The following is a 144,179-nucleotide window of genomic DNA, read 5'->3' as shown; positions in this document are numbered from 1 at the left end:
TTTATGGAAACTAAAATGAAGAACAGAATTGCTCGGGTACTTATTATACATTGGGTAGGCATCAAAATAGATTCTGTAGAAGGGATTTGTCACAAATCTGTATGCTTTGAAGCCAAGAAGCTGATAGATAGAGGTGATGCAGTTGATGTGCTATGGCTGGACTTCTGAGGTCCTTTGCCAATGGCCAATGGCCATCAAAAATCTAAATTCTTAAGGAAGAAGAGGGGAAGCTTTCCTGTAGTTTTGAATAAAGTTCTAAAGTTCTAACTGGTTAAAGATCAAAAAAAACAACAAAAACAAAAACAGAGGGTAGGAATTGAATCATCAGTTTCCCTAATGAAGGGAAGTTACCAGACTATAAGAGTCTCTGTTGGCACCTCTGCTGTTAAATTATCTACCAATGCTTTAGAAATATGGGGAGGAGACAAACTTTAATTATATATATAAAAAAAATAAAACTTTCAGGGTAGTCAAAATTAAAGTGGCTATATGGCTATTCAGTCATCAAAAACAACTGAATATTCTTTCCATTTTCTCACCTGATCTAGATAACTGTAAAGGGATGCTTAAGGGGAAAAGAACCTTACCTCTGCATCTACAGGCATGGGCTCTGAATCATCTGTAACCTTCAAATGTCAGGGTGACAGAGCACTGGAACAGGTTGCCCAGAGAGGTAGTGGAGTCTCCTTCGCTGGAGATATTCAAAACCCGTCTGGATGCGATCCTGGGAAATCTGCTCTAGGGGACCCTGCTTGAGCAGGGAGGTTGGACTAGATGATCTCCAGAGGTCCCTTCCAACCTCAACCATTCTGTGATTCAGGAGAAATAACTTGGTATCATTGTGAATATTTCTTGGATGATATCAATTCAATCCTTAGTAATCATCAAGAAGACAAATAGGATGTTAGAAACTTTACAGAAAACTTAAAAAAAAAAAAAAAAAAAAAAATTATGTGCAAATCCATAGCGTGCCCAAGTGTTGCATGGTGTATCTTGAATATAGTAGAAGACGACACGGTACGGAGAAAAGCTGTAAAAAAAGATCACAGATACAGAAGGGTTTCTGTGTCAAGAGACCTTATGCATAGGATTGGAAAGAACCTCTTGCAAAGACGTTTGGCCAACATAGTTCTGCAGATGACAAAAGTCAGGTTAAACTTTGCAAGGCTCCCGCAGCATTGCAAATACTGGAAAAAATGGCCATAGCACCAGTCAGTGAAGGCAGAGAGCTGGGTGGTATCGTTTCTTCTCTGGCCAGCAGGTGCTTGATTGGAAGGATCACAAGCCAAGCTCGAGTCCTTATGCTCGGTCTTCTAGGACCTCCTCTTCCTTTTTTTTTTTTTTTTTTTTAGCTTTTTTTCTCTTAGCATAATAATAAAAAACTACTCCAAGCAATTTAATCTTTCTACTAGCCTCTACTTTTTCCTAAAAGAAGTCCCCAACGGTACTTTCTTACGCTCTAGGTATGTGCTATCAAATCCTACCAGCAGGTGTCTTTAGAGTTTTGAGAGTCTGGTTATGAGGTTGTCTATACCTTGGCAGAGATTTTTAAATTATTTCCTTGTTAAGGTGAGCCAGAAATTCTGTCTAAAAATCACTGGCACAGAATGCTGCAGAATTTTAGCTATCATTTCCTTATTTTATAGGAGGAGGTTTAGGGGCACTTGCTGCTCACTTTTAATGCTATTGGATAAACTGATGAGTAGATGTGACTGAGATTAGTCTGAAATCTAAATTGAAATCTTGCATCAGGCTTTCTGAATGGGCCTGCAGCTTTTACACACCTCTAACTACAAAATTATCTTGAAAAATGTCTAAAATGGATTGCAAATATTTCCATTTACTCAGCCTGCTCATCCATCCCTATTTAGAGCAAAATACCTCCTATTTTGTCAAAAATTTGTCACTTCTCTGCTGCTTACCTTCTTTTTTATAGTTAATATCTTTGATCGAGATTAAAATGTGCTTCTTTTCTCAAATGACTCTATTTGTAGCTTCCAAATAGTGCTACTTTACTTCCCTTCTTTCATATATAAATTTAAAGAATTAGAACAAATGACAAAATTGAAGAAAGTCAGGCTTGCAGTATTTAAAAACACATGCATACACATGCTCTTTAACTACAAGCATATTCTTATATACCAATTAAATGTGGAGCTAGCTATTGCTTACTTTATTGCCTTGCTTTGTGATAAAAACAAACAGGCAAACAGCTAGTTTAAAAATTTCTGTAAGAACCCCCCTTAGTTAAATTTTTACAGCTAAACTCTTAGTTTTGAGGATGAAGTGAATGTAGGAAGCTAGGTTAGAGACACAATAGTTTGTGAAACTACAGAAACTTTCTACAGCCTGCTGGACTACAGAGCATGTTATGATCCACCTAACAGTCAAGGAGCCCAGACTATTTTAACCTCAGCTTAAACAAACGCTTAAAAACTCAAGGTAAAAGCACTTTAGTGATAGAGATTTTAGTCTGACATATTAACTCAAAAATAACAGATCAAAACTGCGAATGAGGCAAACTGATGTATCTCCATTGGTTTTAAGAGGGCAGCATTGACTTAATGCCAGCTGCAAATCTGCCCCGCAAGCTTTACGTGAGAGGAAAGCTGGAGGCAAATTCAGCACGCAGTGAAGAGGTGGCCAGCCCAACTGTCCAGCTGGATTGCGTGGTCTTAAGAGCACTTGCCGTGCCCCATAAAGCCCCAGCCTTGCTCCTCTCGCACTGCGTTGTACCTCTCCCACCCTTCGACCAAAACCCCAGCCTGGTCTCCTCAAGCACCTGCATCTGCCTTGCTCCTGCACCGTGTGTGCGCAAGACTTTGCCTCCCCTGGGCTCCTGCAGGAGCAGCAGAGCCACTGGTAGAGCTGAGAGCTGCTACCAAGTCAGAGACTACCATGTAGCAGGCTACTGACCCCTGAACCAGCACTTTTATTTTTTTGTCTATAATATCACCATCTGTAATTAACCACTTCCTCTCTCTGGATGGGTACAGTCTGGAGCTCCTGGGGGATCCATGCAACCTCTGCTTGTTTGCAGGATCTTGATCGCCCTCCCACGCTCGTCCCTTGAACCCTCTGCGCTGATATCGTGCTCCTGGATACCCTTTTCCCACCCACGTCCTTGGCCAGCTCTCCGACTGCCGCATCTGCATCCTGCAAGTGCTCCCACGCTCTTCCAGCTTCAGACCTGGCCGGGGAAGCCAAACCTGCCCCTGTTGCTAAGGCCTCAGCTCACAGCCTTGCAGTCACTGCTTAAGATACAAATGATTGGTGTGGTGGTTTTCATGTAATGACTTAATGGTCTTAAAGCTTTTCTCAGAAGTGGTCAAACTCAGGTTAACGTCCTCCTTCTCCTAAGGCATATTCAAATCCGCCTGTCCCTTCCCAGGCTGTAGGCAACCTCTCAGCCCTGTCTCTTGAAGTTATGCCACCGTGCAGAGAGGAGAAGCAAGTGGGAGCCTGACTGTGGCCTACCGGTAGGGAACTACCCGGAGGCGGGAGCAGGTATCTGGCTTTATTCCCAAGGCTGCTGACTATGCTTTCTGGATTTAAAAAAAAAAAAAAATCGTTGGATAAAAATCAAATGCAGCCTTGGAGGCAGAGTCCAAGCCCAGCAGCCCTCTCTGCATAGGGAAAGGTCCCAACCACCTTGCCCTGGCAGCAGGTGTTATTTTCATGCCAACCCAACCGCACCTCTTCTTCCAGCCATGTCTTTAAATGAAAGCCAGTGCAGCTGCCATTTCACACCGAAGCCAGAGCTGTTTTGAGGAGTGTTAGCTTGGGTTCACGTTTTCCTAATCCCAAGTGGGCTTTCACTTGAATGTGTGCTAAGAGGTTCAGCTCGGCCAAAATGGTGGGATCTCGGCACAGAGTAAGCAAAACTTGAGGTACCTAAAAACCTTTGTTTGGTGAAAAAATGAATGGACTCCTAGGCACATAATCAGTTCGTTGGAGGAGGGGAGAAGTCACTGCTCGTTTAGCTCGGAGTCTTAGACTGAGAAATCGTTTTCAATTACGATACTCCTTAGGTACCTCCATGGTTTTGAGGACCTTGCCCTAAGTGAATTAAGAGCATGTTGCATTTTGAGACGTGACTGAAGGATGTGCAAGGGTGACTTAAGCCCTAAGTGTCCAGTTCTCTCTTGAAAATTGACTTCAGTTTCCCAGTCACTTAGAAGCTTTTGAAAATTTTACTCCTACTGTCTCTGGGTTCTCCCTGTGTAAAATAGAGATACCAATACCTTCAGGACCCGCCACAATTTAAAAAGATTTGTGATCCTCTGAAGAACAGCACACCGAGTATTGAACATTAACTCGCTAATGGAAGAGTTTGGCAGATGAGGGAATAGTCAGGACAAATTTATGTCGCTTAGTGGATAGTCAGTAATTAAAGGAGTGGGCAAGGCTGGGATTCTTTTTAAAGAGATACCTTTTGCTGGCAGTTGTAAGATGTTTAGATGAGGGTGTTTGTCATATTCTTTTGGCTTAAGGTGAGCAGCTGTCTGGATGCAGGAATGAGATTATTGAAGGCTTATGGGCCAACTCAAGTCATTTATGATGGGACTACATTGCACAGGGAATATGTTTGTCCACACCATTTGAAAGGCTAAACTACTTTGCAAACTAAACTAAAGCCCTCTCATCTAGACCTTTAAAAGATAAACTCAGCTAAGCGCTGCTGACCTTCCTCCTCGATTGTTCCGAAATATTTCCTCTCTCCCCTCCCCACGTGCTGCATTGTTCTGCCAAATTCTCTCTCTCCCAGATACGAAATTCTGCTCCGGGCCGGTGATCTGCTGTGAGGATTCCTGCATTGACTTCAAGGCTCATGGAGGATCATCCGTTCCTAGGACAGCAGGTAACAAAGTTTTTTGTTTTTGTTTTTTTCCCCCCCACAACTTAGAGACCTTACAGTTATAAATATACAGCTGTGTGTGTTTCTGTGCCCTGAGTGTCAGTTCTGCTCCACCTTCGAAAAGCAGTGGAAGAGCACAGGGGAAGGATTACTTCAATGCAGTAATATCAGCACGTGGAGAAGTTGCTGTGTTGTCTTTTGCTCAGCTGAAGGAGGTAGAGTCGGTCACCATTTCAGTTCCTTGTAAGGAGCCACTAGACAGGTTTGTTTTTTGTGGAAGGAGAAGTCCACATTAAAACGTTTGCTCTCTTTGGTAGTCTCTGATTTGGGTTTTAATGGGTTTAACTGGTTGGTATTTTGTCTTTGAACTTGTTTGCTTTCTTTTGGTGTGCCAGCTCCGAGGTTGCTGGTGCCTGGCTGATATCAGAGACGTTAGCTAGTAGACAGGGAGGAGCGTTATTTTAAAAATTGTTGGCTTTTAATGTTTCTTCACTGTCTTGAGTTTCCACTGTCATTTTGTGTCTCTTGATGGACTTGTTTTTTATAACCCGGTATTAGACTGCAACTCACAGTCTCGGTCTCCCTAAGCATTTACATACAGCATTTTCTGACAATATTATTCTTTAGAAGAGGATATAATGATTTTTCTGTGTGTTGTAGGTTTAAATAAGAATTGGTAACAAGAGAAATTAACTTGTGTACGGTGGCATCCAGGCCCGTTTTTGACGTTAGCAGTTTCAGATTTATCCTAGGTCTGTGCAGAGTATCTAAGGGTATGCAACGTATTTCTGAACTTTTGGAGGGAAGATATAGTGCCGTTTCCGTTCCAGATGGGTGTTTTGTGTGCTTTTCCGGGGCTCTTCTGTAAGGCTGTGGGCTCATTCTTCCTTCAGCTATTCCCTTCCTCTCCTCCTCCAGCACTTATGTTGGAATAGTTCCTATTAGAAATCAGCCATGTAAAATTGTATGCACACATGCATACACACATATATATTTTTATATAAAATAGGCAGCAGCACGGATGTTGGCTCTCTGAAAATAATTAACAAGTAGTGGGAAACATCAGAATTACCTTAAAATTTAAAGCGATTCCAGAAATCTTAAGACTGATAACTCGTAACACCCATAATATTTTAAAAGCTTAGACAGGAATTTACACGTGATACCTGCCTGAAGGAGTGCTCATTTGTAAGATAAAACAACAGAAGGAGGCAGAGTAGAACAGAATACAATAATATTTCTAAAATATTTACAGCAATGAGATATATACACACTCCCCAAATATTCGTAATAGCGGTCATGATCAGGGTTCTCGTTTTTCTTATGCCTCACAGCAGAGGACTCCTCAGAAGAAAGTTGAAAATGTGTATTATTTCTCTCAAACCAGACATGAGTAAGGGTATACCTGCTTCTCTCTGCTTTCAGGACGATAAATCCCTGTCCATTTTATTAACGGATAAACCATCTGGTTCTGACATATCAAGGGATATTTTCTGTTATTTCAAAACCTCTTTGGACTTTTCTTTCAGTTTTTATCTCTGGTTAAACAACTTCTTAGCCCTGCAAGACATTGCAAAAAAAAAAAAAAAAAAAAAAAAGTAGTTAGCTTTCTAGTCGCAGGGTCTGCCATGACTCAACATTACAGCTTTTACTCAGAGCCTGGTGGGAGTCTGAATGTCAGTTAACTAATAACTTATGTACAATACCCAGAGAGGTCCTGTATGGATCAGAGGTCAGGAAGGGAATTGCATGTTGGTCACTAAAGAATTTGGTTATTGTGGGTTGTTCCACGGATCAGCACGAGCGCTGGTAGGAAACTCATGTTTGGACGGGCAATGTGGTTCGCTGTAGATCTCAGGAGGCAGAGAAGATTAGGGAGTTTGTCAGGAATATTTCATGTAATGTGGAACAGCCGTTGTCTGACCTGCTATTTGTTTTTCAGAAAGGCAAGGCGATATTTTGGAAAATGCTTGCTACTGTGGTTTTTCCTAGGCCAGCTCTTACAGCTGGAAGACAGGGACAAGCGTCTGTCTTGTCCCATTCATTGGGGATGCCCCAAGTCCCTGTTTCCCAGATGTGTGTCCAGCCACTCTAACACGTGTCTTCAGCGGTCCTGCCAGATCTGCACTTCACTGAAGTTCTTTGTAATGTATTCACAAAGAAGTGATAAAATATTCTGTAAGAGGCCTCAAGGAATGATTAGTTTAATCTTCAATTAGTTCCTGCTGAGATTTGATGAGAAATCATTTGAAAAGGTGTGCATGAGGTTTAATATAATCTGCCTGTCCAGTTGTCATGAAGCATAGTGTGTGCAGGGAAAGATGTTGCAAATGGAGAAAATTGTGACGTTAGGGCTGAATATTTCAGACCACACTTTCTGCTGCCTCAGTTGCGCCTTTTTTTGGGTCTGCTTGAGTGGCTTCAGCCACTGAGATATTGCTACAGGGGATTAAAGATAGCGTGGGGAAAGCCAGCACGAACAATAAGTTCAAGCCTGTAAACCACCGCTGTTAGGTTAAAGTTGGAGTACATTCAGAAAGGAAGAATATTTTCTTTTGTGTTGCTAGTGAGATCCTGCCAAGAAGCAGTTATACTTCTTGGTCTGCCCTTGACTGGGAAGTTTTGTGGATCGGGCTGTTGAGCTCTTTCTAAATCCCTAGCAAAATAAAAGCTAAAGCCAGTCCGTGAAGCTTTTACAATACTCTTTTACAGTAAGGTGAGCGAAGTGGTGGGGGGAGAAGGGACTAACTTCCTTAAGTCCTTTGACTTGGGTGATTGCTTCCAGTAAACAGTTACACAAGAGTGCCTCCCTTGGGAAATACACTGCTGCTTTCTGTTTGCACAGCAGATGAAAAACACTAGCCACTTCTATAACTTGAGAGAATGAGATACTGTGTTGTAAACTGGCTTGGTTTTTTATAATTTGTTTATTCTTGTGTCTCTGCAATCAGATGGTGGCTCCTTATTGGCTTGTTTAAAAATATCTCTGGCCCTACAGTCATTAAAGCTATTTTACATCACCAAAAAATCCTGAACTTCTGAGCAGTTGAAGATTTGCTTGCAACCATGGGGATCCAAAAATGCTTTTTGTGGCTATACAGAAATCTGTCAATTGAATTTTTAGGCATAAAACAAAAAAAGAATTCATATCTGCCGCAGACTCCGTTTGGACAACTCGTTTGTACTTGCATCTTCTGTCTAGATGTCTCTTACCTCTGTGTGGTCTTAGATTCCCCCCTTAAAACATCTGGATTAGGTTTCTCATGTATGCCAAGCATGCCCTACTCCCATGGAGGTCTGCTTGAAATGGGGAGGCTCTGCACTACTGACGGTGCGGTCTACGGATCCTCAGTTTTGACTGTCTAGCTCTGCTGGTTCCTCAGTTCACCCCCACGTACATATCATAATTTAAATCCATAGCAGCGAAGTCCATCCTTCTGATTGTTCTGGTCCGGCTTGTCCTCAGCCTCTACAGCTGTGGACAGACGTCCTCTTCCAGGTCTTCCTGTGTTGCCTGAACACCCCAGTCTATTGCAGTTACTCAGCCTTGCTCACCTGCTGGAGGCAGCTGCACCCATAGCTTTGCTGCCCTAATGAATTGTGAGTGGTCCCTAACCTGCTCCAGGCAAACCAAATCCAGGTAATTTATAATTTAAAGTAATCTTCTTGCTTCACCTGCGTAATCTTTTCAGCAGAGGAAGGATAGCAGGTACTTTGTCACTACTTTTGGTGGTATCAGTTTTGCTCCTCTCCAAATCTGAACACCCAACTTGCAGTGTTCACGGTGTATTCTGTGCTTCGTGTTTCCCTCCCGTTTGACGAGCAAATTACGTGTGTGCATCCGCTCAGATCTATACTTCTGCAGGACCTGTCCCCTGGTTTACAATGCTAAATGCTGTCTTGAATGAAGAACATCAGGGAGAACTCTAAAATCCCTGGTGGTATTTGACAGCTGGTGTTGGATGTAGGATATTTTGCCTCCAGAAGTGGTTTGTGGGTGTGCGTTAGTTCAGGAGGGTTTATGAAAGGAGACAGACGGACTTCCTCAAACTTTAAGCAGTAAGACTGGCCAGAATACTCCTGTGTGCAACTGCTTGCCAGTATTTCTTTGATCTACCGGCTGATGGGTTTGCTGGCAGCATTTCACCAAGGCCAGAGGCGGAAGCAAGCATACGCTCCTTTGTTTAGCGATAGCCGAAACAATAGAAGCTAATGCCCAGATCAGAGCATGTTAAGGCTGGAACATAAACTGAGCCCTGGTGGCTGCAGATTGATTGGGCTGTAGCTGCATATGATAAACAGCAGAGAGCCACAGAGAGAAAACAGCTGGAAAAAGCCCAGTGTCAAAGGGGAGCATGAAAGCACTTGCAGGACAGGCTGGCGGCAAGAAGAGACGTGGCTTCCTGAGGCAGGACACAGGCTGCGGAGGTGAGCGTGGGCTCGCGAGGGAACAAGGACGTCTGCTCCTGGCCACCCCACGGACCTTCAGGGAGCAGGGCTTCGTGCGTGCTGTGAACGAAGAGGAATGTCCCAGAGAAAGTAACTGATTTTAATGCTTTCTGCTTTAATGCTCACAAGACCTGGCAAACCAGCTGGGTTGAAAGGCACAACGTTATATGTTCATCGCAAGAAACTTTTCTGCCTTGAGATGGCTTGTTGTCCTGCCTTCACAAGGTGTCAGAGGTAACGTTTAGGCTTCTGGTATCACGTTTGTCTTGGAGTTGCAACTCGGTGTCTCAGGAGCTGAAGAATTTGCATGGGTCATCTGCAGGAAGGCAACAGTTGCCCTCTGAGAGGGAAGTGGTTGTGAATAGAGGCCATGCAGGATTTCACAGGCTGCATCACAGCACGGCCTTCAGGGGATGGCATGGAAACATCTACTTCTACCAGAAAACTTGGATGTTTTGATTGGGGATAACAGCTTTTACGTGTAGCTCTGACAGGGGCACTAAACGCTCCTGAAACACTTTGAGCATAGTGTTGGAAATAGAGTCCCAAGGATAAAGGTCCACTGCTACCTCCAGTTCAGGCCCCTGAAAGCCGTGCCCTTTCCCCTTGCAAGCACGTGGAGATCTTTTGAGATGATTGAAATTGCTGGGCAGCCTATTCCAGAAATGGCAATTACCTCTTGTATGGTCTCAATTTCCACTAGCAACTGCTTGAGCTGATAAGCTAGTTGGCTATCGCAGCGGTGAATTTGGTTTTACTTATCTTTTTGGCAGCTCTCAGCTCAGGCAGTCTTTTATTAGCATTGTCTGAACTTTATAGGTTGAAACGCTCTGCTAGAATTTCCATTCCTGAAGCTGTCTTGCAAAAATACCCAAAACACCATTTATATTTCAGTTCTTAAATCTTTTATGAACTCATACAGAAGTCTCCTGTGCCCTAAATATTTTATCTGAAATAGTTTTTAATCTTGGAAATGTCCCTCTGTAGGGCTGAAGAAAGTTTAGAGGGGGGGGGGGGGGAAGCCTGCCGTTAGGTGCAGCCTGGGGTCTCTCAGCAGAAACGCAGCCCTGGAGCTGGAGAACCTCCCGCGCTTCTCGCCTTGGCAGACGACTTCGCTGTTACTTTTTTTTTTTAATTCTCCAAAACCTGCAGCTGATTAAGCTGCAGACCAGCAGGGCCTAATCCCACCGCTGTCCCCCGCTGAGACTGAGCCTGTGCGAGACTTCCCTGAGCATGTCCAGGTGATTGCCGGCTTCCCCCGGAGCGTGGCCGCCAGCCGGAGGGCACGGCACGGAGCGGGCCTGCGAGCCTTGCCGGGCTCGGTTTCCCTCGCGGCTCTTGGCGGGGAGTCAGGAAGACAGCATGTGGATGCAAACAGCTGCTAGGTGGATTTAGCAGGCTGCCAAGCTAGTAGCACACTTTGAGCAGAAAGGCCGGGGTTCTGGCAGGCAACCGCCAGCGACTCGCTCTGCAGTTTCTCCGAGGCCAGTGGTTGCTGGAATAGGGCCCAAACCACTCTCCTTGCTGGAAGAAGAGCGAGCTAGAACCCATTGACTCAACAAGCCTAATTCTTGCTACCAAAACCATGCAGAAACTGGCTTAGCTGCAGTCTTGCGCAAGCGGCCGGCTCTCTGCGCTTGGCCTCGCGTCGCTCGTCTGAATCTGGGGGCTGACTTCTCCCTAACGGGTTGGTAACCTCCTTCAAGTATTTATTTAAACGTTGCTGCTTTCTGCGCTTCTGTTAGCCGGGGATTACAACGGCACCGTTAATCCTTGCTGGGGCAGAAACGAGACGGAGCGGATCAGAGCCACGGGCGCAGCTACCGCCGGGACGGGCGTTTTCGTGACGCGGCTGTTTTTTCTGCCCTGCTGAGTCAGAGCAACGTTGCTCAGCGCAAGGCAGAGTACAGACTTCTGTACAACGGGGATTTCTTTTTTTTTTTTTAACATCTCAAATTCAGACTGGTTTAAATCATGGTCTATATCTGAACCGAACTGTTTAGAACAGATTCGCAGATGAATTTACTTCTGAAAGAGAAGTATTTGGATAGTGTTTTAGGAGCAGTTTTTAATGGACTAGACGCTTTCCAGCATGTAGTGTGTGAAAACGTACTAAAAACCAAACAGGGGCAGGAAGGCTTATTGACTAACCCCACAAATAAGCAGGACCAAAATTGACCCCTTCAGGTGGGATTCAGGAAACCGCTAGCTGGGAGCTGACTGATTTTCATTGCAATCTCACCTGTCGCTTGCTTCTCGGGAGAACGACGTAGCTGACGCTACGTGCCGTGCGCTTGTTCCCTATGCTGAGGACCGGCAGATGATTCCTTAGGGGTAGGCAAATCTCAGAAATGCTCTGTTCGCTATAAATTGAACTGGGAGCAAGACACACACATAACTCTGTCTTTGCTCTCTCTCCAGTTTATCTAAATTTTTAGAATAATGCCCGTCTTTCCCTGTAGCTATGAAAGCTTAGGAACGTGTGTGACTAAAAGTCCATCTGGTCCAATGTCTGTCACTGTATATGGCAAGTGCCAGATGTTTTGGAAGCGGTTATCTGTGGTATACAGCCTGGCTATAATAGAATTGTTTCCCCTAATATAATAAGTTATGGTCTGAAGCGTAAATATTTGTGTCCCTTCTAAACTTAAAAAAAAAAAAATCTTAATACTGTAATTATTAATCTAATTATTATCAGCCTTACAAATCTATACCGCAGTGGTTTCTCCACACAGTGAATTCCCTGGGTTCCCCGTTCAGTCCTTGAATTTCCCCTTCTAAAGGCCCATAAAATTCCAGTTCTTCACTGTGATTGCACTAACGCCTCCCCTGTTCTGCGTGGTCTTGACAAAATGACAATTTTGTCGTTTCCAAATTGTCCTGTTTCCCAGCTTCTCTACGTTCACCTCGCTGCCGCTCTCCATCCTTCTCTCTCAGACTGACTGTCTGTGAGAAGCGGGCTTCCATGGTTACTACTAAAAAAGGCAATGGAGATATTTTTGGTCAGGATCTGTCAGTTCAGCAAGATCAAAATGTTTTGGGAAAACGTTACGATTGCAATGAAATTCCAGCAGGCTGTGGCCCACCACACCAAAAACAGAAACTTGTACAGCTTCCCCCAGCTCACCTGCACCTTCACAGACCACCTTCCTCCTTGGCTGCCCTGGCCCAGCAGCCAGCCAGCCAGCCCTGTAGCAGCAAATCTGCATGGAAATGTTCGTTTTCTTGTTCTTTTATTCTAAATTTACAAATATCAAAATATTCTCTTCAAAGCAGAGTTATCTTCCTCTGCCCAGCACTAGTGTTTCCCCTCAGCCAGCTTTCTGCAGAGTGCCCATATCTGTTGTCAGACCCCTTTGCAGGTGTTAAACGTTTATTTTAGGCATATATAAAAGCTGTCCAGCTATGCGATGGCCTTTGCTCAGCAATTATATTGCTGTCACTTGTCCTTCCTGGAGTATCCTTGTCCTGGTCTTTTGTTTGCCTTGTGTCGTATCCAAATTGGATTGTAGACCCTCTGACAAAGGGGGCTCTGTGTTTCTTGCTTACCGTGTGACATCTACTATACTTCCTTGGCTTGAATAACGTTTATTATCCTGCTTCCATAAAGCGGCTCCCTCACCTTTTGGTTTGGGTAGTTTCTTTGCTTCCTGGGTGAATGGCATTGTATCATTCCTCTGTTAAACTGCCCTCCAGGGTGCCAGGACTGCACAAGTGTGTGTGTACAGCTTTGCAAGGCTGACCTGATGGCTTTGCCTTCACCGCCCTTATGTTTTTCTTAAGCTTCTGAGCATCTATAAACTCCCAAAACGCCATACCCCAGGGAGAGGGAACAGGGAACAGGGACCCCACGGGAGTTCCTGGAGCTGACTCTGCCGTCGGCAGGGCTATTCCCTGCCCTAGAGCAGCCTCCTGGTTTCCCGTGCTCTCTTGAACTGCTGCTTTCAGGCCGTGAACCTGCTATTTGAATGGAGGTGAGAAGAAGGTTTCTTCTCCTTGGTCACCTGTCCCTGTCTGCTTCCTCTGGCCAAGTTTTTCAGCAGCAGTGGAAATGTATTTCTTCTCTCGTTACTTTTATCCCTCGTTGCAAACTGCATTGCGCAACAATTAGAGACACTAAAAACGTCTTTAATAATTTGTTAGAAAGTGGGCATATTAGCCTAGTGGACAGTAAAATGTGGGGAAGGAGCCAGCTGCCCAACATAAGCAGGCAGCTTTTACAAACTTAGAGTAGTGTTCCAGTGCCATGCAAAAACCAAATGCCTTTCTTCTTCACACGTGCTTGCATCCTTTTAAACTTAATTATCAAGGTGTGCACGCCAAAGATGAAAAATCAGAGGATGAGCATATGCTTGGCAGTGACTACCGTCTTTTAAATGTGTTATTGTCCACATGTGCATTACATTCCCGATGGGCCAGACCGGAGGATTTCAGGGAGCAGTGACCAGCTTGTGCCTTGGATACCCTTGCTTTCAACAACTTGCCCAAGACGTAGAAGGGCCCAAGCGGCTTTCTTTTTTGACTTGTACGTAATTGAGACACTATAGGACTGAAGTACCCATGGACAGCATATTTTGGAGAGTTGCACCTCCCTCCCTGAGTGGTGCGTGTACTCCATTTCTGGTAGCCCTCCAGCTGGGACCTCTTCTTCCCAAGGTCAGTGCTCAGAGCCTCTCTGCCTCAAATGGTGTTTGCTACTAGTGCTGCTAAAATTGGCATCAGACCTTAAAGTTTTGTCTGAGGACTTACATGAAAATTAATGTACTTCTGCACCTGCAGTCCAGATGGACAGCTAGCTGTCTGCCATTACCTCTCTGTAGGTGGCTGTCCATTTGGACTTCAGAAATGGGAGTATGTTTAGGAGAAGATGCAGAACTTGCTTGATCCTTAATGGGGTAAATTCTCATTAGCAGAAGAGGCACTACCTGACTTATTCTGCCCGAATCCCTAACAAGGGGATCAGACATGCTCGCATGTAATCACACTGTAATGACTTAACAGTTTGTAGGCTGAGCTCTGCTAGCTAACTGATTATAGCTGTCATCTCCGAGCAAAAGCAAGGGAAAACCCCTTACCTTAAACTTGGTGAAAGGAAGTTTTATGTAGCGTGCTTTAGCCCACACTTGCAAAGCTGGAGCATATGCAGTCAGTTGTCACAGATCACGTGAAGCACAGTCAACACACATGTTATGACCATGTGAGTTTTCCAAACTCTATGATAGAAACTTCTACAGGCCAACGTCGTTAGATCTGCCTCTGCAAGCGAGACACCCTTCCACCCAGCTCAGGGCTGTGCCTGTGGCATGTTATCTTTAGAGATCACCGTGAAAGGTGGAACAGCTGTGAGAGCTGTTATTCAAGCTGGTGTATAATGACTGCAAAAAAGGTAAGCTGTTTAGACAGATGATACAAACAACAGATTTCTAGAGGATCGTTACACTCGCACCGCTCTGCGCTCGCAGGCACAGGTGTGGCATTGAAAGGAAACGCAGGAATGAAATCCTCTGAGGTCCGTGTTCGTAGGAATATCATCTAGACTCGCCATTGCAGCACAGGACAGAGGAGGGGACCAAGGTGAACCGGAGAGCGGAGAAGGAGAAATGCTTGCTGCTATGGAGGGAAGGTGCCTCTGTACAGATGTCTCAGGAGCTCCACTGTGTCTTTCAGTGAACCAAGGCCATGGTTTCCAAGAGAAGTAACCTCCTTTCTGAGGAAAATGGTAACTTTTGCAGTTTTGCTCTTGCCGGGTGCTCAGTACGAGACTGGTCCTCAGCATGGAGAAGACTGCTGCGAGAGGAGGTGGCAAATGAAGCACTGCGGGTTTCGGTGCAAAGTGCATTGGTGCTGTGGGTCTGACGGGGCACCAAGTCATGCCAGCAGTTATTCTGGTGGTTTTGTGGCCAGCCAGTCTTCAGACAAACGCTGAATCTTATCGGCTGGTGAACTGAGCTTGCCTCTGGCTCGAGAAGCAAGATGAGGAGAGAATCGCTAAGGGAACATCTCTTCTGAAGGGTGGTTCAGGGGAGGAGACATCGCTGCCGGCCCCAGGGGTGCCTTTCCTGCAGAGATCGGCGTCCTGTCCCGGACAATCTGGAGAGGCAGGTTTTCTTTTTTTTCTTTCTCTGTTTTCCCTCCTGCTCTGGCTCTTGGGGAAGACCACAAGGAAGACTGGGGGGGTAAGAAACTGGAGAAAGCTCAATTTTAGCTCTGCATAAGGAAGCAGTTGCTTTATCAACCAACGTGCACTTCATTCAGCAAGGCAGAGGGAGGCATGTGGAGTCTCCATAATTAATATCAATGACTTTCTCAGAGGAGGGGTTAAAACTTGAGTCCTGGCTACTTAGATTCCCTTCTCGTGCTGAGGGGAGGGAAGAAGGGAGGTTTTATTGGAAAGCTTTTTTTTTTTTTTTTTTTTTTAGCAGATGTTAAATAGCACTATACCACTATATCAATCCGTCAATTATACTAATAGAAAACAGTGTATAGAAAAGTAGTAGAGGTGCATATTATACAGAGAAACAGCCGCCTCCCTTCCGCAGTGTAGAGGGTTTGCATCCGCGGGCCTGGCACGGCCCCGGCAGATGATGCTGTGAAAAGAAGCAGTTGCACGCACGCGTGCAAGGCACATGTAGGTGAAGAGTGCAACATTTGTGGACCATCAGGAACAAAAACTTGTTGCGGCTGGCCAGGGTCTCTTCCACCCTGTACTTATCTGTGCTAGGTCTTATGTTTGGAGCGGGAATAAAAATTCTTTAAAGCAAAGATCATACTTATCTTTGTTGGGTTTTTTTTTTGGCAACATATATATATATAGGTTATATATGTTTCAGTAGTGTTAATCAACATTTTTGGAACCCAGGTGGATTAAAGTCAGGAGAGGAAAAGCAATCCTTTAATAGATTAATAAAGTTTGAAAAGTGGGCTGGGCTTTGTACTAGGATGCATTGGGTTTGGTCCCAAATCAGATCCCGAACTGTAGCAAGAGGCTGGTGGTCTTTTTTTCTAAGCCCCTGTGTTACTTGCCTTGGCCCTAGTGATCCCCTGTTGCTGGCTACAAAGGCGGTCAGCAGAATTTGGTATGTTTTTATTAATATAGCTGCCTGGAGCCCAAGGTTAAGTGATGGGTATTTCAAAACAAAACAAAACAATAAATTAATAAAATGAACCTGTCACCAGCTGATCCTCTTCTGACCACCATCTGTCCCCTGATCATGTGATGTCTCCCAGCTGGCCACCCAAGAGACAAACCATGCGAGATCATCATGGCAACATATGCTGCTATTTACACATTTTTAAAGGTAATAGTTGCTAGGCTGTCATATTAGTAGTTAAGAGTAGTTATTTGGAAGCCAGTTGTTATTGTTTTTTTTTTAAGGAAGCCAGTGACTCAGCAGGTAATTTCTAGCAGAGACAGGTTCAGGGTTAGATCTCTGGAAGCACCTATGTACAGTATAGCTGATTCCCCCCTGTCCCCCCCCCCTCCCCCCCGACACACTTATGCTCGGGTGCATTTTTGTGCCATTTGTAATAAACAATAGAATAAATAAGATGGACAGAAGGCAACGAAGCTACAAATTTTATTAGTGTACCTTTTAGGAACATTATGTGCTCTCTTTGCCATCCCCAGGATGCAAACCAAGCTGTGCATTTTTAAACTATTGTTAAGATCAAGGATGTGGTTATGAGAAGACTTACAATTTATAGGATACTTAAGCATTAAGGATTGAGGCACAGAACATTTCCTGGGGATTAACGACTGGCTGGGTGAGCCTCAGGCCATTAACCCCTGCCTGTCATTAATCTGCAGGAAATGCCCAGCAGTGAGGTCGTTATTGCTGTTATATGCTGAAACAGAAAATAATAATTAAAAAAAGGTCCGTGATTTATTTATTTATTTATTTTTACATAACACAGTTGTATCTGGAACGTGGAGAATTAACATCTTTCTCTTGAGCGGGTCGCGCTGCCTGAATTAATGCATAGCATGCATCGCCCGCTTTTGGGGACGGTTATTGTGAGCTTGTGTGAATGGCCGTGGGGGCAGGATTTGGCCCACTGTTTGCGTTGCACAATTTAACGTGATGAATAAGCGCTGCCTCTCCGGTATGACTGCTGGCAGAATGTAGCCCTATAGAGAAAGCAGCTCAAAATGCTTGTTTTACAGCAAAGCAATTTATTCACAGTTCTAAGCATCTTGCAGCCTTTTTTTAACTCGTTGAATAATCCTTTTAGGTCCCCCCATAAAGCAGGTGAAATGCTCCTGCTGCAGTCCTAAGGCAGAACGCAGGCTGCATAAATAGCATCTAAATTACTAGGAATACAAAATACACGTACGGTAATACATACCTACAAAGGCAAATTCGTGCTGACAGGACTGCAGTATGTGCTTATCAGCAGCAAAACATCTCAGGCAGGGACAAAAAGAGAAGTGGCTTTATATTAAAATTGTATACGCATTTCTATGTATATTTAAACACTTAAATCCTGTTTTTGTGCATGTTCTTGGGAACAGATGCAGGCACCTTTTTAATGAGACTGCCTGCTTTAAACATTTATTAGGGTATAGATATATAGTTTTCATAAAGCTGCCTGAAGCTTTTTGCAGAATATCTTTGCAAAAGGCTTTTTTTTTCCTCCTTGTGTACACGGCCTCAGTCCTTGCAGCCTCCTAGAGAGCCTGTCAAGGCGCAACTTAAAAGCTCGTTCAGGCGACCATGACCCCCTGCTAGCAGATTGTCTGCCTAAAAGGTAAGGGAAAGCTAAAAAGAAGTAGAAACTTAAAAGTAGCTTCTCAAAGGCTGCATAGATCTTTTTTTTGTTAAACCTAAAGTGTTTAAAAGCTTTAATATTGATGGCCTGTCAACTTTGTCCTGATTCTTTGGCTTTCAGTTAAAAGGTTTTTGTTGTTGTAGCTTATGCAGTTGCTCTGTTGCTATGGAAACGTGACATCAAAATGACGTTTCTCTGTTTAAAAGCTTTTAACTAAATTCCTGCCTGTCAGATGTAGGCCCCATTTTGTGCACTCAAGCTTCAAGCTGTTGCAAAAAGGTTTCATATGTTCTCTTGTCATTCAAATTCTTTATCCACATATGCATGTCTTGCACTACCAAAACCTAAACTAAAAACTCAATCTGTATTAAGTGTCCTCTTTTAAAACCCTTTTAGGTCAGTCAGCAATGGCTGCAGCAGAAATTCCCAGTTACATTGTTTCTTCTCAGACTGAGAAACACAGAAGGGCCAGAAACTGGACTGATGCAGAAATGAGAGGTTTAATGCTGGTTTGGGAAGAATTTTTTGATGAACTGAAACAAACTAAAAGGAATGCCAAAGTTTATGAGAAAATGGCTAACAAACTCTTTGAAATGACTGGAGAGATTCGCCACGGAGAGGAAATAAAGATAAAAATTACAAATATGACATTCCAGTACAGGTAAGCTTCAGTTAATTCTTTTTCTTTTAAGAGATTTCAGCAGGGACACCGCAGTGATATTTGCCTTTCAGCAAGAAGTCTCATGCAGGAAATCTATAGATAAAAGCTTAAAGATTGTTCCTATCGCTTTTAAAATTCTCTCTTGCCAGTGCTGTTACGTCATTGTTAATTTTTTCCCCGTTTAATTTCAAACTCCGGGACAACTTTGTTTCTTTATTATTCCCTAGCATTGTTATGAAATAGAGGGTTGGAAATGTTATTCAGTGGTAAAACCGATTTTTTTTCTTTTTTTCTTTTTTTTTTTTCTCTCCTCTTTTCTGCTGAGGGGACGGGTTGTGTGTTAGCTTGGCAGCGGTTCCTTGCAGTGAAACTGCTGCAGTTTGAAGTGGCCAGTGAGAACCAGGTTTGCAAGGAAAAGTTTAAAAAAAAAAAAAAGGCAAAATAATTTATCTGGGAATGAAGTTCCTCGGTTTGGGCTTTGTGAGTCTGAAGGGTTACGCTTCGCAGGGCCAAGAATAATTAAATGTCTTATTGCTGAGTGACACGCGTTGCTATAATTATAGGCAGCAGCAGCAGCAGCAGCGAAGGAGACTAGTGTATCTGCAGGGAGAGACTCGAGGTGCCCTGCCAATCCCGCTGCGCGCGAGCGGGGGGCGGAGGTGCCTGCGGGGCCGTGGTAAAGAGCAGGCAGTGTCAGCCGGGAGGGGAAGCTGGCTGTGGAAAATGTGAGACGTTTGTGCATGTGTTGTTTGGGGGGGGGGAATTAGAACTTAACAGAAATATTTGCATATCTCCTTTTTTTTCCTCTTCCCCCCCCCCCCCCCCCCCCTTATCTCGGTGAGACACAAGCTGCCTCACACTGGAAATCCGGAGTGGTGATTTTAGCTATGTGTTTGTAATGCAAGAAAATCAAATATGTGACTCTCTTATTTAATCTCTCCTCAAAGCTCGTATTAATAATAAAAAAGGTTGTTACAGCCGGCAACCATGTTAAAACTGCTTGCTTTTCTGCAAGGCACCCTTGCTGTGCTTAATGCAGACTCCACTCATCAAATGGGAAACTAGGGGAAATCCTGTAAACCCCTTAACTTTCAATGTCCTCCTATGTTTGCAAGATCCACAAGCATAATCTTAATATCATTTTCCATAATATTAAACTTGATATTTTGTATCAAAGGCTAAGGTCTTCCAAGCGTTATGCTAACCCTGTTGTAATCCTTACAATTTTCCTTACTGAGACCGTAGAGGAGAAAGCTGGAAGTAAGAGAATTTTTTCTGCCCAGCGTCACCCCGCGATTCACGCCGGGATCCCGAATTACGGCGCGGGAGCCGGGAGGCTGCCAGGCCTCCGCTCAGCCTGCACACGCTGCAGCCCTCCCTATTGAGAAACGCGTCTCGTGGCACCGAGATTTTACAGGTGTTGAGCAACGCTGCACAATATTTGAAGTGCCATAATTGCTAAGTGTAATAGGTTATTTCTGTCAGCCTTTGTTCTGTGTTTTCAATTTTGTCATCAATCAGACCATCTCAGTTTTTCTAATTAATGTTTTTACTTTAAAGTTGCAGTGGGAGAAGGGAAGAAATACAATCACTCACACGTTACGCTCTGTGCGTGTGTGTGTAAACATTGCCCTTTGTTTATTCCTATTTTTATTCCTGTGCTGCTTCTGTGAACTTCTCAGATCGCTTCTGATGCATGTTGTCATCTTGCTTTTCTGTTTTGCAGTGCATTGCAGCTCGCTGCCCATTGATTAAGATGCTAATTTAGGAGAGTGAGAAAACTGCCCTGCACAGTCACGGTGCTGTTTCACTTTGTATTCTTGAACCTGAAACGCATCTTTCTTATTGTTTGCTCCTCTCCGAAGCGTGCTAGTGTCTCTGAGCGCTTTTGAGGAGAGGTGCTACAAAGAATAGGCACAAACAAAAGCGATGACTTACAATTTGTAGTTTTCTAGATAAGTTTTTCTAGATACTTTTTGTTGGTGTGCGAGGATGGCAAACACTGATGAAACTGTAAATGATGCTGGTTGCTCACTTTGCTTTGCTTTAAGGCACCTGAGTTTTAATCCACGTCGTGGTGCCCAGAGGGCGCTCGGAGAAGGTGCCTCACCTGGGTGTGTGTCAGGGCATCGTCACAGCGCTGTGGCGTGGACTGGCAAAGGAGATGCTGGAGTGGGGGAAAAAGTATTTTTGAGGCAATGTTTTGTAAGGCTTACGTAGAGTCACTAAACGTGACATGTAAGAACACAGCACCAGTCGCAGGATTAGTGGGGGCGCCTGCACCCAAATATTTCTTTCCCATTATTTCAGGATTTTTTTTTTTTTTTTTAGACAAGGGTTATGGTATTGTTAAGGTGCTATTAAGGTCTCTAATAAGACTAGAGACTAGGTCTCTAGTCTTATTTTGAAAACGATGGTCACAGTCTTAAAAGAACCTGATTAGACTATGTGATCAGATAACAGTACTATTTAGCAATGTGCCAGGATTTCATAAAGGAAAATAAAAATGTCCTCTACGCATACGTATGTATGTGCATGTGTACATGCACACAGATAATTTTTTTCTTTTCTTTTCTTTTTATAAAAGGAAAAGCAGTACTTGAACACTTCTAAACTACTCCTGTTAACCAAGTTTGCTGTTGCAAGTGTTATCACTGGCAAATTGTACCTTGGGACATCTCCTGAAACAGATATTAATGACCTGACACTGTAAAGGATGTAAATTACAAAACTAGTAGTTTTTTTTAACAGTCAACACATTTATAATGGTGCTTTCCAATCTGAGGATCCTGTAGCATTTTAAGATCCAGTCTTGTAAATAGTGCGTTGCTTATGAAAGCCATTAGTCACTGTGCAGAAGACATCAAAATGAGAAGATGACCGTATGCACGGGCAGGGGAGGAGCACTTCTCAGCCAATAATTATTGCGGTTGCTGCAGTTAATGTAAATACACTCATGCTCATTGCAGCACAGAGCTCCGAAAGGGCTAACAGACCCAAACACACACCTAGGTTCGTTCTTGGGTACGTTTGGATTTTATGTGGAATTTTGTGCTGCCAGATAAAAGTTCAGTGCATGTGAGCTCCTGTCAAAAAAGCAATTTTAGGGTGATTGTAGCTTATTCCTCTACATCTGAGGTAAAAACATTATTCAAATGTTAAAATGTCATTATATAAACCTATTTTATGTCATTATTTCCTCCATGAATTCTTGTGTTTATTTCTGACTGCCCTATATTTCAAAATGGTGACAAGAGAAAGAGAAGATGTTTAGAAAACATGCTTAGGGTGAAGGGTGGAAAGCTTTCCTTATTAAGAGAAATGGAAAAGTTTGTGACTTGTTTGGAAAGAAGGCAAATAAACAGAAAGGAGTTCTGGGGGTGCATAAAACATACAGTACGAATTTTGAGAACATAAAGCAGGTGTTCCTCTTGCCAAAATACAAAAAGTTATTTACCGAAATTGCAAGGCAAGAAAGGTAAAACTAAAGTCGTATAAATTTGTATTACGCTGCATAATCGGCATGTGAAACTCATTACTACTGAAAATCACTGAGACCAAGAGAGTAGTAGGTGGGTTCTTTGTTTTTTGCTTTGTTTTTACTAAGATTCAGAGGTTTATTAAATAAAAATGCAGACATTGTTTGTCTTCAAATTAGATACAGTTATGAAAGACAATGGGTTTCAGGGTTATTACTAGCTGGCAATGGAATAGGAAGCAACTGTCATTACGGGAGAATTATTCTAAAGCAGTCCAACAAAACATTTCTTGAAGTATTTAATATCAGTCTTTGTCAGAAGAGAGACTGCGCAGGATAGTGGGAACACTGGGCTGATCTGGTAGCAGTTGCCGTATTCCCCTGCGCTACTATAGATAGTCCAAGTGGGTAGATGAGGGCAGAGCAGTGGATGTTGTCTACCTGGACTTCAGCAAGGCTTTTGACACTGTCTCCCATCACATCCTCCTAGGTAAGCTCAGGAAGTGTGGGCTAGATGAGTGGACGGTGAGGTGGCTTGAGAACTGGCTGGATGGCCGAGCGCAGAGGGTTGTGGTGAATGGCGCAGAGTCAAGTTGGAGGCCTGTGGCTAGTGGTGTCCCCCAGGGGTCAGTCCTGGGTCCAGTCTTGTTCAATGTATTCATCAATGACCTGGAGGAAGGGACAGAGTGCACCCTCAGCAAGTTTGCTGATGATACTAAACTGGGGGGAGAGGCTAACACACCAGAAGGCTGTGCTGCCATTCAGAGGGACCTGGACAGGCTGGAGAGGTGGGCGGAGAGGAACCTCATGAAGTTCAACAAAGGCAAGTGCAAGGTCCTGCACCTAGGCAGGAATAATCCCATGCACCAGTACAGGCTGGGGGTTGACCTGTTGGAAAGTAGCTCTGCCGAGAAGGACCTGGGAGTGCTGTTGGACAACAAGTTAAACATGAGCCAGCAGTGTGCCCTTGTGGCCAAGAAGGCCAATGGTATCCTGGGCTGCATGAGGCAGAGTGTGGCCAGCAGGTTGAGGGAGGTGATCCTGCCCCTCTCCTCAGCCCTGGTGAGGCCTCACCTGGAGTACTGTGTCCAGTTCTGGGCTCCCCAGTACAAGAGAGACATGGCACTCCTGGAGAGAGTCCAGCAGAGGGCTACCAAGATGATTAGAGGGCTGGAGCATCTCTCCTATGAAGAAAGACTGGAAGAGCTGGGCCTGTTCAGCCTGGAGAAGAGAAGATTGAGAGGGGATCTCATCAACGTGTACAAGTATCTGAAGGGGGAGTGTCAAGAGGATGAGGCCAGCCTCTTCTCTGTGGTGCCCAGCGACAGGACAAGAGGCAATGGGCATAAACTGAACCACAGGAAGTTCCATCTGAACCTGAGAAAAAACTTCTTGACTGTGAGGGTGACAGAGCATTGGACCAGGTTGCCCAGAGAGGTGGTGGAGTCTCCTTCGCTGGGGATATTCAAAAGCCGTCTGGATGTGATCCTGGGCAATATGCTCTAGGTGACCCTGCTTGAACAGGGAGGTTGGACTAGGTGATCTCCAGAGGTCCCTTCCAACCTAAACGATTCTGTGATTCTGTGATTCTGTTTGGAGGAGACTATTTCAGGGCAAAATATACCATGCACTAAAATAACTCTTAGTGGAGTTTCAGTGTGTTGAGGGACCATTTCATCCAGTGTGGAAAATAGTTATCTTGGCTGAGTGGAAAACTCTACACAGGGCCATAGAGGGCAGGAAAATTTTTGCAGGTGCATTGGGGTAAAGTTGTACTTTCAGGAACTGCTGTAGAATCTCAAATATCTGTTGTGGATAGAACAGCCACCAAGATTTTAATGTTCAGTTTTAAAGACACTTGCGTAGTGAGTTGCACGAACTCCCTATTTAATCTGCTTTGGAAGGAGGAAGGGCTGAGTCAAGCCTGCTGGAATTCAAAGTTAAGCTCTCCCATGCGCTGGACATCAAAAGTAGTGCATAGATTAGTGTGCCACCTCTTGCAGTTTAGCGTCGCTTAGCCTACCTGCTGAATTCTTTCTATTATGTAGGCTACTTAGGGCATTTAGCACATATAGCCCTATAATTAGTCCTTCTAAAAGAAAGCACTTTGCTGTCACTGCTAATATACTGATCTTAATGTGTAACAGTGCAGCATTATCTATTGTTATTATATTACTACTGACATAGTATGCGCTGGCTTGTGAAAATAATACAGGGTTTGTAGAAGTTGCATAGTCGTCTATAGTTTTGACTGATTCCTTCTGATGTTTAAAAAGAAGAACTGTGTAAAAGCAAATTTATTATTTTCAAAAACATCGCCCTCCCCAAAGCCTAGAAAGCAGGATGCAGCTGTTGCTTTTTGATTTGAATCGCAGTCAATTAATGTTAATGATTGTTACATTTGAATCAGTCTTATGATTTGAATAAAAGATTAGTCTAATTTTTTTATTTTCATGTGTACATGATAGCAATTAAACACTGTTGCTTGTGTAATTCGTTGCTATATTCTATGACATTAAGCACTGGAATATTTGACCTTTGCTACAGCAAATGATCAAAGATAAGTGCAGCCAAATTACAGTAGAAAGTTAAATTTGAATATTTTACCATCTTTCTCTTCAATTTCAATAATTTATAGCAGATGCACAACTTAAGTACTGTACTTTCATACATCTTTCTTTCCCTCAGCATTGATTGGTTCATGAACAGTTGTTATTTATTATTTATTTTGAAAGCTTTTCTCAGAAACCCCAGGAGATGAATCTTGTATCCATTTCTTAAGGCAAGTGGTACTATCAAATACTGTAATAATAATAATAATAATAAAGCAATAATGTTTTGAGCGAAGAGTGGAAAAAAAGCAAGTTATAGATTGCATGTTTTTACTGACTAAATCATGATTTTTAAAATCTCTCTAGAACATAATGTTCTAATGATTTTATTTTAGAAGGTGGGTTAATAGGTGCAGAGAATAAAGTCTGAAGAAAGGTCAGTGACAGCACAAATTACTCAACTGGTGTCTCAGTCCATTCAGTAGTATGTTTTGGCAGTAGTAGGATCTCAAAGCCCATTAATTTATTCACTTCTCCACAGTAAGATGGACAGCCACATTTCAGAAGATTAAACAGGTGATAGAGTTCTTCATACATTAGATGTTTGTCCACTGGAAACTCACCTTTGATCCCTAGGTGTTTGGAGACAGTTCTCAGTTGCCTCTGCTCTGGGCAGATTTTTGACAAGAGCCTGATGAAACAATGACAAGACTACTAGGTTGAGATAAAATCACCATGAATTTATTTTGCAAGCTCTGACTTTCTTGCTTACCCGTTTCCTACCTACTTCCTCTGCCTGGCTCACTCACTCGCTCAGGTAGCGCTCTGCCAACGTATGTTTTCAGTGTTGAATGTTAGGCTCATCTTCCTCTCTCACAACTATTGTGTCCCAGCCTTACTATTGTCCTGTTCCTTTATGAACATCTTCATTTTTCATTAAGAAAAAAAAAGGCAAAACAAGCCTTTACATTTTGGGTACAACTAAGACCTGCTATGACGTATGATGATGACTGAGTTAAATGAATTCGTCTTTGTTTCTGACTTCAGTTCGGTTCTGTTAGGCTTATGCTTACAGGCAAAAAAAATCTCAGCTCTCTCACTAGGTTTTCTGAACTCCTCTGGCATTTTCAGAAAAAAACACTTTAAAGTTAGTGAATCCAGAGACTTGATACCAATATTACCAAGTTAGCTTATTTGATTATTATTATTTTTTTTTTAAACCAGGAAGTTAAAACATCGCCACTGTTCCAGTGAATGTTCTCTGCTTCCGTCACCTGCAGCATGCCTGCTCCTTTTTGCAAAGTACTGACAACTTCATTTCTCCTTATCGTCTGGCCTTTCCATCCATTACATCTTTTTTTTCTTTACATATGAGCCAAACTCTCTACAGCTAGATGGTTGCTGCTGATGCCGCTTTTAAGCTAGCAAAGTTCTCCTGCCCACTTGGTGGCAGTGACCTAAGCTTTTCTTAGCCTAGGGCTGCGGTAAGAAGTCAGAAGTGGAAGAACTGATATCCATACTATGCATTTAGAGCCAGGGAAATGTCTGGTTTTGTATAGCTGCAACTCTAGAGCTGTGTGGGCAGCTGTTCCTTAAAAATCATGATAGCTTTGTCAAAAGTAGTGGTCCAGGTGCACATGTGAGCTCAAATATAAAAAAAACCCAAAGTACTGATCTATTCAGAGAAGATACCTACTCTTGAAAAACGTGCTAAACTTTTAGCTCAGAATGATATAATAGACAATGCTAAAGGCAGAAAAATTTGAGCGCTATTCTAGTGAAAAATTAACACTTGAATGTTAATGTGTTCAGAATGGTCATTCGCACACCATCTATGAATCAAAGCAAGGTAATACTACTTGGAGCTGCCTTCATCTGGAGCTTATACCATATATTCTCTTAGTAGCAGTTGCTTACAGCTACACATCTAGTGTTACATTAGCAGTAAAAGAACAAACATGGAAAATGTGGGCCTCCTGCTGAATGAGGTGGGTAATTTAGTGACTGTAGCTGCAAATAATAAGGCTGAGGATACTCAGTGCCTTCTTTGTGTAGGTCTTCACGGACCAGGTCTGCCAGACTTTTGTGCCTAGAACAGGGTTCAAGGAATAGAGAAATTACCAGCAGTGGAAGAGGGTTGAGTCAGAGATCAACTTTGCAAGTCATGAAGATGGAGGGAGGTCCCTGATGACTGAAGAAAGGCCAGTGTTGCACCCATCTTCAAAAGGGCGAGAAGGATGGCCCAGGGAATTACAAATTGATTAGCTTCCCTTCAGTTTTTGGGAAGAGCATGGAGCAAGTCATCTTGGTGGCGACTGGGAATAGCTAGAATGGATTTACCAAGAATAAATCATATCTAACCAACCTGACTGCCTTCTGTGACTAAATGACTAGATATGTGGATGAAGGAAGAGCAGTGGGTGTCATCTAGCTTGACAGTAGAAAGTATTTTGACACTTTTCCCAGAATGTCCTTTTTTCCAAGTTTGAGTATTACATTCCAGATGGATGGACTACTAGATGGCTGAAAAACTAGCTGGATCACTGCGTTTAAAGGATAATAGCTAATAGCTTATACTCTACCTGGAGGCTTGTTCCAAGCAGAGGACCACAGGGGTCTGTACTGGGACCTGTCCTGTTTAATATTTTATCAATGATCTGAAGGAGGAGATAAAGTGCCTCTTCAGTATTTTATAGATGACTACAAGCTGGGGGGTGCAGTCTGTACACATGAGGGCAGGACTGCCATCCAGAGGGACCGAGAGAGGCAGGAGGAACGGGCTGATTTGAGCCTCATGAAATTCAACAAGGAAAAATGCAAAGTCCTGCACCTGTCGTGGTTGAATGCACTGCATTGATGCAGACTGGGGGACTGGCCAGCTAGGTAGCAGCTCTGCTGGTGAAGCCCTGGGGGTCCCAGTCGACAGTAGGTTAGACGTGAGAAAGCAATCTGCCCCCGAGCAGAGTTGAGCTTTATCCATGCTCTTTGGCACAATGTCTTGCAGCTCTCAAGGCTCAAACCACGTCTGGTGAAGTTGGCAGCTGCTGGACTTTGCACTGGCATGGCTGAGAAGTGCTCACGCATGGCTTTTTGCTGTCTCACCCGAAGGGATGTCTGACTGCATTGTAATGAGCAGCTGAGGATGATAACATAGCAAAACTTGTTACTCAAATATATTGGGGGTTTGAAGATGGCAAAACAATGTGAAATGTGGACTTGGCTAGTAGTTTATCGTGGTATATGCAAATAGCTTAAACAAAGTAAAAATATTCAATATTAAATGATAGTTGCTGTCAACCCTGTGTTTAGCTATTTTGTATCTGCGCTTGATGGATATGTATTCATATGTAGGTTGCACTAGATATTTTCTGACTATGAAATCACAGCAGCAGTTTGTGAAACATGTATGAAATTAAAATTTTGAATGCATAGAGGGCTTAAAAATACCGATGGCTGTGGAGGCTTTGCTATGCAGGACTATGATGTGCATTTCCAAATAGCTAGAAAAGCTCATCAGACCTTGCAAGTACAAGAAAAAAAGAAGAATCCTTAAACTGCTTTAAAATCTAACAAAATCTTTTTCCTTTCTTTCCTTAGTGGTGGATTTCCTCTTACTCTAGGCTGAGAGCTGCTTAAATGGAAGAACTTCAAGTTCTCACTTTTAAGTTTGGCACCATTTTTAGCATGTTTACATGTTATTTAATTCTATCCTTTGCGGGGCCAGCATGGGTGGGCAGGATGGATTCTGAGGAGGAAAAAAGTGTAAAATGCTTCAAGAAAAGGGCCTGGGCCAGGTGCCCAACAATAGCTCTTACCCTTTTTTCTGCAAACCTCTTCCTAACTAGGAGAATTAGAATTTGGTTCAACTTTTTGTTCATTTGAATGACTAGCTTATAAAAATGAAACATTTGTCATTGGTCTTGCCTTTCCTGTTTTGTTCCCTTCATGCACTTTGATGTAGAGTAACAAGATTGCAACTGAGAAAGGCAAACGAAGAGAAAGCTGGGGACTCTGTCTCAGCAATGGAGTTTCTTTGAAATATATAACTTATCTATACACTTCAGTTTTATGTTTCTCAGTAAAAACAAATAAAATAACGATGTGCACCAAATGGGCTGGAGGTGAGCTTTGTTGTTAGGACTGAATAATACATCTCATAATAAGGTGTGTGTGAAGGACGAGGTCTCAGACGAGAGACTCCTTTTGCTATCATGTTTTAATACATGCTGTTTATAATGCATTATTAACCACTTTTACTTGGGTTTTTTGGTAAATAAATGAAATTCTATGCTTCTTCCTACACTGATCCTGACTCTGTAACAGATATATGGGAATCTACATCTTATGGTTGTCACTAGGATTTTCACCAGGACAATTCAAATTTTTAGGCTAAGTTAGGAAAACAATATGAATTCCGTTTATAGACGCTTATGTTCATAATGAAAAATAAATATTTGTTCTTTGAAGCATGGAGGGACATGACTGACCATAACTGTTCGGTTTGATAAAGGCAGCAACTTGTTCCCCGCTCTGGTGGTTTTAGTGCACTGTCAGGCCCCCTGTCAGATTGGTTAGTATGGCACTGTATAAGGAGAAGAAAAATTATTGTATGATTAATGTGGTTGTACTATTTGAACATGTTCCCCTTACCATTAGAAGCTGTAGTATTCTTTATTTGTATTGAATCTCATTTGGGATAGCATGTGTCTTTTTATCGCAGGTTAAAACCAGGAAAAGAAAGTTAATGGCTTCACTGGAGATTTAAAGAAAAAAAAGTCTAATTTTGTTCTCATTAACAACTTTCAGTTTGACTCCCAAATGTGACCAGAGGAAATATTTTGAAATAGATGTATATGATCTGTATAAAAGTACTCTTAAAGGAAAACAAGCATTAATGTTGTGTGCCTTTTCTTGCAGGAAATTAAAATGCATGACTGACAGTGAAACGGTTGCACCTGACTGGCCTTACTACAAAACCATTGATAGGATCTTATCCAAAGTGACAGACCACAGCGATGTGAAAATGCATGAAAATCAGCAGCCAGGTCCTTCTACATCACAGACGGAGGCCTCGCAGTCTCCATCAGCTAAGTCTACACCTCTGTACTTGCCATACAACCAGTTTACATATGAAGGAAGGGAAGAGTGCTTTGAAGATGAACATTCAGAGAGCTCGTCCAGCTTACTTTCTTACAAGTTGAGGTAGCATCTAATTCTTTTTCCTTTCCTGTATTTCACAGAATGAACCAGATCTGCTATATAAAAGGAAGATCCTAGAACACTTTTCTCTGATGACTATTGTAGCTTTTCTGTAAATCACAAATGAGATAAGTTCTCCAGTCTCAGCCATTCTGCTCATCTAGGGTACTTCCTTCCTTCCTTCCTTCACAGGAGAGTAGAAAGACTGGGCAAAAAGTCACATATTATTGCCAAAATTCAGCATGCATGTCACACTGATCACGTGAAGCAGAGTATTTGTATGGAGTACAGGCATGTTCTAGATAGTATAACAGTGCAATGAGAGATGCAGCGTATGGCTCTGATGTACTTTTGTCTTGATCTAGTCTTGCTTTTGGTAGTACTATTGAATTTCACGAGTACGAAATTTCACTTGCTTCAGCTAGTACTCAAATGATGACAAGATGCAAACTAAATATTTCTGAGGACACTGAAACAATGGTACTCATGCAGTTTGAAAGTACATTACCGTCATTTAAAATATAATTGAGTATGTCACTTTTTCACGGTAAATGCTAATTTGAGAATGCAAATTTGTGTTTCCTTTGCTGATAAGATCAGAGTTCTCTGGGAAGCACAATTTTAACAAAAGGCAGGGTTGTACAGCTGATACAAAATTTTGACTTACTGGTCTCATTTTTCACCCAGAGTGCTGTGGAAATAAGACTTGATTATAGTTTTCTGATAGAAGAAAACACGTTGATCCTGGAGATCCCTATCATGAGTCTGAGAGGCTTTAACTATGGCAGTAAAATTATCTGTCAGTCATGCAACTGAGAAGCTGTTGAGCTGGAAGAAGAACCAACCAAACAAGTTTGGGTTATGGGTTTCCAGGACTACTTTTGGATGAGTAAAACCAGGATAAATTCGTTCAATGATTCAAGGAAACGGTACTTGAATTGCTGATAATTCTAAAACATACTTTTTTGCATATTTTTGGTACTTCAGTATACATTCTTTGAATAATTCTTAAACTATAACAGCCTTTTTGTTCACAAGCAACAGTTTTTTGAATCATACCTCATATTAAGTAGTTGATATCCCTGACATATAATCTATCTTGATTTAGGATCTGTAAACTCCAAGATCACATTTCTTATGCAGACTTTTTTTTCTCTAGTCAGAATTTTATTTCTGTTAATATTATTTAATATTTAATTTAAAGGTCACTTTTTTTTAAACATGAGATATATTTATTCACTAGACTATTTGATAACATAATTAATGTAATTTTTAAAAGCAAGTTACCTCAGCTTAGGGACAACTCCAGGCCAACACAGATTTTGGTGAGTGGGAGGGGAGGAGAGAGATCACCACACTAGGTTTTACTACAGGGTGTAGACGAGCCATCACAGAAGTGAAGCTAATCAACGACAAACGTACATCCAATTGCACGTTTACTCCCACTCTCATGTAGATACTTTCATTTACAGGTAAAGTGAGCTTAAACCACTCTAACTGAATTCTCTCCATAGTGATAAGGTCTGACGATTTTAGGCTATAATGAATTTTGGCCAACTTCAGGTTCAGTGATTTCTGCTTCATCCAAGGTAATTACCTAAGTTGTTTCAGTCAAAAATATTTGAACTTTACTCAGCCAATTTGAAAACTTCACACCATTTAAGTCTACCCTTTAATGGCATGCACTGGCTCTGAACAGGCTGCAGGTCCATATGGCAGGTAATGACATGCTGTCTTTGCTGTAGCTCAGGCCACAGTGGTGCCGTTGTCCAGTAAGGATGGCTGTGAAACTGGGTTTGTGGAGGGGAGGGAAAGACAAGTCAGCTGTCTGCATGCTAGCGCTCTGTAATACATTGCTTCCCAACTACTGGCCGTGCTCTGACCGTGTTATTCTCTACTGCGGTCATCAAAATATTTTGTACAATGCAATACTGTGCATCTCATTTAACTGCAAAATATGTGCATGTTCATAAGTTCAAGAGCAGTTGTGTATTTGTGTTTAAAAAAAAGCAAAAGCCAAAAAAAGATCTATAGCCACCCCTTGAGAGATGAGCATGACATATCAGGTGAGTGACATGATCTGATTAAAAATGTGCAGGTACTTGTGACATTAATAGGGCCTGTATCTGGAAGGAGGAAAAGAGATGTATTACAGTAGTTGTGGGGGTCATGGAAAGCTTGTACAACTTTGACCTGTTTAATTCAGCCGGATGAAACAGAGAAGTGTAGGGAGTCCTTTTTTGACCAGAATGAATACAGCACTTGCTAATGATTTCAGATGGGTTGAAATCACTTACAGCTGCCATGATAAGACAGGAAAGATATTTCTTTTAGAGGTTACTAATGGAATTATGAGTTGAGAAGCAATTTTCAGCTTAAGCAATTAGTGTGTCATCCTGTATATCAAAAACACTTTGAAATAACCAACAAGAGAGAAAAGAATTGGCATACAAAATATAGATCCATCTTGTTTTTTTGTAAATGCATTGTCTCTAGAAAGTGCATGGATAGTCCAGTAGGCTAAAAAGAGACCTACAGACAATCTTGGGACTTTGAATAAAAAAAAACAATTCAGGTCCCCAGTTGCGCCCTCAATTTTTGTATTTTACAACTACATGTAAAACATGTATTTTGAAAAACATACACATATATCTATTTGTAAAATCTAGATATATTTTACACCTGTATATTCCTTATTTTTCTATGAAACAGACTATATACAGATCAGTCAAATGTACATGATTTTTTTCCCAGTACTAAAAATCATGATGTTAGGGTGACAGCCGATCAGTGAAAAAACTCAAACTATTTGTGTGTGTGTGTATTTTTAAGTCAGCTTTAAAAGTCTGAAAATCTTACTCTTGTCACCTTAAAAACTTGAGCTTTTGAGTGTCAGCTTTGTATTTTCCATAGTATCACTGAATGTAGCAGGAGGCTACATACTTTTATGTTACAACATAAATTATTGGATTTAATGTTTAGTTTCATGATAGAGAAAGATGTCAAGATTTATACTTCAATAAATACATACTTTCAAGCTAGAAATAGTTGAAGCTAGTTTTCTTTGAATTTTACTTGACGTTTGAGTGTGGGACCTTCTTGGAAAAACCTTACATTTCACTAAGTTAGTGATAGTACGATTAACATGGGATCAAATTAATATTTTTGCTGCAATTCCCAGATGAGAAAAATCATTTGGAACCCTTACTTCCCTTTAATGGGGCATCCACTATTAGTTCAGTATTGTACTTACACTGCTCTTGGGCTTCAACAAAGCTTGCCTTATACTGCAGTACCAATAAAACGTGACAATAATAGAATTATTGTCAGATAATATAATGAAATGTGATGAAGTCTTGTTTTGCAGCCTAAAAAAATTTTTCAAATCAAAATTTCTATCAACGCTATACATGACATTTTATTTAATTGAAAATAGTTCTTTTTTTCCCCATCCTGTGGACTTATTTATGGTTTTGTTTTTTATTGGTTAAGTAGTAACAGAACATTATACAGACTGTATATGTGGTTCAGATGTTATCTGTTCTGCCGTTTTATCATACTGAAAATTGGGATGCAAAGAAGTTACATTCATCGATTGATAAACTATAGTGAAGACCACAATATCGTCTAGTCTGACATCCTATTAAACACCATTCACGTACTGAATCCAATTACTCTGATGTAGGGCACAGAAATTTTCTTTCCATGACATGATTCCCTTCAGCAGTGGACTACTGCACTCAGAAACCTCATATCTATGTTGTCCTCCACATCTTTGTTCCTATGATTTGTTTGTTGGAAATTTTCCACTAGATATTCAGTCTAGATCTGATGTGCTCCAAAGACTGAGAATTCATGTTTCCCTATGGAATTCTGTTCTAGTGATTAATCCCTTGCTTAAACCAGTGTCTTGTTTCTAATTTGAATGTATTGAGATAAGTAGAAGTAACATGCGAAAGTTTTTAATTTTTCACTATATTGGAGGCTCTTTCAATATTTTGTGCTTTTTGCCTTGAGGTAGTTGTAAACCATGATCATACCATCATCTGCTGGTATTCATTGTTTTTTAAAAGGTAGGTTGAGTTATTTGGTACTAGAGGGTTTACACATACAGAAAGTGCAAGAATAGGTAACATGAATTAACCAAGATGTGAATTGTGTAATAGAATTTGAAGTGCATTAAAATTTGGTGCGAATGCTAATTCAGGAGGTAGCAGTTTTGGCAAGGCCTTCAATCTTTTTAAAATTAAGCTATGGCTATTCAAAATCTGAATGGGCAGCCGCTACAAAGAAATTTGAGCTTTAGGTTATGTACATTATACAGTGCATCTTAACTCGTTATGTGGACTTGTTATCACAGCAAGGTGCTTTGCCCACCCTCCAAACCATTTTTGTGGTTCTTCTCTAGACGTTACTTCAAGGATGAGTCTCATTAATTCCTGAATACATTTGGCTGTATTTGGATGAACCTAGTTTACCAGAAGATCAAGATTGCTCTGGTTCTCAGTCCTCAAACTCTAAAGATATTTGTGTCATCTCTAATATTTTTTTCCCAGACCATTGTTAATTCTTTTTCATAAATATATGGGTTATGGAGGTTACTCAGATTTGTACATAACTATGAAAGCACAGACACGCCAGATACAGTGGTCAGCAGTTGAGAGCCATAAATTGCAGAAACTGACAGTGCTGGAGACCCATTTGACATGAAGTAGTCAGAAAGGAAGAACCGTTAGTCTGGTTTTGTGGAGGTAGCACATTTGGTAAATGGATTACTCTTTATATTTAAATTCTGTTTCATTAATTATTCACACACACCCCTTGAATATGAACCTTACCTGGTGAGTTGTAGGTTATCAGCTGAGGAACTTTTTAATTGAACAGTGAATTAAACTGATCTATCTAACATAGGTAGACAGCAAATACATTTGAAACTGGAGACATCTTGCCTAACAGCAGCTGGAGGTTTTGCTTTGTTCCACCTGGTCCCAGTACATACTGTCAACTCTATTCAGCCTCCTAGGGGAGGGGGAACTTTTTTTTTTCTTGGTTTTCTTTGCTGCTTTGAACCCTGCCTGTCTGTTTTGGACCATTGCGTGGAAATAGCTTTCCAAGGTTCTGCTTGGAACGTGATCCCAGTGCCAAAGCTCTTCCATGCTTTCTTTGCTTGTGTGCTCAGGGAAACATCAGTGCCAATTCTCTTGGAGACTCTTTGTCATAGACACTGGCCTCCCAAAAGTACCAGCAGATTGTCTTTGAGATCCTGGATTTCCTAGACCCCTTTTTTCTCCAGATCTCAAAAATCTACCCTCAGAGACTAGGCTTTGCAAAGAGTGGAGGTGCTTCTTTCAGAGAGGGAGTGGATGTTTCCTCTCAGCATCTGTTGCACCCCTCATCATTACAGAGGTGTTGGCTGCAGAGGAACATGATGCAGAAAATCAGCAATGGGAACCAATTGATCTTTCACAGTAGACACTGATCATTTCATGTGCTGGTGCGTAGAGACTGCTAAACTGGAAGTAGTCCTAGCTGAAACTATTTCAGGATATTGATGCTGGTGGGATGCTCAGTGCTGAACCTTATAAGCCATATTCCTAGGCCTGCTTTCCTTTTGATTTTCTGCTAGAAAGAGATATTGACAGTAGAGATCGGTCTCTTGGCCCTACCTGGGAGACTTTCAACTTCTCAAGAAAGATGGCTCAGTATCTTAGGAAACACTTCAGGATTCAAGTGACTCCTTCAGGAATCACTGGATGTTTAGCATCATTCCAAGTCCCTGAGGGCTGTTTACTCATAAATTACGTTCTTTAGATTCTTCTTTCCTTCTTTTGTAGACCTCTTCTCAAGAGGTCTCCTTCAAGAGCTATTTTGCGAGAAGAGAGGATTAAAAATTCCAGGTCCCTACTACGGATTTGTGTGGGACCACTGAAGCCCTCTCACTGATGGTCACCATGGCTGCAGAGAAAATGAGTTTGAGAGCACATGAAATATAGGGGTGTCTGAAAAGGTTATTTCTTTTCATTGAAGGCTGGCTTATTACCAAGTTGTGTTTGTTAACTGTAAACAGAAACACAGTATTTAGGAGACCTTAAAAAATACTTGTGCCCTGTTTTTGGGGAAGGACTCTGAGCTATGGCTGACACCTGATTTTGAGCAGTGGTTACTTGCTCAGTATTAGCAGACTGCCGATACTGCTGTTATGGCTTCCCAGGTGGCTGTCATCATAGTCAGATATTTTGACTCTCTCTCTCTCTCTCTCTCTCTCTCTTCCCCCTCTCTGGAGCTCTCTCAGACAGTTACTGTGTTGAACCCAGCTATACAGGTAATAGCTTTTGATGAGCCTCATATGTTTAACTGAAAAACAGATAACATCTTGCATTCCTATATGGAATCTATGACAACCCTTCAATCAATTGTTTTTTCTTCTCTGAAAATAAGGCTCCTTTTAGTTCAATCCAAATCACCCCATCTCCTTTTTCTGCACTTTTTTCTGTCCCAATTGAAATTAAAAAAAAAAAAAAAGTGGTAGCCACAATTGCCAAGAAAGCTCTTGCAATACTCAGCGCAGCTCAGTATTCTTGGCATGCCCCAGATTTTCTCTTTCATTCCTTATTAAGGACCATTCTCACCAAGGCTTACTCTGACAAGATGTCCTCATTGCCCAGTGTCCCAGTGCTCACCAGTTTCAGATAGAGAGGTTTTACCACAGCTTCTTTCTAGTACTGTAGGGGGCAGAGGATAGAGATTTGCCTGGTTTCTGGTAATTAGATCCTCTATGCAGAAAATTCAAGTTCAAAAAATGGCTTTGGCTGAAATAATGCCATCATTTCAGAAATCAGATTGGTTTGTTGCTCTGTCCCCTTGAATGCGTGCTTCTCTTACCTGTGCAAGTGAAGTGACAGGAACCATCGAATAAACAGATCCAGTGTTGTCCTTAGACTACTGTAGACCTTTTCCACTCGGTCAGCCTCTTTGAGAACCACATTTCAAATAATTCTAACCCTTTGAATTAATGGGGCAAAATTGAATTTGGTATCAGCCAAGACTCATTCTTTGCAGGATGTCCAGCTATGATAATCTCATTGACCAGCTGAAGGCTTGGGCCACAGTTTATGCAAAGAGCAACATGTATTTTTTTGACCCATATCTTTGCCCAAAGCCAAACATGATATATTGGATCTGCAAAGGTGAGCTCACTTCATATACCTTCCTAAGTTCTGCTTAACAAGAATAAAGATGACTTTTCCTTTCCCTTAGAATCACCATAGCACTGTAATGATGAAAAGCCCTTTGAAATGTAGAACAACTTTGAATACTTGGATAACCTGAAAGCCAGTGGTTTTTGGTCACCATATCTGTGTAAATTTGTAAAATTATCTATCTGTAACTGAAGGCTTTTTTAGATGTGTAGTTCACATGCATGTTTGCTTGCTATCTGCTGTTCCTCCTCCTTCACAGTCCAGCATGCTCCTTTCTTAGATTACAGGGTAAGAGAAATAGATCTTGTATGTGTGTGTGTGTATGTGTGTGTGTGGGGATGTTCTGACTCGCACACTTTGTGTCAGTAAGCAATGAGCAGACGTGTCAATGGCTTCTGCTACAATAAAAAGCCTGTGGTCTTGAGTTCATATGTTGAACAGTCACCCCAAGTTAGGCTGGCCATGTGAACTACACATCTTGAGAGCCCTCAGTTTGTTTTTAGGTTTATATTTCTTCCCAGACAGTAACATACCATAAAGCAGCATGGAGGAAATTCTTAAAATATGACCTAAATTGCACATGTCAGTTTTACAGATTGATAGTGGGTTACAGTATGCTTGAAATATCAGCTAAAATGTTAGACCTTTGAAGTGAAATATGACTGTTTTTTTGCTAGTGATCCTATTTGATAGAATTTGTAGTTAAACATAAACCAGCTTCTCTTAAAATAAGCAGGTGGTAGACATAGTACCCTGTATTTCCGATAGACGTATTTGATGAAAAAACAAGCTCTTTTAACTGCCACGCCAAAATTTCTGTAAAGCCGAATATGAAATGTGATCAACCTGTGACCTACATGATAAAAGGGAACCTTGCAAAGGGTAGCCTGCTCAACTTGTATGTAGTTTATAATGCTTTGTGCTGTAGCACATAAATAAGTGGTTGGTGCAACCGCTTTGCCTCAGCGTAAGGGCAAATTCTGAGACGAGTATGCCATAGTGGGATTAGCCTCACTGGTGTGATGCTTTAAAAAAAATAACAACTAGTATAAATATAATAGCTAGATAAGCAAAAGGTCTCTCACAATACAACTTTTAAACTTGAGGTGCAAGAAATGTCAAAAGAAAAAGAAAATATTATGCCTCACACTCTTCAGGAAAAATTCTTGTTAAAAACAATGAGATTAAAAACATTTTTTACAGTCAGTAACACTATGAAATAGTATAGTAAATACTTATGTTTTGGTGTGAACTTGGGAGGGAATTTATTGGAGAATTCATTTTTTTAAAACCAGCCTTAGTTATAGCTTGAGTTTTAGGTCCTAACATTTTTTTCATGAGTTTAATGGCTAACAAATCTTTGTGTTTCAGAGCTGAAGAAAGACCAGTTAAGAAAAGAAAAATGCAAAGCTGCAGCTTCCAAAAGAAGAAGCTAAAATTAATGGAGGCCATGTTGGAAGAACAAAAGAAGTTAAGTAGAGCTATGGAAGAAACCTGTAGAGAAGTGCGCAGGATTCTGGATCAGCAAAACATCATTCAAGTTCAAAGCTTACAGCTACAGGAGAGAATGATGAATCTACTGGAGAAAATGATCTCCAAATCTAACGTTTAGTTTCCTTTGTGAATGCCTCGGAGATTATTGTTGATATTATAGACATCCCTTTATCGCACACCTTATGTGTGTCTATTGCCCTATTCCCAGGTTTTCCATGGAAATTAAAAATCTTAGTGTAATCATAGTTAAGCAAAGAGAAGAGAGAATGCAGGGTGAGAGCTATTCAGTGTGAGAAAGCTAGTGCAATAAATGCCTAAGTTGAACTATTTTTATACAGAAAGGTTAAGGGATGAATAGCTCTGGGAACTTTTTTCAGTACTATTTATGCCTAGGTCAGGTATGATTTTACAAACAGCAGTGTTGTATGTTGCTTCACATCAAGGACTGCAGCCTGACCTGTTGTAGGAGAACAAAGTAGTGTATTTCTAAACATGCTAATTGCATCTTGACTTTGCTGATGATTAAACCCTGTTTTGAAACATATGCAGTGATTGTACAAGTGACCTTTGGTTCTTGTGAAGAGCTAGTTGGGACCATGAGATACATCAATTTAAAATCCATGCCTGATATGAATAGTACTCTAAGATATTATGGTAAAAAACCACTTTTGATAATAAAAAAACCCAAACCAACCTTACTATATACTGAATACTAAAATGTATAGAAGATACTTGAAGTTGCTTTTGATATTAAATGTATAATTTTTTTCATTATTAACTGGAATCTGTTGACTTAATGAACAACCAGCAATGAAAACTCGCATTTATTCTCTACCACAAAAGAAAAATATTGTACTGTGTGTATATACTTATATATATATATACCTATATATATATATATATATATCTCAAAAGAAATAAAAAAAAAGAAGCTTATTTATTATTGCTGGGCAGATGGTATGCTTTGGGACATGCAAATTACTGGGAGAGATAACGAAGTTTTAAAATCTTAATTGCAATGTAACGATCTCCTGTACTGATGACCAAAATATATAGATGGAAATTACGAAGAATGCTCAATGCTTCTACATGTATTTGCGGGTGGAACAACTGTGGTAGGCAAGTGGATGTTTTAAGGAGTGGTCAGTAAAAGAGATCAACATTGGTATACCACAAGAGGGAGCTGAAAGCATAAAGGTTTATATTTATTTAAGTTTATTTAAATGGTTAAGATGAAATATTAGCAAGTGTTTGATGCTTTAATGAATGATGACTTTGAAATTGCCTTTAACATAAATTCAGAATGTCATCAGATGAATTTGATATACACCATTTCTTTCTGCTTACTCTTTGAAAAACATATTTCTCCTGCTTTCACTGTATTTGCAGGATTGAGTATCCAAGATTAGATTCAGGTATAGAAGTAAAGAATTAATGTTAGTAGTTGAAACTCAGGCCATTTTCCATTCTCACCATTAAACAATGACTCCTCTTGAATATTTATTTTTGAAGTTATTTGTATTTTCCTATATAATCTAACATATTGTTATCTAAATTAATGTTAGATATTATAAAATCCAGGCCTGACCAATTAATTTGTAATTATGCCTAGTGAACAAGATAAAGGTTATCCTCACCAAGCAAATTAATAATATGTGAAAATATTCCTGAAAAGATCCTTTATGTATGAAGACCAAGAATGACACAGTTCTAAAAAAAAAAATGATTATTGTATGTAAATGCGGCCCCTTCCTGCAGAGTTTAAATCATGATAACAGGATAATTCAAATGCAGTAGAAGATGGAACCTGAAGAAAATGGTGGTTGCTAGTATATTCCCTACAGGTAATTTTGAAAGCAGGATTGTTCCTAAGGTCACACAGGTGATCAGTGTACTTGTAAGGACATCATCATACATGCGTCTGAGAGGGAGATAATGTGTGTGTGAGGGGAGTGTCTGTGTGTGTGTGTTTTTAAGTGTCTGGCACATTTCAAATGTAGAGATGTTATAGATTCAGGTAGTTGATGTATCCATGCTGTACTGCTTCCTGACACTTTTTTATGTAAAAAGGAACTCCCCCTTGACTCCACAGGAATTAATGTTTACTCATGTAATGTACTTTAACTTTGCAGTAATTAAATCCAATTAATGAGCAATAACAATGGCAGCATATTTGAACCTTGTACAGCAGAGTAGGTAGCCCCCCTCCTTGCTTGCAACGAGAATTATAATTCCACAGTTGTATAGACACAGGAATGCAAGAAATCTCCTGGTTCTTTGCCTGCTACTACAAGCAACCATGTCACATAATCCTTTTAGTAAACGTATGGAATTGCAGCTTAAAGTGAGTGGGGTGTTTTGTCCCCAGAATCATGAAGAGAGCTGCATTACGAATGGGTAAGTTCGAATTGAGAAGATTGTTTCCAAGTTTATTCATGGTCAATTTACACCTGTTTGTTCTTGTGTCAACACTGTGATTTAGCTGCATCTCCAGTCCCCCCCCCCCCCCCCCCCCGCCCCAGAATCCATGTGGCCCTTCTTCAGAAGAGTAACACTTTTACTTTTCTGTTGCAAAGTAGGGATTATTCTGTTGATTGTTTTGCTAATTTTTCTCTTTTGAGTGCATCCTTCTTAAAGATGAACAACCAGAATGACATACAGTATTCCAGTATTCCTCTGAGCATTGTCTTATATAACTACATTAAAGGAAGTAGTGTTTGTTTGCAGGCTGTGAGATTTTATTTCTACATAAAACACCATTGTTAAGTAGTTCCATTTTTTAAAACCTCATCTCTTTAACAAAAGGCTTTATATCCACCCTTCCAGATTATCTGTTATAGCCTTGTTTTTGTCCAGAGGGTGAACACAGTGCTGTTGTAAACAAATATAACTAGCTTCACATAAGTTAGAATTTCTTAATGTTTTTTTGACAACAGATTGAAAAATTCCTGCCTAAACATAGTTTCTCTTTGCTGCTGTTCATTTTGTTTTAGTAATGGCTGGACACTTGATTGAAAAATTAAGCTGAGTAATTTTTCTGGTTTTGTTTTTGTAGGCAGGAACCTATCTCATCTATATGGGACAGCTGGCTGCAGGTAAAGATATTTGAATATTGAGATGTTCAGACCAAATATAACTTGAAAGACCTGCCTTGAATTAAAATGCTTGGTAGAACTCCTGGTTTTGCAAGACTGAGAAACTGTTTCTGTATGAGTACGAGTAAGAAGTTTAGAGTGTAGAAAGTATTCAAAGAGAGCACGTCATGGTTTACCTAGCTTTATCACTGTAACTATGACATTAAAGTAACTCCCTCTTGGCTTCTAGAAGTGTGATCAACAAACTGTAGCACTAGAAAACAAACTTGTTAATTTCAGGGGAGTAACGGGGTCAACATAGTATGATATCACTTTCAGTAAATGAAAAGCCTATATTACACACACACACACACACACACACACACACACACACACACACACACACAGATGGTGCAAATAGAAAAAATAAATAGGGGAGGAAATACATTGCCTGGAGGCAGGTGCCTTTGTAAGTTATGTAAAAATAGAATGAAAGGAACCTGAGGAGACCTGAGAATATGAGATGTTTGGAAAAATGCAAGCAATTGAGGAAAAGGGAATATGATGGAAGGAAAGATGGCAAAAAAGTATGTTGGAAAAAGGGGCCCTAAACTAGCTCTGTTCAAAACTAGTAGTTGCAGGGAAGAGAAGGACCACTAGTTTTAAAAAGACAGAAAAATGAAAATGGAAGAAAAAGCATGATGGTGGAAGGAAAAAGTTATGGTATGAATATGAATAACCTAATGCAAGTGCAATTCAGTGTATTTTGATTAGCCATCACTCCTACAGATATGTGAGTCAAATTATAAATAGTGCACAGCAAGTAGTGACTTTTTTTTTTCTCATCAGAGAATAATGTCCCTGGACAAATATTTGGAAGCAAATATATTTTTCACAAATTAGTGAAGTTAAGTAACTTATAAGAGAATTCCATTATAATTAAAAAGCATAATCTCATGTTGATAGTAGTGATTTTCTGATTAAAATAGATTGTTATTAACAATATTTTTTTTTCCTTGGTTTTAAATTGGAGAATCATCTTAAGATTTCAATTTACTTCAGGCCCTGCCAAATTTAACAGTTATCCACAGAAACAGGCAATATATTTATGGACATGGAACATCCCTAAATGGACATTTCACATTTTAACATTTATGTTAAAAGACAATGTCTTTTAACATTTCCTTCATAGATGGCCGTCTCTTTTACAAAGTACAAAAACAGCAGAAAATCACACACACAATTTTATTGTTGTTACTTTTTCCAGAATTAGTCTGCACAATTCAGTGTAGGCAGAGAGAATTTATAACCCTGTTGACGTACCCTAAATTGACAGCCTGGTTCTGTGAATAAAGTCTCTTGCAGAAAAGTCAATGGGACTACTCAAATGAATAAATTTATTGAACTGTGTATGTATATGTTTGCAGGATCAGTTCCTACGCTGATAATGTAATGTGAAAGAAAAATTTGAAAAATAAGTTTAGGAACATTTGGTAGTGTTATGTCAGCAAGTAAATACAACCATCTGGTCTCTAGATTGCTAATCTATTTCCCCTAATTTTATGAGTAGCATACTTCCTGTGTGTGCAAGCTTGAGACTACATCATTAAACTTTTGTATTGATCTTTTTTTTAGAGTTTTAACAGAAACACTTAAAATACATTGCCATTTTGGGGTGAAATTGTGATTTTATGCATAATTTTTCAGGTTGGAAATTCTTCGTTTGCCTCCAGATTATTTTTAACTGTTTTATTGAAACATATTCCTAATAAGAATGAATAAATTCAAGGGTGTTCTTTGTCAAACAGACCAGTCATCTACAGTGAACGTTATCTAGTTGTCTGTAGCTCTCTAGTTACTACAAATAGGGTCTCAGTTTGATCCTGGTTGAAAGTTATGTCATGTCTTCTTAAAATATTTGCTATGTAGTGAAGGGTGGGGTCAGATTCGAAATCTGTTGTCCAGTGCTAAAGCTATTTTTTAGAGAAATAAAGTAGCTCATACAAGAATATCTTTCAAAGTAACTGCCTTCAATCATCTGAAATGAATCCTTTTTATAATTCCATTTAAATTCTATTTTCTCAAATTGTGCTTCTTCTATCAGGTTTTAAAAATTTGGCCACCATTTCTTAAAATGTAAAACATATTTACATATGTAAAACATAGCTGAATTTGGATTTTTAAATCTTTCTACAACTTTTTAAATCCAAATTTTAAATTCCTGATCTTATGTTTTATGTTAGTGATAAGTTTTGCCTTAGTATACATTATAAGGAGAAGAGATGGATTGGTGCACACAATTAAAGATATAAAATTTGCTGCATACTTAAATGTTGAGGAGTACTTATCACAGCTTGAAGTGGGCTTGTTTCACTGAGGGAGGCGATAGGAATATCAATTTTGTATGAATTGCAAAGTAAACATATTTAGAAAATTAATTAAAACTACTTTAAAAACTCTCAGTAATCCTCATTCCCCCCCCCCCCCCCAGTTTAGCTATAATTTATCTTTAATTCAGTATAGTTAAATCAAATGCAATCTCCTTTATGGACACATAAAGCCTTGTCCATGTGAACTTGCACAGTGTTAACATTACTTTATTTAGACAGGTATAAATAACCCTTTAAATACTTTTTTTTTTTTAAGTTAGCTTAGTTTGATAGTTCACCAGATGAAGCTGTAATATATCACTGTTAAATCTGTCACAAAAATAAAATTGTCCACACAGGATTTAAACCTGTACATCTCACCTGCATACAGGGATTTAAGCCTATTTAGAGCTGTTTTTTCATTAGTTAATATTCAGTGAAAACTACAACTGAATTTCACTGCAATTGAAATGGCATAACATAGATTACACCAGACTCTATGCCCTTGTTTCACATCTCCTTACTGGTGAAAACTTCATGTGATTTGGTTTATGTGAATAAGCCACAAACTTGAATTTAGATGCACTCATTTAAAATGATATAGCAAGAAGATTGCTGGAACCTTTAAAGATGTGTTGCCTGTACGTATGGTTACACTGCATATGCTCTGGAGATGGATAAACTTTGGTCTCAGTAATGCCTGTAAAAGCATGCAGCTCCTTTCATGTGTTGACTTATTTAGATAGTTTGCGCCTACACCCCTTTATTGCTCTTCGCTCTCAGAATCCCAGGAACTGCCACAGACTCTTGGGAAAACAAAGTAGGAAGGTGGTCAAAGAACGTACAATACATGTTGAAGAACTTTATCCTTAAATGGACTTTCCTTCTCTTTGAATGTCTGGCTGTGTTCATTTGTGCAATGAACAACTCTAGGCAATTTCACATGCACGTCACAGTTTATTTGCAGAAAGATCCCAGGGTCTTCAGTTGACAACAAAGTTGACCCACATGCTGAAACTTCAGGAATGGCATGACGCGTAGTGAAAGTTCCAGTTGCCGGAACACTGGTGCACCGTCCTCAACACTAGAAGAAAAATTCCTCTCTGATAGTCCTTAAAGTCAGCCATCTGTTTCTAGATATAGCTATACCTCTGAATCTTTTGGCTGTAGACATAACTGAGTCTTGTGATCTTGCCTTGTCCTTTGCAAATAAAAATGAAGTATACTTCACATGTAAGGTGTGTGGGCATGCTTCAGGTTTAGACTTAAGAAGAATAAAGCTTAGGGAAAAAAAAAAAGCATAGGCTAATTTCCTATTTCAGATTAAACTAGGATGCTATGCTAGGCAGGAATTTGGACGGCGTGAGCGCTTCATCAAGGAAAGGATGGTTATGGAGGACCAGCCATCAGCACCTGGATTTCTCTAGCTTTCTAGGCTCATATAATGGCAACCACAAATGTATCCTTTAAAAAACTGAAGGCAGAAGTTGGCTGCCATGAGTTCAAAGAGTTAATCCATCAGATATGTAAGTACAAGATTCAAGTTTACTGTGGAATAGAAATTTTAATAGGCGGCAAGACCTTAACCTGGTCCTCAGAGGAACCTTAAGAAGCTATTGTGAGGGTACTGAAAAGGCATCCACATACGCAGGCAAGGCCAGAATTACTCTTAGCAAATACAGCTAAGGGAGAAATCCATTTTTTTTTCTTTCTAAAAGATCATTTAGAATCTAGTTTTGAGGTGGATGATGCTGAAGTCAGCCTGAGCTAAGTCGGATTCAAGAGTAAGGGCAGAATCCTGCAATTCTATATGATTAAGCACAGAGCTCTTAACACCAAAAAAGCAGCTGCCAGGGCACACCTAAATGTCACTGCAGTTGTACTGTGCTGAATTTCACCAGAAGAGATTACCATGTGATGGGAAGTGCCTCTGGCAGCTATCCTAAAGACAGACTTGGTCCAAAAGGACCTCTTGTTGGTCTCCAAAGTATGGAGATTAAACACTTGAATGAGGAAGTAGGAAAATGTTTGGACTTGACCTTGTCACCTCCCAGGTAGGGGGGAGGTAAAACGTCTTTACTGATGCCAAGGTTAACAACTGGAAGTGGAGGGTCCCTTCTCACTTTGATGCCTCATAGTTTGGCCTGGAGCAAGAGCCTATGGGAATTGACTTGGAATACGCAAAGTCACTTTCTCTGCCTATTACTGATGTCACCCGCTTAGTGTCTCAGGTGCTTGTTCTCACTTAAGATTGCTTGCTCTCACTTTAAGTTTTTCTAAAGTTTTTCATGGAAGACTTTTGGAGCTTAGAGAACTCATAGCATGTTTTCCTTGTGGTTTAGGGATCTGAGGGACACTTCTATACTGAGATTTGTGCTGAGAAATAAATTTAGGCAGCAGATTCCTGGTGTGTCACTATTGTGCGGTGTGTACCTGAGAGCCACACTGAAAATGGCCTCAAAGATCACTACAAGATACACGTTTTTGAGCCCAATAGGACTGAAGAGACTACTTAATTTAAGAGGCAAGGCTATGGCAGGTTAATTAGTCAGGCAATTTTGAACTGTAGGAATAAAGCTCCAAGGCCTAAAGGAAAAAAACAAGCAAACAAACAAAAAAGCCAACCTTTCAGTAATGTCCCAAAGAGATCTCCCTTCAGAGCAGAAAATAGAATGAAATATACTACCAAAGGATTTATTTTTTTTCATTTTTGTGCATATGTTTTAAGCTATAAGAAGAAAAGGAGTCTATGATACAATAGGAAATTAATGGTTTTAAATCATTCTGGCTTCGCAAGGTGTTCCTGTTCCTCAGGAACTGAGGAACGTAGGGTACATGGTATCTCTTTGTCCACATGAAATGGTGAGGTTACAGGTTTGTGTTTCCACTGACATCAGTGAGGCCAAAACTCAATTCTTTGGTTTCTAGTTCTTGGCAGAAATATATCAGATGTGCTTAAATAGATGTAATTGAAGTAGATATTTTGGTTTTATTTGTTAGCGTTATTCATAAGGATCGGAGGTGTAACAAGACACCCACCTTAATCATATCTAATCCTGGGCAAGGGAAGAAAAATGAAACTCAATGAGAAATTGTGTTTTCTCACATTTTGTGTTTCTCACAATTCTTGTATACAACAAAATGCTTTATCTGATCTATGTAAGTGATTTTGGAAAATTCTTTAATATAGCACATTCTACTGTAATTACTGTTTTTAATACTACTTTTATTTATACTGCAGTGTTATCCAAAGGATGAGTCAGGATCGTGGCCTGGCTGTGCCTGATTTTATGCAGAAAAAGATTGTAAAACTACAATTTTGCAATGGTACCATTCACGTATTTAAGAATAAGTGCACAGATGAATCTTTCAGCAAAAGAATCTTTATTTTAACTATAATTGTTTTAATGTGCAATCCTTGCTTTCCATGTGCACTTGAACATTAATTTACATTGGTAAAAATCTAAAAGTATTGAAAATAATTTTTTTATGTAACTTATGAGATAAAGATGCAATTACAAAGCCAAGTAGATGAAAAAGATAAATAGATCAATCCTGTTATATCTAAATAGGATTTGAGAGGATACATCCTCTATTGGCCAGTCAACTTTTAACAAGATCAGTATCTCTATTTAGTGCTACTACTTCCCAGCTCTTGTAAAGAGTTGTTCACAGCGATATGCTAGGGCAGGAAACACCATCATCCAAAAAATACATTTATATAGAAATATTTTCTTTGTTTTCCCACTGGCACTAGAATGGGGAGATGACTGTACTTAAGAGAAAGGAAACAGCATTTTTAAAGATTAGATTAATTAGTAAAATAGTGTAGATATTGATAGCTCTGTGTTCATGATCCTCTGGATTGGACTCTGATGGTTAATTGAAGAAGGACTAGCTTTTGAAATTTAGGAAATAAATTCTTTAATGAGAATTTTGCTCTCAACTACTTATTAACTGGCCAACACAAAGCTAATTATAACATATATGAAACATAAGCTTCCCCGACTGTAGGAACAAAATGAAGCTAGGAAAATTGCAATGAAGTTAATATACTGAAGAAGCATTTAACGCTTATAAAAAAGAAAAAAAAAGAACATGCTGAAAATATTAAATGAAAAAACCTGACATTTATGCAAGGATATTTCTGTATGCCTAAAATAAAACCTTTTTGGAGCAAGAAAGACTTTCATTAGTTTAACCAAGGTAATTAAACCATGGTAACTAAAACCATAGACTATGCAGCAGGACTAAGTTTTATTTGTTGACTTCTCATATGTGTCAAAGCAATAATCATTCTTCATTAAAGTATGCATTGTAAATCTCTCCAGATCAAATCTGACAATTTTGTGACAGCCACCCTTGGGTAGATAGAGATGTCAGCATACCCAACATTAAGCTACTTAGGCCTATGAGCCAAGCTTTTTCAGCCAAAAAGTCACAAATCATTATCACTGTTTCACCCTCCTACTTTCTATATTGTCTTTGTTGAGCAGTGGTGAAAATGGTGAGAAAACTTAGACCTGAAGGCCTTGTGTGGATTTTTCAGGGTGCATTAATCAACTTGTTCCAGAATCTGACAGAGCAGTTGTCTTTATGATTTCCCGACTTACTGAGCAAATGCACTAAATTGATTCATGACGACTTGGATGCTTCTGAATACAAGTATGCTGTGTGAATACACCTGTTTCCAGGTAAGTCTCGGTGTTCATGTTGTCTTTGTTGAGCAGTACTCACAAACATAGGAAATTCTGCTAAGCTATGGAGAATTCTCCTATGAAGTCAAACTAAGTACATACTTCTGTGCTATTACAAAAGTCCTGTCTATCAGCTCTGTTGGCTATCTTGAATAGAACAGGTTCAGTATCCATGGAAGAGGAAGTAATCTGACACCTCCATGGAATAACTATTTTGTAGTTAGTAAATGGTGACACCACTCCCTGGTGTCACTTTTCTTTGAAACAAAATAAAGCAGAATTTGATTCTTTGTATTAACTTCATAAAGGCCCATCTGGACTACTTGCAGATACCTCTGTGGATAATTACAATTTCTATGTTTAGTCTAGCTGTCATTGCCAAAGAGACATTTTCATCTGTTACAATTGTTTACAACTTCAAACTGAAACATGTGGCTGACCTATCTTCCCTTCTGCAGGCGAACAGGCTAGCGTAAGTCAACATTAGATCTGTTGAGGCAGCATGGGAGAGAGATACTAGCAAAAGAGCTACCTTAACAACCTCATATGGAAGCTGGAGATAATCTGGCTCTTAAGGGATGGTAACAAAAAACATCAGCTTTTGGTTGTAGAAGGCAATCCTTGGGTCTGTGAAATCTCCCCAGCCAAAGGATAAATAACTGCAGCTTGTTTGTGCAGATTTAGATCTCTAGAGAATATTTTAAAAATAATTACTGTACCATACCTGAAAGAAGCTATCATTTATGAGGTTAAAAAGCAATCAAATTCTTTTTCTGTTTTGAAATTGTAGCCTCCCCTAAAGGAGGAAGAATTACCTTTAGGAGAACACGCATAGCATGTCTGGAGAAGTTAGCAGGTCTATCATCTTGTCATTTTACACTCATCTACCAAGATGTCTTCTGTGAGGATGAGAAAATGAAATAATGCTTGTTTTATTAAGTTGTTTTTTTCCGCCTGGAAACTTTTCCCATAAAACCTGGTCAGAGGGATAACAACTTTGGGATCTAATTTGATCTGAAAAGTTTTATGTTTGTAGAAATCTCCTTGGGATTGACTGACAAAGAAAATAACAGCAGAATGAGAAGGTGAAAGGGGGAGTGGTGGAGCAGTCCTTTATTTTTCCAACTTTTTTTGTGCTTTTGTTTTTCTTAAACTCTCCAGTTACTGTAGGCATTGTAAACCTCTCAGAAAGCAAAGGAGATGTTAAGAAACAATTTCTCCAAGGCTGACTGGATAAGAATGAGAAAAATTACTGATGCTAAACTGTCAGGTCACTATCTCAAGATTTAAAAGTTTTCTTAGGGATATGCCAGCAGTAGTGTGTTGTGGTAGCTATCCTCCTCCTCTGGAGGATGAAAAGAACTGAAAGTAAGTTTAAAGGGCAGGCGCTCTCCTTCAGCCTGTGACTAGTCGGTTCAGTTCCCTTTTCCAGTTTCTAGCGCACAGAGATAACACTAAAATGATTAAAATGAAGAACTCCCCTATGAGCAAAGGATTTCTACCAGTCCTTGTTCACAATCAAGGATCACAAACTTTTGTAAAGCATAAACAGTTCACAAAACTTCTTCATGTCCGCTAAGGAAGATGAAGCCTAGTGGGTTAATTCTTCACTTGACTCTCATGCTCACTCCCGCTGTTATCTGTACCTATAACCCTGCAGGGTCCGGCTCGCTTTCCTCCTGGGCTGCAGAGGAACGACATAGCTGCCCGAGGCTCCTCTCGACACCTCCCCGACCAAGCTACGGCTCTCCTCAGCGCCACCGCAGAGTCGCAGGTTTTTCTAACCAGTCTCTCCCCTGCCGGCTACCTGTTTAGCCATTCAAGCGAGAACCGGCTCCGAGGGGACCGAACAGGTTGTCCCCGCTGTGCTACTCGTGTCGCCCCTGGCCGCGGGGGGAGGCCCGGGGGGGGCCGTTGCGCTCCCTCACGTCCCGCCTCAGCCTCGCGCCGCCCAACGCCAACCAACGCCCGTTCGAACGGGCGCCGCCAGCCCGCGCCTGCGCGCTCCCCTTCCCCGCGGGCGGCGAGGGGGCGGGGCGCCCGCTGCCCACCGCGCCCGTGCGAGGCTCCTGGGGTGGAAAAAAAGAACTACAGCTCCCAGCATGCCCCGCGCGGCCCGCTCCCCGCGGCCTCAGGGAGCCGGCCGCTCGCGAGGCACGCTGGGAGCTGTAGTTCCTTGGCGCTCGGCATTGTCTCTCCCCTTTCTCTGTCCGGGAACCCGACCGCCACCCCTGCCGGGTGAGTGCGGTGACTGACAGCTCCTCGCAGCCAGTGGCCGAAGCGCTGCGCGGCGGAGCCCGGCGCCCGTCTCCTCGGTGACCGGGGGAGCTGGTGCCTCAGTAGAGTAGCCGGAGTCCTGGGGGACGGAGGTGAGTGGGTCTGCGAGGGGGGGAGCTCCCGCCCCCCCCCCCCCGCCGCCACCTCGCTTTCCCCTCCCCCTCGCAGCTGGCCCGGGACCCCGCTCGGGGTGTGGTGGGAGGAGGGGGCGGCAGATGGGCGTTGTGAGGGGAGCCGAGTGGGGGAAGGGAGCCCGGCGAGGGGGAGGGCCGCGGCCGCGCCGCCCCTCTGCGCGCCCCGCTGGCTCCGGCGCTGCCGGCGACCCTCCGCAGCGCGGGGGGTGGGGGCGAGGGGGTTGCCCGTTGGCCTCCCGGCTCTTTTTTGCCGCTTGATTTTTCAAACGGTCCCCGCTGGCTCAGGTGCCGCTTCTTCCCTCCCAGCAGCTCCACCCTCCCGGGAAGCGGCTGCGGCGCGGGGCGGTTGAGGAGCGGCGCCGCCGCCGCCGCGCGCGCGGACCGTTGCCCGAGGCGGCAACGCCCGAGGGATGCTGCTGCTGCTGCTGCCGCCGGGGGGAAGAGAGGGGGGCGGGCGGGCTGCCCTGGGTCGCTTTGTGCGGCCGAAGGAGCCGGAGCGTGAGTTTCGGGAGCTGTTTGCGGCGGGCGTGAGAGCCGCCCGCCGTCCTCACCGCCGCCGTTAGGCGGGAGCGCCGCGAGCCCCAGCCACCCGGGGCGTTTTCCCGACTGTCTGTTTGCACAGCGGCTTTAGAAAACTTTGTCCTTAGTCGCGTGACCGTTGTCAAACAAAACGGCAAATGTTCTGCTCGTGGGGTTGGGTTTTTTTTTTTTTTTTGCGTTTTGTACTTCGGCTTCAGTTCGAGGAGAGGTTTTTATTAATAGATACTTTTTTTAGTCTGCTGTTACTAATTGAAGTCTGTAGTTTTCATCAAGCTAGGTACTGCTAGTTGTTTTCTGGCAAAGCAGTTCCTGCTTATACAGGGAAAATAATGGCATTATGTTGTGCCAATCGTGAGATGCTGATAAACGTTTTTATTAAAGTATTGTCCCACCCAAGTTCTTAAACAACTGGTAGTCTGTCTTCTACAGTTTGCGCTGTTATACTTCTTGTGCAGCTTGCCTATAAACGTGTACCACTTTTTAACAGGGAGCAGAAACCAAATCTTTTACCTTCATTTGAGCTTTGTAGTGGCATCATTTGCATTGATGAGTTGGTCCTATGCTGAAGACTCTTGCAGCTTGAAGTAAAGGTGCAGGTGACCAAGGCTAAACAGGCAGTCTCTCCCCTCTGGGTGTTTTTTCCCACGAGTTACCTCTTAGAGTCTCCCTATTGAAAAACACAATGAAATCAACTAGTCCTCTGCTTTTCAAAAAAAAAAAAAAAAGGCATATTAGCATGGATGCCGTTGTGCCAAGGATCAGCTTATTTCCAAAGGCTTTTCAAAACGAACTGGTGGTCAGTACTGTAGTCTCTTAATTTTCACATGCTCCCTGACTGCTCTCTGTAACTGTTAGGCTTTAGTCTAACTTATGAATATATCTCTTGTTTCTGTTTGCTCTTTTTGTTGCTATGGGTTAAGAAGAGTAGAAGCAGGAAACAAGCCACCTGTCTCCCCTGAAGATAAATAAGCAAGTAGTATTTCTCTGTAGTAAAGGGTTTGAAAAATGACATGAAAAGCTAGCATGGATATGTTAAAACAAAACAAAACAAAACAAAACCCCAACACATAAAGGAATACAATGCTTGTGGGATAAAGTACAGCTCAACTGTAACTAGTATGTGTGGTGTCTTATCCCTCAAAAAAAAAAAAAAATTGATTGAAATGGTAGACCACAACGTGTGCTGACAGAAAACCCAAACATTTCTTTTCATTTGCTATTTTGTGACAAAGCTGATGTATATGGGTGAATTATGCTGTTTCACATTCTTGAACAACTCTTTTAATTGTGTATGATGGTGTTTCTGTCTGAAATGCACTGTGCTTATTGTTATTAAACTGTATTTGTTCTGCCTCATATTACTAAGCTGTGTTGGTACAAATTTTCTAAACCTTTCTCAAATCGTAGTAGTAATTTTACATTTTTAGTGTTCTAATAAGTATATTGAAATGTCACTAAATAATATAATTTGCTTAAAATTTAGGTGCTATGTATTACAAACTATTCTGCTGCTATAGGCCTGTTTCCTCTTTAAAATGCATATATCCTCCTGACAAATACTTATGAGTTTCACGTTTATTGATACTCTACAGTCTTTTCCTCTTTGAGACTCATTTTTTCCTACTTAGTGATACCAGAAAATCAAAGTAAGCCTGGCTGTGTCTGGTATCATGGTGCAACCATTTTCTGACATACTATATATGACTGAATGTAGTTATGTTATCGAAACAATAAAATTCAGTGCCAGAATTATTAGAAGTAATTACAGTAGTGTATAATTGGTAGGCTTGGTATGATTCAGCATTTAATTTACGGAAAACCAACAGCTAAAATCACTTTATCTTTGGTTATTCAGGACATTTGTCACAGGTTATGTCATTCGTTAACAACTTCATATTTTTAGTAAAAACCATATGGACATATGCAAAGCTTTGTATCAGCGCGACTAAAATGTATATATTTCATTATTTGCAGTACACAGTTTATAATTTATTACAGTAAAACATCAGATATATAATTACTTTTAAAGAGGAAATTTGTACTTATTTTTGTGCTGTATCTCTATAGCTACAGATTTCAAGTCTACCAAGAAATAGAAACTTAAATAATTAGGTAATTTAGTTGAAGTCAGGTTGTAAGGTGTACGTTTTTACGACTCTTTTGTTAACAGTTTGTATCTCAACTAATCTCTCTTGGAATCTGTCTGGTCATGAGAAACATTGTTTTTGTAATTTTTTCAGGTAGTCTGTCGTGCCATTGTTATAGTAAAACATATTGGAATGCTCAGGGTTCTTGCAGAAGAGCTACATTTAGCCTTTGCCCTGAAGTTTCCCAGATAAATTCAGTGAGCTGTTATATCTCATGAATATGATAGGCAAAAATAGCTCACAGTAATATCAGGCTTCTGAGTTCAGGAAGTGATGGCTTTTTCAGTGATATAATACTTTTTTAATCTTATTTTTCAGTATATATCCATTATAACAAAAGGCTCTTTAGTGTTGAAGTACTTTCTAAGTTTCCACACACAAAATTATGCAAATAAATTAATAGCTGGAAATGCTCGCACCTCTGGAACTTTGTTATTAGAGAAAAGTAATGTAGTATAAGCAGCTCACTTTTTGGTTTTGTTTTTTACATATGGCCATACAGATTGGAATGATGTTTCCTTGTCAGCGCTTATCATCTGGAATAAATGCTTCATGAGACATCGACTTGTGAATGGAGTTAAATGAGGTTTACTTTTTTGTAAGAACAGCCTAACTACGTTTTCCTCACAATTTTTTAAAGTAGGTTTAGAGTAGCTCCTAGGTTTTTTTATAGATTAGAAAGACAGTTAGAAAATCTGTTTTTTCGTGTCAGCCCCTTCAACGTTACAATACTGAATTTTAAATTTTTGCAAGTACTGCTTTTCACTATATTTTTTGATCAGGTTATTTATAATCTAACACTCTTCTAATTGTTTCCTTTCTCTTGCAAGCTAGTACTATTCTTCTAGGTGCTAGAAATTGTGCAGTACAGTTGACCAGTTTAGCAGTGCAGTGCTAGAAAATACCCAAGAGGCATATTAGTGTATTTTCAAGACAATTAAGAATAGAAATAGTCCCTGAAGGACAAATTGAAGTGTGTATTTATTCATGCCCTCGAATAGCAGATTTTTATTTAGTGTCGGGTGTTTATTGTTTTTTGTGGTTGAAGAAATTTATCTTGAAAGATTTATTAATATTTAATTATTACTCTCAGACAGTACCAGACCTATTACCGATAGTGGAATGTGCAGTGATCTCTTAGTTCATCTAAGTTTAGCCTTTTGGGGAAAAGGTGAGTCTCTGTTTAAGGTACAAGGTTGAAAGCAAGTTGATTGGGGTCTTTTATAGCAGTGTGTGAGTTTGCTTCATGTTTAGGAAGCATTTTGTATATTACGATTTCCATCCAAAGGTTAAGTGTGAAGTTTCTTTACTTTCCAAAGCTAAGTTATTTTCTGAAACTATGGAGGAACTATTGTTATGGAAGCTAGATAATTGCTGTGCTAAAACAATTTGCAGAAACTAGTCTTCAGGGAGCAGCTGTGACTGTTCAATACAGAATATAGAAAACTGATATCCCTTTGTTCAAAAAAACATAAATGCTAAAACCCCAAAACAAAACTAACTGAATGTCTTCTGCAGTGTTTTGAAGCCTATCCTATTTAGGATTTGGAAGGTTCCTGATGGAATCATATCCTGTGCTGGGTACTGACCTGGAAGCTTTTCAGTTTAGCAGAACCAGTTTCCAAGACATAAGAAAGTGAGATGCAATCTCTCACAGTTCTTGTATTTTTAATTTGGTAATCAAAGAGCTAATATACTTTAATAGTTAAGACTTAGATACTAAATTTAGTATCTGTGTGTGTGTGTGTATATATATATATATTTTTTTTTTCCTGAGGAACGTTTGAACCACTGACACTTACTTTTTATTCTTTCTGGGCAGAAAATAATGCAAATAATTTGCTGTGGACTGCATCACACTGCATGTCTTTATGGCACTTTTTTTTTTTTTTTTTTTAATTCTGGACCGGAGAGCAACGTCAAAAGGACTTCTGGGTAATATTTTCCTAGCAAGCAGTGGGTCAGAGACCACTAATTTTAGTATTTTAGATATAATAAGCAAAAGTGTCTGTCTGTGAGAGTTGAATATATATATTTGTATCTATCTACCTATATAAAACATTGTCCATTTTTGAAGTAAATTATACACTTTATTTATGTTACAAGGTGATCAAGTTATGAGTAGTCTATAGTCTAGCTCAGGGAAATAATTATTTTCAAATTAGTTCTCACTTGCTCAGACTTAGTTTATTGCAGTTTTATGTAGCTGCAGTCATCCAGTTAATTCAGTTGCTCATTCTTCAGATCTGTGGGAATAAGAGTTCATATCATGCAGCAAGTGGATAATTTCAAAAATTGAGTAAGTTGCGATTTCTGTTATTTGTGTGAAATCATTTTTAGGCATTTTAACCTGCTTAGTGAAGGAAACCCATCTAAGATGATGGAATTTACCTGAGTTCATTTGGACAAGACATCCAGACTTCAGTGTCAACACCAAAATTAAATGAAACCTATTATTTCTAGCTCTTTTTTTAAGGCTGCTTCATCCTAATCATAAAGTCATGGTTCTACTGCTGACTGGATTAATACTGGCAGCCGGTGGAGTTCTTTTTTAAAAAATTTTATCTAAAACACATGGATGTTGGAACGACTGACTGAAATGCAATTTTTATAGTGTTTGTTTTCTGATGTATTATTTTTGAGTAAATTTATTAAATGTTTGTAACAGAGTAAATCTGATTTTGTGTTCCCTTTGTCAAATACCTCATTGGAGTGTGCATTTGGTGTTGTTACAGATGTAAAAGAAATATACGTGTGTGAAAATCAAAGTCTGAGTTACTTATCTTAAGCTGCCTTTAAAAGTCAGTGGAGAGAAACAGGCAACTCCAGGGGTAATTTGTCTAATTTATTTTAGATGGATACCTTTGGTATGTGTGTCTGTACACTGAGTAGAAAGGGAGGTGGGCTGTAGCTGGTCAGATCAATTTAATCTCTGACTTTAAGATGCCTGGGAAAGGACAGGTGAACCTCATCCAGGATTTTCACAGTACTACAGGGTGTGTTGGAATCACAATGGTGCAGTAAGCCAAAGGTCTACTGAATAGTAGGTGAAATGATGGAGTTGGGAAAGGAGCAACGTGATGCAGTATGAAGACATTGGGCTGTACATCAAAAGACTTAGATTGTGTTTTTAGCTTTGTCGTCGAGTTGCTTTGTCATTTTAGACAGACACTTTATTTGCCTTTACTACTGCTTTATCGTACGTAAAATGAAGACTGATACCTGCCCTCTTCAAATTGTTTTGAGTGTTGTTATTTCTCTATAATAGTTTTTGGTGGAGTTCAGTAGCAGTATTTCTGAACAGTGAAGGGCACAAAAACCTTGAAATATGATTGAAAATTGAAATGTCTTTGTTTTTTTCTTTCCTTAGAGCTTCATCAGTTGAAGGAGTCGTAACTTCCATAGTGGGAAACATGACAAAAAGCTGGACTAATTAAAAGCTTTCCTGCTCCAGGAGAAAAACCCAAAATGTATAGACCAGGGGAAACAGTCAAGCGTCGACTTAACGTGCATGCTCCTCCTCGGATAAGAAGTGTGGAAGTCGCTAGAGGAAGAGCTGGCTATGGGTTTACCCTTTCTGGACAAGCTCCTTGTATTCTTAGTTGTGTTATGAAAGGAAGCCCTGCCGATTATGTTGGACTTAAAGCAGGAGATCAAATATTTGCAGTTAATGAAATTAATGTAAAAAAAGCCTCTCATGAAGATGTAGTGAAACTTATAGGAAAATGTTCTGGAGTGCTGCACATGGTCATTGCTGAAGGGATTAGTCATATAGATTCATGTTCTAGTGATGAAGAAGTTGGTTTCTATGATGGAAAGGGCTGGCTGAAACCCAAGCCTGACTCCAAAGCTCTGGGTATAAACAGAGCAGAGAAAGTTGTCGAAGAAATGCAGTCTGGTGGCATTTTCAACATGATCTTTGAGCATCCTGCTCTTTGTGCTGGTAACTCTGAGACTTCGACACCAAAACAAAGATCGTTTTCAGATTCTGCTGCTATTAAATTTGAAACTGGAAATGAAAGTATGACCAACCCAAACCTACTGTCCAAGGAAGAAGTATCCAAAGTCCTGAATGATGATTCAGTTTTTAGAATTGGACTAGAGAGCGCCGAAGACTTTGGATTAGACGCAAGCATTTTAAATGTTGCTATGATTGTAGGTTACCTAGGCTCAATTGAACTTCCTTCAACAACCTCAAATCTGGAAAATGAGAGTTTGCAGGCTATTCGTGGATGCATGAGACGTCTGCGTGCCGAACAAAAAATCCATTCGTTAGTGATGATGAAGATTATGCATGACTGTATCCAACTCTGCAGTGACAAATCAGGTGTAGTGGCAGAATATCCTGCCGAGAAGCTGGCGTTCAGTGCTGTTTGCCCAGATGACCGCAGATTCTTTGGACTGGTTACAATGCAGACAAATGACGATGCAAGCTTGGCTCAGGAAGATGAAGGGGTTCTGAGGACATCTTGCCACGTGTTTATGGTGGATCCTGAATTATTTCATCATAAAATTCACCAGGGCATAGCAAGACGTTTTGGACTGGAATGTACGGCAGATCCAGACACAAATGGCTGCCTAGAATTTCCAACATCATCTCTACCTGTTCTTCAGTTTATTTCTGTCCTGTATAGGGACATGGGGGAACTGATTGAGGGAATGCGTGCGAGAGCTTTTCTTGATGGTGATGCAGATGCTCATCAGAATAATAGTACAAGCAGTAACAGTGATAGTGGAATTGGAAATTTTAATCAGGAGGAAAAAAATAACAGAGTTTTAGTGGTTGATTTAGGAAGCAATCCAAGTAAACATATTCCTAACAGTATATGGGAAAATCCAGTAGGAAGGGGACAAAATCAGTCTGTTTCCCATTGGAATGGCTTTTGTCATGAACCAGAAGGAAACGTTCCTTTAGAAGTAATTCAGAGTGATAAATCCCAAAATTTAAGCAAACACCTAAGTCCTTCTGCTCGTATTGAAGTTCCTCTGGTTTCCGCCAGAAATTCAGTTCCTCCATCTAAGAAAAGTGCGGCAGGCATAGGCAATCAGAGATGGTTGCCTGTGCATGTGTTACAGGAATGGCAACATGGCAATGCTAGCGACCAGGAGTCTTATACAGATTCTACAGATGGCTGGTCGAGCGTTAACTGTGGAACTCTCCCCCCTCCAATGAGTAAGATTCCAGCGGACAGATACAGAGTCGATGGCAGCTTTGGTCAGCCACAGTTAAAATCTCATAAAAATGAGTGGTCTAAGAAGATGTTTTGTATGCAAAACAAGTTTGGCCCTCAGCACATTATTAGGAAGTCTAAAGAAGAGAAAAAGGTAAGAATATGTTGATACTGGTTATTTAAAAACAAGGAAATAATCCTCCCTCCTCCCCCTCAACAAATAGCCTCTGATATTTTTAACCTCGTTATATGTGTAATAAAATTTGAACGTGTATACTATTATCTACAAAATTTCAGATGAAAACAATATGGATCTTTCTGCTTTGTAGGGGTTTTGCATGTTCTTGTTTAACCGAGTTTAGCTCTGGAATTGTACTTCGGCTGGAGGTGTTGTCTGTTAGAGCTTTCTCACGTTTCTTCTTGTCTCTTCATTGTTTCCAAATGCTGTAGTGGCATTGCAATAAAAGGAGAGATGACGTTCTAGCAACCTCAGTTCCTTCTGACCTCCAGCAACAAAAGAATGAAAACAGACTGGATCTTCAATCTGGCTCCTTTCTTTTAGAAAGCTAACTTGCAAACGTTATTTTAGTAATACCTATTTTTATAGGTATATGATCTAATTATTAGTCAAAAACTTATGTTATAAACTTTTAACTTTACCCAGATAGATAATTTTATGATCATAAGTATTCACTCCAGCAAATCTCTCAGTAAAAGAAATATTAAAACTACATCGAAGGATAGTCATTAGTGATGATTATTGGTGTCCATTATTAGGTCACAGATCGAGCATATTATCAGTAACCTGTATGTCGAATTGTATCCCAATGTATTGCTTTGTCTTTGAGTGCTATCTGGTAGACTTATTTTATCTACTGTCCGGCTTCTATATATGAAAGCAAGAAGATCTTAAAAAATGTGTGCAATAGATGTCCAACATAATTAGATCCTATTCCTTTTGCTGTGTCCACTTCTTCCTGTTAGAGGACTAATCTCATGGGAGCCTGTTGTTGGTAGCTGGGATTCCAGTAAAGTGGAAGTCGTTGATCTTGTATTAAAAGAGTTAGCCGCGAAGAAGTATGTTTAAAACATTCCAGACTTCAGGGAAAGATGGAATCTTATTCTCCAAATCGGTCTTTGAGAAGACCTGTTCTTTCATCAGGAAGTATTGCTTATATAATTGAGTCAAGTTACCATCATGCTATCCCAATCTGTTTTTGAATTTTTTTTTTCCACCTGATTAAAAATATCTACCTGCTGCTCACTGAGAAAGAAGGAACAGTGGACTGTATAAAGGGAGTGATAATAGAGATTTGTGAGCTATTTGAAACTCTTACAGACAAAATCTTTACATTGTGGCACTCAGGCATATAGATATTTTTGGGATAGAATGCAGAATTTTAGAACGTTTTGTTTTTATCGTGAAGAGAGAAATTAATTTTTAATGCTTTTCTTACACTGTGAAGCCAACAGCTGTCGCATATGTATTTTTTGAACTTTGTATGCTGAAATAATAAGACAAATAAACTAGTATATAATATACTAGTTATACATTAATGTGTTTTTAATATAACCTGATTGCTACAGGCAGCAGTGTTTTCCAAACCCAAAGTAATGGCTTGAATGTCAAGTGGTCTTAAGGATAAGATGATTCTCACTTTTCAAAAAACAAAAATAGAAATAATCTAAACAGAAACATTTACTTTATAAGCAATGCCCCCACCCCTAAACGCCTACTATCCAGTCCTTCTTGCTGCTCCGATGACTACATACCTCATGGTCTGCTTGCCAAGTGCTATGTTGGCAGACCAAGGGAAAGGCCTCTGTAAGTGCAGTACTTGTGCAGGTGCGTTATGGGTGCTGGTCCCAAAGTGCTCTTTGGGGACTGGAGAGCTGCAGCTACAGTTACTGCACCAGCTGACGCTGTGGAAACTCCTCAAGGGTCTGTGTGGCAAGTTCGTGTTTGAAATGTTGTCCATGATTGTAATACGGATTGGATTTTTTCAGATTTAAACCTCAAAAATGCTCAAAATATTTATTTCATGCAAGTCAAGAGTCTATGAATGACATTTTCTTAGAAAAATTTCTACCGTAAAACGTGAGTAAACAGTAAAAACTTATCACCTGCTGTGTCGCTCAGGTCAGCATATACAACTTATGTTCTCACTCAAAATACCTCAATTACTTTTCCCTTTTAAGTCTATTTACTGATAAAATAAATTTTGCTGGTCTCTGATTAATAACAAATTTGTTTGCTAAAAATACATTTATAATGCTCATGAAAGTCTTGAAATCATTCACAAGCATGGGTTGCAAGCACTGATCGTGATTCAGAGTAATTCATAAAGATGAAGTAGTACTATGTTCTCATTTTAAATCTTTAATGAAAATAGTTATGGGATGTTATGTTATTGATGAACATAGCTCTGTACTTCTGTAGGTACTGCAGAACTAGGGAAATCTATTTTCTTGTGTAGTAGAGCGCTAATTCACTTTCGTAATAGAATGATATTCAGAAATTCAGACTCTTTTTTGCTTTTTGTGGAGAAAAGAGTTCAGACTATCTTGTCCAAAACATTATTTGGATGGGTTAGCTGCTGTATGCAAGAAAATTATACATCCTCAGCTTACTGTGACCTTTTCGGGTGGTTCAGACTGATTTTTACACAGCGTGCTCAGACGCATTCCAGTCACAGAAGTGGCCACCTGGGATTCCATTCATATTTTTACGACCTAGTGGCTCAGTCTAATGCTTAATTCAGCAGAGCAGTGCCTTAAATTGCTTTTTAATTGAGGTTTTTATTTTTGTCTTTTGCATTAGTACTGAAAGGTAATATATCCTGCAAGTGGGAATGTGCAGAAACCACTAGAGGGAGAAGAGGTTACAAAGCTGGAGGTCTTTGAGATGGACTCTGCACATCCACGTTGCTTACTGTCTTCCTTGGAGCCTTCATTACATGCTCTCTCAGTATATACTGGGGAAGGGTCTCAAGTAACTGGATGCCGTTCTGATCTAGCAGAACAGTTGTGCAGCCAAGCAGTGGTGAGCACAGCATGTAGTACAGGAGTGTATGCTGCACTGAACAGTACTAATGGCCCATAAACTCTTTCCTGCTTTTATGGCTGCACCTACAAAACATTTGTGAATTGTCCAGAACACAAGAGTAGGTGTGAGAGCGCCCCAGTGATCATAACTGTTTAAAGTTATACTTCCCAGGTCCAGTTCTGAAAGTGCATCTTCTGGACAGGAATGTATGGAGTTTCAGACTTCAAGTTGCAGACAATTAAACTATTTTTCGGAGCTCTGTGTTCCCTTTAGTGTATGAGTTTTTCAGCTCACAAGTTAGAATTGTGGGTAATTTTGTGACAATTGGCAAACACTCAGTTTTTCTATACTGATATACTTTACAGTGGTATAAAGCACTTTCTTTTTAAGAATTTGTACTTATATAGAATTTTAAAGTTGAAATCACTTAATTTGATTAAATGTTACTGAATAGTGTGGGGTTTTTCTGTTTTGCTTTCAATGGTATTGTAAGAATTTTATCCTTAAGTTTTTGAACTCTCATGTACTTTAACAATTGCCATTTTTCAGTGTGGATCTGAAATTTTTGACTTTTAAATGGTCATTGCATATGGAAGAGGAGAACTGTGAGTTCATCAGAGAAATTTTGGTTCCATTCCACCTTTTCTGACTGAGATTTATAGGAAGGTATCTCTAATCGCAAGCCCCTCTAAAATTATTATTTTCTGCACTGAAATTAATGTTCCCCGTGTGTCTTAAGTTTCATGTGAACAGATTTCTGCTGAAGAATCTTATGAGACTTTTTTGGAGGCTCTCCTTGATTCCTCTGGGCTCCTAGAAGATTCTCAGTCTAAAACCAGTAGTGGAAGTCCTAATGATGTTACTGAGATTCACTGAAAATAAGGATCGTAGTAGGTGGCTTTAAACTTCAGAATGACTAGGGAATATTTCTTGTAGTGATAAGCTTCTGAGTTATTAGAAGGTTTGTACTGGGCAGGGGTGTATGGTCTAGTGAGTTCTACGAAACTAGCAAATGGAGGGTCTGGTCATGGTAATAACTGCTGCTCTTTTGTCCTCCCAAGCTTGGCTTGTTATTCCTTCTGCATTGCTCTGCTTTGCTGTTGTCTTGTTATTTCCACTTTCTTCAGCATCCCACTAAGTTTCAGGCACTTACCTACTCGTATCCCTTTGCATAATTCTGGGTTATGCAAAAGAAAAGCACCATAAGAAATCTGAAAACATCAGGGGATATTAGGATTGGCAAGGGATTTGAGGAATTGCTGAACAGGGAAGCATTCCTTTCCCTCTGGACTAAATTAACCTAATACATTTGATTTTGTTCAACCTTCACTCTCTGTTTTCAAGCTAGGGCCTAGCCAAAAATATGTCTAACTGTTACTGTTTTAAATTAAGTTTTACTGGGAAAATACTCCTTTTTCCACTGGAAAGCCTCATAACAGTCAGCTTCAATTTTGAATTTCCTCTCCATGAGGACAGAAGCCTAGGCATTGACCTCGCACTTTATTTTTTTTTTTTTAGAAGAAAGCCTAATAAAAATCTTAATGTTGTAAAAGCAAGTGTAACATTTAAGATCACAGCAGATTTTACAAGCAGAGCTTCGTAACTTGCATTGGTATATTAGGTCTGTTTCAAATGGATATGACAAATCCATTAAAAAGTAATTTAAAAATCTGTTTTAATTTTTGAGTATTGATTTTTAGAAACTCTTTTCTCATGAAGAGTATGAATTTGTAAATGGTTGCTATTTCTAGGTCTTAGAGGAAGATCAAATAGATAAGTCACTGTCTGAAACTCACATTTTCTGAGGTATGTATCTTCTTCAGTTTGTAGTGGTTTTAAGTGTATGTCCTCAGACTTGTGCTTCTTCAGGACTTTGGTCCCCCAGACAGTATTATTACAAATAATACTGTCCAAAGGGCCATTTTTTAAAAACTGAAAAACTTGTCAACTTTGTAATCATCATGACTTAAGCTACTGAAAACATTGTAAAAACTTTAAAAAAACCCCAAAAAACAGTGAAAACAGGTCAGCAATACAGTGAGCATCTTTGTTTGATAATATATTTTCTGGATTAGCAGATTTTTTACTGTTTTGGTCAGAAGCTTAAATACAACTATTTTAGAGTTGATCTTTGTTTTCAAAGCAGGTGTTATCAAAAAAAGATCTCTTGCTCAAGTTAAGAATTGAATAGGTGTTTTGTGAAATTTTTTCATTTGCTTCAAATACAAGAATTCCAATTTTTAATGTTGATAACTGGTTGGTAAACCAACTGAGGTGCAGGTATTTCAGATGTAAAGACAATGTTGGCCAAGCTATGTGATTCCTGTATTTGTTTTTTGTTGTATAATGACATTTTTTCCCCCTTTCCTTTATAGTTCTGTTTGCTCACTAGTTTTAATTGTTCCATCCCAACTGTTTATAAAGTAGTATTAATGGCAGCTGGATTGCTGTTCTTACACAGTACAACCACTGGAATTATAGGCTTTGCTGTGATTTGAGATGTATGTATATACCTTAGAGAGAACACAACTGAAATCCCAAACACCAAACTAGATAGGAACGTGAATTAATCTTCAAAGAAGCATTCATATCAAGTAGGTTCTCTGATGCATTTTAAGAGAAGATGAAAAGCTAATAAATGTTTAGTGATTTCGTGCAGCTTTTTCATATGTACGGTAATCTTCTAAAATAATGATTTTTAAAAATGGACATTTCTAGGATCTTTAAAAATGTATAAAAAGCTAGAGGTAATGCTAGATGCTTTACTCTGAGAAAGAAATTAGTCAAAATCTGAAGAATATATGTCCTCAGGACAACGTTGACTTTGAAAAATTCTCTAATTTCAAGTTTACATGCTTAGAGATTTCAAAATTTTCTTTACATCTGACTTTTAACATTTTGTGGAGCAAGTGTAGATTCGGACTTCAGTTAACCGTTTAAAATCATGACAATAAAGGGACAGCAGGAACCTAGAGAATTTCTGAGTTAGTTCTGAGTTGTGAGGGCAGAGGAGAAGGCAGCATCTTGAGAAACAAAGAAGAAATAGTGCGAAGAAAAATAATTAACACAGAATGACTTGTGAAAATGATGAAACATGATTTTATTTTAAGTTATAAGCATAGAAAGTTTAATATTAGAGATTGTAAGATTACTTTCTGTGCTATCAAAATGCTATGTTACCTTTATAAAATACTCCCGGAAGCAAACCTGTCCTGTCCTGTAGGATACAAAATCTTGTTTGTTACAAGGGCTCCAGATTCATGACATTTAGTTTCTACTGTATGCAGCCATAAAGGAATGGCTGTGGAATAAAGACCTATAATTAACAAAAGTGATCATAGAATCTCTAAAGGACATCTGAAGTATTTCAATAGAAACATGGAGAAGTGAAGCTTCAAGAGAAAGGCTTGACGGTTTGTCCCATCGAAAATAAAGCCGTTCAGGCATTATTAAATTTGCAAAGACAGTACTGCAAAGGTAGAAGGATATTGTGCATCATCAAATTGAGTTCTAGCTCTTTTAGGTAATCATATGTTGTCATCCATTTCATACACTTTGCAGCTGCACCTTGGGAAAAGAATTTGTTTGCACCTAGACTTCTGCAGGAACATTTTTTCAGTCCTTCACTACTATGATGTTAAAAACTTTTGCTTATTTTCCAGTTTGAATTGTAGTCATGGCCACCTTTTACCCCTTTCTTCTTCTTCTAGTGTTTCCTTTAGTTTAAGTGACTTTTTCATCACTTCCCCTTTTGTGTATACGTGGAAATCATATTCTTCCAGCCTTCATTTTGTTTGACTGAAGAGTTTAGTCTCTGTTTTCCAGAGTGTAAGGTTTTCGTTCTCCTGGTAATTTTAGTAGCCCTTTTCTGAAACTACGCTAATTTAAATTCCTCTTTCTTGGAGATGGATGACTAAAATCTTATGCTGATTTCCTGATAAGGGTTTCTCTAACGGTAGTATACGTTTTCCTGTCTCTGTTGTGAATGCCTCATATAATACCTCTTTATATATTATTTATTTCTCTCATAGCCATATGATGTTGATGGTTAACATTCATTTTGTAATCACCTAATAAGAACAGCCATATGCATCAGATGAGATGTTCAGTATTGAGGTCAGTTTTGGACAATGGCCAGGAACAGCTGCTTAGAAAAAACGTGGGAGGGGGAAAATGTGCACTTTTGGTGGTATGTCCTTTTAATTTTCAGCAAGATGTGGTTTAGGGACTTTCCTGAGGTGGAGACTGCATCCGTATCATTGTGCTTAATAACCTTAATGAGCCTGTGTTCCTAAATTTGTTTCCTGAGCTTATTCTTTTGGCATCACATGACAGTAAATTCCACAATTCAATGGAGTTGAAAGAACACGGTACATAATTGTATTCTACATATAATTTCATTTCCTAGCTGCTAATATTTTTCATGAGAAATATGGAATAATCTCAAACCCTATTAATTTTCTCCTACTCATTTGATTTTGTTTAAAGCCTGAACTGCCAGTCAGTTATTTTCAAAGTTATTTTCCAAGTTATTTTTCCAATCTTAGTTCTACTACATTATTTTTGAGATGGATTGACCAGAACTACAAGCAGTTTTGAAAGTGTGTGGGCAGACCATAGATTCATGGTAAAGCTAATTTCTTGCTTTCTTTTCTGTTCCTTTTCTGATGATTCTTACTTCATATGCTGCTTTGACTGTAACTGACCATTGGGCCATAGTGATGTAATGTTCCAAAGTAGTACTAGTGAATTTATAGCCAATGGTTATGTGTGTATGTTTGTGGTAATTTCCTTCATGTTTTCCCCTGGTATACTCAGGTCTTTCTCCTCCTCTGTAATACCCAACTAATAGGCTTCCAACTCATACAAGAAACAATTACCTAATTATTTTGAGAAAGTGATCTTATAATACAGATGGCATAAATACCATCAATATTTAAATTTTGTGAAGAGGGATGAGGATAATATTGAAATTCGGAGGCTTAGATTGTTCTGTGCCTAGTGTCCTTCGTACGGGAAACAAGTAATAGATTTCATTTACCTGCGTATCTAGTGTGACTGGACAGCTTCTTTTCTATGTCTTTGCAAAGTGTATAGGAATCTTGTATGAAATTTGACCTGGTTCTCAATAACACTGTGGGTCTAACTGCTATTAAAAATGCCATTGTAATGTTTAGAGGGTCGTAAAATGTCTCATTTTCCTCTGATTATTAAAGAGGCCTTCTTAAAAGTGATCAAATCTGTTGACATATAGTGGTGAGTAATACCACTTGAATCTTTTGTCACACTGGTGCCAAAAAGAAAATCATTATAGAGGAATTGTAGTGTCATTGAATCTTGTGGAAGAGTAGTCTGTAAAGTTTGAATGGTGCTAGGCTTTTTCTTAGTAACTCTCTCCCACCTAACCCACCTTTGAGGTGTCTTCAGTCCACGATGATGGCAGCAGTGCAGGGTGACCTGAAGGGTGCTACTGGATTATTTTATTTGTCCTATGGCAAATGGAACCCTTTCTCTCAGCATGTCTTACTTCGACCCCAGGACTCGCTGCTTCTGTTTCTAGTATGGTCCAGAAAATTGGACCACAGCAATTTCTTTTCCCATTGCCCTCCCAGGTTTTTTTTCTCTCCCCTCTTTCAGGGTATGAGGGTTCCCAAACTCTCATAACCAAACGTACCCATTTTTAAATGCATCCTCTGCTCAAGCCCCTTAGATCCTCGCTTTACAAGTTCTGCAGCTCTGCACCTGCAGTTTTTGGGTATAGGAAGGTGTGATGCTTGCTGATGGGAAGAGAGATAAGGGGAGGTCATGGCCTGCAGTCTTACCTGCTTTGCATTGCTGTAGTGGAGGGACCACTCAACTAACAGGACCCATAATCAGGAGAATAGGCACCTAGGGAAGATAGTGGACAGCAAGGTAGGGTGGCATGGAGTAAGATTAAGCCAGATGGCCCAGAGCAGGGCTTGAGGATAATACTGAAGACAATACAACATTTGTATCAACCTCTTCATTGCGTCATCTCGGAAGACCTTCAGTATGATTTGACAGTCTGTGCACTGACTATAGAGGGATTTACTAGGACATCCATGTTTCCCATCCCTTTTCAGAAAGAACTAAATTAGGAACTTTTCCTGAAGTTTTAAGGTGAATTTTTTGTAAAGATGAACTAATGCTCAAGACTTACCCTTCTGCTATTTTCTATCTGAGAGTAAATTTGGCATGTTTTGAATATCCACAGAAGTTTCAAATTACATGATCTCTTTGCAACTGTGTTCTGAACTACAATGCTTAGTATGCACTTTCCCATACAAGTTCAAAGAGTCAAACCTGGAAGCTTTTTAAAATTCCTTCTGCTTTAATAGCTGGAAATAGAAGTTGGGCAAATTCAAATTAGATGGTTTAATAGTGAGTGTTATTAAGCTTTGTGACACAGAAAGAATGTAGTAAATTCAGTTGTGTTCCCTAAATTGAGACCTTTTAAAAGATGTTGTTCCTTTTTTGTGATAGGGTCTGTGAATATAAGCACCCTCTTTTTGGTATGTGCTTTTTAGGGACAATTAATCAAAAATCAGTACTCAAGTTGACAATTGTTGCACAGACACTCATGAACAGAGAACCCAATTTGTTGGCATTTTTAGTAAGGGTAACGTTTATACGGGGAATTGACTCTCTTGAGCCGGATGGCCAGTCACTGGGTGGTGATGGGAGTTTGCATTGCAAGTGTCCCTGCAATGCTGTGTTTAGCTGGATTGGATGTGACTCCCCAAACTGTTTTTCTGGTGAAATGTTATAATCCAGTGGCAAGTGGTCCTATATGACCATTCTGGCGTGTGCATGATCTTTTCACGTTGATTATCTTAAACTATCAGGAGAGATGGTAGTATACTTAAATAGCACAGCAAAAACAGAAAGCAATTTCTATCAAAGTTATTACATAGCAGTGACTGTATTTATGTTGTGGAGCTCTTGGAACTTGATTCATGCCATGCAGTTACTTTGTTATGCTTTTTTCCTCAAACATTTTTTTTTCATTCTTTTTGTGCATTTGAATCTTGTAAGTTTAAATTTCATTTTGAAACAGTGTAGAAAGTGTTACATCCTTATGCAAGTGTGATCAGGCTTGTTAGAGAAGCAACTTTTTAACTTTCTAGATTAGGTCTCCTTTTTTTCATGTGGAGGAACAAGACGAGAACAGAGGTAAATTATATTCCTGTACCTCCAGAGCATCCAAAAATCTCTGTTGTACAACATCTAGCCCCCTTCAGTTTCCCTTCAAGGTCACAACTATCAAATGTGTTGTCCATAAAAAGATTAAATTTCCAAGATCTTGTAAAGCTGGCCTTAGCCTCACCTAGTTTTTCCTATTTTTTTCCTCTTCCTGGAATCCTGACACTAGCTCCCTATATTTTGTTGTTGTCTAGTTATTGTTGAACACCAAGCAAAAATCTCCCACTCCCTTAGCCTCTTGTATCTCTGGTGCTTCCCACCAGAGTCCTCTCCTTACTACCTTGCTACCTTTTTTTCTGCTCCTCCTAGCTTGAAAACTGATGTATCAGAGGAGAGGAATCTCCTTGTTTTATTATTTATGTCCAGGTATTTGGAGGAGAAGGCATTATATGTTTAACTTTAGAGAGATGCTAAGAAGGTATGGTACAAAATGTAAATTTTAAGTTATGTATGACAATTTGTTAAAAAAGTTATAACATACGATAAGTGTATTTCCTGGAATATGAAAGAGCGTGATACAGCTCATTCTGTAGCTGGGAGTCTCTTCAAGCTAACTGAAGATGTTTTCTAAGGGTGTTTAGTTTCTTTTGGTTCTGAATAATTGATACAGTTTCATCAACTTGCCTCTGTGTACTCAAGCTCCAGGTTGGAGTATCACATGGAGTATCATAGTTTCACATTGCACGTCTTTGGTAGTAACAATTTAAGGAGTTCTTGCTGCTTTCAGTCTAGAGCAGGCAGTGTGATTCTTCAGTTGTGTTGACATGACTGTAGTAGGTCAGTGCTGTAAACAGGATTATTTCATTTGCTTTAGGTTGCATGGGTTCCATAAACCCTATGTTAGGGGAGATGAGGGGGCAGCCTGCTGCAGTTTGGGCATTGGTGTGAGTGGTCAGGGGTGCATACAAACTCCTTAAGCCAGCACAGCTGAAAAAATGTTACATAGAACTCCTGCTTAACAGGTTTATCAGTGAAGATTCCTTCTAACAACTTGTCCTTGTTCTTTCTTAATCTTAAAGATCACTTTTGTTCTTTCTGTCATTTGTAGTCTAGTCTGAATCATGTGCTTCTTCATTGCGCTCTCTTGTTAATTCATGAAGTACAGTATTACCCGGTTTCCCATTTGTACCTTTCTTGTACGCCTTTCTTGTTACCAGGCAGAAAAGTTTCCCAGTTGGTCACATTCACAAACTGCTGCTATATCCATCCTCCTCTGGTGACTTTTCTTCTTAATGCTTTTATTGTAAGTATAGTAGGAGATAACTTATTCACAGGGCCAAAGCAGCAGGTTAAAAATGAAAAAAATACGTATTTGGAGAGAAAGATTATCCTGTGGTTCATGTCTGATGGTCGTTTCAAGTGAATATTTTTTCACTTACCATTTCCTATTAGCTTAAGGCTAAGGTGTGATTTAGTAATATAATTAAAAATATGCCGACCCATTCATTGTAACACTTTCCTCATACTGTTATACATTTACCTTTTATGTCTGTCCATGCTAGTTTATAATTTTATTTTGTTATAAGAATAGAAGATGGAATGGATTAGAGCATCAGTGTGTCAATTCCTTTATTTTAATACATTTATTGTTTTTCTTCTCCATCTGCCAAATTAGAACAGGATAAAGGCTTTCAGAGATACTTTCTTTTTGTGCTTTTGACCATGATTAGTAGGAGGAGTGTAAGTATCTATATTGCAAAATTAAGATTGCTGCAGTGCTTGCTTTTTCATCAGTCGTGATTGTTAAGATACCTGCCTGGATCAGCAGATGATTTGAGAAGTCACTTAGAAACGTATGAACTGCCCTTATTCTAGTGGGTGCTGTCTGTGAAAATTTATTTGATCATTTTAGCAAAAGCCGTCTTAGCATGTTTATGCTGCACTTCCAAATGTTCTCTGGAAAGCCTTAGAAGCTGATCTCCAGTTGCTGGATTTCTAGCTTTCTTGTCAGTACCTGCCCAATTTTTTCTCAGCCTGTTACAGGGATTGCTGAATCCGATAGCCTGACAGAGGGGAAGCAGCTGCAGCTCCTTGCCCCTGGGTCCAGCCAGTAGCAAGGCTGAGAATGTATTCCCAGTACACATGTACAAACATGTGCTTACAATACATATATGCACAGCTGGCCACACAGATCGACCCAAACGGATGCACATAGCGCTCTCACAAACAGCACCAATGGCCTCATCCTGTTCCCCCCTCTGGCTGATCAGGATGAAGGTCCATGTGGTCCATCCGGTGTGGATCCCTCCAGTCACTGGGCTTAGACACTCAGTCTAGCCAGTAGCCGCCCCAGGATCTTTGGTCTCGCCAGTTGCTGGCAACTGGATATAGGAGCCCCCAAGGCCTGCAGCCCCACTCCAGTTGCTGGTACAGCCCCCCACTATGTATCTCCCAGTAGCTGGCTTTGGACATTCAGTCCATGCTGTTGGTGGTCCTGGATCCTTGCTCTCCCCAGTTGCCTCACTCCTGCAGTGTGTGTGTACATGCACACATACGCATGCACACACACACACACACGGGGCTCAATCAACCCTCAGAACCTATAGTTTCTCTGGCAGTTGGCTGAGACCCCCCTGGTCCCTCCAGTAGCCAACTCCTTCTGTGGTCTCACTCTTAAAGACACACACATACCTGGCCCCCAGGCCACTTAACCTACTCTCTGGCTGGGCCAGCTTGATATTCACAAGCCATCAGGCACTGACTTACACACCCTCGCTCGCTCCAGTTGCTGGCACCCCAGACACACAGGCCCTCTGACCTGTGGTCCCACTCCACTTGCGGTCATTCAGGTCCTCACTTGCTCCAGTTGTTGGCACCACAGACACACCTGTGACCTGTGGTCTGACTCCAGTTGCTAGCGCTGAGACCTACATGCACACACAGACTCATGCATGTAGAACAGAGAGTCCTTCATGCAGGAAAAATAGTTAGAAAAAGAATTTAATGAGAAGACAGGACAGACTGTGCCGATCATGTGCAAGATGTGGCCAGACAAGCGTCCTGAGCTGCCACTGTTGACTCTCTTGCTGGGTTTCGCACCTGGACAATGGAGCCAGTGACTCTGCTGGGACAGCTGTGGGAGGAGCTGCGTCAGGGGCTCGCTTCTCTTATGTGGTTATGGGGGCTCATGGACGTGAGCTTTTTATCACGTAATCTCATACAGCCAATAGAAAAAGCTCTTAGTAAAACTAAAATCTGGAGGGGAAGAGAGAGATTTCATATAAAAATGCAGGGAATATTAGATGACTTTTAATACTGGACGATGAGGCTGGAATCTTGGCCTGTTGCAATGATGAGCCCTGATACATCCTTTGGGTCCAGTTTCCTGTATATTGTGCTTTTAAACAGAGTCTGTAATGAATGCTGGTGGCTGTCAAAGCTCTTTTGCAAAAGAATAGTATTGATTCGGCTTGGGTCAGATCATGATCAGTTAGAAATTGTTTAGGCAAACTTGACACCCACAAGTCTATGGACCCTGATGGGATGCACCCACCAGAAGCTGGTGGACATCACTGCTAGGCCACTGTTGATCATCTTTGAAAGGTCCTGGAGATCAGGAGAGGTGCCTGAGGACTGGAAGAAAGCCAATGTCACTCCAGTCTTCCAAAAGGGCAAGAAGGAGGAGCCAGGAAACTACAGGCCTGTCAGCCTCACCTCCATCCCTGGAAAGGTGATGGAACAGCTCATCCGGGAGGTTATCACTAAGCATATGGAGGACAAGAAGGTGATCAGGAGTAGTCAGCATGAATTCACCAAAGGGAAATCATGCTTAACCAACCCTATAGCCTTCTGTGATGGGACAACTAGCCGGGTAGATGAGGGGAGAGCAGTGGATGTTGTCTTTCTGGACTTCAGCAAGGCTTTTGACACTGTCTCCCATCACATCCTCCTAGGCAAGCTCAGGAAGTGCGGGCTGGATGAGTGGACGGTGAGGTGGATTGAGAACTGGCCGAATGGCAGAGCTCAGAGAGCTGTGGTCAGTGGCACAGAGTCTAGTTGGAGGCCTGTAGCTAGCGGTGTCCCCCAGGGGTCAATGCTGGGTCCAGTATTGTGCAAGGTATTCATCGATGACTTAGATGAAAGGACAGAGTGCACCCTCAGCAAGTTTGCTGATGATACTAAACTGGGGGGAGTGGCTGACCCACCAGAAGGCTGTGCTGCCATTCAGAGGGACCTGGACAGGCTGGGGAGACGGGCGGAGAGGAACCTCCTGAAGTTCCACAGAGGCAAGTGCAAGGTCCTGCGCCTGGGGAGGAATAACCCCCTGCACCAGCACAGGCTGGGGGCTGACCTGCTGGAAAGCAGCTCTGCCGAGAAGGACCTGGGAGTGCTGTTGGACAACAAGTTAAGCATGAGGCAGCAGTGTGCCCTTGTGGCCAAGAAGGCCAACGGGATCCTGGGCTGCATGAGGCAGAGTGTGGCCAGCAGGTGGAGGGAGGTGATCCTGCCCCTCTCCTCAGCCCTGGTGAGGCCACACCTGCAGTGCTGTGTCCAGTTCTGGGCTCCCCAGTACAAGAGGGACATGGCGCTACCGGAGAGAGTCCAGTGGAGGGCTACCAAGATGATAAAGAGACTGGAGCATCTCTCCTATGAGGAAAGGCTGCGAGAGCTGGGCCTGTTCAGCCTGGAGAAGACTGAGGGGGGATCTGATCAGCGTCTACAAGTATCTGAAGGGAGGGGGTCAAGAGGATGGGGCCAGACTCTTCTCCGTGGTGCCCAGCGACAGGACAAGAGGCAATGGGCACAACCTGAAACGCAGGCAGTTCTGTCTGAACCTGAGAAAAAACTTCTTGACTGTGAGGGTGACAGAGCACTGGACCAGGTTGCCCCAAGAGGTAGTGGAGTCTCCTTCCCTGGAGATCTTCAAAACCCGCCTGGACGCACGCGATCCTGGGCAATGTGCTCTAGAGGACCCTGCTTGAGCAGGGGGGTTGCACTAGATGATCTCCAGAGGTCCTTTCCAACCTCGGCCATTCTGCGATTCTGTGACTCCACAGGGATAAACGAACAGGCAGACATCTTCTGTTGGATGTATTATGTTTTATTGCAGTAAGGAGGCTGTATAATATTCTTGATGTTCTTTGCTACCTTATATGGGTGGTTGTTAACATGAGATTATAAAAATGTGAAATTTATTATTGTTCTTTTGCTTAATGTGACTATATATGCTTTCAAATAACAAAGTGATACTGAAATGTTTCAGAATTGAGAGAGCAGCAGCTTGCATAAAGGAAGAAATAGAAAAACATAATCAATATTATGGAGCCGTCATTAAGCAATTATAAAGATATTAATAAATAGTATTATAAGCTTACTGCCATGAAGAAAGGTGTTGAAGTGAAATAGGAGAAAAATTACTTTGAAATAAATGTTGTTCTTTTCTAAAGTGATAAGGAACATCAGAAGACAAAAGAAGGAATTTTCCATGCATTGAATGTCATAGTGAAAGGAATCCAAAATTTCAGGCACATCATCACAAGTTTTCATAATGTGGTGAGCTACTGTAAATCTGCTTAGCACCAATTGCTGTCTGTGCCTACTCTTAGGTTTTAGTTTATATGTTGCCATTTGGCATGAGCTAGATATGTACATGGTGAGTCACTGCAGCTTACCTGACATTTGATGACATTTTAAGGAGGAAGAATATACTTAGGGGGAAAACAGAGAAGCATTAGATTTAATTATTGCAGCACCAGTTCTAGTCATGGAACATTGGAGTGATGTAGTTTCTTTTCTCAGAAGAAAAGAGTAATCTAGTTCCTTCATTTTGTAGTCTGTGATTTAAAAAGTTGGATTTTATAGCTGTAAGCCTATTTAAAAAAAAAAAAAAGTATACGAGTAGTCAGAGTAGGAATTTTAAAAGCATGGAGAAAAATTCCACCAGAAGCTAGGTGAGATGAATTTCAGGGTGGTAATTTTCTAGAAAGGACAAATAACTTGTCATTATCATTGTTTTCTAGTTAGGACAGTAAAGAGCTAGGACTATCTTGCTTTTGATTAAGCTTTATCCCCTAGTACTTATATGTAGCATATGTACATGTTAACGACCTGACAACTCATGTCTGTATAGTAACTTAAGGCTGAATATTTATGCTATTTGACTTTAGTCTGGAAAAGTCATTTCATACTTTAGTGATTTGAATAGCTGATTTCAAATGCACTTGGAAAGTGACCAACTTATGCTGAAACTGTGATCCTGTTACAAGTTTGCAAATCTGTCTCCATGGAATTCTATACCTAGCAGTGCAGTCAAGCTGGACAGCAGTAGGACGTTGAAAAATTAGATGCCCCTTCAGTAAGTAATGTACTAAATACAAATAAAATAATCATATATTTTCTGTTTTGTTCAGGGTGCAAAATTCGGACATGCGGTGGGCTTGACTCAGGCTCCTCCCCAGCGTTCTTCTGTTCGAAGATCATTTGGAAGATCTAAGCGATTTAGTATTACTCGTTCACTGGATGATCTTGAGGTAATTAACTTTCTCTTAAAACCTAGAAATAAGTTCTGGAGAGGGACTTACAGTAGTTAAAACTGATTATAAATGAAGGAAGGGAAGTAATAGCTGTAGTATAGTAAAGTTACTGATCTTTATATGATGTTTGTGTAAGGGAAATACACATTTCCGATTTTAACCTGACTTTCAGTATTTCTGTAATAGTTTACTTTGGCATTAGCAGTGGTCTCTCTTTCTATGGGGAATTTTACTTCATTTTACCCATCACACTTGGTCATGCAAAGCAAATCAATACAGTTGAATTAATTCTTCAGGTTAATGAACAAAGAAAGCAAATGTTCATCATATTCTTTTTTTCTTTCAGCTAATAGTCATTGCATTGAGAAGATTTTTGGGGGTTTAATTTGTTGAAGGTCCTGAATATGAAGTGAGGGCTCTTAAACTAGCTTATTAAGGAATGTAGCTTACTGAATATGGAAAAGTTCCTGTTTTAAAATACTCAGATAGGTTTTTTTCTCTTATATGTCAGCAGTTGAGAAAAGGGAATCCCTAAAATAATCTCAGTGTTGGTAATTGGTGTGGTGATCTTGGGTCTTTCTGAGTGTAATATTGTATTGCGATTTCACATCTGGCAAATTTTAAAACATCCATTGATGCCTGGGCATGGGTGGCCAAAGCTTATTGATTTTGGTGGAGAAGACCTTTGAATTTAAAAAGCTGGCTCCCCGTGCCCCCTGGCTCTGCTGAGACACTTCCTCAAACAGCTAGAGGAAGTTATTTTTTTAAGAGCTTTGTTATATTTTTTCTCTTCTAGTGTGCTTCCTCCTCAAAACCTGACCCGTAGTGATGGGAAGGCAAATGGAGATATTTTTCCCTTGCCCTTTCATCGTTCTTATCTGGAAGAAGTTTTGTGCTTGGGGAGAAAGAAAAATATTTGCAGAGCTCTTGGCATAGGAACCATGTAGTATATGTGTTATACTGCTCTTTGGCAAGGGAAGGAATGCAGCACACAGATTCCTCTAAATGGGAAGGAGGAGTATAAAAAGCGTTTGACATGGGAGGAGGAAAGAATGAGGTATTCTAAGCTTCCTGTCATGGGAAAATGTAGGAAGGAAAGCATTTCATTGAGCTAAAGGAGAGGGGAGCTCTGCCCATTGGGTTCTTGGGGAACAGAACATATGGAAGGAGCTTCTGGTGTACTCAGGGAATGCAGGTAGGAACTGTCATTACTTTTTTCTCAGATGTTTTGAAGGAAATAAAAAGCAAGCATCCTTCCATGTGGTTGATTTCCATCTTGTTGTCTGAATCTTTTAAGGGTCTTGCTTTTTTTTTTTCTAGTTACAGAAAATACTTTTTCATTTCTTTCTTTGCACTCATGACTTTAACACAGTAAGCCCGTAACTTTAACAGGGCGAGATACCTTAGACAGAGGCATTTGGGAACTATCTAGCTACATCTCTTTTCATCAGAAAATGATTCTTCTAAATTAAAAAAGGTGGCTGATATGTATTACCAATTTTGACAAAAATTTTGGTCATAGTAAGAAGAGAGAACCGAGAATATCTTAGCGCCTAGCACTGATTCATGTGTGATAGAAGAAAACAAGGTTTGCATCTCATTCTGCCAGATTCAGATTTCAGAGAGATTTATGTGCACATCTTATATTTTGGGATAGCGTTTTAAACACTGAGATGGGATGAGTATAATTTAATTTCTGTCTTAGGAGCTGTTTTACATTGCATAAATGTTCATTAAAATAGGGACTTGGAACTCACTCTGCATTAATTTCAGAAAGATATCATTGTCACTGGACTCAAATTTCCATTTTTCTCTCTGCATCCCAGTTGATATTCAGTAATACATATACATTGAGTAACACCAACAGGAGGGATTGAGAGACTTTCTACATTATACAATGTCCTAATAATGACAGCTGTTATTCTGGGTTAGGGAAATTGAAATTCTAGGCTGTTGGATGAATTGTACAAAGCAGAACGATCTGTATTAAAAATTGTATTTGGATTAATGCTCTTACACATATAGGTTTTTGGCTGTGGACTGTTCTCTTAATCTTTCGCTTCTTTTCACTTTGAACGATCTTTTGTTTTCTCTGCATGCCATAGCAGAATTACACCTTGCTTTCATATAGTTCTACCAGGAGAAATACCAACCCAGGAAATACTTTGACTTGTGAAGTTTTTGAAACTGAAAAAGGGTTGAGGTGTTTCCATTTTGGTTCTAATGTTAATGCTGCTACTGCAGCACTATTCCCAACCACTGTTACACTCAGTACAGTAGAACACGGTGTTGTCATCACATGTTTAGATTATTTCAGGGCATCTATTTAGAGTTGCTGGAAGAGGAAAAAACAATACCAGGAAATTCTTAAGAGACTCCACCTTTGGAATAATGATCATGACCATATTATATAAGCTATTCAGTTGTTTTTCTCTTCTTTCCAGTTATCTTAGCAGAATGGAAAAGGTAATGATGCAAAGACTGAGTTTAAAATGAATATGCTTTCTAAGCTTGTGGATTTGATTCCTGTCAGGATCTAACTTAGTCTTCTGAAGTGAGCAAGATAAGTTGTTTCCTTGCAGTTTATTTTATGGGCATATGCTGGATACCGTTCGTTTGCTCAGTGGCTGCAGAAGGTTCTCTTGGCACTTTTTGTGAAAGGCCAAAGTTGCTCCACTTGTTTTTTGGCAGCCTTTCCTCCTCTATATGCCGTAGTATGTGATATACCAGCTGTCAGTTTTGCTGCCTTCTGCCATAAGGTGGCGTGATTTCTTTGCGATTCTTTGTTTTTAAACTATTGTAAACTATCTAGGCATAAAACCTATTTTTAGATATATTGTTTTAATAAATAAGAACTGATTAAAAGTTAAAAAAAAAAGATTGCAAAAGAATATTTAATCTTTTCTTTCAAATACTTATTTTCTGGCCATATGTGCACAGACAGTATTCCTATAAAGTTAGAATCAGCTGTAATGATACAGTTGACACACTTGAGCATTTTCCTCTTGCATGCAGAAGCTGTATTAAACATAGATGAAAACATATGAATTTGTAGCATTAACCTCCAGATGCTATTTTTACTAATAGATCTTGTAAACAAGATCCTGTAAATCTGTAGGGATCAAAGTAGGCTGAGAATGTAAAATTAACTAATGCAATTATGCTAAGACTATGCTACAGAAAACGCTTCAGAAAACCAAAATATATATATGTTAATTGCAAACCTATTGATAATTCTGAGCCATGGAAATTGTGCTTGCTCTTACCAGGGCTGACTGTAGTTATCTTGTAAGCTGGAGCTGAATTCAGTAAAATTAGCGTGTTCTTAATTATGTTATCTTCACAAGAACGAACCTAGAACTTTTTCATGTTAACAGCCATGTTAAAAATCTGTGATTTTCACCAAATTTTACTTTAAAGCTTACCTGCTGGTCCATATTTGCAAGGTGAAGCTTAAGCTAAATGGAACTTTTCATAGTTTAAAATTATTTAATATTAGGATTAATGAAAGAACATAATCCTTTTTTTTCTTCCCACTTTCTTTCCCCGTAGATAAGTGTCACTACTCTCATTCTCTGTCCTGGAAAAAACACTGTTTATGGATTTATAAACACAGTAAAGGTGGCCCTGTGAGACACTGCAGAGACTGGAACATTGCCTTTTCTGAAATTTAGGTTAAACAAAGTAATCCCTTATCTAATCAACAGTTTTGGAATCAGATCCTGTAACACTTTCAGCTATAACTTATTCCATCCATAGCTTAGTTTTTCTCAAAATCTGGAAAAACAGGAGACCCTTGCAGTATTCTGTGAGAGTCAACTAATTTGGGCAATTTTGAGCGAAGGGGAACATTTGAAAAATATGGAGTTTCCTGAAAATCATTTTGACATCGTCCTCCCCTGTGTCAAAGAAGTTGTACTTTCAGTGTTTCTCTGTAGTTGAAAATAAGGCAGAATAATATCATGACAGACATAATGTATTAAGCAAACAAGTGGCAGTCTCTTTGTGCATTTTTAAAGAATCTTTTAATTTAAAATTATTTTTAAAGTAAAAGAACCTTCAATTATTTCTTCTAACTGAATATCAGAAGAAAAAAGTTAACTCTTTCTACTTTTCTTGCTGTCTTCTTCCTGTCTTAGAAATCTTAAAGCCATATGCTATATGAAAAAGAACATCTGTTGTTTTTCAAGATTTCAGTCATGTTTTCAAATTTGGAATGCAGTATATATTCCTTTTAAAAGTCGGTGCAAGAAATTTTGTTAGAATGTTCTGTTTTAATTATAACCATTATCAGTGTACTGGTATTAGGTGTTATAATAGATAATAATGCCTGATTTTTTTTTTTTTTTCTATTTTGTTAATTCCATTGGGGCAACCCGTCTTGTATTTCATCTGTTAGTAGAAAGCATACAACGCTTTTCCTCACTGTGGAGTTTTTATACTAATGAATGACACGTCTCTGCTGGATATTAGCTTTGGCATCTGTGGGTGGCAAAAAACACCAAATGCTTATTTACAGAATCGCAGAATGGCCAAGGTTGGAAGGGACCTCTGGAGATCATCTAGTGCAACCCCCCTGCTCAAGCAGGGTCCTCTAGAGCACATTGCCCAGGATCGCGTGCGTCCAGGCGGGTTTTGAAGATCTCCAGGGAAGGAGACTCCACTACCTCTTGGGGCAACCTGGTCCAGTGCTCTGTCACCCTCACAGTCAAGAAGTTTTCCCTCACATTCAGACAGAACTGCCTGCGTTTCAGGTTGTGCCCATTGCCTCTTGTCCTGTCGCTGGGCACCACGGAGAAGAGTCTGGCCCCATCCTCTTGACCCCCTCCCTTCAGATACTTGTAGACGCTGATCAGTTCCCCCCTCAGTCTTCTCTTCTCCAGGCTGAACAGGCCCAGCTCTCGCAGCCTTTCCTCATAGGAGAGATGCTCCAGTCTCTTTATCATCTTGGTAGCCCTCCACTGGACTCTCTCCGGTAGCGCCATGTCCCTCTTGTACTGGGGAGCCCAGAACTGGACACAGCACTGCAGGTGTGGCCTCCCTCAGGGCTGAGGAGAGGGGCAGGATCACCTCCTCCCTCCACCTGCTGGCCACACTCTGCCTCATGCAGCCCAGGATCCCGTTGGCCTTCTTGGCCACAAGGGCACACTGCTGCCTCATGCTTAACTTGTTGTCCAACAGCACTCCCAGGTCCTTCTCGGCAGAGCTGCTTCCAGCAGGTCAGCCCCCAGCCTGTGCTGGTGCAGGGGGTTACTCCTCCCCAGGCGCAGGACCTTGCACTTGCCTCTGTGGAACTTCAGGAGGTTCCTCTCCGCCCGTCTCCCCAGCCTGTCCAGGTCCCTCTGAATGGCAGCACAGCCTTCTGGTGGGTCAGCCACTCCCCCCAGTTTAGTATCATCAGCAAACTTGCTGAGGGTGCGCTCTGTCCTTTCATCTAAGTCATCGATGAATACCTTGCACAATACTGGACCCAGCATTGACCCCTGGGGGACACCGCTAGCTACAGGCCTCCAACTAGACTCTGTGCCACTGACCACAGCTCTCTGAGCTCTGCCATTCGGCCAGTTCTCAATCCGCCAATATTTCCCTTCATAGTTTTTAAGTGGAAACCTGTCTTTGTTTGACTAATTAAAATAATCACAAAATAATCACACAAAGCTTACACAGGAACATAATAAATTATATCAGACCAGCTAGTATACCAGGAAGATCAGACAAGGAGAACGAAACATGCCCTAAACCTTTCCCACTCTGTCAGTTGAGCTAATAAAAAGTATTAATTCTCCCTACAAAACTTTCTTCACTAACGGTCTTAGGTCACCATAGCCACGACTCCAGCACTATTGCTAGGATAACCGTGTAATGAAAATCAAGACGCCTCTTCATTCTCGGCTTATTATTGTGAACATAAAACTTAAAAATAATGTATATTTTGTCTTAGGTTTCACTAATTGTTTTAAGCTATGACTATTTACTGTGGACTGCCAGTATACGCAGGTTCCACTGTTTACTACCTTCGAGTACTGTATCTTTTGCCTGGTTTTTGTCCTAATTTATATCCAAGATGTAACTATCCAATTGACAATCTTGTCCTCAGTCTGCTTTCATGAAGATGTAAAAAAGGCCAGTTGTGGAACAAAACAACATTGCACGCTTCAAGAATAAAATCTCCGTCTCTGGTACGTAAGAGGTTGTTCTGTATCGTTAGCATTTTAACTTCTTAAGGAAGTACACCTATATCGTATCCTGAGAGTATTCTGATATTCTGAAGGCTGAATGCTAATAAAATCCAGCCCGAACTTTGCTATTTTTGAAGTCTTACGGATCTGTGACCAATCGCTAAGGTCTATGTTTCTGTTTTCCCTTTCTTACAAAGGGTATGGTGTTGCTTGTTGGAGAAGCAGTAAATGACAAGTTCCGTTTCTTGAAATGTGCCACTAGATGTCAGCTTTTAAAACAGCACAAAGTGTAAGATTTGTGCGTAGTGGTTTTACTTGCTACACTTGCCAAACTATAACATCTAGCTTTAATTAGCATAAATCAGACCTTACATTAAATATTGATCTCTTTACCTTGAATTAATGTAGCATATAGGGTCGTGGGGATCATCGTTAAGGCTTTTAAAGCATCCCGTGGTTTCTGCCAGGTGTTCTAGTCTTGTGCTGTTTTATTCAGGCTTTTGGCCATTACTTTACTGGTTGGACTTCTTTACTTGCTGTGCTGCATAATGGGTACACCTGTGTTGGTAAATGAAACAGTGCCGGGACACAGCTATAGGCACTGGAATGCCCTGGTTTATACTGTTACGTTGTTAGAGTTGTCACTTGTGTGGTTTTGTTCTGGGCCAAAGAGTATGTTTTTACAAACAATTCCTGGACATGTTTTAGAAGTTAGCATCAATAGTTAGCATCACCATTCCCAACAGGCTGTTTGGATGCACCCAACTTCATTTGGAGGCTGGAAGAGCTTGGTGATGTGACAGTGTCCAGAAAGGGACAGCTGTCCTTGGAACTATGCAGTATCTTATGGCACTAGGACTGGTACAAACAGAGCCAGTTTGTCTCTGGGTTGCCATCATCTTGCCCTGGATGATGCGTATGTTATCCCTTAGGATTTGTTTTGCTGACATCATTCTCAGTGTTTACTAAAGCTTTCTAAGAACATCATTTTTCCACGTTTTGTTCTCTACATTGCCATGCTCAGTTTAGAATTTCAGACTCTTTTCGGTGTTCTCTGGAGGATTTTACTTTAGCACGTGTAGTCTTTTTATCAGGTACTTTAGTTGCATCCGTTGTTACTCCGTAGAGAAGGACAACATAATGCTAGCATTATACATTTATGCATTTTTTCACAGATTGTGCAATGGCATTAGAATATAAGCTGTACTTTTTTGCTGTACCATAAATTTTAGAAGACTATATCAACAAATGCTATCAGAGTTTTTCTTACAGTTACAAAATTTATCACAGAAAGTCCTTATGCGTTTCACGCTGTTTTGTAAAAGTATCTGACAAAGGTGGCTTGGTCAAGGTATGAACACAGTTGTGTATCACCTCTTGTTTCTTGTGAATTGGAGATCTTTATTTCTAGATACATTCCAGAATGTTACCCTGTGATTTTCCAGACAGTGAGAGTAAGGTCTTTTGTCTTCTGTTACTGAACACTGGTAAAGTGACCCTACTTTGGCAAATCTTATGTTGACTTTTTTCTACTGCTTTTGAGTTATTTTCTTTATTTCAGATTCTGGAGAAATTTGCCATGATTTGCAGGTAGACACCGACTAGTCAGAGACTGTTCTGAGACCTGCATCTCTCAGGTGTCTATATTCTCTGTGATGTGCGCACATGAGTGTCATCTTATACTTTGGTGCCTGAGGAGAGACCAACAGCTTTGCCTAGAGTGGATTCTGTAGGGAATTCAGTCTCCATATTTGTAAAGAGTGTTGGCACTGTAGGCAGATATTCCTCCCTGAGGAAGCAAGTATGTTGTCTGACCCTGCCACTCAAAAGCTGTACAAGCCTTATTGCCTCTGGGCTTGGCTCTCTAACACAAGCCAGTTTCTGTTACAGAATCAGAAGCACAGTAGATATTTTCAGAGGCTAGACAAGAACTCATATCCTGCTTAAATATTCAGGCAGCAGACCTTCTTTCTTGCCAGTAGCCAGTACAGCCACTCTTAAGGCTTGCGATAAAATGAACATTGGTCAATTCATAAGCTGTCAACATCTTTGGTACTGTCACATCTGTGGAACTGAAAGTATCAGTCTGCGAGGACAAGTTAAGGTAACTGGCTGACGTTACAAAGAGGTTGTATCTTTCAGTTTTGCCGCAGTGTAAAGATACCAAACCTTGATTTTGGCTCCAGCCATTTGGTTCCAGTTTCTTTGGGTAGTGACCTAGTGGTCAGTACTCACAGACCGCTATGAGGTGGGCAACTTCTCATGGTTATCTTTCTCCATAACCTTTGGTACCTAGTATTCTGGGTAAATTGGACTTGCTGTCTAGTAACTGAAACTTCACTCTCATGGGTCTAATTCATGTGAGGCACTTTAACCTCTTGACATTAAGACAGAATAATAGCTTATGGCACTGGGGTCTACTATTGAAACCCAGAAATAGTTGCTGCTTAAGCCTGGAGCTTGCTTCAGTTTCTTCTGTTGTACTTGTTGATGGAAGAACATCTTTTAAGGCTCCTTCCAGGAAGGTAAGCAGTGAGGTGAAGATATTCAAGGTAGTAAGGATAAGAGCAGTCTCTGAAGAGGAGAGCAGACTGCTTTTATGAGACTGAATGGCTAGACAATGAAATGGCAGATGAAAATATGTGTAGATAAATGTAAAGTGATGCAAACAGGGCAAAATAGTCTTACTTTCATATATATGTCTGTGAGCTCACTGTTTCCTCTCAGAAGTGAGGCCTTTGAGTTATAAAGGACAGTTGCATGAACACATTGGCTCAGTACAATGATAATGAAACAGAAAATCATATGTTACAAATTATTAGGGAAGGAATAGAGGGAAAAAACAACCATAATGATTCGACTGTATAAATGTGTGATTTACACCCACCTTGAATACTATATTCTGGTTCCTTATTTCAAAAATGTACTAGGTAGGATATATTATAAGTAGAAAAGGTTCTGGAAGGGTAAAAAGAGTACAAAATCATGGATGGCATAGAGAAACTAGTTGGGATCGACTGCTTGGTGTCCCTTTCGGGACAAGCAGTAGAAGGTAGCTGGAGCCGGGAGCAAAGTAAACAAAAGAGCACAATTGTTCCTGCAGCAGGTAAGTAGATGTGTGGAGCACCTTACCACGTTGCTGAGGAGACAAACAGTGCCAGGTTCAGGAAATCTCCTGAACTAAAACTGTCTGGCATCTGGGAGAGTATAACGAGGTTTCCCTCATCTCATGCATTGCCCCGTGCTGCTCTTTGCTAGACGTCCATGTATGGCTACGATTGGAAACAGATTATTGGGTTTAATAAGCCCTTATTCTGAACTGATGTGCCTATTCTTATGTTCTTAGCCTCAAGCGTGGACATTGCTTTTCCTTATTAAGGCTGTGGGATTATGGATTGTATCCTAGGCAGAGGAAGCTGAGCTACCTTGCAGTTGATATAAAAATGGTTTGGCACTCCCTTTCTCCCTTACTCCCTTATTTGCAGCTTTATTAGCCGTGGCATCCAATTCCTACCTAGTTAAGAAAGTGCCATGCAGCACACAGTCTTGCTTTCGTCTTAGTGCGCGATAGTTTACCCTACTAGTGCTGATGTCACATTTGTCAAAAGGGAGAGTTTGTCCTTATACCAGCATGTGAGTTTAAAATCCATGGATATCTACTATCTTAGCGTATTCTAAAACATTTTCCTCAACAGAAGTGGGCTTAAGACAATGATTAAGTGGTTTCTTGAGGTGGGGCCATTTGAACTGTACAGTATAACCTAATATTCACTAAGCTGTTCTTTTTTCGCCGTTTTAAATCTTGCCTGTAATGTATGTACTATTTCTCTTTTTTAACTTTCTTGCATTTTAATTTTTCCTGTGTCATTGTCTGTTCAGTTAGTGTTCTAACTTCTCTTATTAGTTTTTAATGTCACATCCTCACATAGTTTTTACTTGACTGCAGATTTAACTTGTGTTTTCCTTCCCCCCTTCCTTTTCTCGTCTTAATTGACCTTTACCTCCCATTTTCATTAGTTTTGCTTTATAGCTTGTGATCATTAATCTTTCTGCCATGGTCTTTCTTATACTTCCTCTTTGCAGGCAACCCACTTTTTGCTTGTAAAATAAGGGCTCACTGACATAGTTCCTCCTAATGCCGATGTAAAGTGGGCTTTTTAAAGGGGGCTCTGGGGAACATATGCTGCTTCTGCTGCAACTGGCTGGAGTATCTACTTTCTGAGGGAGAGGGCACCTCTATGTTTACTGGTTAGAGCTTCTGCTGCGAAATAGATTGCTCATGTAATTCCAGGGTGGGGATGAGGAACTGGTGACTATTTTTTTTGCATGCGTCTCTGTTCCTCCCCTCCTATTTCAGCTTCTGTTACCTGATATGTCTGTCTGTCATGTCACATGCTAATGGGAGTGAGGAGTCATTTGTTTCTTTGCAAGACCTGGCTAACGTTAGGGAATGAATTAAAGCCTTATTGAATGGACTAGATTGGTGGTTCTAGAATATAGTCACAGAATACATAGGGCACAAATGATAGCATTGCAGGCTTTGATTGATGCTGACCCTGTATTGCATGCTTAAACTGAGGGGATTTTGGCTGGGAGTCAGCACTATTTGATTTTCACTGTCCTCATGGGTTTATCAGTCTGGTGAGGTTTAACAAAAATTTGGGAGCTTCTACTAGATGAGCGACTGCTCATTATTCCTCAAAATGTTAAATCCTCAAAATATTTCATCTTTTCTTCTGGTACTTAAAAACTATGTAATAAAAAATTCCATCCCCTCCTTCCTGCCATCTAGACCAAAGACCTGCAAAATGATAGTATTTAAATTTACTTGTTGGGCAGGAAGTGTATGCAGTTCTTTCTGAAAAAACACAGATAGTGCTATCTGTATGGAGAGTAGGTGTGGTGTCGAAAATTACAAGAATCATATTTCACCTGGAACACGATCCTTGTAAATGCCAGTGCTCAAAAGAACGTGGAGCATTTGGGTAGGATGAAATAGGTTGCACAATATGCATACATGTGATTGTAATCACACTGAGACATGCACCTACATGCCAGAAACTGAAAGAAAATTCCTCTGAGTCTTACTGGCTTTAACCATCCTTAAAGAAAAAAAAAAGTAATTTTAGATTATATTTTAAGTATTTTTAATACCAAGATAATTCAGATAATATATTAATTAAAGAGGAATGTATTAAAAATGAAAATACTTCGGAGGAGAAAATGATGTTGACTCATTGCTTAACAAGTTTGGACAAATGTTTAAGACAGTCCTCTAGGCCTTTACTGAATGCTTTTGACATTGGCAGATGCCTCAGCAGCACGTTGTTGTCTTTACAGAAGCTTTATTGTTGCATAGGTCCTGCCTAAACAACATTTTAAAAGCTGCCTGTTCCTTTTGATGAGAAGATACAGAACCAGTATTGAGGGCGGAGAATGTGCTGGGGAGGGAGGAGAATGCGAGAGGTGTTGATAGGGCAACAGACAGAGAAGCTTCATTTTTTTACTGGACTCTGAAGAAGTAAATATGTGTTCAGAAAGACCTTAATAATAAAGTTGAAGGGACTGTTTCTTAACAATGAGCTATTAAAGTATTTATACATGGAGAAAACTTTTACTGATAGTCAAGTGTCTGTAAGTATAAAGTTTTGTTTGTCTAAAATGAACAGAAAACAGGAATATGGTTTAATGACTAGTCTTCCGAGCTAAGAAATCTTCTTGCAATGAAATATGATAACTAGTGCTTCTAAGGATTCAATGAGTTTTTAAAGAGACAAAGTTCGTAAGTATAAGTATTTAAGTTGACTTTCTATATAAGCTCTGAAGTTAAGAATAAGTGATTTTTATAGACAAATTTTTAATATATCTTTTGCATTATGTTGTTTTTAAAATGTGGAGTGAGTATAGTACCTATAAAGATATTTCTCTAATCAACTTTTTATAAATAAGTCACTTAGTTTTCACTACGCTTGTACATTTGTTTCCATACAGCAACAATGTCATGCTAAAGTTGTAAGTTACCTTCTAATTGTCAGGTTTTTTTAAGGTGTACAGCTAAAGCGCTTCTTCTTCCATCTGTTTTTTTTATCTGATAAAACAAAATCCTGTTGGTATGAGTTATTAAAATAAGCATACTTCTAACTAAAGTATATATAGAATACAGAATTTCTGAGGTATTAAGATTTCAGACTTGTTTTAACTTCTTGCTGCTCAGAAAACACAGTTTGTAAGCAAAGATCCTATCTGTATTATCAAATTTTGACATAGTCTTATTCTTTATATACGGGTATCTCAAAAGATGTATGTATATATCTACATATATCCCAAAGTATCATTCTCTTTACTGCTCAAAGTATGTCAGCAGAATTGATATGTGTTTTTTAGAATGAAAAGGAAAAAAAAACAGATTTATAAGACTTAAAAAATTATATTTGCATTGTTTACTTAAAAAGGAGTAGTGTTCATGTTGAGCTTTATATTGATTCCCCCAAAATCTATTGACTCTTCAGAAGCTCCATCGGCAGTAGTAGGGAATTCAGAAACGCCTTAATGCGTGTGAGTGATCTGTCACTTAATCATATCCTCCTTAATAAGTAATTTTATTTTAATTTACTGTTGGCTTCCATCTGGATGGCCAAGTTATGCATGCTGTTGATGCATGTTTTTATTGGTGGAGGGAATTCATATGTCTTAACATGTTGATAAACAGAACCAGAAAAATAGTCATGTTTCCTTTTTCAGAAAAGATTTTTGGAAGAAGTATATTTTTTTTTTATAATCAGTTTACAGTCGGACTACAGAATTCTTTTTCAATGTTTAAAATATGGCTTTCAGAACTAAATATTTGTTTTCAGAGTAGATTTCTGGGTGGCAAATCTTCCTAATAGTCCTAATAAAATCGAAGTCTCAGAGTTTTAGGGAGACAGCAGGGGGCACTCTTAGCAGCCGTTTGCCTCGAATTTCTTTGCTGACTTTATTGTATTGGAAGTCTTAGTATTTAAAAACACAGCTTGCGTCGCAGTTACAAATAACTGAACAAATTCCAAATAGCTTGGCTTAAAAAACATTTTCGTTAATAGCACCTTGGAATAGGAAGGACTTTTATCTTGAGAGCTGCCAGAGGGAAACCTCAGTGGTGTGGACCTGAGAATCTTCTCTCTCTTAATCAGTAGCACGTAGGCTGTCTGTGCGATGTTGAGGAGCTGGCAAATCCTTGACAAAAGTACATCTGGAGAGCTAATAGAAAATTTGGAGAATTAGGAATAAAAATCATTCTATTTTATGTAAATGCTTTCTTAATTTGTATGTAGGTTTTGATTCTTTTGCCTTTTATTTTAGTAACTAGGGTCACTGAACTAAATGGTATTCTTAACAAGTTCTTTTGTTCTGGTTTTCATGCAAGTAGTTGTTCCTTTCTTTGACATGAAATTAAAAAAAGAAATATTTGATATTGATGAGATTTAAGATTCCTGGCAGAGTTGTTAGTGCATTCTGCCAATGTCAAATTTACTTCAGGAATTTTTGTTACTAAGAGCTGATCCAGAGGTTTGTCTCTAGTTGCCTGGCCTTTCTTGTATGTGTTTTGTCCTTTTAGGAGTCAAGAATATATTCGATCCTATTCATCTTGTGACAAGCTAAAACTTATGCAGTCTTCCTGGTATTCAGTCTTTCTCTTGAGCTTTTTCTTTTCTGCAAACAACTGTACTAAAGAAGATAGGAGCAGGAAGTGGAGGCAGGGTAGAAGAGAAAAACAGATTGACCATATCTGGGTTCTCTACCCGCTTCCCGCAGTTTAGCTTCTAAGCAGATGGATGTGGGTTTACAAATGCCGTCCTCAGTATATCTGAATAAGTGTTTTAAAGCTGTTGTGTTGTATTTTAACACTTTCCATTAATAGCTTTGCAAAGTAACGTTCCTTAGACTGTGAAAGGGAGTAGTATCCTTCTGCTTTTGACCTTTGAGCCTGGCTGGTTTACAAATATGAATGTGATACACAAAATCACAAGATTTTGAATATAGAAGCTGCAGAAATAACCTATGAAAAATTATACAGGAAAAAGACTTTTTACAAGGAGGTTCAGAGTCAGGTGAATTTTTATAGCGATGACCATTAACAGGTTTTGCCTAATTGGTAGGGCTTATTTCCAGTGCTCCTAGAGTCACTATATGGAAGAAATGTGGATATGCAGCGCTAAGTTTGGTGAAATGGAATCAACAACTCTAAAGGTCTGTTTAAACTGTGGGATTATTAGGTTTATAACACCGCTTATGGGTGCCTAGAATGTATAAAACATTGCCCACACGCAGTGATCCTAATGCTGTTCCATTATAGTTGCTCTAGCAAAGTGCTAGTCTTGCAGCTACATCCAGTAGTGTGTGGGTTTTCTTCTGTTCATTCTCGTGTTCTCCTGGGTAAAAAACACACCTGTTAACCTGTGTTCCTAGAGTTCGTCTTTCTAGTAGAGTCCTGGAGGACTTAAGTCTTACATTCAGCAAGCGCTATGGTTAAAAGTCCTTTTTCATGTTCCCCCAAAGAGGCATTCACGAAAAAGTACCCTAGGATGTCCCTGACCTACTTGTTCATTTTATTTATCAGATATAATGATCACCTGCATGTTTGTAACAGGGCTGCTATGTGGTTGTTTGAGGGATTGGCAATGTAAATACTTTCCCCAGCGCACCTGGTCTAGTGTCAAGCGATATGCAGCATTTAAATATCTCTGTTATTGGCGTTTTTTTTCTTTAAAAAGTGTAAATTTTTAATACTTAGCCGCACTTGTCAAAATTGTTCTTAGGCACAAATATCACAGGGGATTTGTTTTTTAAGTCCTAAAATAATGGAGGATGTAATTTGTAAAACATATTCCTTCTGTCTACCTACTCGTTTGCTTTCATTGCACTTCTTTGTGGTATTAAAGACTTGTAAAAGACAACATTGTAAAGTGCAAAGGTGTGCCTATCCAAACTAAGAATGTATCATAAAATGAATTTTGCCCATTGTAGCCGTTTGTCTGTGTCTCTGGAATGCTTGATAAAGCATAGTTCCTCCATTGTCATCTGTGATTAGCTTACAATTTCTTCTCTGATCACTCTAAATTAAACCCAGAAGATTGAATTGTTCTGTTAATCAAGACTATTCATCCTAAATTCTAAAACGGGAGTATCTGCAGACTTGGATTGTCTTTTGCAAGCTAGTCTTACTGTGAGATCTTGAATAAAGACTCTTCTTTTTGCCTCGGTTTCTCTCTCTATAAGTTCAGAGTAATTTTTGCCTGCTTCATAGGGTTGTTTTTATATTAGGGGCACAATCTAGCAACTGTCTAGATGTGGGGGATTGCACATGCTGCATTGAAAAAGGCAGATTATTTTTTCCTAAACCACTTCTAGTGCATCCACCTAGGATTTAAGGACACCACTCGCATAAAAATGCCCCCTAATCATTCTTCAGTTTCAACTCTGGTATTTAATTTTAGCAGAAAATTGCATTCTGATTGCTTCAAAAAAACCCCAGAAATTAATGATTCTCTACTTCCCTGATGCAGTCTCTTGAAGACACTGCTATAATGGGCAAGTTAATAGCACCACTTCTCTCTTACATTACAGGTAGTGGATTTTGCTCTCTATTCCTACAGTGCTATCCACAGAGCTGTGATATCAGGAAAGCACAGACCTGGGCAGAAAGGGAGAAAAGGCAGAATATCAGTTAATTTCTGAAAGCAGAATTTTGTCTCTAATGACAATGGATTACTTCTAGGTTGAACCGAATATACCGAGTTTCCCTGTACTGCAGATTTTTACAGGCCCTTCACAGTGTTAATCCCTGAAAAGTTAAGCCGAATAGACTGAGGGCTTTCTTTATTCTGGTTTGCATTATGTAAACCTCTGAAAATAGTGGTTTACTATGTAAATGTTTCTAAAACCAATGTTAGGATGATTAGCTAATGTTTTGCTGAAAACTGTCGTGGGAATCTGTTTTATTGAATTCAGGACTATCACACAATTCAACTGTGTTTTATTTTCCTGAGCTGTTATAGGAAATGTTTTAAAATACAATCGGCGTAATTTATACAAAATGATCTAGCTTTTCTGGTGAGAGATAATTGAGATCTAATCTGAATCCCTGACGAACCACAGCTTCCTGCATTGGCCTGTTGCTATGGGAAACATAAAGGGAGTAAAATAGAACTTCATACGAAATGCCTTTAAACTTTACTGGCATGTACAGGCATGGAATAGGGTTGAATTTTTTAGTTTAATCTTTGAGAAGCTGATGAGTTAAGGAAATGTGTTTTCCATATTAAGTGAAGATGAATTTAGGAAGAGTACTCTTAGGAAAAATAACTGCTGTTTCTTATGAAGAGCGGGTAAGTGATATGAATTATATTTAGCTAAGGCAAGACATCATTGCAGTGAGAAATTAGAAGAGGGTATTGTTACTGGCAAGAAATTAAGAGAAGACTATTATCAGCCTCAGAATGCTTTTTTGCTTAGCTTTCAGGCGCTTTTACTTTAAAGAATTGGAGTTAAAATTCCTTTGTAAATGCAAACATTTGGTTTTATTGTCGTGGAAGAAAAAAAGGGATACAAGCTCATTGTATCAAGTAACAGTCAGGTTTTTGGGATGTATTTTTAAACTGTGTCCAGTATATATAAAGCCAAAAAATCAAGGTGTTTATAATCTGTGTATTTTTAATTCTGTGCAAAGTGTTTTGTGTTTTTCTTTTTGTACCATTATATCAATATTATATCTGTACGTAGAACTACATATATTTAGGTATATGCCCTTATCAAAATAATTTTAAGGATGGACTTGACATTTAAAGCACTGTGTTTAAATGTGATAAGATTGGGTTTGTTTGGTATAAAAAGTGGAGCATTTATTTCTTAAAGGAATTCCAAATGTCACATAACTTTCTATCCATATGTTGTTTTCACAGATTAAAATGTTTGATAAATAGTTGACCTTCAGAGAAAAAATATTCAGTGAAATTATTGTACAGTAGTTGTAGTATGTCTTTTTTGGGGGGGAATTCTTATATCTATAGTACTTTTATATTAACTATAAATGCACTTCTTTGGCAGAGAATTGAAAAGACAAATTATGTAATAGTTCTCCTTTAAGTGGCATTGCAAGAGGGAATCCTTTTCATAAAATTCTAAATCATTAAATTAATGGCAATAATATTTTAAACTGAGGATAAAAATAATATTACACACTAATATTGAAGTGATAAATATACTTGAGATGACTTACTGGAAGGAAGGTCTAGCCGAAATTTGTGAGTAATCTGGCTTTAATTTTGACTTCAAATGTTAGAACAATGTTTAGCATATTCTGAGATATAATTCCTCTCCCAGAGATCATGGGAGTCCATGGCATTTGTACAATGTTGTTAACACTCTAAGGCCTTTAAAAGGATAAAAATACGTGTATGCAATGTAAGTCCTGGAGCACTGTGACTGAATATCTGGAGACCTGCCTATAATTCATACCCTAGCAAGAGGAGAAGTACCTTCAGGTGATTGAATAAGGAGTCTGATCAAAGCTAGATGCAAGCAGGCAGTCTGCTGAGTGATAGGCTTTCTATGAGCTAAGTGGCAAAATGTTTGGAAGTTGGCTGTTTGTACTGAGTCTTTAAATCCTCAGTGTTCTGCCTCTGGAGGAACAGGACAAGTTTCCCAAACTTACTTTGTATATTGAAATCGTATGAGAGAATTGGTGTAGAAGGTTGCTGTAGCTAGATAAGAAATGCTGTTCCAAGCTTAAAGGCTTAGTTAGAGGGGCTTTTGTAAAATGGAGCGTAAGACTGCAGTAAGCCAGTCTAGCAGGATCTGAAGGTAGCAGGCAGAGAACTCTTTGGATGTGGAAAGACGCTGGTGACCATGTTAGAAGAAAGAGTGCCTAGGCACATAGAAAGATCATTTTTAACTCCCTTTTCTCTGAATCTTTGTCGAGGCTCAGGAAAGAAACAGATGTTTCTTTTTAGTCTGTATTTTGTCATTGCTAGGATAAGGGAGGAATACTTTTTCACTCTGGTTACAGATTTTATCCCTTCTCATCTCAGAAGTAGTTGGAAATGTATGTCTTTTTTGTCTCAGGAGGGCACTCACCCATGTTCTATTAATACGAATGATTTCATGTTGCTCCGTTTTATTGTTCAGGCCTGGCATTTCTTAGTGTGTGTCACCCCTCCCAGTATCTCTATCTTAACATTTCTTCTTCTTGTGTACTTCAGCATGACTTAACGGCAAATCTTTAGAGGGGGGAAAAAAGACCTTTCTGTGTTCTGTTACCTGGGCAGTCTGCATACGTGACTTTATTTGCTCAGGGTAGTGTCTGGGATATGGATACAGTGTTTTTTGTTTCTCTACATCATGATTTTACAGCAAATTTTGACAGTAGTTGCTTATTTTGTTTCCTGAGACCTGATCCATCTAAAAGGGAGCGTTTTTGCCTTCCCTGAAACTAAGTGGCTTTCCTAAACGACAGTTTCTGTCAAATGAAAGATGGCCTCAGACTAGTTTTGTGCACACTAGTGCAGACATCTAACAGGTTGTGTACGATGAAAACAAATTATTTATGTTGCTTCAACCTTATGAGTTGTATTCTCCTTTATGCCCTTTCTCCCTAGGTTTCCCTATTGTTGGTAACCGCATTCTGCATTGTCTGTTTCTATTCCAGAATGAGAAGTTCATATGCTCATAAAATAGTCTTCTCCTATGAATTCTTTTAAGTGAAACCTCTTTTAGATGGATTGCAAGCAGGTCACGAGCATGACATCAAAAAATTCATGGGCCCTTCTGGCTTTTCTAGCTTGGAAAGAGAGATGATACAAAGAGAAATTTTACATGCTCTCTCTTGATCAGAACTTTATACTGTCCAATGTATGCTGAAGTATTTGCCTATTTCCTTGGACTTAGGACGTTTTTTATGAAGCACAAAGACTGGGTAGTCATTGTTCAGCTGGCTGGCTCTGGCACTAACCTCCTCCCTTGGATCGCAGGGATCAAGATCTTGCCCTGAAATATAAGGAAGAGAGTTGCGTCCTCCAACTCTGGTGTGTGTATATACCTCAATTGCCAAGCCAGCTGGATGAGCAAGTATAGTTCCCATGAAGACGTATATGGGAAGACACGTTAGTTTTCCTAAACTGATTTTCTTTTTTCTTTTTGAATTTTAGTAATTTGTTACTATCAGACTCCTGACATATACCATGGGCTGTTTACTAAATGAATTTGGAAGTCAGGCTAATTTGAAGAACTAAATTCAGTTCTTACCTGGTTGTGAAAGATTTGAGGGTTGAATACAATTCCGATTTTATCTCTGAGTGATAGTTCACGTGTACGTTCACAAAATGAAACAGATATGTCTGGTAATTTGGAATTAAATACTTTATTTACTTTCACGTTATCCCTAACTGGCATAGGCTCCTACCCCATCCTTGCTCATCTTTCAGAAATGGCTACATATATGAATTGTTGAATCTTGATTGTTTTTTAATAGGTAAATTTTCTAATAGGTATTTCTTAATAGATATGTGTTAAATGTTAACTTTCGTGACATAATCAATTTTTATATGTACATTTGATCAAATTTTGCCCTGAAGAGCCTTCAGTGGTGCTAAAAGAGAGCACTAAAGAATGAAAACCAGCCCCCAGCATATAGTGAATTTTTAAAATGAGATCATCATACAATTTAAAAAAATCTGGTCTTGCAACTTGCATCTGTGGACAAATCTAGACAAGTTTTAATTGAACACTTTAGAAGAGAAAATGCTTTGTCTAGATGTTGACTGTATGCAATTTCTGTCAGGTTTATATTAAGATTTCTGAGTACTCACAAACATGTTTTAAACATATGACTATGGTTTCTTATATAATAATTACCAGCTGTAGCTTCCAGCTGGATTTGTTAAATTAAGTGGATGTAGTTTAAGTTACATAGAGGAAATAAAAGAAATGTTCTTGTTATAAATTTTATTGTGTGATCTAAAAAAGTGAACTGATATTGGCTGAAAAGTGCTCTGGAGTTTTAGTGGCACTGTTATATGAAAAAAAGTATTGTGTATTTGGAGTATATCAAAACCAAATAGACAATTTGAAATATCTTAAAAACATAGAAATAGGTTGCTGATATTTAGATAAGACAATCTGATTTTCCAATAGCTTTTCTCTTTGTAATTTAAATGTAATAATTGGCAAAGGCACTGCTTAGAGAGATTTTACGATGATGATACGTTATCTAACATACATTAGCCAAAGCCTTTAAAATAAACAGAACTCATGCAAAGCCAACGCACAGTGTGTAGAAACCTGATTGCCTTACGCTAGTTGAGTTAAAACTGTATGTCATTATCCATAACACTTAATTACGTCGTAGTTTTGGTGTAAGGTTTGAACTTTAGTATGGGATCCTACCATTTTCAAATGATGTTTTACAATCATTAACTTCCCAGTTGCCGAAAAAAGTAGTGTGTATATTCTGTCTACTATTGTGAAAATGCCATTAATTTCACTTGACACTTTCAAAAACATGAAGAGGAATCATATTTGGTGTTTGAATTTAGTTTCACACAAGCTGCCAAGGTAGATAACCATTCCTAAAATATATATATTTTGTAACTTTGTAATTATTTTCTGTTTACTGTGTAAACTGATACTATTACTATATTTTGAGACTACTTCTTCTGTATTCTTCCAGTAATGATGATAAAATTGTGTGTTCATCAGCTTGACTGTACAGTATGTGAATAAGAAATCAGAAGCAATCATATTTATAAAAGTGTTCAATAATGTAAATTGCGTTTTCTGAATTAGAAGCATGAATTAAATTACAGCTCCTGAACGCTTAATATGCTTTCTAGACCTACTGGCAAAATATAAGTAGAAGAAATATGGTAAATCTCACTGAAGAACTGTACCCAAAACATTGGTGCTTTGATACCTGAAACAGTGCTGTTAAGAAAGAGTGAGGCCTGGATACAGTTGTACTGTTATACTCCACAGAGTCAGCAGCGTTTTTTTTTTTTTGTAGCTTAACAAGAAACGTCATCATTTTTTTAATGTTTTTTCCATGAAAGATGCATTTGTGTTTATCTAAATTAGGGGTGGAGGAATGATGTTAGTAGAGATTAATTAGACTTTGGAAATGCCAGAATACTTGTATTTAATATTAAAAACTAGATCAGATCCTCTGCTGGTTATGTGATTGACGATGCTACCAAGGCAGACAAACCATGGATGGATGGCTTTTCTTTTGGGTGTGTATATGTAGATTTTTTTTTTCTTCTGTATATCTTCTGTCTTGGAAATATCATGGATGTATATATGGCATTCTTTCCTAGTTTAGTTGAAGAGCAGTACAAGATAAGAGTTTCTTTCTAACTATTTAGGAAGTTAATGAAAGGCTCAATGGCAGCTTAAATGACCAAGAAAAGATTGCCCAAATGAAAATAATAATTTTTAATAGTTGTTAAAACAAATTTGAATCTAAAAATCCTGGTCTCAGCTGCAGAGTCTCGAGGTGCAAACATCTGTACTCTGGAGTACCTCTTTGGGAAATGTGCACCTACTTGTTCTTACAGAGATGTTTGCTGCCTTGAGGCAATTTGCAATCAAAGGTGAGAATTGTAGGGTAGACGAACTCTTTAAGTTTCAATATTCCTCTGAAAGTCTAATTGTCCTTGAAATTTTGGTGTAAAAGACTAGCAGAAATGGCGAGGAGTTCCTATCTCAGTCCTAGCTTGTTGCAAGCACTCTTGCGTGCCTTTGACTATGTGCAAGTCAGAAATCATCAGTAGGGGAAGCTTTCAGAATCCTCTGACCGACAAAATATCTGAATTGTAATTTTGGCTCACTTACCATCTGAAAAAAGAAGCAACTTCCACATATTTCCGTATATTGCAGCGAAATAAAGTATATGAGGTGATGTTTCAGTTTAAGTCTTTGCAGGCCACTTTTAAAGACTGTTAAAGTCAGGGTGGCTACTCACAGCAGGAAGTAGTTTGTTCAGTAAGTATTTGTGGGACGAGGTTCTGGGACAGTGGTCAAAAAGCCTGGGGTGAATTTCAGGGTGAGGTGGAAACACTTGTAAGAAAATAACAGCTGGTATCTTTAGATTTTTCTCTCTCACTATCTGTTGCTGTTAAGATGATAAAATTAATTGACGCTTTACACATGTGATGCTCAGAGATTTCTAATACTTACCATGAAACTTCAGTAACACTTTTCTCTTTCTTGTTGCAGTCAGCAACTGTCTCTGATGGAGGTAAGCTGAAGCTTGTTTTTACTTTTATAATCTAAAAAAAATCAAAGTTTCCACATTAAGCGACATAATACGTGGTAAATAAGGTGATAGATTACAAGATGTCTGTCCTAAATGGTGCAGAACTCTGTGAATTCTGTGGGAATCGTGCCAAAGAATGTTGCAAGATTATGTTCAGATACTTTCTCCGATTTAGTTGCATAAATGTTTTGTGGCATATATGCACATTTTTATTATGACTAGGATTCTTCACCTGTAATAACAAAAAGGCAGAGATAGCAGTCTTTGATATAATTGGATTGTAGATAAAATATTTTTCTCTATTTTGTTGTTCTTTAAATTCCCTGTTTGCTTTTGAAGAGATATTATCTAGCTCCTAAGTTGTAAACTGTATTGGTGCATTTGTTGAGGCTGAAACTTCTTTACAGTGTGGTGTGTTTTGAGAAGGGGTAAGTAGTTTGATATTTGTAAAATACCAGTATGGAGCTTTTGCAGTTTATGAATACTTCTAGAATAAACTTCTCTCTATGCCACCGAAGTTTGTTTGTTTTGGTTTTAGCGTGGCTTTAACGCTTTACGGGACTGTCCGCTCTTTGTTAAACATTGTAAGATGATTTCTTTGAACCTTTAAAGTTAATTGAAACAATTTACTTCCTTAATGGAATGAAGGAGTTAAGTATAGTTTAGGTATACAAGAGATGATTTTTCTCACTTGCCTTGCTTTGCAGGAGTAGCATCCTCTGATCCTGCAAAAAAAAAAAAAAAAACTAGCTTATGCGCATTTTATTACTTTTGGTACTCTTTGTCAATGGTAAGAAAACAATTTTATTAAATAAGAAGCGGACAAACTGCTGGTCTACTTGGTGAATGGAAACTGAAGAAATATTTTAAATGGCAGAGTTTTTTAATATTAAATGTAAATGGGAAAGCAGCAAAACCTATTCACAACTTTCCATCATGTCCTAATTCCTGATTCCTTGTAAAATTAAAAATACAGTAGAGAGACATATTGCTGTTTTGGGCCTCTTGACAGAGCTGGCTACTCTTGGCTGACTACTTTATCAGGTATTTTCCTTCTCTACTGCTGTGACAGTCTACTACTGTAAGAGTACTTCTGTCTAGATGAGAAGATAGACTTTATAATGTATCTCTCTTACCTACAAATTGTTAAAAGAATGAAACAGGAAATATTGGTATCTATTCTGCTCTCTGTTTCTAAAGCATAGGCTATGTTTTCATGGCAATAATTTTTTCCCCAGATGTTACCTGTTTGATGTAAAAAATGAAGGAAGAAAAAGCGCACATAAATTTTTCGTTTGTATGTGTAGTTGAATTAAATTCCAGGTGCTAAGGGGCAAAAAAAGTTAAAACGGATCTTTTTTAGCTAAAAGTAGAATGTACCTGTGTCTTGACTCTACTCTGTTTCTAGTTCTGATTTCATGCTAATGACAATTATTTTACTTCTGTGGCCTATGCAGACTTGGAGTTTCCTATGATAGTTATAGTTATATCAAGATTTTTATGCTTCCAATTAAAATTTGTATTTAAAGGTCTGACTTATTTTCAGCTCTTCCAGTATGACTGCTGTAGTTCATTCCAGTTCCATAGATAATTATAATTTTACAGTTAATACTATAGGATTTTGTGAAGTAATGAAATCTAAGAGCTGTGTAGGTTTTAGAGGTAAAAGTAACTTGTATATATTTTTCTGCTGGGTTGCATGACCTACTCTTTTTTTTCAGCAGGTGCTGAAGATTTAACATGGACTCTTTCTCTTCATTGTTAAATGCTACTTAAACTATAAAAGAGGGCCTAGTTTATGTAAAAAGCACTAGTCAAATTATATTGAGTAATATTGAATAAATACTTAAGTACCTAGAAAGCCAATTGGAAAAATAAGAACCAGAGAGAATGTAACCAGGAAAAATGAATTGAAATAAAATCCTAATTCATTTCATTTAGAGCTGCATTCAGTAAAAAGCTCTGATTCATGTCTAAATTACATTTTCAGGCTTTCACTTTTATTGAAAATGTCACAGCACTGAAAATTTTCCAGTCTTTTCTAATTTCAGTAATTCATTAATAGATCCACAGATTTATACATTACAGGGCATGTCTAGATTACTGAGATTTGCACCACTGTAACCATTAATATAGCAGTACAAACTTCCCTTTCCGGACTAATAATACATATGTATACGTAGTATAAATACTGTTGTTAAGATTTACTCTGGGAAGGGGAGTTTATGTGTAAAAGGTAGTAATTATGTGCTCACATACAACCTTTCAATATAATAGGAAGGCAAGACAGCGTTTTCCCCAAGGTCAATGAAGGCTCATGTCATACGGATTTTATTACATTAGAGCCAGGCATTGGAAACCATTAACTCCTTGTTGCATTTGTTTTAGATAGTAACTCAACTTGTGTGGAGCTAGGATGTTCTCATTAGCCAAAATTATGCACTTTGGACTTTTAACAATAGGTAATGTGAAGATATAGGTACTTCAATTAGTGTTATTTGCAGTGATACTGACCCACCACAACTCTTACGAAATAGCTGTAATTGATTTGTTTAGTGCTTACAATCAGAAAGCAAATAGTAATACTGCTTAGATGCAAGATCACTGCTATAGCTCAATTAGTCCACAGCACCTATGGTCTACAAATGGCAGAAAGCATGTTAAGTTGGTACAACAACCTATAACTAGCAGATATCTGCTATTTCTCACTGCTGAAACTATACGTTTCTACTTACCGTAGTGCTACTGAGAGTACTAACATAGGATGTCTTGAGCAAGCACTGTGCTATCTAGATCATCTCAGAGATGAAATAGTTAAATCGTCATTAGTCACCAGCTAATGTCTTACTTTCACCCTCACCATTGATACCTGGGTGGAGCTTTACAAGGGAAAACTTCAGGGTCAACGGACGTACGATAAAGGTACATCATCCTTCATCTCCCAGACCGGCAGATAGTGAGGTGTCTGAGCTATTCAGAATCTCTTAAGTCAGTTCTTACCTGTTATTCCCTACAGAGAATCAGTTCCACGAAGCTGAAGTCTATTATTTCCGCATGTGTTAGGACAACAGATGTTATATGGGTGTCTTTTTCTTGTAAAGCATTTTGCTGTAGTAGCTGATGGTTTTTTGTTTTTAGTGTTCATTGCCAGGAAAGAATTTTCATAAGGAATAATGTTCTTAAAGACTTTTAAAGGAATCTGACATTCAGAATAATAAATAATCTGGAAGTAGATTTTTTAAAGTAACTAAATAAGGCAGAATGAAAAATCCCCAATGAACTCCAAAATAAAATTAAACACTATTATTTATGCTGTGTACAGATGGATTATTTCCTCTAACAGGTGTATGACTTATTTTTTAAGTTACACGGGCAAAGCATGCTAGCTGTAGCTGTGTTCCACGGTAACATAAATAATTCAAGTTCCTTTAGAAGCAGTGGCAAAAGGTCTTTTCTTTAAATTATTTATGCAGCATTTTATAATGCTTTGTGTTAAGTATACTATTGGTTTCCTCTGCTTGAAGCCACGAGGGTAAAGAATTGATGTGTTCTGAAGTGTGTGAAAGGCTACCAGGAATTGCTAGGGGAAATGCATTAGCATCCCTTATCCCAAAAGTTAGAGGAACCATGTACCAACTGGTAAGACTAATCTTCACCCAATGGGTTCCGGGAGACTGCAGCTGAATTTGGTATGGATTCAGAAGGATGGCTTTCAGTGAATACCTTGAAGTATTTGATTAAATGGCACCACAGTGGTTCTTATCAGCTTTATCCAGGTAATTTATTTAGTGATTTAACTGGAATATCTTTATTATATGAATGTAGGCGTTCTGATGATTACAAGGAACGTGTGGAGCTGCTCACAATAAAAAAAGAGGTATAAAAAGTTGCAAATTAGAAGTAGATTTTATGGAAAAATGTTTATAAAAATATCCTTTGTTGTATTTAGACTTACTGCTTTATATGATTTAAATAAAAACTTTCAAAGCCATGTTATCTTGAATACTTTCAAGCTTTTAGTTGATTAGATGTGTGCATTTTCTTACAGAATGCTCTTTTTTATAAAATAACCCCAAAACAGTTTACAAAATGTGTAAACACAAACAAGGTAAAAGGATCTTATTTGTGTGGAATTTTAGGAAGCATTCTATGTCAATTCTGTATTTGAAAGAGGGTGATAAATGAAAGCGAATGAGTTGGCATAGAAAGTGGAGAGAAGCGGGCCTCCTCTCTAGGTATAGCGGTTCTGGAGCAGAACAGAACTGCGGAGAGGTGCCCGGGATCCAGAACGCTCAAGGAAGGAGCCTCCTTTGTAAAAGGAGCCTCCTTTGTACGGGCAATGCAGGATGAGTCAGTGCTTCCATACACTAAGGAAAGAGGAAGGCAGGCATTAGGAAGTGCTGTTCACAATACTGATGTGTCTTCCAGGCACCTAAGTTGGAGTTTTCACAGTAAACTGCTTTGGCATCTTGAGATTCACAGTACCTAATCTTACTCTTTAAAATATGAAACAAAAAGGAGCGGGCAACTTTGCACAAAAGCCTAGTGGTAAGACTGCTGGAGAGTGGGGAATCTGGATTCTCAGCTTTTCTCATCTGGGGAGAGTTTGGGGCCACTGCTTTTATTTCCCAACAAAGTGACTGTGACATGAAATATATGACTAGACTGAAAAGTTTCTCTGTTCCTCCTTTCCAAGGTGGATGTGTAGCTAGAGCTGTGAGAGACAGGAAACCTGACCCTGAAGCCTTACACTGGAAACATTCCTCTGCAGAGGGGAGTGGAGCAGGAGTCATATGTTTATACATTCTTCATTTAAGTGTGATTTGGATAAATTGTGTACTAGTGATATAGTTGGTGGGTTTTCTTTCCAGCTGACCTTTCTTTCTCTCTGCTTCTAAATTATGCATTGATATACCTGTACTGTGCTGTAACTGTTTTAACTGCAACTGTTCATATAGGTAGTAAAAGAAAATTGAATAACTAAGCCGTTTCTGGGAAAGAATCTTGGTCTGTATGGTTTTCATGTTAGTAGGAACCCCTGCAGAAATCTGTACAGATTTTTAAAGGAAACTGCATTTTTTGGGGTGGGGGGGTGGGGAAGCAGCATCTTGGTTAATTATGAATTCAACTAGTCCTTTCTGAAATAATCTGAGTTAGCTAAATAGAATTCAACAGAACAGAGGAAGTTTACTGTGAATGAAGAAGCCCTTAATGCTACTTTAAGAGCAGCCTCTCTTTGGAGAGCTTGTGACAGTGGCTCTCAAATTTTTGAAAAAGCAATCTGGTTTTGATTCATCTGTTTTCATGGGACCTCCAGAATTAGCAGCCTATCAGAGGAATGAGTATGCACTGTAGTTTATAACATGTAACTCTGACAAGCTGGGGAGCGTGAGCAGCTGCTAGCAATTAAAGGTGGTTAGCAGTTACTGGCTGGTGAAAAGACTCAAGGACTGTAATTACAGTTTGGTCTTTCCCCCTACCATAGGGAAATTGAACAGCCGCCACTGGGAGAGAGGAGGCAAAAGGGAGAAACCGACCTTCTGACGACTTCTATGCCTCCCATTTTGCAATCCCTCCCCAGTCCTAAGGCACTGTGACTTGTGTGTTTGGAGTTGAGCTCTGTTCATGTGACTACTGCTCCCTGATTTCCCCAAATCAGTCAAGTAGGTTTAAACAGTTTGGTATGTGGGATGAGTTTACCTTTCCAATTTTACCTGAAAGGCTCTAGGAAATATTCATCTGAATTTCTCCATTGGAGAAGTTTCTTGGGGATTGAACCTCTAGCAGGGAAGTGGGAGCTGGGTTTAGCAACAGATATAACTGTTTGAGGTGTATCAAGAAGTGGGTGTCTGTCCACAGCCTGGACTGTAGAATAAAATATATCCACCTGCAGAGTTAAAGCAAAATAATTCAGATGATAAATTAAGATAGTAATTCACTTCAGATTCACATTAGCTTCTTTCACAATAGTTTCACTATGGTGACAGGTATTCTTTAATGAAGCTAACAGTTGACTTGGTTCTGTTCTTTGATATGTGTCTTACAGGAAAAAGTGAATAAATACTTGATATAAGACAATCTGGAATAATTTGCTGAGTCTTTTTACTTAGATTTGATCAATATGGCCATAAAGGAAGTAAAAATGCTTACAATTTTTAAACATTTCCTTGTTTAAAATATAATAATAAATAGTTACATTTTCACTTCTCCCTAATCTAATATAGTATCTTTATCTTATTTTGCTTAAGCAGGAGTTTTGTTTACAGAAATTGTGTTTAGCTGTTACATCTTAGTAAATATTGCTAAGCTCCAGAATACATTTAGTTTAAAAATGAAGTTTCATAAGAATTTTTTTTTTTTAATTTTCTTCTCTTGATATCTTTATAACCGTCTTTATAACTTTTTACTATCTTTGTAACTACCTTTGAATGGGCCTTTTTTCAAAGTTCATACTTTCAGGGAGGAACAATAATGTTTTATGACATAGAACGTAGAAATGCAAAGTCATTTTGGATAGACAAGAAAAAAGGAGTCCTGGAGAGATCTTATAAAGTAATAACTTTGGTGAAATTACCTTGCTTCCATTAATGCAGGCGATTAACTGAGGAAAATAAACAACAATAAAAATGTGTGAACCCTGGGAAGATTAGGCTATTTCTTACTGGTTGTAAATTTGGTTTTCTCAGTCAGTTTGCATTTATAGAGAGCTGTATATTTGCTTTTATGTTTGGCATAGAATTATTGAAGATATCACAAGATATTTATCTGAAGATACAGTTTTCCTGTATCCTCTGTTATTGCTCATATTTCAAAGAAACCATTGATACCTTTTCCATAAAACCACTTCGTCACAGAATCATTCTGTTTGGAAGGAACGCCAGGAGGTCTCGGTCTCCAGTGCAACCTTCTGCTCGAAGCAGGGTCAGCTATGAGATCAGACTAGGTTGCTCTGGGCTTTATTCAGGTGTGTCTACACAATTAATTAAACCTCAGATCACAGCTGTGAAGTGGGTAGCTGTGAGTATTACTCTACCAATTTTACATTTGTGTAAACTGAGAGATGGAGAGAGTAGTGATTTGTAAAAGAGCATGCAACAAATAAACAAGAAGGTTGTGAATAGAACCGTGTTATATCAATATACAATTCCCTTTTTTTCATTAGAACAAGCTTCTCTTTCACCTTTCCACTTCTGTGAATAAGTGGTCAATTCTTTAATAATTTTTTGTGTATGCTCTATTTACTGATACATGACAAAGATGATCTTAGATTTATGATAAATGCTTTAAATTAGTACAGTTGTGCTGCTACACGTGGATGTGTTTTCCTAAATTCTCTAAGGATTCTTTTTAATTCATCTTCCCACATACGGAAGCCCTTTCTGTTTTTTCAAGGTCAAAAGTATCTAGTCATTTCTCGACTTCATCCTGAAAGAAGGTATTGGGTGAGCATAGTTTGACCTTGAGTTTTTGAGTTAGTTTTGCTTGCCAGGTGTCACCAAAATCTGTTGGCAACCTTCAACTATTATTCTTTCTTATTCTGTATAGCCACCCTTTTAGCACTTAAATTGCTGCAACATCATGTGACAATTTTTTTGAATGAGCTGGCTAGTGAGAACGTCCTCTCAACATTACTTTTGTTACGACTCTATTAACTAATCATAGTGGTATGTGTTCTCTACTTATGATTATTTCTGTTTTTTCCTATGCTCCGTTTGAAAACACCGATCGTTTCTTTTTCTCTTGGCTGAGATTCTTTAGGAAAATACTCTATTTAGATACAATCGTTATTCTACAGAAGCACGTTGTTATCTCTTCCGTAGTCTCCACATAATTTTATAGTGATCACCAATGTCAAGAAGCCCCCTGAAATACTCTATCAAGGATAGGTTGGAAAAAGACTCCGAAAAGGCAGCGGAAAAGGAGTCCTCTTAGAACTATTCTGCTAAGTTGTTCACGCAAAGACTAGGAGAGCATTGGTGTCACCAGGTTATTGCAGTGTGTTGGCTCTAGTCTGGGAGAGAGTCACGGATCCTTGTTTTTGTGAGAAAGTCTGTTGATCAGTTCAGGAGTTATGGTTTGATGGCTCTGCTCCCCATGGAAGAAAGAAGAAAGAAAGCATCCGTTACTAGCCCTTTCTCATGGCTATTCTTCTGCTCAGTCATCCCCTTTCCTAAATTTTCAGCATTTAGCAGGAATCTCTCATTTTCCTGGAACATTTGACAAATGACCTCTATTTTCATGGTCATTCAACAAATTGTAGACCACATGATCTTTGCGGCAAGTTATGGAACTCTATACTTCCATGCCTTATTTTAGTATGCAAAAACGTTTTCTTTCTTGAAGGATTAACATCCCAAAACGCTTTCTGATATTTCTGCCGCAAGGGGGAAAGTCTTGTAACTACAGGATATTTAAAAGGGAAACAGAGATGGCTCAGGGCAACTCCAGGTTACCTCAGGTCATGTTAGGGTTAAAAAAAGAAAAAAAAAAAGTCAAAAGTCATCTGCAGTCTGAACTGAACAATATCTAGTAAAGTCTTCTAAAAAGCCATTTGACAGAACATTTGACAGAGTACATGTCTACTGTAGATTTAAGAGTGTGTAAAATTTTTGTTATCTACTGGATAGGTTTTTGTTCACTTTCTGGTAAGAGATGGATTCTTAAAGGTCCACCTTCTTTGGATAATCCTCTGAAGGACTACAGTTTGTAGGGACAAGAATGTAAGAAGGAAGTAGTATTCAAAATACTTTCTTTTGTACAGCAAGAAAAGACAAGATTTCCCTTTCTGCCTGCCCCTTTTGCTTCTGCCAGAGAATTGCTGTTAAGACAATAGTATAATTTTCTTTGCAGTGGAACAGAAGAAAATTTGAGAGTTTTTTTTTTTCTTGTGCCATTGCTCCTAAAAAGAATGGGAAGGAATCTTGTGAAGTCTACGCTACTGTGAACTTTGAGCAGGTGGCATAATATATCTTGAAAAAAATGCTATGGAAAGAAGAGTGAAAGAATAATATTTTATTGACTAATTTGTTAATTTTTTAACAGAACTAAACAGCACTGATTTAAAAGACTGCGTCAGTGAGAATAGCCTCAGTAGCAATGCTAGTCTTCCCAGTGTACAGAGCTGTCGACGACTTCGGGAAAGAAGAGTTGCGAGCTGGGCTGTTTCATTTGAGCGTCTTCTTCAGGATCCTGTTGGCATTAAATATTTTTCCGTAAGTTTTGAGAGACGTTAAGAAGCCTTTCAAAATATCTGATATGGCTGCAGTAATTTTCCTGTGTTCTTTTTTTCTTGATGCTGTGCTTACATAGGACAAAAGGACAGGAGATAATTGTTGTACAGTTGTTATCTGAACATCTTTCTAAGTTTAACTGAACTGGCTTGCAGTTGAAGAATGGTTCATAGTAGTCCACGTGTTTCCATGTACTTCTGGGTAGCAGCGGTTTCTGATAAGAAAAAAAAATGGAGGTTGTATCTGAATTTTTGGTAAAGATTCCCCACTTTGTAATACAAACAGTTATGTTCAACTATAGTTGTCTCTGTAGTCAAGATATTTTAAAAGAAAAAGACCAGGTGTCAATAGTTTTCTAAGAATTAGACTATTCATATGTTTGCCTACTGAAATGTTGGAAGCACTACTGAAATGTTGGAAGCCATGCAGAAGACTCTTTCAATGACATAATGGCTGATGTTGAGGCAAAAGTGCTTTAGAAATATTTTGGAAAGTAATTAAATAGTTAACAGCACTGATTAAAGCTGCAGCTTGCAGGAGTAATGTTCAGTATTTGCAAAGCATAAATTAAGCTTCCTAATTACCTTTATGAAGTTGTAACTAGTATCTCTATTTTACATATAAGGAAATTAAGTAGTATGCATTTTGGCATTGTTGCACCAAAAGTGTGTTGCTGTTTCAGAATGTCACATGAGAACATTTAGTGCTGTCTAAATCGTTTTCAGAAACAGTACATAAAGAAACCTATGTGTACGACTTTTAGATTATTAGAATTCTGCAGTAACTCACAAGATGACTCCTTAACTTTCAAAACAGGGATTTCTGTGCTCTAGGTTCTTGAGTTTACCAAAAATATATCCAGGAACCCTCTGCCTTCCTCAAATGGTGCAAGTTACTATTAGGTTTAAAATGTTTTTGCAGCACTGAATGATTATGACTTGTAGTTTTGTAAAATTAATGTAGCCTAATTCACAGTATGCAACTTAGAAGGTCTTTCAAAATTATGTTAACAGGTATTCAGACAAATATTTAGGCATCTCTGTGTAAGTACTTAATACTAGATACAAAAGTACATTAAAATGTCAAAATGATGAATAAGCAGATATCCATCTTAAATGCTGGGGCCTGTTGAACATATTAACAGTGAACACCTGTTTGAGGAAACAGAAGATAAAGCAAAATAATAATACTCTGGAAACATATGTTACCTGCCTTTTCATTTTCTTAGCAGAGTTGTCTAAGATATGTCAGCATTTCTGCTTAGTTACTGAGACTACTCCTCAGACTGAAAGAATAATCACACTTTTGATCTGATATTGGAGCCCACTTGAAAAATTAGGTAGTTGACGGGGGTTCTGCAGGTAACTGGTTGGCTTTTCTCATTCTTTTTAAGCCGTCAGTAAACTTAACTTATGTACGCTTAAGGAACTGTTGCAGTAATTTTTCAGTTCTATGAAAGTTTAACATTTTTCTTAAAAAGTAAGAAAGTAGCTAACAGACTTTTTTACTAAGTTTCCATGTTGAAAAGTTAAAGATTACTTTTCATTTCAGCAAAATGTGAGCTTCAGGTACTAAATTCAGGAAATTGTACTGATTTTTTTTTTTTCCTATTTTATTCTAACAAGAAGTTTTTTTTCTAAATATTACAAAAATGTATATGTTAAGGAAATGCCCAATTTAAAGAAGAACTTGGGGATGTTGAAATTTATTGTGCGCACCACCAATTTCTTGAGGCCCAGGAGAGACCCAGAGTCTCTGCTTAGGTTTACCTGCAGCCTGGATATCGTAATGCCTTGAAGTCTGGCATGAAGGATGGTGAGCTGTGGTGCCTAAAATAAATGCCTTTTTAACATGCCTTCAAATGGAAGTCCAGAAAGCCCACGAGCTGAGAAGGGAATCACCTATAACTAGCCAAAAGAAATTGCTATATAGATATCTGCCAATATTCAAGCACCTTTGCAGCATTAGCATTTAATTCAAGATTGTGTCGTAAGCCTCTTGGTCCATTTAGGATTCAGAATGAAGAGTCCTCTCCTGAGGACAGATTTGTCACAGAGCAGGAATCATTCTCTAAGAGGAAGAGGGTTTTGTATATTTTGCAAATGCTCACATTTTGCATAATAGTGTACTAATTAGAGCAGTCATCCAGGAAGTGAGACACCTGATTTCAGTTCCCTCCTGAAGTGGTTCAAACCAACATCTCCTGCTTCCCAGCAATATATGACAACTAATAAGCTACACAATGTTCCAAGTGGGGCACCATGCTTTCTTCCTGATGAAGCTGAATTGTGCAGCCAGCTGTGCCGAAATCACGGGGCCAGAAAAAAAAGAAGAGACTGCCTATAGATTTGTAGTGAAGGCAGAGTTGGGAAGTAGGCAATTGCATTCTGGTTCCTGCTCACAAGTTTGTTTCTCTTTCAATCTTTGATTACGTGTGCAATGCAAAAGTGTGCCCTGACTGCTCTCTGGATTGTCTTTTATACTTTGTGTCTCAGGTGAAGTATCTCAAAAACTTTTAGGTTATATTGAGAGGTGGCTAGTGGATTTAGGATCCCTTTTTTGCAGTCTTTCTCAATTGCTTTCTTGCAGTTGAACTCCGTAAACTCTATGTCAGTCTTAAAAGAGACATAGTTCTAAGTATCTCTGTGAAGATTTATCTCAGGCTGCTTTCTGAGGCTGCTTTTGTATATTAAGGAAGCTTGAATGATATCAGCGTGACACTTCAGTGAAAGTTGTGGCTTATGGGATAATTTAAAATAAGGTCCTCAATTAAACACTAATACCTAAATTTATAAAGCATAAACAAGCGTTGTTCCAATTACATGAGTCATTGGATGATTTTTGAGAGAGCTAAATTATTTTTTAAAGTTTTTTTTTTTAATGCATAAAATGCTTTAAAGAAACATGTACAGAGAGAATATTGAATTAATGAAGATTTGAAACAGGGACAATTTATGTATGTATAATTTCCCAACTGAATTGAGTCCCAGTCCTTACTTGGACCTTTGAATTGCCCTATAATGTAAATGTCCTGATTATTATAGGATGTGGTGCTGGATGATTTAATTTTTTTCTGAAGAAAGCGTTTTCCAGGGAGAATCTATGTGACCATATAAGCAAGCATATAAGTGATGAAGGATATTTTGTAGTTGCCTTGTGGTACAGAAAGACACTATCATGAATACAGAATTGATTGTGGGCACTGTTCTATAAACATCTACTCACATGAATAGTCGTATAAATGAGGATTGATTATCTGAGCATAGAATTGCGTTCTGGGGAGAGGCAGTTACCTGTCTATATTGTATGATTAGAAATACAATTAAATATAGCCCGGTTACACTGCAGTTTTTAAAATGTAGTTATAAAATACTGAAATTGTTATTAAAAGCTTGATTCATTAGTATATATGCTAGTGTAACTTCACATGAAGTTTCAGACTTGACCTATGTAGAGAAATGATTTGATCGTAACTTGATGCATTATTCTCAACTTGTATATATTTAAAAGGAGAAGAAGAAAAGCACAAGGTACAAATTGGAAATGGGCTGAACTTTACTTTTCAAAAAAGTGGACTATGAGACTGAAATATTTTCATTATGCAAACGTTAATATTCTTATTAACCACTACAAATATGTTGCATAAAACTGCAAGTAACTTTTTTTTTTTATGCTGCGTTCATTTATTTGCTTATTTTTCCTTTAGGAATTTCTACGGAAGGAATTTAGCGAAGAAAATATTTTATTTTGGCAAGCCTGTGAATATTTTAACCATGTACCAGCACATGATAAAAAAGAGGTAAGTCGATGTTATATTTTGCTTGCTAAAAACTGATGCTTCTTCAAGATTTTTGAAATTGTTGGAGCTATGCTTGATCTTAGTACTGTGATTTCACTAAAACAGAGTAGGAGCCTCAGCCTGAGTTTGCTAATCCCCTGAGAGAGCCGTCCCAAGCTTAAGATGTTGGTTGAATTTATACTTCGGTGTAGTGCAGAGGTAGCTCGGTGGAAATGAGCTGCAGTATTTTGGATGTTGGAAACCCTGCAGTAGCCCAGTGCTAGGGGGTGCAGAGCAACGTAATTTAACTTGCCAAGGAGAGGTGAAAGTTAGCCTCCATTGTGCTCCTTTAGCTAAACTTCCCCCGCTAGCCAACATAATGTGTTTATAAGGTAACTTCGATATATCAGTGCTGCAGTGAGCTGTAGCAGACACATTTGTCCAGAGATTGTGAGCATCTGCATCTCATACTTTTAACATTGTCCTACACTGGTCAGGCATTTTTGGTTACATGATTTTTGTGCAGGTTTGTAACACTTCTGTCTACACTACACCGCTGAATCTGGGTCAGGTTTACAGTGTAGAAATGGTTTCAGCTTCCTAGTTACTGTTTGCTCTTTTGTGCGCCATCCGTTTTTAATTCCTCTTCACTCTGTCTTCAAACTATGTACTTTCTGAAACCCTCTTAAGGGTTTGGTGTAGCTTTTTCATTATTTCCTGAATGTAGATGTTTCGAAATAAACAAGCTAAAAATACAGCATGATTTTTTAGCAGTAAATATTCAAATAATTAGTTACATTTTTCTAACTTCTAGAAATTGAAGCTGAGAGAATTTATATAGATAGTAACTGTTATCTATAAAGTTTAAAATAAAAAATATCTACTCTCCTTTGTAAGGCAGCATTTGATGAGCTTGATGTTTTTATAGTTTGATTATTTTAGATTTTATTTTGTCTAAGGGCAACTTTTACTGCTTAAGAAATATCTGATACTCAAATATTTGTAATTTTAAAGGAAATAAACAATTTATAACCCTACAACTAGCAAAAGCTGTTGCTTGCCATAATTGGTGTCTTTTTTTTGAGATGCGTCCATGAGAGAGAGCTAGAGAGGAGAGGTCTGCAGATAAAGATAGTTAGACAAGAGATCGATCTTTATTTAAGACTTTAAAAATAAAGCTCCTTCTTTATTTCTTGTTATCAAATGAAAAATCCTTATATATTAAGGAAATTTGAATGACTGTATTTTTTGATGGAATATAACTGTATAAAATAGCTGTATAAAAAATTTTGCAAAGTTCCTTACAAATTAGTATTGAAAAGATGTCTTTTCTGTAGCTTTCTTACAGAGCTCGAGAGATCTTCAGTAAGTTTTTGTGTAGCAAAGCTACAACCCCAGTTAATATTGATAGCCAGGCACAGCTGGCAGATGATATTCTCAATTCTCCACATCCGGATATGTTCAAGGAGCAGCAACTTCAGGTAACCGTAGAAAATGTAACTTGTAAATTTATGTTTTTTATCTTTTCCTTTGAAGTGCTTTGAATTTCTTTGAAATAGTTGAATATAAAAGTATTTTTGCATGCTGTCTATTTTAATACATATAAGAAGAAATTGGAGACGTAAGCATTATCTAGATTCTGTTTGCAGTGTAGAAACAGGCTGTGTAATGGAATGCCACTTGACACTTTTTCTGTACATTTGCATGTGTGTAGAAAATCGCCACTAACTAAAAAATTGTCTGAAAAATACTATTACTGAAATGAAGGATGAGTGCAAGTAAGCAACATTATCAATATGGTGTTTGCATACAGTTGCTTATGTCTTTAGTGGACAAGCGTATACACAAATAGTGTTTGTTTTTTTGGTTAAAATGGCTTGTAAAATATGCCTGGCATATTGAAGGAGGCCTTCCCTTATGCTGTCATAGTCCAGTAACTCTCTCTGTATTTCTTAGGAATATTAAAGGAAAATATTGCAGGGAGAACTACCTAGCAGAGCATGGATAACAATTTTCTCATCTTTTGGTGTTAGATGATGTGACTGAGTCAATTCTGAAAAGCTTTGTTTTGCATCCTGAAGCTGTATTAAATTTAAGGTATTAGTATTAGCTGCCCTGTAAACGTGTGTATTATATTTTTTGGCCACAAATTGTATTTAGCTTAAGTGTTGTTATTTGTTGAGGAGTGTAACCTCTGTATGTTTTACTTTCATCAAAATAGCAAGGACAGGTGAAGTATTTTGTGTTGTTCAGTTAGCTTGGTTTTGCAGCTGTGTAGGTATATGCAGATTGTACTCTTCCTTTTCCCCAATAACCTTGTCTCTGTGCATCTATGAGTCTGTGAGATTCAGGCATTGCTTTTCCATACTTTGCACTTATGGCAGTACATAGCAGTATTACTGTTTGAGTTCTACAGTAAGAAGTGTTTCAAAGCCATGTGCATGATATACACTGAGTATTTTGTTGAGTCTTGGCCTGAAGACTGCATGTGCTCTGAAACCAGTTGCCTTTTATGAATTTTACCAGTGTACCTTTGGGCAGGAAAGGTTTGGATTTTTCTTAGAAGAGAGGGAGACTCTTCTTTGTGAGCAATTTTTTTAAGTGGGAAGGGTCAGTGACAAGTACTTCAATTTTTTTTCTCTCTTAGAGACCCTCAGAATTTTTTGTTTTTTTATATGTAGCTTGTTGATTCATGGTGACTCCTTGTCTTGGCCTGCTTTGCTTGGCAGCGAAGGCTGATAGCTGAAACCTAGCTATCATAGTCTTACCTGTCTTTTTGTACTCAGCTTTTAAGGCTCATCAGACTTTGTGCTGAGTTATTTCAGCACATTCAGCTGGCAAAACTAAGCATACAAAAATTGATACTTTTTTCATGGCTTGCCACGTTGAAAATGGTTCATTAGAGTGTCCAAGAAACACAACAGCTAGCACCTAAGAGTGAATGGGACTATGACATATACGGGGGAAAGGCAATATACGGGGGAAAGGCAAGACTGTGAAAGTCAGCATTCAGTTTGTATTAGATTTCTGTGAAAGTGCAGCCTAACGTTCTCTCTGCATTAACTTTCTCTTTGTCAGAAAATCTTTGGGCTAGGACTTGCTGAGAGAGGTATCCCTGCACAACCTGAAAAATGCTTTCTGTCTGCAACTGGGCAATTGTCACTTAGTGATGAATTTCCCTATAGACGCTTGGGAACGCCATAACCAGTTGGGTGATAGAGACTGGGATTTTAAAAATTCTTTGCTTGTAGGGAATTTATCATGCCTAAAGCAGATGCAGTCCTAACATTTTTCAGGTCTGATATAATTAGTTTAATCACTAGACAAGACATAAAGGTGAAAGAACACATTGACTTAAAACAAGAAATAGAAAAACAATGTAATGAAACAGAGAAGTTACGCTATAGTATTATGTCACATATGAGATATATTTAGCAGTTAAGGCAGACCTTTTTTCTTTTGCTTGCATGCAAGGCTTGCTAAATTAGTTTCAGACGTTTTCTCCAGGCCTGGTATAGAGCTACTTCCTTACTATGTTGTTAAAGATGGATGTTGGTCTCAGCCAGAGCAGCTGTTTTAACCTTGTAACCTTATGGACTCCTTGTAACCTTATGGATTCTCCCCTCTTTGCTCCTCCCCGCATCAATAATTAACCTTGCATATCCTGTATCATTGTATAATATTGTATATCATGATTAGATCATATTCCTGAGTCTTAGATCATAAAACTTTTTCTTGTTCACAGCTACCTTGAAACACCCTTGTACAATTTTACAAATGCTGTTATATGTGGTACTGAAGTAAAAATCTATTAAAAATACTTAAAATGGCTAGGTTGCTATGTGCTTTCTGTAGAATGTGTGAAGAGATATAAACAATAAAAGATGGATATGGTGATGGTGTTGCCAAGGCTATACAACATCTCTTCTACTTTTGCGCTTAGCGCTGCGTACAATGCGTAGCGTTCTTCTAAATCTGTGCTAAGGGACTAGATTAAACCTTATTTCTTTTTTAATTGGTGCAAGGTTTTTAACAGATCTAAACCAAATAACGTCTAATGCTGTTTACAGGTTAATATCCTAAGTTTGAAAGAAGTTGGCTGTTGCAAAATAGTGCCTTTTTCTTGATGTGTTCTTTAAGCTTGCGTAACGATTATTAATTGAATTTTAATTTCAGATTTTTAACCTGATGAAGTTTGATAGCTATACGCGCTTTCTCAAATCTCCCCTTTACCAAGAATGCATCCTCGCTGAAGTAGAAGGTCGTCCTCTTCCTGATCCTCAGCGTGTTCCCAGCAGCCCCACTTCTAAACACAGTATCAGTTCAGAAAAGTCCAATATCTCTACACCGAAAAAGGTTATCTTTGATTGTATTGTTGTTATCTGAAAACTATATTCTTAACTGTTGTTCTTCAAGTTCTTTAGAAGATCGGTGATAATGTATAAAAACCAATATTTCAGTATTTCGATCCACGTCATGTGTCAAGTGTAGGAAAAATATATGAAATATATAAATTTTCAAATTCTGCATTTCAAAAATAAGGCAAATGGCTTTCACACAATCTGTTGCATGTTTGGTTTTCTAGCAGTAACTTGGGCGTTACTGGTGAGCCGTGAAGAGTGTTTTCATTACATGAGCTCTCTCTTACATATTTCTTGTGGTTTCCACTATTTTTTTTTTGTTTGCTGCTGAGTAGTAGCCTGGCACATACAGTAATGAATGGGGTAATGAAGACCGTTAACCTGATGATCATGCTCTCATTTTAGGAAAAACTGTAGGAGTGATTGTTTTAGATAATATACCAACAACTGTGGTCTGACCAATGATTTAATTGTGTTTTGGTGATAGTTAAGCGGTAAATCAAAGTCAGGAAGATCCTTAAATGAAGAGTCAGGAGAGGAGGATGCTGAGAAGAAAAAAAGGGGAACTTTTTTCTCATGGTCAAGAAGTAAGAGTTTGGGAAAATCACAGAAGAGAAAAGAAAATGGTGATTATCAGAATGGTGAGTTTTCACATTCCACACTTCATTTTGCACAGTTGTTTCAGCAATAGATGCAACTAATATCATCATGTTTAGTTCGCTTCTAAGCACATCCTTAGATGTGACTGAGGTAACCTGTTAAATCAGAAGCCCATAGCCTGGCTAATATCTCTGGGAGTTTTACAAAAGTGGATGTGAAAACCAATAGATAAAAATCTGAGAGTGTTTAAACTTAGCTTAACTGACTTCCAAGCAACTTTCTTGCTTTCCACTATACGCTGCATTTTTGTTTGCTAGTGATCACTTTTTCAAGCAGGAACCTGCTGTTGTTGTAGAAAGTAATTTCAACTCTTTGCTAAAGTGAAAAAAGAAGAATCAGAGTTGTGAAAAACCTTATAATCTGCTGTTTGGTTACTTACCTATTTTGAGAAGTTTAAGGAAGAGTTCCCTAGAGAGAGCACCAGTACATGGCCTCTAGAGAAAGAGACAGAAGTTTTGAATTGTTCATTCTGTTGAGTAGAAATAATAGAAAAGCCCCATTGAAGCACCAAATTTAGACCATATGCTTTCTGTTGTTTCTTCTTGTCTGTTTTCTGTGGATTATAGTCTTTCATTTTTCTATGCAGAGTAAAGGCCCAGTCGGAAAAGAAAACTTTAATCATATGAGTTGTTTAAGTGTTCTCCGTATGCTCATATACAAAAAGATTTCAGAGGCATTTGCTAAGATAACAGGCCTAAACTTCTGAAAGCGACTAGTGATTGTCTTAGATTTTGGTTTTCTAACACCGTATCTGCACTCCCCTTTTAAAAAAAACTAGTTATTTCCTTCAAAATATCTGAATAGGTAAAACATTTTTAAAAAGGTTTAAAGATTTAAAAATATTCTTAAGCGTTTAAAAAATAATTTTAAAGCAGTTTTTGTGTTTCTGCTCTTTATTTAAAAAAAAAAAAAAAAGAGAAAAAACAAGTGGGGTTGTTCAAGGGTTACATGACCAAGAAATACTCAAGCAAAGATTGTTTCAGTTTGCTATAGTTCAGTACATAGTATGAAGATTTGGAATTTTTTTGGTTAATTAAAAAAAAAGATTTTTCTGACCAGACGAGAGAAGGTTTTCCAGTAGCTTTCTATATTGTAATAAATAATAAAATTAAGGATTACTAATGATCACTGATTCTTTCCACAAACAGATTCTATTCAGCCCAATGGATTATCGTACAGACGGGAATCACAAGGCTCCATGTCATCAGCTGCTAGTCTTGACTTGGTAATGGCCAGTTCTTGATAATGAAGAAGTGGGGCAGCAGTGAAAACAGTGGATTACTATTTTCTAAGAAGTCTGAAGTCGTTTGTTTAAAGTAGTACTTTGAGGAAGAAGTTTTACACGATAGATTTAGAGGGCATGATGTAATTTTAAACAATTTTAGAATATAGAAATGTAATTCAGGTTGGGTTCATCTATTGTTTCTTATTTTGTCCTTTTATGAGAAGGATATCCTTTTCATCCTGCCTCCTGGCTATCCTAACTTCAGGCACCCGTAAACTCCTAGAATAAATGTTTGCCTTTCTAAGGGAGCTGCCTGCAGCTCTTTATAATAAACAGCCCTCTGCCAGAGCTTTGAGAGCCTGTTCTGAAAAACTGCATGTTATAGCTTTTCCTCTGCTTGACCTGTACTCAAGCTGTGTTAAGCTGATTTCTGTGGTAGCAGTGTCTGTCTTGCTTCTTTTCTCCCTATTTCTTTTAAAGTTGTGCGTTTTTCTTCTTGACATTGTGACTTAACTCTGCTTCTAAAATTTGAGAAGAGAGAAGTAGACAGTTTCTCAGCAAACACGGTAATTTTGTGCTAGCACGTAGGGAAATAAGTAGTGAAGTCACTGTGATTTTAAACAATCAAGTTCTACCTTCACAGTGCAAAATTAAAATACTATTAATAATAGAAAGTAAATGTAATATTTAGAATATATTTAACTAGGCTGATATGGACGAAGTCTATAAAAAGGGAAGTAATTTTAGAGGCTTTTTTTTGTAGGCCTGTATTTCCCTCTAGTAGACTAGATTCTATCCACTATGTATATTTTGCCGGCACTACACATGTTGATCAGGGAAGTAAGCATGGCAAAGTCATGTTTATTTTTATTGCAGCAAAGTCATTCCTTAAAAATAGAAGAAAATACATACCCTCCCTAAAACAAAAAGCCGTCTTTCACTCCCACTGCAACTGAGTTGAATCAAAATGTTACTGGGATTTGGTTGAGAGGAAGCAAGTACAATAGAAGAGAAAAAGCACAATGAATACCCTAAAAGAATGTTGGAAACAGTATTTTCAAAGTGTCCTTTTAAGTTGTAATTGAGCTTTCGATTAATTTTTCAAAAAATTCTTTCGGTATTTTGTAGTAGGGTTACTGTCTGTGACATTAGAATAAAGATTAACATTGTGCTCTTTACTCATAACACATTAACACCATACTTTTTGTTCCCTTTAATAAAAAATGCATAGTTATTAAGTGAATTATTTTAAGATTTTAATTTCTCTGTGGGGTATTTGTATATGTATCATTTAGATTACGTTATGAGAGGATTAAGTTTTGTTTGAGGACTTTCAAAGGTGTTTCTCATCACGAAAATGCTTTGTTGATTCATGATGTCCAATGATAATTTTTGCATCAGGAGAAAATTATTGGGTATAGACCCTGGACTATTTGGAACTTAAGTACAATTTTATTTACTTGTTACACTTTTTGATTAGGTGTTCTGAAAATCTTATAACCTGTCTTATGTACTCGCTGTCAAAAACTCAGCTATTCTAGAAATATATTTACTTAGTGAAGTGCTGCTATCTTTATCTAGAGAGTTTTTTCAGTATTTAAGTTCATCTGATAGACGTGATAGTCTGAAGATTTACTAGACCATATATATTGCTGAAAGTATGCTTTTTGGCTTAGTTTCGTTTGTACAGACTATAAATGCTTAGGCATATTCCTAATTTTCCCATTGGGTGTTGACTTTACTTTCTTTTTCTTATCAAGTCTGAAGCCTCTAGATTACCTGCATTTGTACCAGATAAAGAGAAATCCCCAAAATACTGCTCTGTAAACCTTCCAGATGGCTCGTCCAGCAAAATGGTTGTTAAATCTGGATTCTCTATCAAAGAGATGCTATGTGGGCTTTGCGAGAAACATGGTATTAACATAGCTGCAGTGGATCTTTTTTTAGTTGGAGGTGACAAGGTACTGCATGTTCCTCTCTCTCTTTTTTTTTGTTAAGAGTTTTCAGAGTTATTTTACTGATAAGGAGTTCTGATCTCTCGATAGTAAGACATATCTCCTGGTTCTAGCTATAGCTTTGCACTGGCAATAGTATGTTAGTTGAAGGAGAATGTTAGTCAAACTGGAGTACTGTGACTGGTCAGGGTAGCCACGTTACAAAAAGCAGCGGTGAGCTTTTGACAAGGATTGCCTTAAAATAATAGATTTAATATTTAAGTATCTAGTCAACGTACTTTGTCCAGGGGAAGGGATAATGTATACTTAATAAGAAGTATCAATGTGGAAAACTAATAGCAGATATTAGATGGTACTTCAATAAAGCAAATAAACATAATGAGTGCTCAGTTGTTCAGAACTAAAACAAGACGAATTCATGCTAGAATTAAGGTGCGTATTTTAATATGGAGGAAAATTATCAGCAGTTTACCTTGGCAGGAGTTGGAGTCTCGTTCCAACAGAAGTATCTGTGGTTCAGAGAAAATTTCTGGATGTGAAGCAGATTTATTGTCTTAAATTTGTGCAGATGATTGCTCTACATGATTACAGTGACAGAAGTCAATGAGCATACAATGTGCCTGCTCTTTTAAATTTTTTAACAACTTTCAATATGCTCTATTTTCTAAAGTATCATTCTATGTGATCTTTTATTCAAGTTGAAGGATCCAGACTTGGTTTAAATACTGAGTTCCAGAATACCTGTTGACTGCAATGGAAGTTGAGGTTTGGTCATTGTCTCACAGAGTTCTGCTCTGTTAGAACTAGCCAGGGAGAAGTGCACCTTAATCGTGTTGCTTATTGTAAATTAATATCCACTAGAATTAATAGTTTTCTTTCCTTCCAAGTTACCTGAAAAGCTTTTTCAGTCATGTATTTCTTTGCTACATATTTTAAAATCTATGTGTTCTCTGTTCTTCTCTTTCTGCCATGGGATCTTTAGCCACTTGTATTGCACCAAGACAGTAGCATCCTAGAGTCTCGGGATCTACGTTTAGAAAAACGCACTTTATTTCGGTAAGAGTCAAAAATACTGTCTTTTCGTGCTGTTTATCGCCTCTAGTTTTTGTAACTGGACTAATGTCGTTTCTGAGTTACCTATGCAGCAAAACAGCAGTGATGCAGAACAGAATTTGTCTGAATCTAGTAAATAGTCCAGCTGACCATGCAGCATCTTAGATTGCAATCCAGAATCCAGCGTTAGATATCTAAGGTTCCCATCCATTTATAGGCACGTTAGAAGAAATAGCTGGTAGTATCAAGCAAAAGCAGCCTGATGTGAAGGTGGATGACCCAACATTTGTAACTGAAAATGATTGATTGCGATGTCTTGTGGTTAACTCTCGGTTTGGGATTTTGGTTTAAGCCCGTCTCCATTTTTAATCTAGATTGCAATAAAACTTAAGCTTAAGATAGGGATTTTCTGAGTGTACATAGGTGCCTAAGCCAGACATCCTGCCTAAATTCAGGCACTCAAGTCCCTTAGATTCTGAGCTAGTTACTAAGTGCTCTCTCTTCAGCTCATAGTAAGATTAGGGTTCTTCTAAAAGATAAATCAGGTCAGGACAACCAGACTAAGGATCAGTGGGAGAAATATAGGTCCCCAGGAACATTTCAAACCAACTAGAGCAGCACCTGGTAAGTTTTCAGTGCTGAAAAAGGAAGCTTTCTGGATTGCGGTCCTGGCTACAAGGGGAATTTAGGTGCCAGGTGAATACTTGAATGTTTTTATGGTCTTAGTGTCTTAACTGCTCAAGCTGGTGCATAGTCAGCACGGCTTCACCAAAGGGAAATCATACTTAACCAACCCTATAGCCTTCTGTGATGGGACAACTAGCCGGGTAGATGAGGGCAGAGCAGTGGATGTTGTCTACCTGGACTTCAGCAAGGCTTTTGACACTGTCTCCATAGCATCCTCCTAGGCAAGCTCAGGAAGTGCGGGCTGGATGAGTGGACGGTGAGGTGGATTGAGAACTGGCCGAATGGCAGAGCTCAGAGAGCTGTGGTCGGTGGCACAGAGTCTAGTTGGAGGCCTGTAGCTAGCGGTGTCCCCCAGGGGTCAGTCCTGGGCCCAGTATTGTGCAAGGTATTCATCGATGACTTAGATGAAAGGACAGAGCGCACCCTCAGCAAGTTTGCTGATGATACTAAACTGGGGGGAGTGGCTGACCCAGCAGAAGGCTGTGCTGCCATTCAGAGGGACCTGGACAGGCTGGGGAGACGGGCGGAGAGGAACCTCCTGAAGTTCCACAGAGGCAAGTGCAAGGTCCTGCGCCTGGGGAGGAATAACCCCCTGCACCAGCACAGGCTGGGGGCTGACCTGCTGGAAGCAGCTCTGCAGAGAAGGACCTGGGAGTGCTGTTGGACAACAAGTTAAGCATGAGGCAGCAGTGTGCCCTTGTGGCCAAGAAGGCCAACGGGATCCTGGGCTGCATGAGGCAGAGTGTGGCCAGCAGGTTGAGAGAAGTGATCCTGCCCCTCTCCTCAGCCCTGAGGGAGGCCACACCTGCAGTGCTGTGTCCAGTTCTGGGCTCCCCAGTACAAGAGGGACATGGCACTCCTGGAGGGAGTCCAGTGGAGGGCTACCAAGATGATAAAGAGACTGGAGCATCTCTCCTATGAGGAAAGGCTGCGAGAGCTGGGCCTGTTCAGCCTGGAGAAGAGAAGACTGAGGGGGGATCTGATCAGTGTCTACAAGTATCTGAAGGGAGGGGGTCAAGAGGATGGGGCCAGACTCTTCTCCGTGGTGCCCAGCGACAGGACAAGAGGCAATGGGCACAACCTGAAACGCAGGCAGTTCTGTCTGAATGTGAGGGAAAACTTCTTGACTGTGAGGGTGACAGAGCACTGGACCAGGTTGCCCAGAGAGGTAGTGGAGTCTCCTTCGCTGGAGATCTTCAAAACCCGCCTGGACGCACGCGATCCTGGGCAATGTGCTCTAGAGGACCCTGCTTGAGCAGGGAGGTTGCACTAGATGATCTCCAGCCTAAACGATTCTGTGATTCTGTGATTGTGAACAAGCATATAGAACAGATCAGCAGGCCCAGAGGGAACCTTCGCATCAAAAAGAGACATGCCTACTAGATTGAAGCGGCACAAGAATGAGAAGGAAATTGATTTGTTGGTCTTGTAGTCTAATTCTAAACACACCGATAAAAAATGTAGCCTTTATGATCAAATAGATTGTTCCCATTCCATAACCTGTAATTACATGCCTGACTGGCACGTTTCAGTAAGTCTAGTCACGTAAGTTCATCTGAGCATAGATTTAGAGCACGGAATGTTAAACAAGTCAGTTATTAATATGAGTATATTATTGTTATAAGGGATTATATTATATAATGAATTATATAATTCATTATTATATGTTACAATTGTAGTGCAAAGCCACCTGTTTTTCTTTCATTCAAAAATACCAAAACATTTTAAATATTTCTAAATTCCAAAGATCCCAACTAGCATTATAAAAAATATTGAAATAATTATTTTAGGAAAAAGTTGTGAAGTAGAATGTGTGTGATCATAGCATTCACTCCATTTTGTTCTATTTGATTAGTTTCATTACGTTATTGGCTGTATTTCTGAAGTGAATACAACATATTTTGTCAAGCATTCTTCATTTTAGCTTTATATTACTTTTCTTTAGGAAGTAGGGCTAGTTTCTATGTAAGGTTACTTTAAATTTATACCATTAAATATGGTATAGCACATTCAGTTTATGAATTGAAACTAAGCAGCCTTTTATTAAGGTGTGTGTGTGTTCAGTTACCAAATCAAAAAAGAACTTCAAATAGGCTATGCCATATGTTACCTATGTGTTAATTAAAATTTAGAAGTGTTCCACGTTATTTCTTTCTGTAGATACACACCGTATTGGCAAAAACACGTAAATATTTGGACTTTTTTCTGCCATAATACAAATGCAATGTGGCAATGCTCAGTTGTGTGAATGTCTGTTACGTCTGTGCCAGTTACCAGTTAACCATTCCAACTAATTATTCCTGTTTAGTAGCTGCTGTATGCTAAAATGTGAAAGACAGTTTCAGCAATTTGAGTTTTTGGTGGGAGGGAAAAATCACTGAGACTAAAGATCTTGTATTTACGTTATTTGTGTGAGAGAAAAAAGGGTTTTGTGTTCAACTGTAACCGACAAAATCACTAATAACTTTCATTTCTTCTGATGGTGTCCATTTCTTCTGTGAAAGTTCTGTTACTCATCAGCCTGCCCTTGTTTACATACTGTTGTGCCCTTATAGTCAAGTAGGGCTGTTAAGGAGGAATCTTGGCCCACCCAAAGAAGAGCTTTTAAAAGAGCTAGGCATATTTCTGTGCAGGGAAATGGATGTAAATGGACTAGCCTTTTCCTTTTTTTATTTCGTGATGCTGTTCTGATGAAATGGTATGAAATTGCATAACAGATTCTGAAGAGGCTGTCTTCACTATTTAAATTCCAAATGAATCTCTCTTAAAGCTTTTACATATAGGTTTCTCTTACAGCAAATTCTTACGATACGGTAGCATCTAGTCAGAAATTATCATTATCTGGAATTCCACTGTATTTGTTCCAGTGTTTAAAAAAAAAAAAAAAAAAAAAAGATTACTATCAAAGCCCATCTCAAATAATTGAATTATACATTTTGGGTCTCTTTTGTGACAATGGGAAGAAATATTTTTCTTGCCTCCATGGCTATAGAACAGCCATGAAGTCACTCTGCAAGGTAACTGGAACATAACGGTCAGAGCGCTCTCAGTGGAAAGGTGAAAAGTGCTAGAGCATCGATTCAATTGGTCTGAGGTGTCACCATCAGCTAGGTTGGCTCTTGACTTCACTTAGCACTAGAGAATGAAACAGTAGAGGTTTTATTTGTATTGCAAGTGCTTTGCATCTTCAGGTTAGGATGAATTTGTGTTAGTTAAGTTGCAGTATATGCATGGTCAACAGCTTTTACTTTATTTGACTGTATATTGCATTTATATATTTTGTACCTTTTATGTATTGGAATGATTCTTTCTTACTGTGACAATTGATATATTTCAGGCTGGATCTTGTTCCAATCAATCGATCGGTCGGTTTGAAGGCTAAACCCACCAAACCAGTAACAGAGGTCTTGAGGCCCGTAGTTGCAAAATATGGTTTAAATCTTACCGAACTTGTGGCAAGACTAGTAAGTATCTTTTGATGTAATTCAGTCTGTAATATTTCTTGTCTGGAGAAGAGCATATGATAGTCCCAAAATTTTCCTATCTTTACAATTAGGCATTAAAATGTGTGTTTATGACTATGTGCTGAGATGAAAATGAGTAATAGTCATAACCATTATGCTTAATAGTAGCTACCCCAAGGCTTTATTCTGCATCTGTTTTATCTTCTTGTTCAGAATAAATCCATCATCCTAAATAATGCAGCCTGAACAAATTCTTCTAGGACCCAACTTTTCCATCGGTTAGTCAGAGAGCGTTGCTTGGGATTAGTTAAAGGTATTGTTCCATTATCCCAAGAATCATGAAAGCTGCCTCAAATCCCTTTGCAGACGATTTCTGTGAGAGCAGACTGACTCAACTTGTCCACTGCTAAATACTTCCCTAGCGTTTTCTCTCCTTTATTATGATGAAATATCAGGTAATGGGAAGTTGCTTCTGTGGTATTTCTAGGATACGTACTGTCTTGGCTGCACCAATCCACATTTTTCAAATGACTGAAAAACATGTTGGTGTGAGATAATTTCATTTAATAAATTAGAAAATTAACAAATTGGTGTATGGATGCTTTAGAATACAGAATAATCTCAAACTTCCTCTGAAGAGAGTGATTTGCAAAACATATGCAATCATAGTCTTAGACTATTTGTGCATGCTTGCAAACGGAATGATTTCTCCTCCTTGTATCTTCTTTTCCCCTAAATACCATTCTTCTCACATGAATGTGTTACATTCATTGCAATCAAGGTAATTTTACACACTCTTGGAATAAACATTTTTAGAAAGATAAAAGAAGGATTAATTGGGGCTACACTAAATGTAAAAATACTTTGCTAATTTTCTATTAAAAAGTGTCAGACGCTGTATAAGGTTGCTCTGAAAACAGCTCTTTCTCTATTATATACAAACTGTGATCTGACTTTAGAATGGTGAGCAGGAACCACTTGATCTTGGTGTCCCTATATCTAATCTGGATGGTCAGCGGGTTGTTCTAGATGAAAAAGAGCCAACAAAGGGCAGAGGTAAGTTGGCGGAAAAGCTTTTATTTATGCTGTCAAACCAGTTTCTTATAGCCTGAGTTTGATTAATTTCTCCTCTGGGTGCAAAAGTGAGGTAAATGAAGGTTAGCTTTGGGTATGTCACATCCAGCATATATTTTTCTTTAGATAAAATGAAGTACAGTTTTTAAAGATTAAAGTTTAAATTCGTGTATTGATATGAAATACTTTATTGTTATTTTAAGAAATTTTGTGCATATTATGCACTACATATTATACAGTAACTTGATGTTGTACAAACTAATAACTGTAATATTCTACTTGCACTCAAGCTTAGATGCACACACACATCTAGAGACACAGTGCCTAGTGATAACAATGAGAATAAAATGCCAAATAACTTCTGTGAATTTGGCAATTAAATCATTAGAGACATTCTGCATGCATAGCAGAGATGCAGTTTGGGAAGCAGCTATATGTACTACTGTGATAAATCCTTTCCCTACCATGAGAAAGAGGCAGAGCCCATATCTCCAGTTTGTAAGCTATAATTTCTGTAGATAATACCAAAAAGGATATAATTTATGATTTCTCTGGACAAAAGCATTTGTAAAGTAGAAGTTGATCTAAACTCAGTTCATTTCAGATCAACTTCTGAAGAGCTAGAAGACAATCTTTTGTCACAATTAACATATGCTAGATTAATCTAAGCAGCCTTGGGAGTAAAGGTTCAATTTCATTAGGAGCTATTTTTATAGACACAGAACACTTAGTTTTAAAAATGAAATTAGATTTGGTTAAATTAAATTGACTTAGAGCAGAGATCCTCTTTGAGCAAAGGAGAATTAATGAGGAGAATGAGATTTGTCATTTTTCCAGGAAGCAGAACCAATTGTCATTTTGAAAAGAGACATCAATCTAAATACTCTCAGAGATAATTAGTTTAAGGATTACAAGTGAAAATGTAATCGTATGTGCTCCCAGCAATTATAAAAGCCTAAATCATAGAGGATCATTCTAGCGCTGGGCTGATTCTGCAGCAGCGTACCAGTGAAAAAGGGGCAGGATTATGTGTTTGAGGCTGTGTCTTAGGTCAGTATATTTGTTGTAGGCAGATGTAATTTGAAGGAGCTATTTAGCTGCTTACCAGTAGACAAGGAGGATATGGCAATGTCCAGGAAACAACTGATGCACAAAACAGAAAAGATTCAGAGTGACCTTTCAGTGGCCTTTTCTGCTGGAAAAAAAAACTTTTTTCTCATTTAGGCTGGCTATTTGAAATTTGAGAATTACAAACTGTACTATTAGCTGAACTTTTAAAAGTTCTTTGACCTAAAACAACAGAAAATTTAGGAGAGTTTAAGTGAAGCTACAAAATCTTTAAACTTTATAAGCATTGCCAATATTATGAAAATGTGAAGATGAGCGGGATTTTCTGGTAGCTTTTGATTGAAAATGTTGAAAATGTCAACTGCGATCACTCTCTATTTTTTAGATACACCTTTGGGAAATTTGATAGCAAAAAAAAATCTGTTTTGTGTGTCATTGTCACTTAAATATTAATTTTTTTGAAAATTACAGATTTATAGTTATAGAAGGAATATTTATGTTCAGTGTTTACAGATAAACAAAAAGGTGCATCAGTAAAACAGAGTGCAGCTGTAACTTCTTCCTCAAGAAATCAAGTATCTACTGTAAGTCTTCTGCAATGATTTTTGTCCCTTAGATCATTTTTTATTTTCTCCTGGAATCCTATACTAAAAGCTGCGTTCATCCGTGATTTTGAATCTGTCAAATTATGTAACTAGATTGAGCATAGTTAGAATTCATCCATTATTTTTCCACTGTCATCAGCCTTTATCTGTGGGAACTTTGTGTTCATGATGAATGGGACAGCTCTTTCACTGTTTTGTATTTGTTATTTGTTGTCTCATTGGATTATCTTTATTAAAAATGATTGAATTATTCTGAAATTCAAGGGTCTTTCTGTAATGTGAATTTTTCATAGTGAACAATGTTATATTTGTGTATGTATTTTCAGGGAATATTGTGGCAAATTTTTTTAGCAATAATTAAGATTAAACTAAAACATTTGCCGTGGGGTTGCTGGAGAAATGGTTTTCAAAATAATTTTTCTATTTACTTAGACAATAATATGAACAAAATGATAGAGCCTAAATGTAAGTAGTACCTTAACTTTCCTTCTAATACAGGGAGAGGGAAGAGCTCTAGGAAAGTCTAATTCTATCAAAATGAAAGGCGAAAATGGAAAAAATGCTAGGGATGTCCGGCTGTCAAAGAGAGAAGACTCTATTGCAAAGATTGGGAAAAAAAAAAGTCAGAAAATTAATTTGGATGAAGCAGAGGGTATGTGAACTTTTTAGTTTATGTAATAATGTAAATATTCTAGGAAAAATGGTATTTCTGTTTCTGTGTAGGAAAAGATACTGTGTATCTAATAATTGTGAAAGACATAGTCCTGATCCTTATATTTTTGTTTGATACTATGTTTGAACTGTAAAGTTTTGAAGCTGAAAGTGAAATTTTAAGAACACCTAAAAGCAAGATACTAGAATTTGTTAAGTACCTGAAGATATACGGCGGTGCCTAGTGGAATTTTCAAATGTGAAAAGTACCTGACTCCTGGTGAAATAAAAAGGAGCTGGTTACTTAATTACATTTGATTATCCTAGTTGACCCCCTTTGCAGTTTTACAAGCCATGTAAAAAGTTGCCTTTCTATCCACCTTTCCAAAGCCACTTGGGCATGTAAGATTCTGTAACTCACTGAGAGGAGTCATTCTGCCCAGTCGCATAGGCCCAAACTTCCTCGGGTGAGAGTTTTTGAAAAACTTAGGCCAGCGTGTATAATAGCTAGGTTAGTACAGTCTGATGACTGTGGAGGAAATGTGATGGGCAAGAGTGAAAGATTGGTTTATATTCAGTAGTTGCTCTGAAAAGGTGTTTAGAAGTAGGGAGTAAGCATAGGCTCTATTGGTAATCTTTTATATTCTAAGTTGTATTCTTTCCTCCAGTTACATCTTTTTAGTTTTGGTGATATCATTGGAAATGAAATCGAAAGAGAATTTGTATTTTCTCATAGAAAGCATGTCCATGGGAGAAGGAGGAATAACAACTATGTAACTGTAGAAATCTTGACGTACTACCTTCTGCCCTAGATGATTAACTAGAGCAATAACCTATTTTGCCAGGCTCCTAGTTTTATCCAACAGAGAAAACAAAGGACATGTTTTACCCACAGATTTGCATTTTCCCCTGATGTTACCAAATATGCATATCCAAAGTCTGGTTATGTGTGGTTATACAGCAAATTAATTTTTATCTATGAATAAGTGTCTACTGAGTGGGATGAAAAAAAATGCTATAATTAAAACTTTTTATTGCAAAATAGGTGTTAACATGCAAGTGTTACTACAAAATATTACTATATTTTAATTTATTTTTTCTGTTGCTTATTCTTTTGTTAACTTGTTTTCCATATTTTAATATTTTCATTTTTCTTCCTAGGGCTGAGTAAATCATTAACATAATTTGAAAACTTCAGAATTCGAGGCTTTCACATTTTATTTTGAATTTTGTGAAATTTGTCCAACTTTGGAAAATACTTATCAATTGTTGTAGATTGTTTTTTAATGAAAAACCTGTTCTATGAAGTTTGAGATTTCAGAAAGGAACATTTTTGTATGACACATTTCGGAAATGTTGCATGTTTTAATATGCATACTGCCATTTTGCAAAACTTTGGCAATAAGAAGCATTTTGAAGCTTCCATCTTGGCACATTCAGATTTTGTGGCATTTGACAAAGCATGTTTAAAAAATCATTTTCACAAATATGTTGCAGAACTTGCCAGATATGATTAGAGGATTATAAATAAGGTCATACAATACAAGTGTAAGTGTATGCCTTTATATTATGCTAAGTTAAAACTGATGCTACTATCCAGTGCTTTTGTGTGTAATGGCTTTTGCTTCAGTGTTTATAAGCTAGGTTGAAAGTGTTGATTTTGATTCAACTGTTGGAGGTGACCTTTGAAACACCTTTAATATTCCATAGTCTCAGTGCTCCTTTCTTGAAAAATGAGGACATGCAGAGACCCTATATTTAGATGATTGGTACCAAAGAGTTTGTTTATTTTTGCAATGCTTCTTTTTTGAGGAGTGCTATCACCCTTGGCTTATGACTGAAAAGTTTCTTGTTGCCAAGTTTTGAGGCTTTCTAGATGGAGTGATGAATTATTAACATTATTATTTATATATAGAAGCATATTAAACCATTGCACATCACTAAGGACATGATCAGAAAATCACTTCTAATTGTGTTAAAGACTGCATAAAAAAGCCCTGCCCCACCACTTTTTTAGTACTGGCTCCTTTGATGGTTATTGACTATCTATGTGCTATTGATTCATTGCAGTACAAAGTAAAATGGGGTTACTTAAATCATCATCTGATCATGCCCTGTGATGATAAAATCCTGGATTAAAACTACAGCATGAATTGAATTTAAAACTGTGATAAAATGTGATTAAACTGAGAGAAATTCAATATAACAAGGAAGTTTTCAGCATTCTGAATCTATGAACTTTCAGATGGCATGGCTATTTTTGAGTTAAGATGGGTAAAACCCACCCAGGATATAAAGAAGTGCACGCATTGTCAGTGAGAGCAGAGCCTTGTTTTGTATAAAGAATTAAAAAAGCCTGCGTGTGTAAGGATTTATTAAATGCGTAAAATAGGAAATAAAAATAGAAGATTTGTTCAAGGCTCAGTGAATTGCAGCTGTTCTAAACTGCAAAACTCCTCTTACAATAGCAATCCTGATGGTCTTAATTATAGTGATGCTAGAAAGCGTTGCTGCAATTGAAAAAGTTCCTAATTAACATGGGATCTTATTTCAAGGCAGCATAGAAAGAATTGGAGATCTTCATGGAAAATAAATGTGCTGAAAATTTACGTTTTAATGGCATTGCACTTTCTGACAAAAACTTGTCAATTTTGGGTTTTTCCCCAATAGAATTTTTTGAACTCATATCCAAAGCTCAAAGTAACAGAGCAGATGACCAACGTGGACTACTAAGGAAAGAAGACCTTATTCTGCCTGACTTTCTTCGTTTACCGCCCACTGGACCAGAACCATCCTCATCTACTCCAGCAGGCCTTAAAGGCCTCAACAAGAGAGTTTCAAAAAATGATGGCAAGGATGGATGTGCATCACCAAGTGAAAAACTGGAGTCTGTACAAAATTATAATGAAAATTCAGTTAAGAAAATGGGTTACTTGGAAAATAAACATAAATCTGCTTTGACAACAGTCAACAGTCAGAAGACGTGCAGTGTTCCTTTTAATACCACGTTGTCTCCAATTCCACATGCACAGGAAAACAGTACGACAATATGGAAAAGACAATCAAGAGAATTACACGCTGAAGGCATACAGATGGTAGATGATGAGAATGTGGCAGACTTGACTCTTGTGGCTGAAGGAGATATTAGTAGCCCAAACAGCACTTTGCTGCCACCGCCGCCACCAACACCACCGTCAGACATCAGTAAACTCACAGAAGCCAACTATCCACCCCCAACTCCTTTTGCAGGTAATCAGGAAAAATCTGGATATCAGAGATCCAATTCAGGTATTTCTAGATTTTAATAGTCTTTCCTTTCATGTAAAACTACTTTTCCTTGGCACTGTTTATCAGTATTTGGCACCCATTAAAACAACAAAGAAAACTCTCTCTGCACCTTAATTTTTTATAAAAAAAAGATTTTCATTGCCTTAGTCTATGTGAACAACAATATTTCTGGTTGCCTTTAAAAATGTACTTTTAGTTGGATTTGGCATGTGGCCCAAAATGGACACATGCAGACAAACCTTTAAAATACATCCATATGTTGTAATTATCTCATTCTTTACCCTAGGAGTACAGAACAGGATATCGGCGTTTTGAGCTGCATAACACTGGTGCATTCCAGATTTTCTGATCCATTTGTTATAATGAGAGACATGATTAGGGCTTGGAAGTTTAAGTGCTTTAGCAGGAACACTAATTATGTGTTGAAAATTGCAGTACTGTTTATGATTAAAATTTGAAATGGCTAAGCCTTAATTTTAAAAAATATTTCCCTAATAAATTAGATACTTGTGACTAAAAATAAAAATGCTAGTTTTTTTTTTTTTAACCCATGCTTTGCTACCCAGAGTAATAGATTGCGTTTATCATACTTTTGCCCAGAGTATTCACATATGAAATAGCCTTTTCTATTAAATCATGTTAAAGAAAATATGTAAATTTGTTCAGGATGCAAGTTTCATGGTCTAGCAATATCACAGAGCAATATTAGCCCGAGACTGAAGTATGGAATTTCTGTATGAACACGGACTATAATAATAATAGCCATTACCAGAACAAGAGTTTGAAGATGATGGGTGTTGTGACATTGACATTTTACAGTCATTGTACTGTATATTTTAATGTAAAATATAAGAAGAGGTATCTATGTGCTACATTTATTTTTGATGTTTCACACGCATATGGTGCCATAATTTGTATGATCACATTTCTTTGTGATGTGGGAATATACATTTTAATTATTTATCTTTTTACACAGAGTATTTGATACTGTTCTTTATCTGTATGGTTGATGATTTGTAAATACTTCTTTGATTGTTGAATGCTTATAAATGGCAATGCAAATTATTTCATCCTCTTGGTATTTTAAAAACAAATTCCTTTATTAGTAGTATTGGAGAAATGTTCTATAAAAGCTACTGCTTTAATTTCTGAAACGGAATATTGGACAGACTTGTAACCAGTGCCTACAAATACAAAACCACAAAATGTACTTCAGACGTATTGATGTGTATATGCATAGATTTGTGTTGGTGTCCTTCTGATAATGTGACAAGTGTACAACATAGATATAAATTTGCATTTTTTTCAGTAAGAACTGTTTAAAAACCATTTGCACTTAAAAAACTTCATGAATTGACAATATTTTAATGCATGCCATACATTTCTGTGTAACCACTGAACTGTAGCTTTCCCTTTTCCCACTTTCTACTTTTTACTTTGTAGAAATCTTTGTGTAGTTTTCACATGTGTTTTGTATCTTTGTTCTCTCAGGAGTAATAAATTCTAGACCTAGTTATGCAAACTGGTTTTAAGCTTTGATTGTCTTCATTATTAAAAAATTATTAAAACAAAAAACTCTTAGTCCTGGATCAAGAATTATGATTAAAATTGTTTTCTGATAACAAACAGATTAACAGGTATGAGCTAGCAATTACTGTGAGACAAAATTGACAAATATATCATCTGTTAATAATTTAAATATCAAAGGGCAAATGCTGTCTTGAGATGCTGATAGGTCACATGTGAAATATATAGTATTTACATGTGCACCAAAAGGCAGATAAGACAGGAGATTTCTTTGCAATGAGTCATAACCGGAACTCCTGAAAGGAGAATCTTTTCTATCTTTGGGTTCTTGGACTAAACTTTATATTCATTACTCTTCTTCTTATTTTAAACTAAAGTCATTTTTCCCTAGTCTTTAATAAATGAGCTGGTGATCTCACTTCCTTTGGTGTGGAGTAAGCAATATAATGACCTCTTTATTTGGTAGCCTTGGATAAGAAATGAAGGGTTGGTTGGGTGCTGGAGAGGGAACTACTCTTTTCATTCTTAGACATGGGTCCTCCATAATAATATGGTGAAACCTAATAAAATAAAACTATAGAGAAGCTTGTGGTACTGCCACCTAGGCCTTGTTGTGGTACAAGAAAGAAGAAAATGAAAATGTCATTTTTCCAAAAGTCACTGCATTCCCACATAGTTGTGGGCCTCCATGAAAGAAGTTGAAGCAGCTTAAGTCCTTGTTGCAGTTCCCCTTTTGAAGTTATTCAAACTTTTTCACAACAGATAACTAATATCCTACATATTGCAATATTTTAGGTGCAGGTTTTTTTTGTTTTTTGTTTTTACAGATTTTAATTTCATGTACTCCAAGTACTGGTGATGTATTTTATTTTTCTGCCATAGTCGCCTGTGAGAGACCTTTAAGTAAGCAAATGAAACTATTTTGCAAAACTAAAATCCTAGTTTCTCTTAGTTTTGTGACAAACCAGATATTACCTTTTTGAAGGAATAAAAAATTCTAACAAAAAAGTATGTAAAACACTTTCCTTCATTGCTACAACCTTGTTACATACATTGTTTTCACAGTATATTATTTTACAGGAACCACATTCTACAAAAAAACATGGATTTTAATTTGGTTTTATGTGGAAAAAGAGCGGGCTGAAACAAAACTTTTCTATTTTCATGATTTCATGGAGTTTGCATGTAAAGGCTATTCAGTAATGCGTAGTAATTATAACAAGGAATGCTGGATACTATTTCCAGTCAATAATCAACTTTAAAAAAACCTAAATTATTAATAATGGTTTCTTTTTTAAGTGCTTTAATGGTTCTCTATTCATACTTTCCTTTCAATGGCAAATGCATTTTATTCAATTATTTTGTTAAATTAAAATAGACGAGAAACAACGAAAGCTAATGACTGCATAAATTGAAGCGATCTTTGATCTTGTTTTGCAATTGATATAAAGGCAAATGCCATGTATTCTCACGCTACCGGATGGGTTTGTATATGTTAGGATAAGGCCAGGGGTGACCAATTCCTGCAGTCCACAGGGACACACCAGTCCCTCATGCACAGACCTCCTCTAGGGGCCAGTTCTCTAAGGCACAAGTTGATTTAGCAAACCCAGGCCCGTTCCCTTGGATGTTTCCTGTAAGGGGTAACCCTTGAGGCATTTTCATTTGAGGATCTAGAAAGCACAGTGTGAATAATGGAAAACAGCATAACTGACATATTAAGTTTGCACTGCTCAGCGCTTTTAAGAACAGTTTTTCAAACACTTACAGGTCTTAATTTTCTTGAATATCTGAAGTAAAGCAAATATGTTTATAGTCTACTAATATTTAGCTATACAGAGTATATTATTAAATAAATGTGTAGTATAAGAATCATTGCATCAAATAGTGCTACTCATCAAGAGAAAATTTCTTTATTTTTGAATAAGCCTACTATTCCTGGCAAATACCCCATTTTGAAAATCAGGGATTTGTGGAATCAGAAGATTAATGGTGAAAAGTGCGTGCTTTATATCTGTACGTATGCTGCTGGTAGTACCTGTCTGTGGAAGAAATAATTAATTAGTCTGTGGAGTAATTGGCTTGAAGTGATGCATTCATTTTCAAAAGTATTAAATTACTAATTTTTAACTCTTGCATTTAATCTTTTTAAACTGCCTGGTATAATCTAGGTAGTGTGGATGGTGTCCTCCACATTCATAAGTTTTTCCTAGGTGGTATCTTTGGATATTTAGGTATCTTCATTATCCAGGTGAAAAATATCTGTCATGGGGAGAGACAATTTTTCAAACCCGTAGACCTTCTCAAGCTGGGAATATCAGCACAGAGGCCTTGAACTGGATTATTTAGTCTGTGATATTCGACTGTGACCAGTGATTTGTTCCCTGTGGTTGCTGAATCTGCTACAAAGTAGGCAGGCGTTTAGTCTTTGGTAGCAACTGGGCTTTTTCAGGTGGACTAATTTCATCTTTAGGTAGGATAATTTGCAATAATCAAGACTGAAGTGTCACAGACTACAGATTTGATTCCACCAAGTTGTTCTTCCCTCTTTTATTAAAAAAAAAAATCCATTTTAAGTGTTTAGGATGAGAAATATATTTAAGATGAAATTACAGTCCATTGAATCACTGCCTACCAAGTATGAAGGTACTCCTTTGCTCTGAGTAGATGCATAGACTTTCTGGATGCAGCAATTCAGTGGAATAAAGACTTTATTCAAAACTTGCTTTTATAGCTACAGAATATCCTTGGTTAAAATAAAAGAATGAGCTAGGAATAGCAAAAATGTAGAACTCTCTGGAATTGCATTTAAATAATATGGCTAGAAAAGATAAATGATGAATTTAGGCTATGGAAAGATTTACTTGTTTTTTTCTGAAGATACCACTTTTTTTCTGACGCTATCAATATTTCTGAAGATACATTTCTGCAGTAGATAGGCAGCATTATCCTCAAAATAAATTGACTTCCTTTCTTATTGGAAAGAACTCTTTCAGATACTGGATAGTTAGTACCAGCGTTAGGATTTTCTCATTGAAAGATAAGTTGTGCAGCATTCGAATGCAGGGTGGATTCTCTGAGCCTGGGGCTGGCTCTTGTTCTCAATGACACAAAAAATTCCAAAACGACTGTATTTTATTATTCACAGAAAGGTTGCAGTACACTCTAACGAAGGAATAAAGATCAGATCATGTCAGCCGTATTTCTGTGACTTTCACTTTTTGGCTACTAAACTTCTCAGTTTTGAGGGTAATGAATTCCAAATACAGAATTACTTACATTTGAAATTAACTTAATTATTAGTCTCAAATCTAACTGGTAGACCAGCTAAACCATATTTTAGAATTTCTTAATTAAAAAAAAACATATAGTGAATGGCAGATTAAATTAAAACTGATGTAAGTAATTCAATCCACTGATATGTTTCCCAACATGTTACTCTCAGTGATAATCCTTTTTTTGATTATATGCGTCACCTATGAGCAGTACTAGTCATACAAGCTCCCTCTTTCTGTAATATTCAGAATGTCTTTCCAAATAATGTTTCTGTGCTTTGTCCTTCTTTAAATGAGAGCAATGAAAGAATTTCTATCCATTTGTGTTTCTAAACTTCTCACTGCAAACGTATTCCAGAACTTCCCAGGACAAAGGTAAATGGACTAGGAATGCGTGCTATTGCCTCTTTGTAGAGTAATCCATTTCCGAGCTTGATTTCCGACTCCACTGTTGTGGAGTCTAATTTGAAGGCATCAGGCAGATGGTTCCTTTGGTGTTTCATCATACAAGTGAAGTAGAGCATATAAAGTCAATTTTCTTTTGAAAAGATTAAGCTTAGCTGTAGCTAGGAATCCTTTTATTAAATTCTTGACTTCCTCAGCATTATATCAGTTAAGAGAGAGAAGGAAGGATATTTTTGAAAAGTATTTCACATGCAGAATTGTAAAGGTTAAACATAAAGTATCCTTTTCCCTTCTAAAGCGTGAATCATCTTATAAATGTTTAAAAAAAAGAAAACAAAACTTACACTATAGCAACCAAGGTGGAAGTCTTGTGTCCGCCACTTAAAAGACTTCACAGCTGAGAAGCCTAAACATTTGAAGTACTATTTCACAACAGTTAGGACAGGAAGTGAGAGGTATCTTTCCCAGAGTAAAACTACCGGATTATTTGTATCTTAGGGAAAAGAGTTAGAGTGAAATTCTCCAGGACACCATATAACAGAAGGATCTGCTCAATCTCCAGCGCTGAAGGACACACTTGAATGTGTCACCACATCTATGATGTTGGTGACTTTAAAAGTTTCATTAATTTTGGTGGTGATAAATGCCAGTAAACAACTGGTTCCAGGAATTGTTCCTGGCAATTTAGGTGATTTCACATGAGTTGTAGATGAGCATTATGAAACACTTCAAATAGATTCTTATCTGCTGTAAATCAACACAAAAGCATTAACCTGCAGCTCATTCTGTTTAACTGAAAATCTGATTCTCCCTCTAACCTTTGTTGAATGCATGGGATCTGCAGTGAGCAGAGTATCCTTCCAGTGAAACTCAGAGCAATGCATATAATAAATGGTTTTGACAAGAATAATAGCATTTTAGCAAAACTACAATGCTACTTGAAATGATGAATCTATATGGAGCAGGTGTTTGTGTGGAAATGGTGTTGGCAGAATTATGGAATGGAACTTAACCTTATGTCATATATGAAATCCACTCATTATGGACTTTCAAATACACATAACTCATCGCAGTGAAACTTCATAAACATCTGCTTATTTTTATAAAAAAAAATAAACTTTTAATGAAAATTAGAAATATGGCATGATTGGAAGTAGAACAAGTATCGCTCTCTTAGAAGTAAAGCTACTCAATTTTAGATCTATTCTAAATTATGCTTTAAGAAGTGAATCCTAACTGTAAAATTTTACACGTTGAAAAGAAATTGATCTAATAATTATAGCATAGAAGTAATATCACCATTTGCATTGCATGCTGTTGTGGGTGGACCTGCAAACCCAAGACGTTTCCACTAGAATTATGGTTATTTGACCCTGTTATTTGCATGGATAGTTAATTCATTACCTGACGTTTCTGATTTTTTTTTTTCGTGATCTCTTCTCTTTCTGGAATTTGGTCAAATGCTCTCATAGCCTAAAACTACTTGGAAGTAAAGGTAGATATCTTGCTTAGGCCTTACTTAGAGTTTGATTTTACAGAGTAGAACAAAAATTGTCTGGGTGCCCTTTGTCTTCCTGCATAAAAACAAACACCTTTCCACAAGCAACATTTTAAAATCAGAGAGCTTACACAAGTAAGTTTCTTTATTACGCAAGTAATAAACAAAATCTAAATATCAGAAAAGATAAATATTGGTAAAAGAAAGCAGAAGATTGGCCAAAATGCGGCCTGATCATCACCTTTTGAAAAAAAAAGAGACCTGTACACATAGCCTTCTAAGCACCCATTTAGCTGCAAGTCTGTAAAACAGCAGTTCTCCAGATTAGAGACTGACGAAGACAAGTATCATCTAATTTTTAAACCACCTGGAGCATATTAACAGGGTCGGATGCAAAAGGAAATTCCCCTAGAACTGTATGCAATGCTTAGCTGGTGAGTTGAAGATTACCTATAGACATGATTATTATTCCAGTCTGTTTGGAAATTATTCTGTGCAACCACTGCTGTAAGAACAGGCTTTCTTCCCCTTATGAAGTTAGAAACTTTTGACAGATTAGATTCAGGAAAATGTAATATCATTCCTGACATGCTTTATGCAAGGCAAAGCAATGCGCAGAGAAACCTGTGGACTTTATCCCTTTAGTACAAGAATAAGAAATGAAGAGAAATTTTATCTCTGAAAGCTCTCTACAGTTTAAATAGTACCATGCATAGCTAAATCTGCTCAAATCTTTGTTATTCAAAAAGAAAATATGAAAAGGAGACCAGTGCAGAACTGTTGTAGGTGTCATTTAGGCCTCCGTTATAAGACTCCATTGAGTACATGGAGATTTTGAGTCTATTTTAAAACTTAAGGGGTAGACTTTGGTACGAGCTGCTTATGGGAATCTCTCATAGCCTTCATACTTCCTTTGTACGTGTTTTGTTTTGAAAAATAAGAAAAAGCAGTATGTTAAATTACTTTTTCAATGTAGTAGTGCTGCTCTTGATATCACCTTCCTGTGTGACATAGATGAGATGGGATTTTTCTACCCTGCCAGGAAAAGAGAAATCATCTGCCCAGCATTGTCCTTTAGTAATTCCATATTCTTTAGAATCAATATTTCAGATAAGGCTGTCCAGGTTAATGTTCTGTCTCTGGCAGTAGTTCATTAGATGCTTCAGAGGGATTGCACCAGCAATGGGCATTAATAGAAAAAACTGCTCATAATATGAATTATTTCTATCCCTTGTCTTGAGATTGTCTTACATCCTGTGAAGCCTGACAACTAATGTGCTGCCTTGCTTTTGCTTCCATTATACTAGACTACTTGAAAGCCCAGTTGCTCCACGTGGGGAGTCAGTTACACCACAGTTCCAGAACTTCAGCAGCATTTCTTACGTGTAGGTATAGAAAGACTTACCGCTTCCATAGTATTCCTCAGCAGGAGTTTTCAGGGACTTTGGTCAGTTGAACCCCATAAATGGGACTGTCTTTTGAGGAAACTGTTCCAGCTCAGCTAAAGTCAATAAAACTGTAACATCTTACTCCACCGTAGAAGTTCTTTACATTACATTCAGTAGAAGGATATATTCTTATAATAAGACTACTGGAGGAATCATGCTCTGTTAATGCAAACTAGTTGTTGTAATTTATCATTAATACAGCTTTTTAGAAAAGAGTATCTCTCTTAAGCCAGCATAAAAGAAAAATCAGAGATCTTTCTCAGTGGATACAGAACAGTAGATTAAAAAGATCAGGAGAACCATTCAGTACATTCAAATAGGATAAACATTTTAGGATAGAAGAATAACACTTTACACTGCAGCCATACAAACAGCAGTTAAAATTAAGCTGATGTTCTGTTTGCAGTATTAAGATGTAAACAGGAAGGATAATACAGCCCCATTAAAGGTTCATTGCAGTCTGGTAGGCTGGAGGCGTGCTGGGCTAACAGGGCCGCGAAAGCTTTCTGCCTTCCCTCTGCTTTAGCCGCGAAAGCTTTCTGCCTTCCCTCTGCGATTGCTCAGCTGATTGTTTAGAGCTTGATCTGATTCCTTTGGACAGGAAAAAGGCAAGCATTGCTGATGTGGAATATCCACATTTTTAATGTGGGGCTGCACTATAGCTGAAACATTAAAATGATATTGCATTACTTAGACTATTAACTTATTTTTATTAATAAAAAATTTAACCTTTGAACAAGTCCCAGAGTGATTTGAATGAAACAGATGAAGTTCACTTTTCTGTTCCTTTTTTATTTCCATTCTAGGCATTTTTCCCCTTCTCCATATCAAAAAGTTCTTGATTATGATGATTGAATATTGACAACTATTTTTCTTAAAAATGCCAGATGTGTACAGTTCACTTTATAGAATAAATACAAATAAAAGATTTCAAAGCCAGCTGTGGGATTTAACCACAGGAGTCTCATGGATTTGTGTTGCTAAATGTGCTAGTTAGACAGTTGACACGTACTGTGGCAAAAAGTTTTTAAAAATTGTACGTGAGGTATACTACATAAAATGGTATCTTTTAATAGACTAGCAGATGTAGATGGAAAAAAAGGATTATGTTTGAAATGGAAGACCTGTCTCAGGTCTACTTTTGTACCTTGAAAGTTTTTCTGTTTTTTCTTGTCGTTCTATCCATTGCTCTAATAACATTGAGCCAGCAATGTGCCCTTGTGGCCAAGAAGGCCAATGGGATCCTGGGATGCATTAGGAAGAGGGAAGTCAAGGTGCCAGCAGGTGGAGGGAGGTGATCCTGCCCCTCTACTCAGCCCTGGGGAGGCCACACCTGCAAGTGCTGTGTCCAATTCTGGGCTCCCCAGTACAGGAGAGACATGTCACTACTGGAGAGAGTCCAGTGGAGGGCTATGAAGATGACAAGGAGACTGGAGCATCTCTCCTATGAGGAAAGGCTGCGAGAGCTGGGCCTGTTCAGCCTGGAGAAGAGAAGACTGAGGGGGGAACTGATCAGCGTCTACAAGTATCTGAAGGGAGGGGGTCAAGAGGATGGGGCCAGACTCTTCTCCGTGGTGCCCAGCGACAGGACAAGAGGCAATGGGCACAACCTGAAACGCAGGCAGTTCTGTCTGAATGTGAGGGAAAACTTCTTGACTGTGAGGGTGACAGAGCACTGGACCAGGTTGCCCCAAGAGGTAGTGGAGTCTCCTTCCCTGGAGATCTTCAAAACCCGCCTGGACGCACGCGATCCTGGGCAATGTGCTCTAGAGGACCCTGCTTGAGCAGGGGGGTTGCACTAGATGATCTCCAGAGGTCCCTTCCAACCTCGGCCATTCTGTGATTCTGTGCTCTAATAAAAGTAGTTTTCTCTCTTTGCAAATTTTGCCACTTCATACTTTACATCATTATGGTGAGGGCACCTCTACTACAGAAATTGTCTTGCTAGACATGGTGCGAATCAAGAAAGCAGCTCATGCTCCAGCCTTCCCTTTGTGTTACATCTACTTTAGCAAGTGCCTGGAGTTTGGAGCGCTGTATCTACAATGAAGCTAGCTCTTTTTCTGGAGTTTAGGGCCTCACTCTAGGGTTAACCTCAAGTGGCAATCCTAGTTCTGAAAAGTATTATTCCTATTTTTACTAAGGAGAAAGTCATGTTTTTTGTGCTAGCTAAAGCACATTGATTTTTTTTTAAATTTGTTATCTTTCAGCTTATGCAAATTTTCAGATATCAAATGCAGTATCTCTTTCCAAGGTGCTTTTATGACACTACAGTATCTGTGAAAGAGCCAGCACTGCGAATGAGGAAGACTCAGGGTAGTAATGATTTTGTACACTTAGTTCTAGAGAATAGGCCCAAACCCTAACAAATTGTGATTTTAGAAATACTATACCAAGGAGAAACTTTAAAGTTAAAAATCACACGTAACTCGGCCTCATCACTGAGGTATGTTTGAGTGTTTAAGTCTCTTCAACAAACTAAGCTCTTCCTTGTCTTCTTGTCTTGTCAACTCTGGTCTGTAATCGCTAGATTGCAATTCACTACAAGGAACGCAAACTTCACATCATCTTTTTGATTTGCTGGAAAAAGATTAATCTCTAGCCAAGTAAAAGTAGTACCTCAGGGGGCTCTGGTATTGGATGTCAATTAAAATCAAGAATTGTCTCCCACTCTGTACTGCTGGAAGTTGTCTCCTTCAGGTTAGGGTTTGCTGGTGTGAGATTTTTTTTTTTGTTCTAGAGGTGTGCAAATTCGTGCTAAATATTTTTTTTTAATGGGAGTTTTTATCTATTCTGAATAATGCTAAATTAAGAAAGATACCTATTAAGATAACATGCTTCTTTAAGATCCAGTATTTAGTTACTTAGTTGGTATACAAATAAGTCTCCTTGGTGGGGCAGAGGACTATCCCAGCTGACTATACCTCAGAGGAGGCTGTAATATTGAAAACTGCTGAAAACCAAAAGCTACATTACTGTGCTGGTTTATGTATTTATTTATTATTTATTCTTCCATTAGGTGCAAACTCCCAAAAGAGAAAAGATCCACAAGAAACTTTAGGAAACGCTTGTGAGGAGACCTCTCACAAAACAAAGACCAGCAGAAGCGCTAATGCTGCTGGGGCTCGAGAGAAGCCCCCTACGGAGCTCCCTGTAAACAGGATAATTGATGTGGATGGTGTCAAGCTGGAAGACGCCGGCACACGCTCCTGCGATGACTCTCAAGGGAACCTCAGCTTTGAAGGCTACATCTCTGAGCTGAGATCTTGCCAAGGGAGGATGAGGACTGGAGTGTATAGGACATCAGACCTTCCATCTCTGATTAGTGTCAAGAGTGAGAAAAATAAGGGCACTGAGAATCAATATAAAGCTACTTTTGTTTAAGTCTCTGTTTTCAGTTGAGCGCTCTGGTGTTTTTGCCTGGCATCAGCAGCAACGGAGATATGCCTTAGGGACATGTTTCTGCAAGTTGTAAGTTGTTTTCAGTACCTGTTGCCTTCAAAGACGCTGCAGTCTGTTCCTATATGGGTTAGAACCTGCAGAACGAAAAAATAGCATTTCAACAAAAGTATTGAGATATTTGTTTTTGTTCTCTTACTGTTTCTATGTCATTTTTCCTGTCATGATTCAGTTGCACAATGCAATTAAAATTAGCATGATTTCCACCCCTATCCTTCAGTGTCCTTAATAAAGACAAACTCATTTTAAATTCCCCTCCCCAAGCTATTTATTTAAGATGATTTCACTTTAATCTTCTAATGTTCTTTCCCAGTCTGCAAGATTCCCTTATGTTTGGTAGACTTGTAAAGTGGAAGTAAAATCAGCTACTGCTGTAAAAAGATTATGATTGTTTTGTTAATATCTGTTAATATCTGTCTGATAACAACTGAGAAGATGTCTAGCTGGAATTCAGTCTTGTTTTACAGGTTATCTGGATGGATATATGCAATAAGACCTATGTTATACAAGCAGGAATTGAGAAGCGAAAAAAGGCTGTGAATTTCTTATGCTGTGAAGAATAGCTGCTCCAGTAGCCTACACTGGTGATGTTTCCACAGCAGAAATATATATACTAATTACATATCGGTAGGAGGGTCACCGAGGTCCCTACTCAGCACTGATCTCTTGGCGTCTTAGCTTCAGGAGAAGATGGATTTTGTTATTGCCTTTACATAAGAAGTTAAGTGCACCTCATTCTTCTTGTGGATGGTAGTGTTTTCAGTTAATCTCCTAGCCTTAGGCAGAGTTTTGAGAGAGAGAAAGAAAAAGTTACTTAATAATACTAAACATATTGCTTTTGCCATCTTCTGCTTTTCCTCCTTTCCTGTTTCTTCCGAGAGAGTTATGAGTCTGCACAGGCAAAGGAGTACATGAGGAAATATGAGTGTTGGATCTCCTTTCATCTCTTTGAAACAATATTCAGTCTATGTATTGAATGTATATATTGAGATATCCTGATTGTTCACTGCTTTGAAATCATTGTGAGACTCAAAAAGTCATGTTGCATAGCTCCTAGGCTGCAGACACACAAGGCAGTAAGTCAAAAGTGTTTCTGTAGTTATCCATTAACTTGTCTCTCTTTGCTCCTTCTTACTAAAGCCTACCAAGAATTGTGAAATTTCTGAATAGCAAAGATTATTGGAGGCAGTTAC

The 144,179-nt window shown here is 38.6% G+C and overlaps 2 protein-coding genes across 10 annotated transcripts in view; both read left to right on the top strand.

Annotated features, from left to right (window-relative positions):
* The window catches only part of MSANTD1 (Myb/SANT DNA binding domain containing 1), a 45,234-nt gene extending 5,737 nt beyond the window's left edge, over positions 1–39,497 (top strand). For 2 of the 6 annotated variants that reach the window (XM_068943477.1, XM_068943478.1), the window contains exons 2-5: positions 4,769–4,861; positions 18,473–18,737; positions 29,685–29,969; positions 38,537–39,497. In XM_068943477.1, coding sequence (XP_068799578.1) covers positions 4,769–4,861; positions 18,473–18,737; positions 29,685–29,969; positions 38,537–38,777 — 884 coding nt within the window. In that variant the 3' untranslated portion in view covers positions 38,778–39,497. Of the gene's footprint in view, positions 1–4,768; positions 4,862–4,955; positions 5,121–14,769; positions 15,406–18,017; positions 18,056–18,271; positions 18,356–18,472; positions 18,738–29,684; positions 29,970–38,536 lie in introns of those variants that run through there. The other 4 variants (XM_068943482.1, XM_068943480.1, XM_009686174.2 and 1 more) reach the window with 4 other exon arrangements.
* An 11,520-nt stretch (positions 39,498–51,017) lies between these two features.
* RGS12 (regulator of G protein signaling 12) lies at positions 51,018–143,361 on the top strand. Of its 4 annotated transcripts, XM_068943474.1 has the most exons (18): positions 51,018–51,168; positions 57,268–59,222; positions 75,689–75,808; positions 98,236–98,257; positions 107,318–107,487; positions 111,212–111,304; positions 112,621–112,764; positions 115,460–115,639; positions 116,132–116,285; positions 117,453–117,529; positions 119,290–119,490; positions 120,467–120,540; positions 124,562–124,688; positions 125,648–125,744; positions 127,335–127,414; positions 127,934–128,087; positions 130,757–131,374; positions 142,547–143,361. In XM_068943474.1, the coding sequence occupies exons 2-18, from the start codon at positions 57,366–57,368 to the stop codon at positions 142,909–142,911; spliced, it is 4,533 nt and encodes a 1,510-aa protein (XP_068799575.1). In that variant the 5' UTR covers positions 51,018–51,168; positions 57,268–57,365; the 3' UTR covers positions 142,912–143,361. The 4 variants fall into 4 exon arrangements, with proteins under 4 accessions (XP_068799575.1, XP_068799576.1, XP_068799577.1 ...); XM_068943475.1 differs by lacking the exons at positions 130,757–131,374; positions 142,547–143,361 and adding an exon at positions 129,248–130,670; XM_068943476.1 differs by lacking the exons at positions 127,934–128,087; positions 142,547–143,361 and having other exon boundaries at positions 130,757–130,964.
* The last annotated feature ends 818 nt before the right edge of the window (positions 143,362–144,179 follow it).

The sequence above is a fragment of the Struthio camelus genome, chromosome 4 (assembly GCF_040807025.1).
Source record: "Struthio camelus isolate bStrCam1 chromosome 4, bStrCam1.hap1, whole genome shotgun sequence".
Classification (NCBI taxonomy): Eukaryota; Metazoa; Chordata; class Aves; order Struthioniformes; family Struthionidae; genus Struthio; species Struthio camelus.
This window is presented reverse-complemented; position numbering and strand designations above follow the sequence as displayed.

Bases quoted from the DNA above. Each gene is read 5' to 3' on its own strand.
- RGS12 (XM_068943474.1), top strand. From the start codon at position 57,366: ATGTATAGACCAGGGGAAACAGTCAAGCGTCGACTTAACGTGCATGCT. The intron at 59,223-75,688 runs GTAAGAATATGT...TGTTTTGTTCAG, and splicing joins AGTCTAAAGAAGAGAAAAAG to GGTGCAAAATTCGGACATGC. The intron at 115,640-116,131 runs GTTATCTTTGAT...TTTTGGTGATAG, and splicing joins ATATCTCTACACCGAAAAAG to TTAAGCGGTAAATCAAAGTC.